This window comes from Rhipicephalus sanguineus, chromosome 1 (assembly GCF_013339695.2).
Source record: "Rhipicephalus sanguineus isolate Rsan-2018 chromosome 1, BIME_Rsan_1.4, whole genome shotgun sequence".
Classification (NCBI taxonomy): domain Eukaryota; kingdom Metazoa; phylum Arthropoda; class Arachnida; order Ixodida; family Ixodidae; genus Rhipicephalus; species Rhipicephalus sanguineus.
Genome location: NC_051176.1, coordinates 278868649 through 279010310, shown reverse-complemented (window position 1 = coordinate 279010310; position 141662 = coordinate 278868649). Strand labels below are relative to the sequence as shown.

The window sequence follows — 141662 nt, the reverse complement described above, 5'->3', positions numbered from 1 at the left end:
CATTTATCGAGTAACTTATCACGGTATGTTGGCGTCGCCACTGTACAAAACTTATCGTTTACACACCTTGCTTTACCTGCTGCCCTCTGCTGGTCTTTTTCACATGTGCCAGCGTAATATTCAAGATAGTGCTGGTGCGCGTTGTAAGAGTTCTCATGGCCTAATCTGGCGACTCGTAAGCAATCTTCAATATCCCGGTAAATTTCACCCGTAAATGGTCTACAACTCATGGAGAATTTGAGATGACACGGTGGCTAGGGTGAGACACTGTATTCAGTATCGACCAACCACAAGCGATGTTGTTGCTGCGCGGTTACACAACGCCGTTGCTAAACTGGCTTGGCTCGTTGCCGCTGAGTGTCGGACGGGGGACTATTGGCCGATGGTTCACGTCGGCCGTGTATATATCTGCTTTTGTTGGCATATGTAGGTTTATATCGTTGAGGCTGGGTATGAAAACAAGGCGGTAATAGAATGTGTTCACAGACACTGCTTCTCCTTACACCTCGATGGAGGAAGAATGTGCACAGTCTGACAGAAATGAATTACGTGGCGTTCTTTCTCCCTCGCAGTGTGACAGGTGGCAGTCATCGTATATATATGTTTGCCAGGGCCTTTTAAAGTGCTTGCATAAATATGGCACTTTGCCTATGCATTCTCACTAATCGACAAAAGCTTCCTCATTTTCACATTAAGCAAGATATCTTGTGCTTGCACCAATGGCAGCAGCGCACAGATAGGAGTTGCATAAGCACACCGCCCCCCCTTCCCCCCCTTTCTGTTAGCAGCAAGCAGTTCAATACATGCGCATGTACCAACGACAAAAGCGGCCCGCGTGAATGTTGGCTGAACACGCCAGACCAGATAAATGACATCAGAAAATGGAATTACGGCTGCGCCACATTACGGATAACCAGAAGTTAGATGGAAACGAGCTCGTCGCAATTAGTCCGAGGTCCAGGAGTGTCAAAGGAAGGGTCGGTTTTCCTGTCAGAATTTCCAGAGAAAAACATGGTCGATGGTTCTGGCGGAGGATCAGGAGCGTACGGCTCGAAGTAGCGTGGGTATATATGATGAAGCGGGAGCATCAGTACTGAGTGGCGCTCGTGCATGTGCACCGAGTCACGTGTCATAACTGCTGTGCCATTTGGCGCAATGCGCAGTGGGTCGCCTGTGCGAGTGGCAGCTCCCGCTGGGCGAGCAGCCCGACGAGTACAACAGCTTCGAGCAGTTCCGGCAGCGGCTGCAGCTGCAATGCCAAGCTGGATCGCCGGCCTACCTGCGCTGGACGCCGGACCGCAACACTCCTGACCTGGTCTACTATCAGGTGCTCTATGCCACATCCCTTCTGTCGTATATACGGGCTCTGTGGAGATCTAAGCGCAGGTCTTCTTGTTCATACTTCTTTCAGAGTCATGGTCATCTCATGTTACCAGAATTTTTTAACTGCGCACATGCGTGGTCTAATGCGGCCCACATTTACACGACGAGTCACTTCGCTGATTTACTTGTCAAACGAAAACGACGAGGTGCGCTGCAATTAATGATGTGTACATTACTATTACTTTTCAAAATAGTGATGTTGTGACTTTGGCCTAAGTGTAATTTGTGATGTAATTTGGTTACATTTAGCAAAATAAAAAGCTAATTAGTAATGTAATTTATTTACATTTCGGGGTAATTTTGCTATGTCTGCTTTAGGTCTATGGCTATAGCTGTGATAATTAGACCTATAGACCTGTGCGTTGAATAGGTGCGTTGAGAGCTGCTAATGTTGTCACTGGGCCCTGGTCTGAACGTTATTTCACACTCCGGGAAGTTATACATGTGTACTCATTGTTGGCGCGCTCACGTGGTTATATGACTATCGATTATGTAGGAACCCGCTTACATTGACTTTTCTCGGAACTCGAGGAAGTTACACGCAGACGTGTCAAATTATGGGCGCCTTCTGCTGCCGAGGTTCCGAGAAATAACTTCTAGTGACGTTGCTTCACGCAAAAGTTGAGTCTACCACTCCTTGCACGGTACCGCTCACTCTGTACCTATAGTCTGCCGTGTAATCACTGCTCGCTTTTTTTTTTTTGTTGCTTCCTCAGAAATATGGTACCCGTGTATTTCATAACTTCAAATATGGAAATTAAATACCATAGCTGATGGCTTGTTGTCCGTTCGCTTATTGTAAATCAAGCTTCACTAGCTTGTCGCATCTGTGTTTGAGATTCGAAATTTTCTTTTTCTTGAGCGAGTGTGCATAAATATAACTTGCGTGTGGAGAAGCCACTCAGAGAAAAAAGAAAACTGCGAATTGAATTATGGCATGGAGCGACAGAAGCATTCATTTCAGAATATTAAGGACAAGTAATGGGTTGGAGCTACTAGACAATAAAGTGAGCAAAGTAGAAGTGGTAAAAGTGTACCGAGTCAGAGTAAAATGATTTTTGAAGACGCGCTGATTTAAAATCCCCGCACGAATAACCGAGACACCAACAGATGTGAACAGAGCAAAGTGATTCGTCCCGTTCCCCTCTGTTCGTGTTCTTCGTGTGGCGATTCTAAATCACTCTGAAGTCAGAATGAACCAACTAGGCCAATTTATTACTCAGTGGATAAAAACGCCCTCGCACGCGTGCAAGTACTTGCATTGGCGAAAGTGAATTTAAAGTTGTGCTCGACACCGGGCTAACACTGGCTTCGTACCGCAGTGCTACACTCACCGCCACCTGGGCTGGAAGATCCATGTGGTGGACTCATGCACACCCAGCAACTCTACCGGCCGCCGCGCCGCCGGCTGACGAGCTGCAATAAACCCCTCCATCTCACAACCTTCGGCTGCCTTATCTGGGTGCGTACGTGCCCTGCGTCCCGGTCGAAGGAGGGTCCCCCCACAAGCGCTATGCTCGTGCGCCGTGATGAAAGCACTCGGCGCCTGTGGGTTCGATTTCCGGGATTCCTTGGTCATGAAAGTGTCGAAGGAGCACCCGCGCGTTGCAGAAGTGTGCGGGCGGCGTTTTGAAGGTGTGCTTGAAAATGCTTTATGCAGTATAGTGCCAACTGCAGGACCTACATTTTAAGCGCTTTTCAGGAGCTCTCCCCATTTACTCTATGTCCACTCTTATTGTGTGCAATAAGAGTGAACACATACACTCCTGTGGGAGGGGCTGCTTTAGTGGGACACCTCAATAATAGAGTTAAATATGGCAGAACGTTTGCTGGTCATAAAGGAACTGCCAGCGCACACCTTTTGTTCTTGGAGTGGGACAACTCTTCTAAAGCAGCTCAAGGAGCGCGCGATAAGCCTACGCAGCACGCTCGTTCCTCAGTCGCTTTTGGATGCAACGCGGATGTGTACAACACAATGAGGTGCCACTTCGGAGAGCAGTGAGGGCTATGGGGATGTGTACACACAAAACACAGATAGCGTCAGAGCGCCATGAGACGAGACGTCCGCCGATCTCTTATCCTTATCGAACCCCGAACACTGGGAATCGCCACAACGTATAGAGAGGCTCGTACGCGTTGTAGTAATTTCCAGACATCGAGCGGCATCGTCGTAAAGAACGCGATGGAGCGGCAGGCTTCGATCGTCCTCGCGCTTGATTGAGATCGCATAGGGGTTCGATGGTGCAACGAGTTTTCAGAAGGAGCTGCGCTGCTTCAGGGAGCTGTGGTCACTTTCTGTTGTCAGAAAGTCTCGTGCACGACCCTTTCAGCATGAACTGCATTCACTGCAGTTGGGGCGTTAATTTAGAAATGTATAATAGGGCAGCTTTTACTTCAGCTGCATGTTTCAGTAGAATTTCATTATTATAGCAGCGGCGGAGTTGCCTGGGCCAAGATTCGGAAAACTGTTCGAGTGTTACTGCAACGATAAGATGAGAGCGCGAGCTTAATTTTTCATAAGCAAAAAAGATAAAAGTAAAAGTACCCGTACACTCTGTTTCGTAATTACAGAATTAAAGCTAGTCGATGATGCGGGAGTCATATCCGCTTGGCCAAGTCAGCCCTATAGTTTCGAAAAACTACCCCCCCCCCCCCCCCCATATGTACAAACTTACCCGTTCAATTTGGTTTACTGAAAACGTCTTGGTAAAGCATCGCGGGACAAAGCCCGTTTGAAATGTGAGGAAGTACTTCGTCGCGTACGTACACTTCGGGAAAGAATATCTTAGAACTCGTATTAGTGTGATGACCATTCTTGCTCGACTATATGCCTTCATTACGACCCGGTTTGACTCGCATGGTTATGCTGGCACGTTGGTGTAAATCCGCGCTAAAGTAACTGTTTAAACCTTGATGAGTGAAATTTCTCCAATACGCAACTGAAGATTGTGATTTGTCGTTCATGCGGTTTCAGATTATTTCATGTGATACACCTCAAGAAGCAAAATTAGAACGACTTACTATTTCTGATATAGCAATAAAATTTTCCAATGCCAGTTAAAATTAAACCCTCACCAAATTTAGCTCCTCTTTGCAGATGCCCAGCAAACTCCCAAGTGGATGAGGCAAGTTGCTTCGTCTAAATGGATATTGATAATTGCGGAATTAGTAGAAAATACAGGCAGCGCACAGACATCGATTTGTTATGACCTTCCTTGTGATCAATCAATCAATCAATCAATCCATCAATCAATCAATCAATCAATCAATCAATCAATCAATCAATCAATCAATCAATCAATCAATCAATCAATCAATATCTGAAGTTGAAAATAGGCGGAAATCGTTTTCAGTAGATGGCAACCCCTTTTTTCAACGCTAATGACGCATATGTACCAAAGCGCCTAGCTTTCAAGCAAAAGCATGTTGTGAGCAATGAATGTATAAAAACATGCCTACCTACAGCATAACCATATAATTGCACGATATAAGCTTTTTTTTTTTTTTCACAACGAAGCTGGTTGTATAGGCCAGTCATAACCCTGCGAACAAAAAACCCCTATAGCGCAGGTATGTGCACAGAAATTAATCAAACCCTAATACTCGCCACTGGTTCACTATTTTATTTATTTATTTGATTTGTATACATACAAGCACAAGGACACAGAGAAAAGAGGGAGAGAGCAAGCTGGCAACTGCCACCAGAAGGGGCACAACGCCTGCCTGCTCTTTCGGGAGGAGGGAAGAGACAGAGGAAGTTAGGAGGAGAAAAAGAGGAAAGCAGATAGGAAAGTAAAGGAAAAGAATTGACGAAGACTTGGACAAAAATAGGTAAACACACGCACACACACACAAAATAAACGCTTATAAACGGGTGGCCAGATCTGTTTGGTCCATAAAGGTCAGCAGAGCTCGATGGGCCTGGTCACGACGAGATACACAACCTCTCGGAAAGAGGTAATCGTCGATGGTCGCGCATTTAAGCCCGAGGAATTTATATTCCTTAATCAGCAAAGCCCGCTGCGTAACAAGATGAAGCGAGGCGATCAGCCTCTTCATTTCCAGCAATGCCCACGTGTGAAGGTATCCACTGGGCAGCTAGGGACATCCCGCGTGAGAGAATTTTGTGGGCTGATTCTACGATACTGCATAGAATAGGGCTGAAGACCAAGAAGGGCACACACGGGCAGCAAACACCGACGCATCTGCCGCACAAATTGGGCAAACCCCACTGCTCACTACTGGTCCACCGAAGCGTCGCGAAACGGAGATGGGGCAAAAAGACGCACGCTGCACAAATGGAAAACTTTAAAAGATCATACGCAAAACTCAAAAGGGGCCTTCTGTACCTTTCATGAAAATTATGTGCCTTTCTGTGCTTTTATTCGAAATTCTGTGTCACCTCTGTGTCGTGTGGAATACACTGCAGCTTCGCTGGTCATTCACCTTCACAGAGTGCAATGGCTCATGGTTTTTTTTTTTTTTTGCGATGATGCATGCAGTGGTTTAACGCTTTGAAGTCTAAATAACAAAGAGAAACAAGAAAGGTTTGTTGGGCATTATCATGCAAGTGGGCGGCAGTGTGCAAGTTTTGTTATTCCTCTTCATTTTTTCCTTGACAAAAAAAAGAAAAGAAAATGAAAGCGTTTGACGTTGGCCGACGGTCCTGCAACAACGCGTAAACGTGAAAACACATTGTCACACTCGGCTGTCTTTCAGTGCGCAATCTACCCACGGTGAAGAGCCTCGATAGAAGTACCCGGTTTGTTTTAATCGAGTTGTACGACAGCGTCCTGGCTGACGCCTCCTTCTCTTATCCAAGCTTGTAATCTCGCTTCGGGTGTTTCCAGCGGCGACAGACGCAGCCTGAAAAGGAAGCACAAACCGAGCAGATATGAATGAGCCAAGGTGCTGCAAGAAAGCGTTTCCGCGGCCGTAATGCGCGTTTATGCATACATACATGTGTAATTAGTGAGACTCAGATGCGAAATTTAATGCAGATGATACGACAAGTAATGACGACTTTTTTTCCAGTAAAGTGAGTAGATGACATGGTTTTGTACGCCTTAAGATGGGGCCGTCTAGACGATTACAGCTTGCGCATTTCAATAAGTCGACCGTTCGATCCAAGGAAGTGTTCTCTGAGCGTGTTCAGTATTCCGTAGAACACAATGGCAAAATAATAATAACTGATTGGGGTTAACGTCCGAAAACCACGATATGATTATGAGAGACGCCGTAGTGGAGGGCGCCGGAAATTTCGACCACTCGGGGTTCTTTAACGTGTACCTAAGTCTAAGTACACGGGCCTCGAGCATTTTCGCCTCGCGACCTGATCCCGCGGCCTGAGGGTCAGCCGTTGAACACCTTAACCACTAGACCACCGTGGCGGGTGATGGCAAAATAGGCTTTACAATTATTTTAAAATATAAACGTTGACCCAGCGTGCGAGAAACAGCATTTGCGAAAGCACGTGAGTCTTAATTGCTCAACAGAATAGCGCATGAAGCTCTCATGTTGACTAAAGAGTGACGCACCGGCAGTTGGTTAGACGCCAGCTGCAGTAATGGGGGCTGTGTGCGGATCAAACTTATGTTCTTTGGTTCTACGTGTTATTATTCTTGTGTTTTTATTTATTTGCTCTAAATGCCGGGTTTCAATTGGCAGCAGCACCGCTAACAGAAACGATTAAGAAACTCCTTGGTATAGTCAAAGTGTGGGTAAAAAAAAAAAGTCAACGTCATCAATGTAAACCATAAATTCGCTGTTATTTAACTTTGCAAATATGAAAATAACATTTTGTCTTTTGGTCTCACTCCCTGAAAATTGACTGCGTGGCTCATGAAAGCATCTAATTTTATGTTAGGCACGTTGCAACTGGGCACGATGGTGAGGGTGGCATTGTGTGAGAACATAATGCACGACATTGATGTCGGCACGTATGCACGTACATAAATTCTTGCGGCGCGCGCAATAATTTGCGGAGCCCACATGACGTCACCATCCTGCGAACTGTACACAATAACGCAGAAAACAGCCGCGAACCTTCCGTGCAGCAATCAAGATGCCGCGTGATATTCCATTGGAGCCAACTTATTGGGCATACGAAAGGGAAACATTGTCGTCCACCTTGGAAGTACATATATATATATATATATATATATATATATATATATATATATATATATATATATATATATATATATATATATCGAGAAGCTGCGTAAAACGTGCACGAGATTCGAGCTACTGTCAGGTGGATGTAGTTTTTTTGTCACCCGCTTTCGTGAAACTTACTTCAGCTTGCTGATCTCTGCAGGACCTATTTTCTCTGCCAATGCGCCTCATTTCCGCGTTGAGATTGAGGAAAGGTGACAGTGGGCTTCGCTGTCACGCGACCTTGTCATCCCGCGGTGCCAGCGCGCCAGACAGAGCAGGCGGAAATGTCGGGACTCCGCTCGTGGTTTCCGGATCGTCGCTCTCTCTCCTCGTTAGGCTGGCTGCTCCTGGCGGAGCGTCGTCTCCGTCTACGCCAATTAAGGAGCGATTACTACGGCTTCACCCATTGTGTACGTGCGTTCCACTTCCCCTCACTCGAAGACGCTTCCTCGAAGAAATTCAGATTAAAGAACAAAAACAAAGAGGCATCCAGAGCTTGTTTCGACCAGAATGACGGGCTTGACCAAACACACTGTCGCCGTGTGTCTAGAGTTGCTTTGTTGCTACCGCAGTGAAGCAGGGGGATGCGAGGCGAACCCTTTCTCTGCCGAATCATTCTGCGGGTGCTGCTGCGGTCACCGCTGTGAACGCGAAACACAAAAAGAACGCTCAGTTGTAGCGGCAACGCGACGAAAGCTGAGCACATTATTAGGATAAGCGTGAAGCGCGGCACATACGAAGGACTACACGAAGGACTGAGCAAGAACGTAAATTCTCCCAAGCTCGCTGAAAAAAAGAAAAAAGAAAACGCATAATTCAATGTGCTCAAGTTCACGCGGAGTAACCTGCGCACGAAATGCATGAATAGGGTAGTGCTTCTAATTAACGTGTTTCGCCGTATTTCGGTAGTGTCGCTGCTGTTTCACATGCTTCAAGAAGACAGGATATATATTTCATGATTCGCGCAATTATTGAATTGGTAAATGGGCAATTCATAAGAATAAACCGTATTAATTAATAATTATTGCAATTTCATGTTTTAAGAAATAGACATGTTGAATAGAATAATAACTCTCGCTTCTATCAATGCTCTGCTATCATATTGTATGCATAAAAGCTGCAGAAGGATTAAATTTGTTTGCACTTTAAGTTGCACACGTTAAGCTTTCTGGGCAACCGCAGTGTGCGTTAAAAATAAAAAAGGGGGAGGGGGGCGTCAAAGCAAGCCTAATCTCTACATACAGGTATATTTTATGCACTTACGAAGTTCGCTCGCGTTCAGCATTTAATCCAACGTTCATTAGTCCAATAGTGAGCGCTCTTTCGAGCTACGGCATGCTTGCAGTATACGCCACAAAACTGTACTAAAGCTGGGGAACAATCTTCCATTTCAAGCTTAAGCGATCGTTTTCCTGTCCTGATCGACACTTCAGCAACACTTCAGAAGCGTTCTAAGTGCGAATAACGCTTAGGGAGTATTTGAAATGGGTTAAGCGCCAATCTTGCTGGCATTTTTCTCTAAGAGCCTCGCTTAGACTCGTGCCGAGGGATATGGATCAATTCGTAGCGGCAAAATAAGAAAGATATCCGAGAAAATATTGGCGTCAAACGCACTAAATCAGCGCTCATATAGGCCGTCCGCTGTGTGCCACACAGGTGAGCGGGACGGTGTTCACTGAATGCGCCGAGGTGCTGAACCCTGAGCGAAGCGCCAAGAAGAGGAAGGGGTTCCCGCAAAATGAACAGGACAGCAGCAAATCCATATATCGGTCCTCGCCCCAGCAACGCTCGGCAGGCCTTCCATCTTGCACGATATATATACGCAGAATGGAGGCGAAGCGCGCGGGCAGCCACCGCACCACGGCACCCTGAAAATATATTGCGCAGTACCTCGTCGACAGACCGAGCAGGGCTCCCCGACTCGAAGGAACGCGACGAGCGTGTGTGTGTGTGTGTGTGTGTGTGTGTGTGTGTGTGTGTGTGTGTGTGTGTGTGTGGAAATGCGCTTAGCACACACGTAAAGTTTATGGGCGAGGCGTTTCCCTCCCTCAGCTTCGGTCTATAATGGCGCGCCCTTCACGAGGGAGAGCAAAAGGTCGGCGTTTTATGGCACCCGTGAAGCCCCCGCGATGAATGGCGAATGCACGCGAGCGCAGTCCGGCTCGCGTAATGACGGATGTACGCACACAACCAACGCCGACCTTTTACCAGTGCGCCTCTGCGTCGTTCACTTATCCCCCTGGCTTTCATGCGCTTGGTGGAGTTGGTTTCGAAACCCTAGCGGTGTGTCCGGAGGATAACGGTGGCGCTTGACCGTTTAAGAACGGGAACGGTACCCGCCGACTCGCAGCTTGCGCAATGCTGACGCTGCACACGGCCTGCGCGGTCGTGCGCTCTGTAGTGATGGCGGTCGTGCGCCAGTGAGACTATAGCACCAGCTCACCCGGCAGAAACCATGGCAGGCTAGCGCTGCGTGGGCACTTGTTAGAAGGGTCGCTGTTCCTTTTTTGCGAGGTTGGGTCCCTCTTTTCTTATTCACGTTCCAAATTACTGGGATAAATCACTTATTCTTTTAACTATCCGACGTCAAGTACACATCTCTACAGCTGTTTAAAAATACAGCTTCGGGGCATATATTGAAACATTAATTTGTCACCTTGGCACGTAATAATCATATATATGGACTGGCGTGACATCACGTTTCGTCGATCAGCCGTCACTATACCAGTGAAACAATTCGAAATGTGATAGCATGTTTCAGTAAACGTCATTCTCCGTACGGAACAGTTCCAACGCAACGCCATTAACACTATAGCAGGAACGCAGTTTCATTAGGTTTTGCGTCGCTAACAACCGTTAAACGATTCGACGTTCGACCCCCGACCAAATACCAGAAACGTATCTGGCAGAAATGTTTTGATTCGGTGTAGCCTTCAGCTCTTCAGTTTTGTGCATAGATACAGAGCAAATAAATCTGCGGTATGAGAGAGAACAAAAGAAATTAAAACTGCAAGCCGTGCATGCATTAGACTTGTTCGCATTGAGAAAGAGTCTCCCGAAGTGTCTTTTTAAAAGTACACTTCCGGCGGCATCCCTCAAGGTTTAATGCACGTTGTCCGACCAGCCATCTCGGAGGTGTTACGGCGTTAACGCGTCATGCCTGCGTAACCTGCGCGCGCAGTGTCATAACTTTTATTACGGCCTCTTGGCTTGAGCCGTGCTCGCTCGCTAGAGCGCGTTGGCCAATTCTTCTTCGGTGGTCTCGAGGGGAGCGCAGCAAGAAAAGCCAATTTGTATGCGTGTGAGCATTCGCTAATCGAATTCCAGTTCGTTGCATAGGTAATTATGCATGATCCAAGAAGGGTCAATAGGCTTACGACTGACCAGTGCTCTTTATCGACTGCACTGGAATGCGTGGGATCGGCGCCGAAGGCCATGTCCTCAAATACTAGCGTATGCGGTATTGGTCGAAAGCGCGCGAGGTACGATAGGCATTGACGCCACGCGTCCGTCTGCCAAAGACCCAGGGATTCTTATGCTAGTCCCGGCACTTACTTCAATGTTCGGGAAAACTTGTTCTGGAGTTTTCCGACTGCACCGCACACGAAACTTCAAACCACATTCTCCTTTGGTGCGTTGCTCACGCTCCACTCCACGGCACCAGTTGCTGTTTGCCTTCGTTTGTACGAGCCTCGCTTCGGAGCTTGCGCTGCTTTTCTCTGCGAACGTGATGCGAGCTAGCAAGAAGACTCACGCTGTCCTGGCGACATTTCTTGAGAGGAGATGGTGAAAAATAGGCACCGAGCGCATTTTGTGCTGTCAAGAGCATAACATGCGGTCTGAGCCAATATTTTCTATCTGCTCGTATGTATGTATGTATGTATGTATGTATGTATGTATGTATGTATGTATGTATGTATGTATGTATGTATGTATGTATGTATGTATGTATGTATGTATGTATGTATGTATGTATGTATGTATGTATGTATGTATGTATGTATGTATGTATGTATGTATGTATGTATGTATGTATGTATGTATGTATAATTGTTGGGGTTTTACGTCCCAAAACCACGATATGATTATGAGGGACGCCGTAGTCAAGCGTTCCGGAAATTTCGACCACCTGGCGTTCTTTAACGTGCACCTAAATAAAAGTATACGGGCCTCAAGCATTTTCGCCTGCATCGAAAATGCGGTCGCCGAGGCCTGGATTCCGCGACCTTCGGGTCAGCAGGTGTGTGTGTGTGTGTGTGTGTGTGTGTGTGTGTGTGTGTGTGTGTGTGTGTGTGTGTGTGTGTGTGTGTGTGTGTGTGTGTGTGTGTGTGTGTGTGTGTGTGTGTGTGTGTGTGTGTGTGTGTGTGTGTGTGTGTGTGTGTGTGTGTGTGTGTGTGTGTGTGTGTGTGTGTGTGTGTGTGTGTGTGTGTGTCGGAAGCGAAACGCTTTACTCCAAAGGCACCACCCCAGCCCAAGGGCGACGCAGCAGAGCGGTTATAATGGATGTATAGAAATGCCACATACAGGGCGTTTCGAGAAAAATGTCCGAAAATCCTCAATAATAAAGAAAATACAATATTTCCTCGCTGTCTTCATAACTGCTATTTCTGTAGAGTTAGAGATCTTAAGATGGTTGTGAAGATCAATTGCGGCAGTAATTAAATAACTTAAACTAATTATTTTTTAATCATGTGGAGATAGGCGGTCGGATCAAATGTGAGGCTTGAAGTCCTTCCTGCGAAGAGCCCATCGCCGCTTGGAGATTTGAAAAAAGCTGCCTCTGGTAATCATTGTGGAGTTTTCGAATAGGGGCCCCAATCGTTTTGGGGCCCCAAAGGAATAGCGTCGAGACCACTGCGCATGCGCGAGACCCAAACAGCGTTTGGGTTTTGCGTTGGGGATGCTATTTCTCGAATTTAGCAGGAGCCCCAAAGCCTACTCCAAAAGCTTTCCGTCAAACATGACGGCACCCACTGAAGCGACGGCTCTTGGCCAAGACTATAGAGTGACCTAGAATAGGTGGAGTGTCCAAAGCGACGCAGACCCTATTCGAAAACTCTCAGCTCCTGCTTGACCCAAAGCGAGCACACACAAAGGGCTTTGCCCCCAAACTTCTGGGGCCCCTATTCGAAACCCTATTGTGGAGTAACAAAATTGGAACAAAGAAGTGATCACGTTTCACTTTCTACGGATGCATTTTTCGCGTATGAGTTTCAATGCCAACGCCCTCTAGCCATCTTATTTCTCCAGTTCTGGCTGTAAGCCACTAGAAATCACAGAAGCTGCATTTTTTAAAAGTTTCTCTTAGCGTGTAGGAACATGCAAACATCCGTCTCGCGGGCACGACTCTCTAAGCACGCGCAATGTGCACTGGCACGCACCTCCTGTCCGGCGTGTCGAGATACTTTATTTCATCAGCACTCGGTGCACTCAGGTGCCATGTTCCGAGAAGACCAGACCACTTCCGCGTCGTTCGCCGGCCGGCAAAGCGACTTTCAGCCCAGCGCGTTGAATACGCTTCCGCGCGGATTCCGCCCACGCTCGAGCATTTTATGAAAAGTCTTCTGTGGCCCCTTCGCAAGGCGCCCCGCGGCAAGACGCGCTCGAGAGAGTCAAGTGAAAAGCGTCGGCACGCTGTTCGCGAGATGAGGAAAAACGGGACGTGCGCGAAAGGAGACCGAGAGGAGCGAATAAAAAAGAACGGCGCCTATTAGGCCGCGGGCCCTTTTGTCTTACGCGCGTTTGCTTTTCCCCTACTCCGTGGCTGGGCATAACGCGGTCGTCACGGTGTGGCGGTGTGAGGACGCGATCGGGCCCCGCGCGGCCTTTCATCAGGCGCCTGTCAACTCGAAGCGCTCGGCGGTCCGGCCACCCGGCAGCGGATCGCGCGCGCGGAACTGGGGCGCTCGAACGCAGGCGCCTTGTCGCTGTCGGAGGGCCCAGCCGCGCGCGCAATAAGCGCGCGCCGCGGGCTTCTCGCGAGACGCCTTCTTCTTCACCGGCGGGACGCGCCGTGTGGCAACTCCTCCGCGGGAGGTCGGGGCATTTGCATGCAGATCGAGGGAAATATATATGAATAGACACGTGTCCTCCTGACGTGGGAAGCCGCCGCGGCTATCCTATACGCACCGCCATCGGCAGCCTCGGAGGTGCGTGCGAGTGAGGGAAGGCAGAGGTACGACCGACTGCCGAGATGGCTCAAGTGCGGGGGTGGAGGCACGGTATGCAGGGCCCCGGAGGGACGCCTGATCGATGGCGTCAGGAAGGGACCCCCCTCCCTCTCGACCGCCGCTCTCTCCCCCCTTTCCCTGTTGGCGCGATCAATCACGAAAAATTGCTCCTGGTAAGTGGAGAGTCCCAGTTTTTAATGTCAAGGTCTTATTTATTTGGTGCGCCAACTTTGCCCCGTCGCCTTTTTTATGGCGGCGCCAGTGACACCAAAGCGGATGCGGGGCTTCGCGTCTCGCTGCGGGCGTCTGCGCCGTCTAGCGAAAAAGAAAGATAAAACGTGGGGAATAAAGAACACAAAATGATAATAACCAACTAAGAAAGAAGTGTTGACGGAGGGTTCAGCTGATGTGCCGCTACTCACGGTGGGTCGCATAGCGGCGTCGCATCGCCCCGGCCTTTGTCATCCCCAGCGGGCTCGTCTTCGCTCTGGTCTTTCATTAACGTTGGCCGAAGCCTGCTCTGGCTGTCGACAGTGTGCAGCGATGATTTCATTAACATATCTGCCCTGCAGGCCAATGAAAATGGAAGGCTGTCGCGCATATACCTGCCAGTTTCTTTATTATCAACGAACACCTGTGCGCGCACACGAAGTTCGCTGAAATGGGGCTTTGAGGTTGCCTGCCAGATTATTTCAGGAAAACAAAATGTATACGTGATACCCCAAACTGTATTCCCGCATATTCGGCCAAACAGCACGAATGCATACCATACCGCTGACTGCGCAATTGTATAAAGATGATGCCTGAAGGCCGGGTTCGTCTGTTTTACTGCGCACAGCGGTGATTTTCTACCGGCGGAAAACTTGAAATTAGTGTCTTAGCTGCCAAAACTGCGATCATTTATGAGGTTCGCCGTAGTGGCAGACTCCGAATTAATTTGGACAACCCGGGATTCCTTAACGGGCGCGTAAACCTAAATACAGAAGCTTTTTTTGCATATCGCCCCTATCTAAATGCGGCCGTCACGGCTAAGATCCTATCGGAATTAGGGAAATGAGGCTTGAGACCGCCAATATATGGTATAGTGGTTATTGTGCTCGGCCGCTGACCCGAAAGACGTGGATTGGATTACGGCCGCGGCGGTCGCATTTCGATGGATGCGAAATGCTATAGATCCGTGTACTGTGCGATGCGAGTGCACGTTAAGGAACTCCAGGGGATCGAAATTCTCCGGAGCCCTCCACTACGGCGTGCCTCATGACCCGAGTCGCTTTGGGACGTTCAATCCCATGAACCAACCACCAACGTAGTGCATGTTTAACACTTATTTCAATCGTTCTCTCGGACAGGCTAGGAAAGATACAGCGATATGATCCCATATATAGGTAGTAGAAGAACTGAATGTAAAATCTGTAAAATCTCGAGGCCGTGCGACAATTGGTAGGCTCCCAAATGATTGCTTAGAATTGAGGGCCCGTAACTGTATGGCTGTAGCATAACACCCTAAGTGTAAGTCTAAATCGTTATCGTGGGTTTGCTGTGAGATTTGCTATAGACAGAACCACAGAGATCATTTGCTGCCAGAGCAAATGAGTTCAAAGCCGGCAGAATTGCTGCAGTCAGCAAACTTCTATACAGTGCTGGGCAGTATCGAAGATACATGTATCTTAGATACTATCTTAGATACTCCTTCAGTATCTTGTATCTGTATCGCGATACGTCTCGCAAGACGAGTATCTGTATCTGTATTTCCGATACTTTCAACAATGTATCGTGTATCTTAAGATACAAGATACTGCTATAGAAACAACGCCGAGCGAAACAATTAACGGTGGCTTAACTCGCTTCTCAAGCTGATACTGCTGCTACTATGCTACTTGAATAAAACTAACGACAGTGACATTGTTTATATATCTGCCAGAGTTCTGCAGCGAGGGCAGGCGATGAGGTCAGCGCGTCCCCATTGGTAGAGCACAATCACGTGGTGGCGCTCGCGCGATCTCGACAAAAACAAGCCCGCGAACGTCTACGAGCAGTCGAACTTCGCTTTCTCGCTATTTTTTCTTTTTTGCTTTTGTCGGTGCCATGACGCTTCCTCGTAAACCCTGTACTGCTCTACGCGCTCCAACGCGTACGGCACCTTTCGCGAAAATTTGCTCCTATAGTGTCGTTATTGAAGTTTCCCTTGCGTGATGCTTCGTTACGAAGTCTGAAGAATGCAATAATGGGGCTTCTTTGCGCCTTGCGGATTTCACACGACAGCGATTTAAAAGGTCTCGTGGATGTAAGTTTGACTTACATGTGATGAGATTGACTTATATGCAAATGAGATTCTAAAAACGGTCGCTCAACCGGTGCTGATGCTAGATGCCGTAGAACAAGCACTTACGTAACATAAGATATCTTGGCGTAGTGTATTTTTGTTCTTCGTACTCAATTATTCAAAGGGTTATTTTGATCATAGTTTGATTGTCAGCATGAGTATTATTTTTGCTGTCCTCCATTCGCATCCCATTTAAAGAAAGCCCGCGACACATGACCATTTGACTGCCCTCGTTTGCTGCCGTACTGCAGCGCTCTCAAACGCGCTTCGAGCGAAACAACCGGCACGTGGACCATGGCGAAATGACCAGCCGCGGCTTTATGCATCGGCTTCACAGTGCGTCAACAACTCTGACGACCGCACACGGCAAGGAAAAACGTCGTCCTTGATATGCTGACAGTTCGCGCGCCTGTTGTTTTGCTCGAAGCACGTTTGAGAGCGCTGCAGTACGGTAGTGCACGAGCGGCGCAGTCAAGTGGTTTAATTTGATATTTGGTGCGCTTTCTTTTAAAAAAAATAGGGAAAAAAAATCACCAGGCAGCTTGTAGTACGTCACCACCAAAAATTGGATCGGTCGTTTTGGAATGCCCTCTACGACGTGATGGCACCCACTTGGTCATTAATGAATATTGAAAATGCTGCATAATTGACTTCAGAGAACCAACCAATTAAGCGCAATATAAAACATGTTATAATGAGCGCCACATGACGGTAAATAATACTCCATTAGTTTCATTCAGTCGCGGTTAACCACTTTTTAGATATTTGGTTCTATAGTTACGTGAAACAATCTGTAAACGTATTCACTCTGATTGATAGGGAACCGCCTTGCTATTTGACTAAGATATACTGGTTTTCTTTTTTTAGGTCACCGTAAAGCTTTTCGCTGTTGTAAATCACGTGATAGTCGGAGCTTTAAGTGGCAATAGTGTGAATAGCAGTGGTATCCTGCAACGCTTTTTCCCAGTACAATATGCCTGAGAAAATTCTCGACAGCACGATAGTTCTCTCGGAGAAGAAATTTCAAAAGATTGCACGTTAGTGAATATGTTGCTAACGAAAGCTTTACGCCAGCAGAAAAGTAGAATATAAAAATCATTGCAGTTTAAAGCCCTCGATGTAAACATGATGAGTCACGAAAAAAATGTTGCTGCCAGCGTTGTTACTGCATTTCGGGTGATCCGGTATTGCGAAAACGGTAAGACGCTTACGGACAAGGCAGAACTGCACAGCGGTATTTGCGCCATCGTGCGGAGGCTTCTTATTGACGTTCTTGTATTCAGATGGCAACCCGCTAGCTGGTCGGCAAGTAGAGAAGCGGCACCCATTAATTACAAAAGTGTCAAATAAGAACTATTGACAGCGCAGCGTTTAAAGAGCTCTCATGTTGAGGTGAGTTGTTTCGGAACGAAACTAATATATCTTGAGCAAGTAAGAAATCTGGGTACAGAAAGAGATAATCTGTCAAAATTAAACAAAGTTGGCTGCAGTTACGAAAATTCCGAGTAAAGATTTTTTCATGAGCGTTTCCTGCTTCATTATATCGATATATAAGAGCAAATGTGCAAATGTATCGAAGTATCTTAAGATACAATTGGGTAGTATTGTATCGGATACAACTATTCCGAAAGTATCTTGTATCTGTATCTCAAATACTTCTTGTCTGGGTATCTTGTATCGTATCGCGATACAATTTCAAAGTATCTTTGCCCAGCCCTGCTTCTATACATCCGAAATAAAAAGAGAGATAATAAAAAAAAAACACTTTCTTTCGTGGATAATCAGTTAAAGATTAAAGCATCTAAACGTGATAAACTGCGCTAAAGTGTTACCGTACAGGGCCACTCTAAGGTAAAAAAAAATAGCAATCGACGAAAATGGATCACTGAAAAAAAAAATGGCTCATCCCTCTGTCATAGGAATCGGTATAACATGAAAGTGAAACGTGTGGTCACAGAATTAAGTAGTTGATTGTTTATAGTGCGTTGGTATATGAGAGTTGGTACTGTTGTTTCACAGATATAGCACCGCTCGATGTGGATGCACCCACGTTGACGCCTAGTGGCACACCTCCGTACCGACGACTAACGCCCATGATCACGATTTAACCCTTGTGGTAAATGAAGTTCTTAACATGTTCGTGGACACCGCATATGGTGAATCCCGCGCAAAGATGGCATCAACAAGCACATAATAAACACTGATACTCGATATGCACTCATTCAAAGCGTCGTGAAACGCGAAGAGAAACGCTACGCGCGTCGTGCCTTCCCTCTAGCTTGACCGTTAATTCTTACAGGGCGAGCGGGGAACGCGGTGCGACAGCCAGGCCAGCGTCGGAGAACTTTTTTTATGATATGGATGGATGATATGAGCGAGGCTTGGGCTAAAGCCTTCACCTCGCGGGGTGTTAAAGCGTTGACGAAATTACGCTTGTGTTGGGAACGCGCCGAATGGGACGGTCGTAGCAACGGCGCGTTTTTTGGGGGGTTTTTTTTTTCGAGCCTGGTGGCACACATGTCACCGCCCCGTTATAAAGGGGACGCTCATAGCATCCGTCTAGCCATCCAAGAGCACTGTGAGAGGGAAGTGCGAAAGATAAAAGGCGCGTTCGTGTATAGCCTCCGTAATTTGTTTGGCAGTAGCTCAGTGGGCTAAACGTCTGCCAGTCATCGCGGACCTAGAGGTCATGGGTTCGATTCCTGTCAACGGAACATATTCTTAGTTTTTTTTTTTCGTTGCCATCTGATGGCGTTCATTTTGCTGACGTATTTCCGTGACGGAAATACGTCATGGACGTCTTGGTGGACCCCGGCATAAAACACTTTCGTGTTAATAATGTGTGAAGCAACGGAACTAGCCAATTATGAGCACGTTAGCGACATTAGCTTCGTCTGTTTATGCATGTCGGTCGCCCACACCAGCATCCGTTGTGAAGGAAATTGAAAGGCAGTCAAATGAAGATGCGGCATTCAGACAGAAGCGCTCTAATATATTCGTCATAAAACGCGGAAAAAGAAAAATGTATACCGCAAAGCCAACATGAATTCGATGAAACATATTTGTAATTAAATTTAATAAATGTAATAAAATTTCCACTTGCTCCTGTTATTCTTATCACTTTTTTTTGATAAATCTAAAGATCTTCAAATGTAGGCCATATTATTATCGCTGTTGCCGATCTTCTCGCCAGTACAGCAACAATGCAGTGAAATAAATAAATAAATATGAAAAAAATGTATGGGCGCTAAGTGCTTTAAACGTGCCGCAATGCCGAAAAACGAGCACCCCTTCCTCCTGAGGTTTAGTACGCTTGAAAACAACCATGTCTAAGAAATCAATGCAACAAAATCTAGACCTCTCTCCATTACCGACCAAGCTCAGCACCGGCTCGCGCATAGAGACCGAGCACGAGAAAACACGAGTAGTTTTGAGAATGACGTGGGGTCCGAGCAGGTAAGTGTGGTCGAGTGTCATATTGTGCTCTCTATCCCATGGCAGAAAAAAATTTCAGGGGGGGGGGCGGTGTGCTTCCCCCCCCCCCCCCCCGGCTACGCCACTGATTCAGGCCATTCGCAATTTCCCGTAATATTTAAGGAACGTGCGATTAAGTCCCAGCTCACTTGACAGCCCGCTACGCTTAACACAACTGTCGGACAAAAGCAGGGAGAGAAAAAAAATAAGAGGATGTTTGACCTTTGCGGCAAACACGCGAAAGAAAAGTCTTCGCCCAGTCACTGCGGATGAGGGGCGCGCAGCGAGCCCTGCGAACGACAGCGGCGCCGGCCGGCGCCTACGTGCGCCGACTAAACTGAAGATATCGGCAAGAAAGCGAGGCAGAGCTCGTGTTTTTCCATCGCCTTGACTCCTGTAGAAACAAATGAGATTGACCAACGCCCACTTGTTTGCACTTACCACCCTTCCGCAGCAGGGATTCGGGTGCGGCCTCCGAGCGCAACCTTGGTTAATGAAAGAGCAAAGCGAGAGCGGTCTCAGTCCCGTGCCTGGTTTTTCCGCACTGCATGCAAAAGATCGCATCGCGGCTGGCTGGGGTTGCGGCGAAGAAAAAAAAAAAACGTTGCGACGCTAGCTGTCTTCGTTTTACGTCTTTTCTTTATAGTGGCTAGCTTTTTAGCGAGCATTTTATCCAAACACCTGCCGTGGAGGCAGATGACATGCCATTAATTATGCTTTTGTGTACGAGGTCGGCAGTTCGATTACCACCAATGACGGCTATATTTAATCTTATTTAAGGTTGGCACTTTTCACGTATACTTCGCAGAAGTAAGACAAAAATTAGGCAAGCATGTGTCGTTCAACAGCATGCCAAATATCCCTGATCAGAAATAGTACTTAACTATTCGATAAGGTGACTGGTTCCACATCCGCATACAAACATCGAAAGGGGGCGAATCAGCATACAACACGGAAGAAGGACAGCTTTGTAAGAGCTGTTTCTTTTGTGCAGATAAGCGAGGCGAGGAAGGGCTGAAAAGTGGATAAGGCATTGTGTACTGCAACTTGTAAGACTTGCTCTGCGCGGTCTACCATATGCCTCACGAGAAAAACACGCTGTCGAAATAACAGACAAGTAAGAAAACGACTGTAAACCAGCTTCCTTCGTGAACTCGTTACTGCTATAAAGCGTGTGTAATGTTGTGCTGATGTTGGATAAGCGCAGTCGGACGCTGGGGGGGGGGGGGTCCTTTTTTTATTTATTTATTATTGTTGTTGGCGATGACAATCGAATGGACCCATTCGGAAGGCTGACTTCCTTGTCTCTACAGTTTTGCCTCGCTGCGTGAACTGCTGCGCTGGCTGCACGGCCTGAATCCGACACCGTGAGAGTTACTCCTTCCTTCGGCTATGTGGAATACATTCCAGGCGCAGTTTTCCGATGCCTTCAAATGCATCGGAGAAATATGTGTGCGTGCTCTGAAGTGTTTGCTCTACTGTTCACGCAGCTACAAGCATTCTGTTATGTTGCGTTGCTGATGAAGGGAAGAGTCGAGATCAGAAGTGGAACTGCTTCCGAGGTGAGTAATTTTATGCGAGTTTTTTGCGGCTTTCTTCGAGTTGTCGACTGGCTCCAAGAGTGCTATTGATTTGCAGGAATGCGCTGGCCATACTTACGTCTTTCCTTTTCCACTGTGGATCGAGGGAGCAGAATTAGCGATACAGATCGCTGATATGAAATTCACGAACGCACCCAGCAACCTGCATATGTCTGGGAGGGGAGCAAAAACTGTTCGAATAAAGCTAGGGATAAGGCTTATCTTACTGCGCGCAAATTGAAATTGGCAAAAGAAAAAGTCTTGATTGCTCTGTTTTCGGTAATTTCATTCGGAAACGTCCGAATGTTAAGTTTCGGTTCCATTATAGGCAAGGTTGTGACTATTTATCTATTTATTTAAGCGAAGCTAACTGGCGATGTATATTAGAAATCACATGTATAATGTAATTAGCGTGAAGTTGAGGTTAATTGCAAATGTTCGCATTTGCCAATTATTGGCTGGCTGTCAATGCGGCATTAATAAGCAATCGAAGTCACAGCTTTAATTACGTCAGAGAAACAAGATGCATTTCTCTGACGTTCGTTGCTTCGGTCCTATTAGGATAGGCAAGAGGAAAAAACACCTCAGGGACGCTCCTGCACATAACGTTGCTAGTTGATGTGACGATCGAGCGTTCCTCACTTCTAGCCTTAAATTTCATTACTCTATCCCTATTGCCCTAAAAAGGGTAACCACCCAAAAAGTTAATGTTTTGGTTAAACTTCCAACATATCTTTTTAATTTCTTCTCTCTCTTCAACAAGAAGGCTGAGAGAGAACTTAATGAGAATCGCCGAGGAAGTCGACCGCAGGAGCCCTGTAGGCAGAATGTTATTAATAGTAGGCGAGAATGAATTGCCTAAAAGAAAGAAAAAAAAATATGACGCTTCGTTGCGCGTATTGATCAAACCGCGTTTATTACTGCTCCTCATGAGGACGGCAGAGAGGATGAGAGGCACGCAAAAAGCAACGAGCACCGAAATTCCAATTGCCCCCCCCCCTCACACACACACACACACACACACCCCATACGTATACTTGTTGTGTGGCTTTTCTTTCCAAACTTCCTCGCGCGATACCAGCAGAAAGGGTTGTGATTGCGTATGTATACTTTCTATACCTCGAAGTCTCCGGTGGCAGCTCTCTCTCCCTCGGTCCCCCAGTTGCTTGTTTGTCGTTCAGCGGGTGCCGATGACGAGGCAGGTGGGTCTAGTGGCGAGCTGAAATGCGATCCTCCTTATCGGAGCTCGGGCGGCCTTCGAGTGGGATGGGAAAAAGCGAGGTTGCGCGCGCTGGAAGGACGCGTTTCATCGCGCCCGCGAGTAACGTGATCGATGGAGAAAATCGCGAGCGCTCACCAGCCATCGATATACGCGGCAGCCACGTGGGAACCGGCATTGTTTTTTTCTTTGTGGTCGCTAGGAAAAGGTTGGGCAGCGCATTCCGCGCGAGCATCGTAGCGCGCCTAGATATAGCGAAACGATACGCTCGCTCCTTCTTTTTATACTCTCTCTCTCTCTTTTCACTCTCGCATCTGAAATAGGATGGTCCTGCTGAGAGGAGAGCGTGCAAAAGGAGCGCAGAGGTATGCTAAGGCTGCGCCACCTTACGTCGGCCATTTGTTTTGCTCATGTCTCGTGCTAGGTTCATCAACTGCCGCTATTTTGCTACGAGCAACTGCTGCCCTTCAGAAGTGCTTTGCAAGAGCGTTTCTCAATGCGTTTTGAAATCGCGCCCATCCCGCGATTTTTACCACTGCAGGCCTCGGGGGTGTGGCACTCTGATCGAGATTAGAAACCAGCTGGAGCGGGCAGCTCTTCTCGCCTTCGTTTGTATCAATTTCGTTTCGCGATACCGGCTTGCCGCCGACACGCGAAGGAGAACGATCTCCCAGTATTTGCCTCCTTGGCAACGTCTGGCACGCATTTAATTAAGGAAGCCGTTGCCTTCAACGACACAGCAAACATGGCGGTATTAAACGCAGCTTCGAAATGTGAATCTGTGTCTTCGTGTGCCAGATGGCATGCGGAGCTGTTCTGTCGCGCAAGACCCGCGGCCAAAATGCGATTTCAGCTTTCAGAGCTGAGCTTGACTCGCTTTTACACGTCTTCAAGCGATGACAACCAAAGCACGCTGGTGATGCAACAGGGCAGCCATCTTAATTTCGAAAGCTAAAACTTCTTCGCTTCCACGTTTTCTTTTGTTCGCCAATTCCCGGCCGACGGCGCCTCGTGGCCTTTCTGCAGCTGCAGACGACACAAAGCCGCCCCGTCGACGCGCAGCCGAACGCGCCAGGAATGAAGAGCGCGCAGGGTCGAAGCGGCGGGGCTTCGAAGACAATCACACGAGCGGCGGATCCAGAAATGGCGCAGCGAGGAAATAAGCGCGAGGCCTAGAAAGAAAAACAGAAAAAAAAATCGGGACCCGTGAACGAGACGAGTTGACAGCGGTGCGCCCGCGCTCGCTGCGCCGACAGAGCCAGGCCGCGCGCTTCAGGGGTTGCAGCAGCAGCAGCAGCAGCAACCGGGGCGCAGCAGAGCACCCGCGCGCTCACTGTCGATGGAAGCGGTCCCCTGATTAGTTCTTTAATATCCGCGTGGACAGAGCATCATCGCGCTCTATACCTGGACTAAGCCTGTCCCTTTGTCGCGGTAGGCGGTTAGCGCGAGGCTCTCAAAAGGAAAATGGAAGATAGGTATGTGGGGGGAAGTTGTCCGCGACCCGGCGCCGTGGCAAGTCGCCACGAGAGCGACCCTGCGCGTCGTCGTGCCTTGTCACAGTTGGCTTGATGTGAGCCACGCCTTGTTCCGTTGTTTACCGCCGGCGTCTCGGCCAGACGAGACAACGTCCAAAGGGGGCGGCGTCCAGCCGTCTGTCAGCGGGCACCGCCTGCGCGCGACATGGCATTCGCGCGGCCGTCACTATAGCGTCGTCGCTGTTTTCCGTCGCGATAGGCGCGGGAAGACGTTGCGGTTTTCCACTGCATGCAAGAAAGGACAAACAGCGCTAAGTGGCGCGACCTTTCGCTTTCTTCGCGGTCGCCACGGCTTTGTGTTGTTCTGAAGGGCGGCCTTGGACGCGCCGGTTGCTGGGTCAGCGGGCGGCGATAATGACCGCTGCTGATGCGTATGCAACCCGGCTGTAATGAACCCCTGCGCTTGCTGCAGCTCTTCCGCGGCGCCCGAAGTAGCATGGAAACGTGACTACAGCGTTGCCTAGCAATCAAGGGCTTGCGCGTGCAAGAAACGCGTTTCTTGATCGGCCCACTGGGCTTTTCGCGAATGACGCGACTCACTCCCCGGTCGCCCTTGAGGCGAGCCTTCGGTTCGGCCGTCCGGACTACACGAGCTATATTCACTGTCGAAGAGACCCATCGCCCTGTGTCGGGACCTTGACCATGCTGGGCAGTTAGAAATTCTCCTGATTTCGTAAAATCTATACAGACGCCGCCGCTCGAGTGTACGGACTTCGATCAACTGACAATGACAAATTTCGCATGCGCGGCTGCGGCGATGAGGACTGCGTTTCTCGTTAATCGTAATTCGAAGTCCAGCACACTTACCGTCACACTGTAGATCATTGCCGACCGATGCATTTATATCTACAGCATAATGAATGCCGGGGATGCGGCCGCTCGGACAACGTTAGTCACGTCGAAATATGGCTTTGGAGGGATGGAGATCTAAACTGTGGCTGTGATTCGAGCGTTCCACTTCGTGGTACTTGAAGCGGTAGCAGTGGCCTGTCACCTATGTATGTTCCAGAGGCGTCACTTGCGGGGGGCCCAGGAGGGGGGGGGACGTTGGCCCTCCCCTCCCCTCGGGGCGCATACTTTAGCAGCCCTGGCCTGCATTTTGTTACAGACACGCAATATAATCCTGTTATGAACCTTGCAAAAACATTCAAAATTTTATCACAACAATGTCGGATTTGTTTTTTGCACCTGACTCTCCATGCATAATTAGTCCGGCCTGACACTCCCCCTTTTACTAACTTTTGCTAACAGGCTCCCCTGTTAGTAATTGACCTACATATGTACATATACTGTTACACAGCTTCTAAAGGCTGATTTCTAGTATTGAACTCTTGTTCTTTCGCCAGCATTTGCATCTAAATGAACACTGACGTCTGACGTTTCGTTAGACTTTTCTTCTAGGCACAGCACAAACCAAGTATCGTTTCAGCTGATCAACCGCTACTGCTAAAAGTCTAGCACATAAGAATGCGACTTACGACACTGGTGACTAACACAAAACGCTGAGAGAAGATAACAACACGAAAATAAACAACCCTTCATGGTACCACGAAAGATAGCGGAAGCCTGCACTGGCAGCGCCCTTTAGTTTGTAACGGTTTAGTTAGTTTCTGCAATGAAAGCAGCGTGCTTCATTGTAATGGTGACGCCCACACAACTTTATGATTACGAGTGAAGTCACAGATTCAACCTTCATATCTTTACGGGAACCCAATACTGCCTGTAAAGCTATCAAACTAGTTGAGAAATATTCGGATCGAATACCTGTCAAGCAGTTTTTTTTTTTACAATGAACAGCTGTTTGCCCAATGAATATAAAACAATGTGCACATCCTAGAACTCGCAACGTTAGCGTGTTGCACGTCGTCACCTTGCTCGTTAAGAAGTGTTGTTTACAAAAAGCGCAATTGGAACATTACGTAAAAATAAGCATTTTGTTCGCGTACATAAGCCCCTTTGGAAATTGCGAATGATCTCTCTATACCCAGTAAGTAAGTGGCCTCTAAGCGACTCCAAGAGCGTAATATCTCATGTTTTAACGCGATAGTGTTAAAGAGCTCGTTTCGCAGAAATTCCGGTGTCGGTGTCGGCGTCGGTGTCGTTTGTTGTGAGCGAAAGATTGTCCGTGACCGAGAAATCGAGAAAGATGAAATACAATAATAAAAATATCCGGCTCTAGTGAGAATCGAACCCAGGCCTTCGGCGTGGTAAGCAAGTGTTCTACCACAGAGTCACACCATTGCTTGAAACATCTTTCAAAAACAAAAAAAAAAAAAACATAGGCAGTGGGAGGAGTGTCCTTAACGTATGTAATATTGCGTGGGAGAAGCGTAGAATCGCGCCAGGCGTCAAAACATGTGTATTGCGCAACGAGTGGGTGTTTTAAAGGCCCACGCATTACAAAGCGATCAGTCATATTTAATCATCATCATCAGCAAAAGCATCAACAAAGTGAGCGACTGCGTAGGTTCGCGTGTTGCCTTGCGGATGCGTAGTGAGCCCTTCGCTGATTCGCAAAAGGAAGAATTATGGCGTATAGTGGGCAGTTAACAACTATACTTTCAGTAGGCAATCTAGGATAGTTTGAAACGGCCAATGTTACGCGCACAGACGTTCGTTTCCTTGCGTTACGGTTGAAGCATGCACCGAGAACCGAAGTCGGGTTAGCAGCTGAGAAGGCCGCGATGCGCACGGGGCCCGATTACGCTATCGCGTTCTACTCTTGAAGGCGAAGCTCAAGCGTCCTCCAAGTTTTTATGCCTACGACTGCGCCAGCGGACTTTAATTTGTTCGTGCTTTTGCTCCAATATGTTTTATTACGCGCTATTGACATTTTGAAATATTCGCCAGGTTTTCCAAAGACATTCTCTTTTTGAAGTTTCGAATACCGACGCACGCACAAAGGAAGTATGATTGCTTATTCGCTCAGTCGAGCATTGGGTGATGGCTGCATGGTGGTGGTAACAACTTTATTGAGAGCTCCGGCAAATTCGTGGTCGGAGTTAGAACCTAGGCCACCCCCGAGGAGGTCCGGAGAATTGGTCTCCTCGCCGCCTCACGGGCTTGCTGGATGGTCCATAGTTGACCTTGGAGGTTTCCGCGCCGCAGCTTCATCTGGGGAGACTGCATTTTCTGTGCCTACAACCTCACATTCCTAAAGAATGTCCCTGAGAGATGCGTGAGCCCAGCCGCATAGTCTGCAGTTACCGTCTGAATAGATGTCTGGATATATTCTCATGAGATGAACGGGGTTGGGGAAGGTCTGGGATTGTAACTGCCTCAAATCTACCGCTTGGAAATGTGTGCATGATTAATTGCTATAGCACGCCAAGGAACCCGCAATAATGTTTGCATCGTTTCGGCACAAAAGTGGAGGACGAAAGTTGACGGACTCACCACCACCTTAGGTCACCACCTTCGAGAAAAAATTTTACTATTGTAATTCAAATCTTATAATTATGGTTTTGGCTTGTAGGGCTTAGGTAAATTTAAACTTTAAAATGATGAAATTCCTAAAAATGTAAAAAACAAAATTGATAAAAATCAAAATGTGCCAAAATATGTATGTTGCGCCAACAGTCATAACTACAAAATGGTTGGTGCGATTCGAACTCAACTTGGCAAGTACATAGTGAGGACAATATCCAGTGCATTTCACCTCCACGATCACCACATCTCTAAGCTATAGGGTGCGTTATCATGAAGAGCCTGATAAAGTTGAAATTTGGCAGGTTTGTTTTGCCCTTAATTGGCCGCCGTACAAAAAGTTACCTTATTCTGCTTGAATGCACCGTTCGAGCTATAACAAAACAGCACGCAAAATTTTTTGCGAAAATATTTATTAGAAGGAAAGTTATCGCTGTTCGCGTAACTGTAGGATGGAAAAAGTCACGTTTTGAGAAAAATGGATTTAAAGATTCGAACCGAATGACCATGTAGTAAAGAAACATTCAATATGTCTGAAATTCACCAGGCTCGTATATCTTGGGACGTGCTTTGAAGCAGCACAATCTCCTCTTGAGCGAGCTGAAGCACGTATCCTTTTTCTAGCTGGTTTTGCGTCTCCAGTTGACTCTCATCCGCGTGCTCCACAGCATGTCCACGCTTGGTATATTGATTCCCTAGCTTGCGTTGACGCTTCTTTTCTGTCCTATACTTCACCGTATATCATGTAGGGCTATAACTTTCTCGTTGAAAGGCCAGAGCTAATAAGCCCAAGAGCTCGAAACGGCATAAAAAAAACAAAAAAAACAGCCGTGTAGTGGAAATTTCAAAATAAATCGAAGGCATCGTGTCCCACAAGCTTTAAAACGTACTTAGACGACTTTGCACTACGTAATATGTAGTCGAAGAGACATTTATGACGTGATGACAGGTGTTGTGGAATGAGAAACCTCCAGTTTCTGTTTCGGATGCGTCTAGGAGGGGTTGAAAAAAAATGGTCATAACTTTCGAACGGCTCAAGATAAGTACATAATTCTTATTGCTAAATATTCTTGAATAGATAGGGACCTTGAAAATGTTAAATCCAAAAAAACACATTTTTCCCCCGAAAAATGTGTTTTTGAAGGTGGTGACCTACCTAAAAGAACTCCGCGCAATGAGCTCGAAAATTTTGCTCGGCATACCCCACACTGCTACGATCTAAACCAGGATAAACCATCGACATTATAACCATCAGAGGTGCAGCGGCGCTGCACATTGGCCGCAAATATTTCAATATACAGTTACACATCAAAGTGTTTTGTTTACGTGCAGCACTGACTTTCGTCGTAACCGTGAACTTGGGAGGTGATGTCATTAGAGACCGGATTTTAGGCAAATGCCTATTTTGTTCCTCGCATTCCTATCGCGCCATTTTGATATACGAGCATGAATTAGATGTTAAGAAGGGCTTTTATAGTGTTTCTATTGCGCCTAAAAATGCCTATTTTTGGTGTTCGTGCCGAAATGCTTACAAATGCCTATAAATACCTATTCGCAAAATTGGCGCTTATATGAACCCTATTTAGCCTCAAGTTTCACTCCCGGGTGCAGTTTGAGACCGTTATTCAAGTTACCGCGCGATATTGACTGTTCGGAACTATAGGGTTTAACCTAGTCCTCTAGTTCAACCAACTCCTGGAATCAACCGACGGCAACAGCGATGTGGGACACGTCGCCGAGAATTCGCCGCCGAGCTGACACGACGCGAGCGGTTGGCGAATGCCTGGCGAATGCGAAACCGCGGTGAGCCGTCAGCGGAAAGGAGAGTGGAGAGCTAGAAAATAAAAAAATGTGATGCGCAAACAGCTTTTGTTTTGTATGTAATTTACTTTTTAAGGTGTTCACAGCAGTGGCGTAACCAGAATAATTTTTTTTTTTTTTGGGGGGGGGGGAGGAGACGTTCAACCATACTTTGTGTGTTCGCGCATGCGTTTGTATGTGCGTGTATATACACACACGCAAAACTGAAATGTTTGGGGGGGGGGGGGCACTGACCCCCCCAAGCCCAGCTTGGCTACGCCAGTGTTCACTGTAGTGATGCAGAGCTATCGATGGTACTATCGATACTATCGATAGTTGAGTGACTACCGAACTATCGATGGTAAAAAAAAAAAATATCGATAGCGCTATCAATAGTAAATTCGACAGTACTATCGATAGTATAAAATGAACCGCGTGAATTCATTGCGACCTAAACTTGGTTCCTCGAGTGCGTGTTATATGGTGGAGCAGGCTGAAGGGCAAGAAAGTTGACATGCTTGTGTTCTTTCAACAGAATGCTTGCTTGACACTTGATAATCAAGGTTTCAAGCCTTGCGCGACTTAGTGCAAGCTGCGCCAAATTTTTAACAGCGAAGCTGTTCTTGGTAGAGCCTTTCATGTCCGTGACGCGTGGCAACGCTTGCGGGCATCGTAAATGGGCATGCGCAACAGACATTGGGTAAATCCCACTACTCACCACTGGTCCACTTAAAATGAAGGCAATGGATGCGAAAATGTCTGAGGCCCGTGTACTTAGATTTAGGTGCACGTTAAAGAACCCCAGGTGGTCGAAATTTCTGGAGCCCTCCACTACGGCGTCTCTCATAATCATATCGTGGTTTTGGGACGTTAAACCCCAGATATTATTATTATTATTATTATTATTATTATTATTATTATTATTATTATTATTATTATTATTATTATTATTATTAATGCAACAGTTATTAAAACAAATGAGTGTGTGCCACAGAAATATGTCGGCCTTTCAGGAAACTATCATCAGCATAAACTTTATTTGCGTGTGAAAGTTTGTTGTGCCTATATTTACGATATTGGAGGCCTAAAACGTTCTTTTGCCTGCCTATTTTTGGCGCCTAAAACGAGATTTTTTAATGCCTAAAAATCCGGCCTCTAGTCATGAGTCATCGGGAATCGCGCGGGACGAGCCTTTTAAGACGAGCGACTCAGTGTGGCACCACGAGTGCGCGAGAAACCCGGGCCATCCATCGAGCTCAGGCCGTGATCTGACAGCAAGCTGTGTTTACCCTTTGAGCTCATTCGTGTACTTCACACAAAGCACTCATTGCGATGCGTACGAGTTGCAAACTCATATTTGCCCACCATCAGAGTTACGAATAGAAAGAATAAAGGACGCGAACCTCAAGGGCGTTTGGCGGAGGCATCTTGCGTGACCATGTTTACTGATATTGCATGGCGTACGCGCCGGACTCGTGCATGGCACCGGGAGAGACGCTTTTAGATTAGCGAACTTTTGTGTCGGGCGCGCGGGGAAAGATACAACGCTATCGGCGTCAGGTCAAGTGCTGTTGCCACGCCGTCATTTCCACTCGAGCCCCGCGCGAGTGGATCGATTGTTTTTAATTGCAGAGCGCCGTTTATCGGCGCGTCCGGGGAACAACCCGATAAGCGTCGATCTGTCCGTGCAGAGACGTGCCGGCTCGCGAACGAACGGATCGCCCCCATGTTGCAGCACGAGAGGACTCGAAATTCAGCAGATAAGCCACGACTCTCATTCGGATATGGTAAGCGTGTTCTGCGATGGCAGTGAGAAAACCTGCGTGGTTTCGGCCTCTGTTCCTCGTGCCACTTCGCGAGTAAATCTGCAACGCGATGCCAACGATGAAGACTCGCCGGCGGCCAGTCGACCACCGGCCGAAGTGACGAGCCGGCGCCCACGCTTCACCGTAAGACGTTGCAGGTAATGATATTCATAAGGCGGGCGATTCGCACTTTGCTGGCAGAAGCACTTCCGTATATTCCCAGGCAGCGGGATTATGATAACTCAATGCCTGGGTGTTCGCGGGAGGTCGTCCGTGTGAAGTGGCATGGAATGTTGCGTTGAGAGTGAAGGGTGCTTTCTCTACTTAACATAGCTTATTGGCGCAGCCTGATGGAAGGAAGCGAAGTTCGTAATATTGCAGCGTAAGGGTTGTTACGAGGCCAACGTTATCGTCATGAGATAAATCCGCAGGCATATATATAGACCCAAACAGAAGACTTGTCGATATCATGTATAAAAGGAAGCTCACGTATGTGGGTAAACTCGAGTGTGATGCAATCTTCCAGTTCTTTGGAAACGCACTCCCATCTCTTTGGGTTGACTTTTCCTAGCTAGCGTCGTGAAGTGCGCTCCACATTATATGCTGCAATTATAAATATCGAAAGTCGTCATGTATGTGTAAATTTACTAGAAACAGGAATGCTAATCGAGCGACCTGCATGCCAAGCGTGCGCATGTTGATTAATTTATTCGCGGGGCTTAACGTCCCAAAGCAACACTCCGGGCACGAAAGACACCTTTAGCGGAGGGCTACGGTCAAATTTTTACCCGCCTGGCGTTCTTTGGCTTACACGTAAACCTAAGAAACACGAGCGTCATAGCATTTCGCTGAACCGTAGCCTCTGCGCCACCCAGCATTGCATGTGACCCGCCACTGTGCTCCAGTGGTCATGGTGCTCGACTGCCGATCCGAACGTCGTGGTATCGAATCCCGGCCGCGGTGGCCGCATTTCGATGGAGGCGAAAGGCTAGAGGCCCGTGTACTTAGATTTAGGTGCACGTTAACGAACACCAAGTGGTGAAAATTTCCGGAGCCCTCCACTACAGCGTCCCTCGTAATCATATCGTGGTTTTGGGACGTCAGTCCTGTAGAGGGCGCGTAGAGAATAATAATCGACTAGTCGCGCCCTCGCGGTTGTGTAACGAGTGGTCAAGAATAAAGAGAGGCTTTTGTAACGCGACTCTCGTGCGCACGGGTCTCTTGCGAAGTGCTGCGCTGACGGCGCGTTCTAGGACATTGCCCTCACCAGCAGAGCGTCTCGACAAAACCCGACAATTATTATCAGCATTGCACGGGATTAACGAATATCAGCTGAATACTGCCGTGTGAACGTTTTGCTGCAGTATACGACGCACGTGTGTGCCACGGCACGATGCAGCCCCTTTCACCAGCATAATGGCGAAAATTTATTCGCCACTTTCGAATACTAATTTGTGATCATTCATCTGATATACTTATCTGTTGAGGCCTGAAACGCTAAGCGTAAAACCATATAAAATGAAAGCGTGGATAAAAGATTCGCTGATGTTGCGTTAAACCCTGCCTATGCAGCTCCGGGCTCTCGAGAACTTAGCGGCGGATGATATTTGACTCAGTCAGCATGAAGGGCAACACGTGCACGTACCGTTATCGGTGCCCTATATTGTTTTCTTTCTTCTTCACCGTAGCACTTTGAATACTTTGAATACGCCATGACGGGACCTCTGGAACTCTGCGCGCAAAGGGTAACAGATAAGTTAACTCTGCATGGCGCAAAGTGATCGCCGATCAACCAGTCACGTTTCGAACCACCAATATGCGCCTGCGTTTGCGATAGGCTTCGTCGAGACATCTCCCATTTCTCTAGTTTGGATGTTCGAAGGTTGTTGCAGCGCTGTCGGTGCGACCAAACCGCGCGGCACTGCGAGAAATCACAAAGCTCACGTGGATGATTAATATGTTAATTACTCAGAAAGTTCACCAAATGGTCGATGATCGTCCGAGATCATCGAAACCTTTGTTTGGAATGATTCAATCATTCTATAGATCTAAAGTAACAGAATGGCCATGTTGTGCCTTCAGTCCTCCTTCGATAGTCGTGCATGCACAAGGTGAGTATCAGCTTCAGCATGTGAATTATAAGTTTGTTAGACGTAGGTTTTTCTCGTGTTGCTAAATATAACTCGGCCGCGTATGGATTACACACTCCCCATGACAAACGTCCTTCAAATTAACGAACCCGCTCGTTCTCACGCCCGGCGTCTTCATCGAAGTGACAGTGCCGCCAATAAAAATTGCTGATGATCCGACACAAACGCATAACGGCGGCTTTCTCATACGTAGTTTGTCAGTATCGCTCTTTTGATTCACCATTAAAGGCAACGTGTAGCGCCGACAGAAAAAGTCTATTGGAAGTCATCACGCGCGGCCTGCCACGTGTGCTTTCTATGCTTACACAACGCATTGCCTTCTGTTGTGGATCGAAAAGGGGGTTGCTGCTTTTCATATTTTTTATTGTAAGAACATCCCTGCACATTATCATAACATGCTGTTATGAATATTACAGGCCTGTCTGTGATAAGCTGCAGAACCTAATTGATAGGGGAAAAAAATTTTTTTGACCTATACAGGTTTCCATCACCATAAGAATTGGATGGAGGCATTAATATCTTTTGCTTATGAATTTAAGAGGTTGCCGGTTTGATTCCAGGCCGTCGTGACCGCATTTCCGTTGTGGGCGAAATTCAAAAGCACTCGTGCGCTTGCTACATTTATGTGCACGTTATATAGAAACCCAGATGGTAAAAATTATCAGGAACCCTCAAGTATGGTGTTTCTTGTAACTCGCTATGTAGTTTCACAATGTTACCTTTTTCCTTTTATGAGTTAAACGCATTCTCAGTGACGCTCAGTACCTGTTAATTCAATTTGGCATTTAATTGGGAGGCTCACACGCTAAGCAGCGTTCAGTGCAGGAAAGGTATCTAGCTGTAGGGGCTGTCGGCGCTGTGTACGTATTGATGCTGAGCAACAAGTTAGTGACGCTTTCACTGGTGATATTTACTGAAGATTTGCTTTCATGTTTTGCAAGGGATCGGGATGAAGAAAACAAATAGACAAAAAGCAGCAAGCAAGAGATTCTCCAGTCATTGGAAGTGAAGGTACTTATTACGCATTACCTGAGGAGCGGTCACCTGACCTGTTCGGTCAATTGCCAATTTGATGCAGACTCCACCCCCTCAAAGAGCAGCACGGTGGAAGAGGAAGAAGCTGCGCGCAAGCTTCTATTAGTCACAGAATTCATATGGGACCACTCTATCTATAAATTATTCGTTTCTTGGCCAATCCCCCAGAGTGGGTGTGAGCCATTCATAAAGGCGATCATCAGCATCATCATCAGCTTCTATTCTGCTCCGGTGTTCTGCTCGTTCCTGTGCTCCGACTCGAACTGTTCGCATCTATATACGGTTGTCAGGCGCCAACGACTTGGCAAGGTTGCACTCACGTTGACTTCAGCGAGCTGCCGACGTCACCGACGAAGCTTCGCCCTGGCCCTCGAATTAGAGGCAGTGAAAATGTCGGCACACTCTCCAGTGCACTGTCATATATGGCGACGCCAGAATGTCATTCATTGTAGACAAGCAGGGGCCCGTAGTCCGCTTTTCGTCCAACATTGAATTGGCCTGGGAACGTCGCGTAGTCCACCGCATTTGGGCACAGCACGCGCATCACATTGTCTTCGGCGTCTGTAATGCACTTATACAGCTCCGTTGAGTTGGCCAAATCGGTCGAATGAATATCATAACAGAAATCATGAATATACGGTCAGAATCAACAAGCCTGGAACTACAGAATATGGTTGAAATACGCTCGGGAATGTGGATGAGTTTGTTGGACGAATCCAGGCACATACAACGGAGAATCGGCGACTATATACGTGACAAGCTTGATCGATCCCGCAGCACGCGGCGATGTATCCTTAAACGCGCGCGAGCGTTGGCCTTCGGAGGTTGCTGGACATGACAGGCCCGGTCTCGCGGAGGCCGAATTAACGCGACGTAAAGCCGAAGAGCCAACGCGTAGGCAGCGTCGTTTGCGCACGCGTCTCCTGTGGCTGCCGTGATTGATGAAGCGGAGCAACCACCGGAGGCCGCGCTGGCAGCTGTGGCGGAGTTCAGTATCGGAGGCCTAATGAAACGCCCGGAATAGGACACGGCCGGGTGGAAGCCCAACGCGACCGCGCGTCCCATTATCGGCTCGTATATAGGAGAAATGGCGCCGGCTTTGCGACGGTCGACCGCAATGGGAGAGGAAAACGCCGACAGCATTTTCTCAGCCCGAAAATCCCCTAGTCTGCTCGCGCGCAGTGGTCCGCGAGACACCGCGACTCGCCGGCGGCGGAATCGTTAGCGGGCGCGCGAGCGACAGAGGGAAGACGACACTGATTTGACAAATTTGAATGGCAAATTAGAGCGTTGCCGCCGTCATTAAGGTCTCCCTTATGTGCATCTATACTCGAGGACTGCAGCCGCGCGCGGTCATATATGCGCTATCGGTTCGCTCTGTTGGTGTGGATCTGGCTTTCATGAGACGCACTCTCCTTCGAGGGTATTTCCTTGGAACAAGTCAGACATGGCGCTAATTTTCATGCCTTGTCGAACCGAAGCTTCTTGTCGGCGTGGGCGTCTTAATGCCCGCGTGCAGCAGCTACGTGGCATGATGTGCAGCTGAGGAAACCCCGAACTGTTTCGGGTGATCATAATTTGCCTGCACTGTTCCTTGCTTCTCGCTCAGGTGGGGCGGTTGAGCGATTTATCTGCGGTTTCCGACTGAAAGGTCTCCCGCAGACTTCCGTCCCATGCAGAAACTACTCGCTTTACGTCGTGCGATTAGGAAGACAAATTCGGGGAGTTGCAAGGGTTTTCAGCGCCAAACAGTAACAACCGGAAGACAAGATGGCAGAGACGAGCGCTGATTTCAAATTATAGAATTATTTGTGAAAATGGAGGTGATCTGCGCCGGTAAGCAGAATGTAGCGAAACAAGAAAGCCCGATAAGATGGCCGTAGTTGAAAGAACGAAACCGTGGCAAAAGCGTGAGAGATGGCTGGAAAAATATACAAATGCCTGTAGAAGGGCACTGAAAAAATCGCGATCGCCAAAAAAACGCATCGCGATAAAATTTGGCATGCGCCAAACGCGCATGCCAAGTTTTACCTCCAAAAAAATCTTGCTCCATGATCCCGGCAGATTATTACAGCGCAGGATCATGACTTGTATATCGCAATAAACACTAATTAAGGCTATAAAGCCGCTTTTGCAGGTGTCCTTATAGGAACTGTAACACTGCCTTCGTATCTCGCACCTCCGTTCTGAGATCAACGCAGGCTAGCATAATTGCGAGCGATCGTCTTTGCGCACTGTAGCGAAGACGGTCACACATAACATTTGAAGGATCTCCTCGAGACTGCAGTAATCACACGAGCCATTGTCGGCCGTGTGATCACTTGATGAATGTGGTCATCAATAAAAAAAAAAATTAAGGCACCTTCGCACTAGTGGTGCCAAGCCTGAAGGAGGTGCGAAACTGGGCGGCCTTCTTTGTTTCTCTTCGGTTTTCTCTTTCTTTCCTCGTCTATTTATTGCTTTTCGCTTTCCCAGTCTTTTCTGTCTTTTTTAATCTGTTTATTTCTATTTATTTCTATTATTTCTATTTTCCTTCCTATTTCTTTTCCTTTCTTTCTCTCTATTTCTGGCTTGCTTCTTCTTTTTTTCTATTTTTATACATGGTTTTGCCTGCGTAACGCCAAGCGACGACAGCATACGCGACAGCCCGGGCCCTCAAAATGCTCCGCACTCGATATCGTCATCAAGGCGCTCGAAGAACAAGAAAGAAGACTTCTCCTTGGCGCGAGCGCGCGCTCAGTATGCTACAGATGGCTGTGCTGTACGTGGCTTTGCCAGCGTTACGCCAAGCTACATGAGACGACGACAGCATACGACAGCCCGGACCCCTAAAGCGTTCTGCACTTAAAAAAAGGCAACAAAAACAACACACAGGCGAGGCCCACCGAAGGGGCTTAGCGAATATGACATTGCGCTGCTCAGCATGTGGTCGTGGGTTGGATCTCCGGCGGCCACATTTCGATGGGGTGGACATGCAAAAGCTCTCGTGTATTTCGATTTAGGTGCACGTTAAAGTACACTAGATGGTAAAAATTATACTGGAGTTCCCCACGACGGCATGCCTCAATATTCATCGGCGGTATAAGGAAACCCAGAATTTGATAAACGAATACGACTTCGGCCGTCAAAGCAGAGTCGCATTGCAGAGAGCTCTCTGTGCGCGGTCCGCAAGCGCTCGTTCATGCGCGTGAAATCTTTGAAGCTGTTGCTATCGCAAGAAACAGGGCGTCTTGCGTTCGCTCTTCGTCTGCGGCCTTGGCTATTGTGGAGTTAATGCATCTGAACAACCGCAATGATTATGGTGAAATCTAATCGCAGGTTAGGTTATCTCATGCTCATTTGGTCATGTGCGGTAGTGCTCCGCTTCTTCTTCAGTATATGTTGCCGCGCGTATGTGGTCGTTACAACGTTTGCGTTACTAATTAATTAATTGTTGGGGTTTAACGTCCCAAAACCACGATATGATTATCAGGAACGCCGTAGTGGAGGGCTCCGGAAATTTCGACCACCGGAGGTTCTTTGACGTGAGCACACGGGCCTCAAGCAATTCGCCTCCATCGAAATGAGGCCGCCGCGGCCGGTTTGAGTTCCTTCCTTAATAATAATAAAAAAGAGTTGTCATTCAACGCGGTTGTTTGTCCTTCTTGTCATCCGTCATTGTGCAGCGTTTAGATGGGCGCCCAGTTGGATTGAATTAGGACCAATCAGATCTAACTGGCCAACCAGTTGGCCAGCTGCTTTGCCTAACCGGTTTACGAATTGGTCATGAACTGGTCGTAACAACTATTTTTGAGTGCGGGCCTTGATTGGCCGACGCTCTTGTAATACAAGCTATAATTCCCATAAATTGCGGAGTATACCTACGCGAGGTCACACGGTGAAGCGAACTTCCGTTAATGCTACGTCCGAGAGGTTTTGTTAAATCAAATGTGAGGCACTCTATAGTTTGAGCTAGGTGTCGTATTTGTACAAAACGTACGCTATCGTTTGTCGGAGAAAACTTCAACCAGTGCTGACACTGGACATATCGCGAGCGATGGCGCCAAGCCAGTGGTAAAGCGCATAGTTTCCTACAATATTTACTAGAGGGAACTCTGGCGCTGCGATCGTTCAGCCACCATGGGAATGATTTGTAGTACATGGATTTGCCTACTCTTCGTGCTTGCGGCTTCGAAGCACTTGTGGCTTCGTTTATTGTTGTGTTTTGGCGTTTGTTTAGGATAAAAGAATAGATCGTTGTGAACTTCGTGACCTGATTTGAATTGGTGAGCCTAGAAGGTTAAGGTGGTGAAGTGGAACTGCTGAACGTTTGCTGAACTCCGCCTTGCGACAAACAGGCTGTAGGTAACACGGAGCCGAAAGAACGAAGCTTAGACAAATCCATGTACTACCCATCATTCCCATGCTGGCTGAAACGCCATGCCACGGCCGCGGCCATGCGTTGCAGCTCCCGTAGACACTAGCGCCAGGTTTCCCTCTAGTGTATTATTAGGAAACTGTATGGTAAAGCGGGCACTTACGAGCGAAATTCTTTTTGGATGATCGAACCCAGTACCGTTGACTGCAAGAATCGACCGAAGCTAATGTCGAGCTCGTGACGCCTTGGCCCGAGGCGCGGCTCTCGCAACGCTTGTCACGAGCCTCTCTCGCGAGAGCAATGACCGCGAAACAAACGCGTGTCGTATCCGACACGAGAGTGCTGGAAGGCTGAGGCCACCTGCCTGCACGTGTACTGCACGAGAGGCGTATTTCCCCCATAAGTTCGCGCGAAACGCATCAAACATTGCGCAACACGATTAGTTTTGCATACGGCCGAACGTCTCTGCTGTGTGTTCGCGACGTGCAGGGTGGCGTATCATTTCATTTCTCATGATTCCAGCGGGCTATCCTCCAGCTGTGGCGCCAGGCGTACCTGTCTGGACTTTATTAAAGAGATCCGCGTGGCTTTCCTTATGAAAACCCGGGCAAATAACCTGAATGCATTTTTTCTTTTGAAAGAAAACTGTCAGCGGGCGATTGAGGCGGCTCCCTGCTTCAAAGCATTTTCTTTCTAAATCTAAACTGCAGAAAATGGGAAAATCATGTTTAAAAAAGACACACTTGCACAAAGTTTACAAGTCACACAATGTATGTATATAACAGAGATAATTTAATGCGACTGACAATCAACCGGATAATTCGTAATCTATTATAAAAACTTGCTTCTGTTGCACGAGCTTTTGCAAAATACATAGCGTTCTACATCCATTGTCACTTTTAGATGCAGCTTTCTACGAGCCGCGCGAAACTGCGGGAGATAACTTTAGCGCGTGCTTTGCAAACACCGTTTGTACCGCTTTGACCATGATGTTCCCGCTATATGGCGATCATCACTCGTTGCATACTTTTCTTACGCGTTCGTTTGTATGCGTGTGTGTCTTTCCTTACTTTATATTCTCTAAACGGATGCTGGTCTGGCTCTTTTCCCTTTCGCCAGCAAGACCTTGGATCTGTTCCTGTCATCTATCGCATCATCCGATCTTTTTCCTTCAATCGTCAATAATACGCGAACGGATCAGATAAGGCGTAATTCTCCTCTGTCGCCCCATAAGGGTGACACTAATGTGCCTCCGCCACGGTGGTACAGTGGTTACGGTGCGCGGCTGCTGGCCCAAAAGGCGCGGGTTCGATCCTGGCTGCAGGCGGTCGCACTTCGATGGAGGGTAGATGGCTAGATGCCCATGTGTTGTGCGACGTCAGCGCACGTTAAAAAACCTCGGGTGGTCGAAATTAATCAGCAGTGCCCCCGCTATACGACGTGCCCCATAACCATGTCGTGGTTTTGACACATAAAACCCCAGATATTATTATTAGTAGTCGTACTAGTGCGCAGGAGGCAACCTTCTTCATTCCTGCACCGCTCCTGTTTTTATAACTTTCACTTAAATTTGTTTTTCACGGTTGTCTTTTATTTCCAAATATAATTTTGGATTTAAACATCCCCGCATTATTCTCTTTTCAATTGGATTTAAGGCCGCAATACGGTGGTGGTACGGCCACCAGATTTCTTCAATCGTACGGGTTGCGGAACTCCCCATAAGCTCCATTAATGAGAATCCGAACGCGCCATTGACCGAAATCGCGGGGATCTGCTGGTTTTGGCGCCATCTGTGCGCAAGAAAACAAGATTTAAAAAAAGCATTTTTGCTTTTTCCGGTGCATTTGTTAGCAAACCTCTGCCAGTTCTTACGCTTGCGGCTTATATTTTGCAGATGATAGTACCTCTATACAGGGCGGGTTTTTTTTTTTCGTTTTTTTAGGCAATACAGATTGTTTATAAAAATTCTATGACAGGCTCTTGTCGCTTTTACGCATGAACTCTACGTCGAGGCGGAAATACTTTGCCGCAGTGAAATGACGTTGATGCGACGAATTAACAAAAACTCGTTAACTTTTTCATTATTGACTAGAGTGCACTTGTTTACATTAGAAAGTTGTAGTGCATGATAATTTATGGCATACCCAGTTTATATAAATCACAAAAGTTGCACATAGTCTTAGATATTCATCATCGAATTTGAAGGGCAAATTCGAAATTGATCGCGCCCGGCGCGCACGAAGCGCGGCCTCTCTCTTACGTCTGGCCGGAACTAATCGTGACAAGGAAGTGAAGAAATTTGAATCAAGGCGCGCCGAAGCGGAACCTGGTAAAAAAAAAAAAAATCGGCAAGCATTCTGCAATACACGAGTAGAGAGCTTATTGTCTGCGTGCGATGTGTAGTGCTTATTTGTTTCTTAAACTATAAAGAGGCGCGAAAAACTATTTCGCCTGTCTGCAAGAAGAAGCGCCACAGTGGCTGCCCCTGAGTGTTATGCTTCCCAGACAAAGACAACGTTGAGATAGCTGTTTTCTTATGCACAGCTCGAAAGAAACCGATTAACACCAAACACTACACGCAAAAGTAAGGCGATGCTCTGGCACAAGTGAGATGACTTGCAGCTTTTCACGAAAAGATATGGCCGCGCCGCGGCGCGCCTTCATTCAAATTTCGTCACTTCCTTGTACAGGTAGATCCGGTCTGATGTAACTGAACGGTTGCGCTTCGGGCGCGCCGGGCGCGATCAGTTTCGATTTCGTCATTGAAATTCGATGACAAATACCTCGAACTACGTGCAACTTTTGTGATTTCTAAAGAATGTGTATGCCATAAACTGGCATGCACTACAACTTTGTAATATAAACATTTGCCCTGAAATTACTAATTAAAAATTAAAAAGTTAATTAACGATTTTTCGTTAATTAGTCGTAACAGTGTCATTTCAGCTGCGACAAGGTATTTCCCGTTCGACGTGGAGTTCGTGTGCGAAAATGACAGGAGCATTGCTGTAATAGGACTTTTATAAAAAATCTGCATATTCAAAAAAAAAAGAAAAAAACACCCTATAGAACTCATCAAGGTTTCTTCAGAGCACTTCTATTAATTCTTGCTGCGGTAAATCGCGCAATAACAGCGAAGACGTACTGCATCGACTGCGGCATTGTGGTGTGTTTTCTGCCATCGGTCCCAGGTGGCGAGTCGGTTTGTTAGCCACCATAGTTTCGTCCATGGACATGCCTGGCTTTCGGAACGGATTTTCACGAATGGTATGATTGAAGAACTGTGGCGGCCCCACCTTTTGTCTTTAACTTCTTTTCATACAAGTGGACATCAGGGTTGCTATGATGCGCTGCGCAACTGCCAATGCGGCTGGTCAATCCTCGCGCACTTGCCACGACAACGCTGGGCAGCAAGTATTTGTGCACCTGGTTTGTTTCCGCAACGAGAGTGCACAATGCGGTAATCAGACTACGGCCGGCCAACTGCGTCGCGCCATCTTCCAGGTTACGGAAACACCCATGTACGCTGCTCGTCTTCGTTCTTGTTACTGCTGATGCTGTTTTGTTTTAGCGGAGGAAAGACACCGCATCCACGCTTGTTCGCAGAACCCGGATGTCTGCGCTCGAGTCACGCTGCGCGTCTTCGGCTTTCTTATTTGGAATGCTCGAGCTGCGGACACGTGCGCACTCTTGTCCTGCCTCTGCATACGTGACAGGAAACACGCCTTTCTCCTCGGACGCGCTCCTCGTGAGGCTGCGAATGGCAGCCGAGACGTTCGAAAGAGGTAAATCACGGTTAAACTGAAGGGAGTCACGCCGCCATTCTCTTGCGTAGAAGTGGACGCTCGATACGCCGACTAATTTTATTTTATTTGGCAGACGCCCCTGTTTGTATACAAGCGGGTATATCGCAGAAAACGCTCTGAAACGATGAACTACTCAGGCTGCTCAAGGTACTCTAGTGCTGGGGCAAAATTTACAAAGATTTTCGACTCGCACCTGCTGTTAATTACATATTGGCTGGCCCTTGCACTGATAATATATCTGTTACCACAAGCGCACCGTGCCACATCTTACAAACGCGTGTTTTTAAAGCTAAGCGATCAGTTTCGAACATATCTGGGTTTTCGTGGCCGTAGCTGCTGCTGCTGCTGCAGGCTCACGCTGCCTCGAAGAACAGGTCTCGCTGAACTTGGCTCCCAGTAAGGCTGTAACCACAGAGGGAGAAAAAAGTTAGGAGGGAGCATTGAGCAATGCGATTGAAGCCTACTGCTTCAGCCCAACACGTGATCAAAACGTCAGAGCGCGCGGTAGGTTTTAGTAGCCCCAGTTCAGTTCTGTTTTTGAACCTCCTCCGTGAGCCGGCCGCGCTGCGCCGAACAAGCTCACTTCGATTAAAAACTGCCGGTCACGAAGCCCCAACGTCTCAGAAAATCTCATTTCTCGCGTGATCTTGACGCAGAAAAAAAAAAAGGCAGGTTCGCACCAGTGGTGCCAAGCATAAAGGAACGACGGAGCTGGACGGCCTTTCTTGTTTCTCTCTATTTTTTCCATCTCTTTACTGTCTCTGTTTCTTTCTATTTATTTATTTCTTTCTCTGTATAGCTCTTTCTCTCTCTTTCTTTTTTCACTTCCTTCCCTTTCTGTCTCTCTCTCTCTTTTCTTTCTCTTTCAGTCTTGCACTCTGTTTTTTCTATCTTTTTTTGTGTCTGTTTCTTCTTATCTCTTTCTCTCTGTGCGTATTTCCTTCTGTGTCTTCCTGTCTCTTCTTCGCTTTCGTGCCTTTCTTTCTCTCTATTTCTCTCTTTCCTTCTCTCTCTTCGTAATCCCACGCTGAACAAATCGGCGCAGCGGCAGAGCTCGCGCCGGGCGCACATTTTCGGGGAGCGGAGCAGACGATGAAGAAGTGGACGAAGAGGGCGCGCGTCGGCAGAGTTATTGCGCTGCTCGCGCTGCAAAGGTTGAGGCCATTCATGATGATGATAGTTTTTGCGAACGCGTGACGACACAACGAAAAGCATAACAGCTCAGCTGTAAAAGTCACGTGTTGGGCTGACACTGCTGGATTCACAGAGCGCTCGCCTACCAAGTCGGCCTAACCCGCCACGTTGGTCTATAGTGGTTATGGTGCTCGACTGTTGACCCGAAGGTCGCGGGATCGAATCCCGGCCGCAGCGGCGATATTTTCGATGGAGGAGAAATTGCTTAAGGCCCGTGTACTTAGATATAGGTGCACATTAAAGAACCCCAGGTGGTTGAAATTTCCGGAGCCCTCCTCTACGGCGTCCCTTATAATCGTATCGTGGTTTTGGGACGTTAAACCCCGACAATTATATTATTATTACCAAGGCTGCCTGCGTGACGTAATGCTCCCTTTTAAGTTTTTCTTTCTCCATAGCTGTAACCGGAGGTGCGGCGTAGACCAAAAGAACGTTACGTACAGACTGCAAAAGGAAACCGAAAGCGGCTACCGGAAGCGAACCGCGGTCCTACCAACACAAACATATAAACATAAACAAAAATCAAGAATAAGAAAATTACGCCACCGCCTCCGTACACATGCTTCTTTCGTGTTGAGGCCAGTTATATTCCTTCCTTCATCCTTTTCTATTCTTAAGGATGGATGGATGGACGCCATGAGCGTCCTCTTTTAGCGGGGCGGTGACCTGTGCGCCACGAAGCCGTATTTTTCGGCCTTATGTCTTGTCTACGTGAATTTAATTTTATTCCTAAAAGAAAGGAAGATATTTTGATAGCGACGGCACCATCTAGCGTTGGGTGAAAGACGAAGATATGAAGGAGCTTCGCTGTATATACATACACTTCGAAAATAACGTTTGAAAACTGAACAATTATTGAACGTGCCCAAGGTTCCGCTCCAGGACTCAGGTGCGCTGCCACCAAAGTCAGCGCCGCAAGACATGCGCTGGTAGAGTATCGAGAGTGGGAAACGAGCCTTTGCTTATCCCACCAACGCTGCGTGTCAGTGCCGTTATCGGCCATCCTCTCATGCTGATGAAAGCAGAGACCGTCTGAACGAAAGTGAGAATATCACGCTATCATATCTTCACGCAATTATCGAGTTCTCGGCATTTGCCTGTCAGTTGGCGCTCGTTCAGTAAAGAACGCTGTGATAAAAGAATAAAACTGACGTCGCAAATATTTTCAAATAAAAGGTTCGAAGATGTCATCAATAATGTGCGCGCCCGTGCAGATACCGAGCCGCGTCCGATGTTAACGTGTGCCAAGAGTCGAAAAAGAAAAAAAAAATAGCGTAGCTTGCATTGGAGGCGTAATGCTAAAGGGAAAGCGGAACTGATGGGCACCTAGGTAGTCCTGGCTGTTTCTGTTTTGCAAAGTTTTGCCAATTTTCTCTTTCTTTCTTCCTCTATTGCTTTCTGTTTCTCTCTTCTCTCTGTTTTTTTGTGTGTCTGTTTATTTCTATTTCTTTATCTCTTTGTCTCTCTATCTATTTTTCTTTCTCGGTCTTTCTATCTGTCTTTCTTCCCTTTCTCTCTCTCTCTCTGTATTTCTCGCTTTCTCTTTCTCTGATTCTATCTCTTTCTACCCGCCATGGTGGTCTAGTGGTCATGGTAGTCGACTGCTGACCCGAAAGTCGCGGGATCGAATCCCGGCCGCGGCGGCCGCATTTTTGATGTAGGCGAAAATGCTTGAGGCCCGTGTGCTTTGATTTAGGTGCACGTTAAAGAACCCCAGGTGGTCGAAATTTCCGGAGCCCTCCACCACGGCGTCCCTCATAATCACATCGTGGCTTTGGGACGTTAAAACCCAACAATTGTTACATTATTACATCTGTCTCTTTCTCTCCTTCTTTCTCTATCTGCATTTCATTCTCTCTCTTTCTGTGCTAGTGCTCTACTCTCTCCCCTCCTCCTTTTCCTCCTCCTCACCGTCACATCTGGCCTGTTCAACCACACTTCCCATTCACGCCCACTTGCTATACTATACTATACAAGGCTATGTTATGCTCTGCAAGCGTGCCTGGATAGCCGAGTGGTTAAGACGCTCGCCTTCGGATCGTGGGTACGCTGGTTCGAATCTCGCCTCGCGAAGAAATTTCTCACCCTAGGATTCCTCTCTCTTTCTTTCTCTATCTCTGTACTCGTTGTCTCGCCCATGAGAGTTATCACATCCCGCGTCGGAGAAATCGGCGCACGTCTTCTGGGAGCGAAGCAGAAGATGAAGAAGACGACGCCGATTCATGAGGATGATCATTTCTGTTCGCAGCTCACGGACTAACGGCCGCCTTAAACAGCTCCGCTGCTAAAAAACTTGGAGGACGCTTAAGCTTCGCCTTCGAGAGTAGAACGCGACAGCGTAATCGGGCCCCGTGCGCATCGCCTTCTGAACTGCTAGCCTGGCTTCTGTTCTCGGTGCTTGCCTCAACCGTGCCTCAAGGAAAGGAATTACTGTTCTCGTAACACTGGCCGTTTCAAACTATCCTAGCATACCTACGGCAAGTACAATTGTTAAGTGCCCACTACGCGATAATTCTTCCTCTTGAAGCCCACTACGCGGCCGTAAGGTGCCACGCGCGCCCTCGCAGCTGCACACTTTGTAATGGGTGGGCAGATTTGAACCACCCACTCGTCGCACATTTCATAAGTTTTGACGCCTGGCGCGATACTACGCTTCTGCCACGCAATATTACATGCGTTAAGGAGGAGACTCCTTCCACTACATGACATTCATATAGTGTTTCTTTCCGAAGCAATCTCGAGCAATAGTGCGGCTCTGTGCTAGAACACTTGCTTGTCACGCAAATGGCCTGGGTTCAGTTCTCACTCGAACCTACGGTTCCTGTTATTTATTTCATTTGCAATCTTTCTTGATTTTTAGGTCACGAACAAGATGATTTTTCGCTCACAACCAACGACGCAGACTCCGGAATTTCTGCGAAACGAGCTCTTTAACGCTATTGCGTTAAAATACCAACTTGAACACATCGTTGCGGCACGTCCGACGACGAAAGAAGAAGTATTCGGATCCAGCGAAATGAGGCAGACGGAGGAAACGTGCGCCGTAAGCGGGTTGGCGTAGCGAACAGGAGCGAGTGGTGCACAGAGAGCCGTGGCTAGTTGGGCGTCTGCTTGAGCTAGCGGCTAGCATGACACTAGCACAGGATGTCGGCACTCGGACGCCTGCGCCTCGGAGCAAAAGATCATATGGGCTGCTTAATTGTTGTCCATGTGACGATCGAGATTTGATCAGTGTGGTGATTGGCGGGACGCTGGTTCCGTCGCATAGGAAGGGGCGACTACACGCATGTGAGGCAAGTGAATTATCACATGCGAGAGTGAGTTTACGGCTGCGATGCCTGGGCGTGAAGCTATATAATGAAACTCGCTGACAACTCCCCCGCTCGAAATATATATCTATATCGTAAATTGTTAAACAGCTCTGACACGCATATGCGTACTTGTTTGGGTGCGATGTCCATATTCCCGATCCCAAGTTTACAGCGCAGAAAAACAGAGACGACGATAAAGACAGGCATATTCACGTTCACATATCTGCGGTTGATATAAGGCTCACGGCCATTTAAGCATGTGGCGCCCTAACTCGCCTCGTCAGGTGGTGTCACCAGTGAGAACATCGCAAAAGCTAGCCTCCTCACTTAACAGAGGAAAGCTGTGCGAACGACTGGACCTGCACTTGCCAAAACTTCTGATTCATGTCGCGCTTATATGTGTGTCCTGAAAAGTCGCAAGGGCGCCGCAATCCGCGCTCGCTTGCTACTTCCTGGTGAAACTAAACGTTTACACACAGTCGACTGCCAGGAAATCCAGCTTCGCGGCAACTCTCTCTCTCTATATATATATATATATAGTAACCATATAAACACACCTCATGACTGTCACTTGTCGGGCTTTTAGCTTGCGGTATTCGCGTGCAATGGACAGGGCTTGCAATTTTTTTTTTCATTTTATTATTGTGTGTTTTTTTTTTTTTCATTCAGCTCACGCGATCAGTATGTCGTTTGGCGATCTCTACAAGTCGTCATCGAGACTTGAAGAAGGACTTCTTAACATTAGTATACTAATGTTAAAAAAGTCCTTCTTAAAGGGACACTAAAGAGAAAAGCGATTTTTCTCGCATTAGTAAAATACTCTTTCACAATACCAAAATTACCACGCTTGGCAAGTGAGAAAGAGCGCGAAAACAAAATGCGGGTGGCGACGCCACCGTGAAGTACCCGCACCAATCGCCGTGACGTCATAAATTTTGACGGCGTCTGCTAGGGCCCACGTGGTTCCTAATCGGCAAAAATTAAGTACATTGTCTTCTGGGGGGGCCAGAGACTTAACATACCAAGTTTCAATGAACTTCACTGAGCCAATGTCGCCAAAATACGAAAAAATCACTTTGAAATCCGTGACGAGAAAAAACTTTGGCCTTGATATTTTCCTCTATTAATAGGCATTTGATGGTGAAATTAACGAGATTAGCGTTGTCAGAGTACGTTTTATCAATCTGAACCAATTCTAACTTCCTGATACTCATATTAAGAAGTCCTTCCTAACGGCTCATGCATATAGCAGTGTGTATGGCACGAGTCGTTGAAACGTTAACGTTTGATTCCCAATACGGTATGCTTTGAAGCACAGTTGATCGACCGTATTTTACTGTTGAGAATAAGTTCCCAAAGGCTGAAAGCATTAAATTCGAAAACGTTATGAGCCTAAAAGGTGTAGAGTAACTCTGTCATTTACCCTTATATCGCGCATTAACGTCGAAAAGCTGGATTTTACTTCGGTCACCGTCGTCATTTATCGCTATGAACCTATTATGTACACTGCCAGACGAAGGCATCCCCCAATGACATCCAATTTATACGTGAGCTGCTTCCAATTTATGCATGCACATTTGTTGGTTTCATCACGCCACCTAACTCTCTGCCATCCTCGACTGTGCTTTCCTTCCTTTGGTATCAATTCTGTCGCTCTATGGAACACGAAGCGCCTCGTTCACTCGTTAGAAAAACGACTTGCAACGCAACTCCGTGAACCATCACGCAGCCCCGGAACAGACACTAACTGCGTTCTTACAGTATGGTGTGACGCGTTACGGCTGCAGCGTCAGCGAGCTGCTCCTTTTTCTGCTTTTGCGTTTCCTTTCGAAAGTCATGGGAGACGCGCTCGCTTTTGCAGCGAGAGCAGGCTATTCGCTACGCGTGGACAAGCGTCCGGAAGAGCGCGCACCTCGCGTTTTGGATTCAGTTTGTCGAAAGCTTCCGCGATTGCGCATGAGTGACAGGAGGTAAGCAGAGCGTCGAAAGGGTAAAAAAATAAAAAGTGAACAAAAATAAAATAAACAATCAGGTTGGGGGACGACCGGCGAAGCGACGCGTAAACACCGAGCGCTTCCTGCAAAACTATAGCCCGTACGCCTGCGCACCGCTTCTGAGCATCGACAGCGCAGATATGCAAATCGACCGCTTTTCACGCGTCCCTTTCTTTCCCCCAGCCCCTTTGAGCGGATGCTAAGCAGACGTTGACAAACAAAGGTTTGGCGGCGACATTGCAGGCGTCATCAGCAGTTCCGGCTGATCAGCTTTCAAGTCCAGCATGCGGGCTTTATCTTTGTAAAAGCAGCCATCGACAAAGTATAATAAAGTGGGCCATGTGAGAAGTTCCAGCACATATAGGAAACACTAAAAAGAGACAGCTGCCCAGCTCGCGACCCCGTCGCCATCTCCGACCGACCGAGGCGTCAGCGAAGAAGCGGAGGCTGAGGAAGATATCGTGTATTCATGCGCAGTTCTGTTAGTGCTTCTCAGAAAGAAACTTTGTCTCTCAGTTGCATTTTGCTCTTCACTTGTTTTTGTATTTTGGACATAATTCTCCTCGTAACCCAGATATCATACGGGAAGTGTCATTAGCGGGCACACATGTCTAGGACTTTGGCACGGTGACTGGAATTCGAAACCAGAACACTGTGAAGGGATTAACTTTACCACTACGTCATCCAGGTACCTTGGGTCTTTACTAATGTCAGCGGTTGACCAAATGATGGATATAAGGCAAGGTTCGATTTAGAGAAGGAAACTGTATTGAACTGAAATTACAGGTGAATCGGCGGGGTTACATGCGAAAGAGGAAAACGGGATTCGGTGCTGGAGCTCGTTCAGTTGCGTCCGACGCCGCTCGTGTCTCGGTTCTCTCTCTGTCTCCTCTCTCCTCTCCGGCGAGGCGTTGCTACGCGTTCCCGGCTCGCAGTCTCACTTTTGTTGTTTCTTGTGCGGGGCATAAATGCTCTCGGTGAATTCGAGCGGCAGCCAGCGCTCCCCGGATCTTAGCCCATCGTCTCTGTTTGGGCTCCAAGCACGTACGTTGTAAACATAGCGGCCGCGTGAACTCGACGCACGTTGTAAACACAGCGACCGTGTGAACTCGAGGCACGTTATAAATATAGCGACCGTGAACTCGAGTCCCGGCTGACACTAACCATCGAAGAGTGATTAATAATCACCCATTCATCACCGAAGAGAGCACCCAAGAAACCGAACATATATTAAGACATAGGCAACCGAATGGGGCGGATGCGACCTTTCGATCTTTACGGGCGGAGGTTTGCATTCTCGTGGCGAAATTCTCTTACGTGCTCCAGATCTTATGTATGTCACGAGCGTGCGTGCGAAAAAAATATTTGCTGTATTTCTGGAGATCCACTTGGGAGCGAATCGTCCGAATGGATCTTTTCCACAAGTTCAAGAAGGGGCGACTGATTTTATCGCATGTGTTCCTCAAGCAAGATGTCTTGCTTGCGTGTTTCTTTCTTTTTTTTGTTATTCACGCAAAGTGACGGATCCTTACGCACGGATTCTGCAAGCGCGCCGGCGTGACGCACTACCAAAGCACATTGCATCGTCCTGTACCTCAATGCAAGTAGCAGTCAAAGGATTCTTGAAAAAGGTTCTTTATGCTTTTCAGTTTCCTATTCTGCACTTTTCGTTATAGATTATTTGTCCTCAGTAATCAAACACGATTGTATAAGGACTTAGTGTATCGTGAAATATATGTATCAAGACCTGAAAAATATGTACTAAAAAGAATTCCTACACTTCGTTTCATACATCTGGTACAACGCTGTGGAAGCTATGCAAGAAGTTCGGCCAGCAAAATGGGCAAGCCCACGCGTCTCGAGCTTGGATTTAGTCGGTTGGCACCGGCTGCGCGCTGCAGGAGCTAATCGCGGAGGCTACGATACGAAAACAAATAGACGCTAAGTGGTAACGACCAACCTATTGACAACCGTGTACATAACAGTGTTTCTTTATTTATAAGGCACAAAGCATCTTCATTCATTACTCAGTCTAAAAACAAACAAACAAAAAGACCCCGCATTACGGGTGGTAAATTGATAGAACTTTTTCCTGGCTCGAACACAGCTGCGGCAAGAAGTCTCACTACCTTCCATAGCGTTGCACCGGGTGTGTGAAACGGAGTATAGCAGGGCATCAACTAAAACATTTTTCTTTTCGTTGCACAGCGACACGCTCCCTGTAAAACCGCGTTTAAAAGACAGAGATATCTATCTCCTTTGGGGGCAAACTGCATGATGTGTAATAAGCCGGAAACAGGTGAACGTATCATTTCTAGATTGTTCTAGATTATGAACGTGTCTTTTCGTATCTTTTCTAGACACCATTTGGAATTCGCTTCTTGCCTTGTGAAGAAAACGGGGACGTGGTATTTGATATGACAATGTTAGTAAACGCGCATAATGTTTGAAAAACAAGGGTATCAGACGCGAGCATGATGATCCTAAACCCGCCAGGATACATTTTCTTGAATAAACCTGTATAACCAGAAACTGATACCACTTTCTTCCTCAATAAAACACTTCTCTTTCAATCTATATCGTACATTAGAAACGTGTTACGGGGACTTAGGGAGCCACCTGACTAGTAACCGATAACCGAAATATTGCTAACCTTACTCATCAAGCTACGCGGGACAAGTTGGCGGCCCCGTTTTTTCAATGCGAGGCATTTATTCGCGAATCAAAAGCACTTTGAGCATTTCTATCTATCTATCTATCTATCTATCTATCTATCTATCTATCTATCTATCTATCTATCTATCTATCTATCTATCTATCTATCTATCTATCTATCTATCTATCTATCTATCTATCTATCTATCTATCTATCTATGTTAAAATGTACTTGTGGGCTAGTTGGTTGGTCATAAATGGCAGCGCACACCGCTTAAGAGACATACACGAAACACGAAAAAGACGAACACTAGCGCTGAACTTCAACTGAAGCACGTGAAAGGCAATATTACACGTGAAATTTTAGAAGCGGCAGAAATTTTCGCAAGGAGGGAAGACTGCATTAGTTGCCCATCGGTCGCTCTATCTTTAATAGAGAGGAAGTTTTTAGGTATTAGCACGTGATGTGGTTTGTTTGTTTTTTTTTTGGTGGTTTTGGTTTTTGGTTTTTGCTCCCTTGAATCCTTTCGCTCTTGCATTGTGATTTGATTGCGTCTCCTAAGTTTTGTTGCAATGAGATTGTCTTTGGAATTTGCTTTAGCGATATGTAATACGCATGCGCAAAAAGATGCTATTTAAGCAAATGAGGTCGTCAATAAAGATCAATTGAAGTTCAGCGCTAGTGTTCGTCTTTTTCATGTTTCGTGCATGTGTCTTAACCTATCTTAACCCGGTGTGCGCTGCCATCTATCGTAAATATGACTATCTATCTATCCGGCTACGTCTCGGTGCTCTCGTGGCCACCTCCTTAACTTGGTGTAGACCAAAATTGGCATAGGAGGGCATGAGGGTATGACGAACGTGACTGTGTGGTCACGACATGAATAACGCGAAAATCCTGCCGTGTACGTCATAAAACCCTTTCCTCTAATCACGCGTGGCACATGCACGTATATCACGGGCCGCGGTACGCGGTATGCCCCACAGGCGCTTCAGAATTTATATCGACCCAGAAACGGCGAGAACAGACATTGTTAATTTAAACATGAAGCGTTAAGAAAATGCGCCTTCAGCCGCGTTGACCCGACAAATGCAAAGAATAAACATCAGAATCGAAGCAGTAATCGAACCCTGGCGTTCTGCATGGCAGTCAAGCATTCTATCGCCCCGCCACGGTGGTCTAGCGGTTATGGCGCACGACTGCTGACCCGAAGGTCGCGGGATCGAATCGCGGCCTGCGGCGGCGGCATTTTCGATGGGGGCGAAAATGTTTGAGGCCCGTGTACTTAGATTTAATGCACGTTGAAGAACCCCAGATGGTCTACATTTCCGGAGCCCTCCACTACGGCGTCTCTCATAATCATATCATGGTTTTGGGACGTTAAACCCCACATATTATTATTGAGTATTCTATCAGACAGCCCACATCGCCCTCTCCTTCTTCCGTCTTCCCCTCCTTCCCTCTTAAATTGAGCCACCTTAATCTTGAACGACGCTAGTGATGATGTGCACCGACGCTGCTACTGTCTGCCCGGCTAGCTCAGGCGGTAGAGCATGAGACTCTTACTCTCAGGGTCATGGGTTCGAGCCCCACGTTGGGCGCTGTCTTTTTCTTCCGTTCAAAGTGTTTCCATGCTACGTCGCGCAACTCCCTCTCCTTTTTCCCTCTTAAATTGAGCCACCTTAATCTTGAACGACCCACGTGATGATGTGCACCGACGCTGCTACTGTCTGCCCGGCTAGCTCAGTCGGTAGAGCATGAGACTCTTAATCTCAGGGTCGTGGGTTCGAGCCCCACATTGGGCGCTGTTTTCTTTTTTTCGTTCAAAGTGTTTCCATGCTACGTCGCGCAACTCCCTCTCCTTTTTCCCTCTTAAATTGAGCCACCTTAATCTTGAACGACCCACGTGATGATGTGCACCGACGCTGCTACTGTCTGCCCGGCTAGCTCAGTCGGTAGAGCATGAGACTCTTAATCTCAGGGTCGTGGGTTCGAGCCCCACGTTGGCGCTGTTTCTTTTTTTCGTTCAAAGTGTTTCCATGCTACGTCGCGCAACTCCCTCTCCTTTTTCCCTCTTAAATTGAGCCACCTTAATCTTGAACGACCCACGTGATGATGTGCACCGACGCTGCTACTGTCTGCCCGGCTAGCTCAGTCGGTAGAGCATGAGACTCTTAATCTCAGGGTCGTGGGTTCGAGCCCCACGTTGGGCGCTGTTTTCTTTTTTTCGTTCAAAGTGTTTCCATGCTACGTCGCGCAACTCCCTCTCCTTTTTCCCTCTTAAATTGAGCCACATTAATCTTGAACGACCCACGTGATGATGTGCACCGACGCTGCTACTGTCTGCCCGGCTAGCTCAGTAGTAGAGCATGAGACTCTTAATCTCAGGGTCGTGGGTTCGAGCCCACGTTGGGCGCTGTTTTCTTTTTTTCGTTCAAAGTGTTTCCATGCTACGTCGCGCAACTCCCTCTCCTTTTTCCCTCTTAAATTGAGCCACCTTAATCTCGAACGACGTATTGACGCCAACGGGCCTGCTGCCGGATGTGGTAAGCCTCGGTGCGTACCAGGTTAACCACTATTAGTGAAAACTTGAAAAGCGCGAACGACGAAGACGAAACACATACAACCACGTGTGGCGGTGACATTCAATGACGCCGCTCCCACGAAACGCCTGCTCGCATTGAAGGAGCTGCAGGTGAAGGGGCGGCGCTGCGTGCGTCGTCGTCGACCCGCAGGACCGGCAGGCGCGGCTGCGAATACACTGGCTGCTTCACGGGGTGAGCGACGAAGTACGGACGGCACTTTCGGCTTTCGGCAAGGTGGTGGAGGTGAGCCGAGAGTGGTGGCGTGTCCCGGGCATGTCCGACAAGTGTTCGACCACAAGAACAGCCCTCCTGAAGCTGAAAAGCGGCGTCAAGGTCGAAGACCTTCCGCATGCAGATCAGGATCGATGGAGAACTGGCCTTGCTGGTTGTGCCAGGTCGGCCGATGCAGTGCTTGCGCTGCCAAGGCACAGGACACGTCCGCCGAGAGTGCAAGGTCCCCCGTTGCTCACGCTGTAAACGCTTCGGACACGTCGAAGCCGACTGCGTTAGAAAGTACGCCAGTGCAACGGGGCCAGCGATGAACGAGGCGATGGCTGAGCACGTAATGGACGCGGCCGAGGCAGAGGACCCGCCAAAAGGGGTCGGAAGCCCAGTGGTCCCTGTGACTACTGGAGGGGCGGCGCCGGGAGACACACCCAAGGACCCGAGGCTCTCCAGCATCTGATTACACCGGCCAGCGCCCCGTCAGCGGTCGGGCCGAAGAGGGTCGAGAGGGACGTGGTTCCAGTGGGGGCAGCCGACACGACGGAGGGTCAGGGAGAGCCGGCGGCGGACAGCTAGGACGAGATGTGCACGACCAGCGCCACGCTAAAGCGTCCGCTCGACGACTCGGGAGAGCTGGCTGGGGCGTTTTCCACCAACAGCCAGGAGCCGCCTGCGAAGGCGCCGCAAGGGAGGCGGCTTAGTATCAAACCTAAGCCGAAAGTCCCTACCGACAGGAGACTGGCGGACAAGGCGAGAGAAAACAGCGCCGGGAAGTAGGATGGTCCTGGAGTCGGCTAGCCGAGGGCTGGTCGTGAAAGGTAAGCACCATGCTCCGGGCCTACTCCTTTAGCGAATAAGTCACCATGGCACTGACTCCGCCATTCAGCATAGCTACGCTTAACGTCAGAGGGTTGGCGACTAGGCGTGGGCAAAGTCAGCTCTTGCGGTTGCTCACAGACCAAGACATAGACGTCCTAGCCGTCCAGGAAACCAAGGTAGACGGAGAGGATGAGACCGGGAGCATGGTGCGCCGTTTCACTGACCGATATTACACGGTTGTAAGCCATGCGATAGGAACGTCCGCGGGTTGTGTTCTTTTTGTGAAAAAATTGCAAAGCCTTTTGTTCAAAGTGTTTTTTCATGCAGTCAGGCAGAATTGTTATGTGACTTTTTTATTGTGCCACTGAAATCAGAGTAATATGCGTATACGCACCGAATAGTGTAGAAGAGCGTGCTCAGTTTTTAATCTTGAACGACCCACGTGATGATGTGCACCGACGCTGCTACTGTCTGCCCGGCTAGCTCAGTAGGTAGAGCATGAGACTCTTAATCTCAGGGTCGTGGGTTCGAGCCCACGTTGGGCGCTGTTTTCTTTTTTTCGTTCAAAGTGTTTCCATGCTACGTCGCGCAACTCCCTCTCCTTTTTCCCTCTTAAATTGAGCCACCTTAATCTTGAACGACCCACGTGATGATGTGCACCGACGCTGCTACTGTCTGCCCGGCTAGCTCAGTCGGTAGAGCATGAGACTCTTAATCTCAGGGTCGTGGGTTCGAGCCCCACGTTGGGCGCTGTTTTCTTTTTTTCGTTCAAAGTGTTTCCATGCTACGTCGCGCAACTCCCTCTCCTTTTTCCCTCTTAAATTGAGCCACATTAATCTTGAACGACCCACGTGATGATGTGCACCGACGCTGCTACTGTCTGCCCGGCTAGCTCAGTAGGTAGAGCATGAGACTCTTAATCTCAGGGTCGTGGGTTCGAGCCCCACGTTGGGCGCTGTTTTCTTTTTTTCGTTCAAAGTGTTTCCATGCTACGTCGCGCAACTCCCTCTCCTTTTTCCCTCTTAAATTGAGCCACCTTAATCTCGAACGACGCATTGACGCCAACGGGCCTGCTGCCGGATGTGGTAAGCCTCGGTGCGTACCAGGTTAACCACTATTAGTGAAAACTTGAAAAGCGCGAACGACGAAGACGAAACACATACAACCACGTGTGGGCGGTGACATTCAATGACGCCGCTCCCACGAAACGCCTGCTCGCATTGAAGGAGCTGCAGGTGAAGGGGCGGCGCTGCGTCGTCGTCGACCCGCAGGACCGGCAGGCGCGGCTGCGAATACACTGGCTGCTTCACGGGGTGAGCGACGAAGTACGGACGGCACTTTCGGCTTTCGGCAAGGTGGTGGAGGTGAGCCGAGAGCTGGTGGCGTGTCCCGGGCATGTCCGACAAGTGTTCGACCACAAGAACAGCCCTCCTGAAGCTGAAAAGCGGCGTCAAGGTCGAAGACCTTCCGCATCAGATCAGGATCGATGGAGAACTGGCCTTGCTGGTTGTGCCAGGTCGGCCGATGCAGTGCTTGCGCTGCCAAGGCACAGGACACGTCCGCCGAGAGTGCAAGGTCCCCCGTTGCTCACGCTGTAAACGCTTCGGACACGTCGAAGCCGACTGCGTTAGAAAGTACGCCAGTGCAACGGGGCCAGCGATGAACGAGGCGATGGCTGAGCACGTAATGGACGCGGCCGAGGCAGAGGACGCCGCCAAAGGGTCGGAAGCCCAGTGGTCCCTGTGACTACTGGAGGGGCGGCGCCGGGAGACACACCCAAGGACCCGGAGGCTCTCCAGCATCTGATTACACCGGCCAGCGCCCCGTCAGCGGTCGGGCCGAAGAGGGTCGAGAGGGACGTGGTTCCAGTGGGGGCAGCCGACAGGACGGAGGGTCAGGGAGAGCCGGCGGCGGACAGCTAGGACGAGATGTGCACGACCAGCGCCACGCTAAAGCGTCCGCTCGACGACTCGGGAGAGCTGGCTGGGGCGTCTTCCACCAACAGCCAGGAGCCGCCTGCGAAGGCGCCGCAAGGGAGGCGGCTTAGTATCAAACCTAAGCCGAAAGTCCCTACCGACAGGAGACTGGCGGACAAGGCGAGAGAAAACCGCGCCGGGAAGTAGGATGGTCCTGGAGTCGGCTAGCCGAGGGCTGGTCGTGAAAGGTAAGCACCGTGCTCCGGGCCTACTCCTTTAGCGAATAAGTCACCATGGCACTGACTCCGCCATTCAGCATAGCTACGCTTAACGTCAGAGGGTTGGCGACTAGGCGTGGGCAAAGTCAGCTCTTGCGGTTGCTCACAGACCAAGACATAGACGTCCTAGCCGTCCAGGAAACCAAGGTAGACGGAGAGGATGAGACCGGGAGCATGGTGCGCCGTTTCACTGACCGATATTACACGGTTGTAAGCCATGCGATAGGAACGTCCGCGGGTTGTGTTCTTTTTGTGAAAAAATTGCAAAGCCTTCTTGTTCAAAGTGTTTATTGTGACTTTGTTTATTGTGCCACTGAAATCAGAGTAATATGCGTATACGCACCGAATAGTGTAGAAGAGCGTGCTCAGTTTTTTTCTAACCTGTTTCAGTGGACAAAGTGTGATAAGAGGGTGGTTTTGTTAGGGGATTTCAACTGTGTTTTAAGTGCTCGCGATAGAGTCAATAGCACTGGCGTTCGTGATAAAAGCAGTGACGTGCTAGGCAAATTAATAAACGAAAATGACTTGGATGACGTGTATGAATGTGTCGTAGCAAATCGCGAAGTGATGTACACGCGATTTCAAGGCAATAGTCATGCGCGTTTAGATCACATATACCTATCCCTAGATATTTTGCCTATGTGTCACGATTTTTCGGTTGAGCCAGTGTCGTTTTCATATCACTGTTTGGTTGTGTGTCGCATAGGCATGAAGAAACAGCGTAAGGCTTTCAACTGGTGTTTATGGAAACTGAACGCATTGTTATTAAAAGACGAACCATTTTTAGAAGTAGTGCACGAGACCATTAATGAAGTGCTTATGGAAAAAACGGAAACTGTAGCAGAGAAATGGGAGTGTTTAAAGCAGAAGGTGAAAATGAAAGCACTAGACAGATCGAGCATGCTAAAATTCGAAGCGCAAATGAAAGAAAGAAGTCTGAAGAAAACAGTGCAGCAGCTGATAGCCCTAGAAAGTCGGGAGCCTGGGACTTGTAAAGACGAGTTGCGCAGTGTCAAGGAAAAATTAGAACAGTATGACAGAGAGCGTTATCAAGGAGCCTGGGTTCGCGCTCGAGCAAATGATCTTGTCGCGGGGGAGACGCCCACTAAAAGGGCGCTTGGTCTCGAAAAAGCGCAAGGACGCCGAAACCACATCGATAAGGTCTATTGCAACGGGACTCTCGCGAGCGACAATAAAACCATCGAACGGGCTTTTTTTGGGTATTATCAGTCACTATTTGCAGTTCGAAAGGCGAATGTACATGGTTTTAAAGAAGAGTTTCTTAAGCGCATGCCGCGGCTTAGTGACGACACAGAAAGGCTTTTAGAAGGCAAAATAACGGAAGGCGAAGTGGAACGCGCGATTGGTCATTTGAACCCCGGAAAGTCACCGGGACCCGATGGCCTAACCGCTGCGTGGTATAAGACATTTAGAACAGAACTGTCCCCGGGGTTAGCTGAGCGCTGAGCTGTTCAATGAGGCGTACGAACGGAAAACTCTGCCGCCCTCCTTTAGTAAAGCGTATACGATATTAATTCCTAAAACGGACGAAGGGGAAAAACTTAAACTGGTGACATCGTATAGGCCCATATCGCTGACCAATGTTGACTACAAGATTTTTATGAAGGTTCTGGCAGCGCGACTTCAAGGGGTCATTAAAGAAATTGTTGGAGAGCACCATACTTGTGGAATCAAAGGCAGAACTATTAGCTCAAACATTCACAAGATGCGGTGTTTGCTAGAGTGTTGTGACGAGGAGTTACTTGGCGTTGCTGTGCTCCAGATAGACCTGGAGAAAGCTTTCGATTGTGTTGCGCATGATATTTTGTTTGTCATCTTAGATCATAATAATGTTGGTACCATCATCAAGGAGGGAGTGGCCTTGGCGTACCAGAACTGCACAACACGCTTAATTGTTAAGTCTTTGGGGGCCCACATTCACGTAATGCGTTCTGTGCGTCAAGGTTGCCCCCTCAGTCCACTTTTGTTTTGTATTTACATCGAAGCGATGTGCTTAGCGATAACTGAAAACGAAAAAATACGCGGCTTCAGCTTGGCGGCAGTGGAAGTTAAGCCGCTGGCATATGCAGATGACATTGCGGTGTGTTGTACGAACAAAGAAAGTGTAGAGGAAACGATAAGTGTTGTGAAACATTTTTGTAGCGTCACAGGGAGTCGCGTAAACTGGGGGAAATCCCTTGGGCTTTGGCACGGAAGGTGGCCTTCAAAGCCGGACCATTTTGCGAATGTGCACTGGACGGAAACACCGACAAAGTACCTCGGTGTTCCCCTTGAATGTTATAACGGCAGCGAGGAGTATTGGTCGCGTCAAAGAGATTTGGCCATTTAGCCAAGAACTGTCACAGTCCACGTCGCTGCAAGGTATGCTCAGTGAACCACGACCACTCGGAGTGCAAGTCCGTGCTGCAGCCAAAGTGCGGCAACTGTGGAGGAAACCATACAGCTACTCCGGGTGCCCTCAGAACAGAGTTGCATCAAGATTACGCAGGCACGAGTGGACATATGGAAGGCCGCCTCCACATAATGTGCCCCCACCTAACCCTGACACTAAGATATGCGGCTTCAAATGCCTACGAAGAGCAGGACCAAGCGAATAAAATGAGTTATTCTACAGTTCTAAAGTAACCGAGCAGACAACCTCCGGTCAGCGAGCGACACGATCTGCTCTCAGATAATGGTGCTCACCTCTCCCAGACACCACGGCAGACACCTCATCAAACATCATTTCAGCGATTACCTCAGCGTTCGCTCCTGCCACAGAAACCATCTCAGCGGTCATCTGATGCTCCTCCTCGACGGCCTGCTCCGACCCCGGACGGAGCTTCAGCGCCAGTTAATGATCACTCGTCTGTACCTCTGGCTCAGGTGATCCTACCGATGCTATTCACAGCTCTTCGTGCAATTCTCAGCGCCCTTCCAAAAGCAAACAACCTACCGGAGGTAAAAGCATTACTGCAATGGAGCCGCTAGTGCTCCCACAACCTCAGTCAGCTTCACGGCAGGCTTACTATGAATAGTCGTTATGACAATGTCTTCATATATCAGTGGAATGCTAACAGCCTTCGTAATAAGACAGCTGATTTTCGTAAATTACTCGCTCAACATAACTTTCCTGTATTATGCATACAGGAGGCAGGTGTGCGTGATGACTTTTCGACTTTCTAACTACGTGATATATAAATCATCGCGCAGAGCTGGAAACAGCAGAGCGATGCTATGCGTTAGAAAAGATCTGCCGTCCTATTTAATACAGTCAAGTGACTCAGACATACCGGAGTTTGTGGCATGTAAAATATCTTTTAGAAATAGAAGTGTCACTGTGATAAGCCTTTATCTACAAGCTTCTAGCAAAATATCTTTAGACAGCCTGGTGAATGTGTTTGATATCGCAGACACATGTGTGTTGGTGTGTGGGGACTTCAACGCTCATAACGTAATCTGGGGCAGTGAACATACTGATTCTCGGGGACATGTTATTGAGTGCGCTGCCGAGAAATGCAAGCTGACAGTGCTAAATGATAGCTCTCCAACTTTTCTAAGAGGGTATCGTTACTCCAGCTGTATCGATGTCACGCTATGCTCACATGACCTTCTTGAGGGTTCTGAATGGTCAACTGATATAGAAACGCATGGCAGTGATCACTTCCCGATTCTGATAAAACATCGGCTTATGCGGAGTACAAGGACTCAGCGCTACTCAAAATATACTAACTGGCAGCATTTTCGTCATCGCATAACGAGTGCATTAGGCGAAAAGCCAAACTTAGCAACTTTTACAACTATACTGTGCGACTCTTATAAGATTAGCACCAAGCAGGTCATTGTCCCAAATGAACATGCTGCAGTTGACGGAGAATATGAACGCTTAAGAGCAATCAGAAGACGAGCAGAACGGGCTTACCGTCGCAGCGGGAAACTCGAGGACTACAAGACGGCACAAAAAACTCACTCAACATCACACCGTCGCTTACAGAAATTAGGTAAGAGACGATGGCGAGAATACTGCTCGTCGTTGAGTCCTTTCACTCCTGTTCCTAAAATATGGGCCGTTGTCCGATCATTCAGCGGTCCCGTTACCCAGAGCAATCCTTTCCGAGCTCTTTCCATAGCCCTTAACACTCAGCAGGCGGATGTTGCTGACGAATTCTGTCGGCTAATAACCAAACCGGGAATCACAATTACATGCCCACAATTTACAAGTTCCGAAGCACTTGCCAATCAAAAGGTGCGTGCGTGTTTTATGTCGCAACACCCTCAACTTGATTGTGAGTTTAGCTTAGACGAACTGAAGAGTGCTCTTGAGTTATGTCGTACAAAGACAGCTGCGGGACCAGATGGCGTTACATATATGATGCTGAAGAACCTTGGACCAGCAGGTAGAATGGCACTGCTAGAGTTATTTAACGATATGTGGATATCAGAGACTCTTCCTGATTCATGGAAATTAGGTCGTATAATTCCAGTCCTAAAACCAGGAAAGACCCCTCTATGCCTTGAATCCTTCCGCCCGGTCTGTCTCACAAGCTGTCTCTGTAAGTTGATGGAGATAATGGTAAACAGTCGACTTCAATGGTGGTGTGAACATACAAAAGTGTTGTCAGACTACATGACAGGTTTTCGGCAAAGGCGATGCACAATGGATGCGGTATTAGATATCGTCACATGCGCTGAGCACGAACGCATCTGCGGAAACGTCACAATTGCGGTATTTCTCGACATTCAAAGGGCATTCGACTCTGTTAGTCACATTCACGTGCTGGCTGGGATGTTAGAACTTGGATTATGTGGTCGATCGCTGCGATGGATTTCAATTTTTTTAAGTGAAAGGAAAATATACATGGTAACAGTTGAGAGACAAAGTAATTACCATTCCGTCACACAGGGCGTTCCACAAGGAAGTGTTCTAAGCCCACTCCTCTTCAACTGTGTAATGGCAGCGTTACCGGGAAAATTACCAACTGGATTGCGGTATTCACTCTACGCAGATGACATCTGCATATGGGCCTCAGGATCAGATATACGCGAAGTTCAAACAGTGCTGCAACAGGGTCTTAACATTATCGACAATTTTTTGAAGGAAAGAGGCATGAGTCTCTCGTACGCGAAGACAGCGGTATTACCTTTCACTAGACGACAGATGAATAATTTCAATCTTACACTGGAAGGACAAACATTAACGTTGGTGAAAGAACATAAATTTCTTGGCGTTATCCTTGACAGACAGCTGTCGTGGGCGTCGCACATTCGCGCATTAGAAAAACAAGTCAACATAGTTGTCAACGTAATCCGTCGACTCGCTGGCACAACATGGGGGGGGGGGATCAGTCTCTTCACTACTGCAAGTGCATAACGCACTAATAAAGCAAAAGATTGCTTATTCGGCGCCTATTCTCCAGGGGTTATCGCAAACTACCGAGGAACGCCTTCAGAGGTTACTGGCAAGGGGGCTAAGGGTGTGCCTAGGAGTCCCACAGGCAACTTCGAGTCCTCTCGTAATAGCTGGAGCTCGTCATCCGCCGTTTACTGTCATACGAACAGTCGAAACTTGTCGACATGTTTACCGCATTTTAACTCAGCACGAGACGCATCCATTGAACCTCGCACTTATAGAAAGAAATAAATGTAAGCTTCACAATATTGTTCAAGAACATAAAGCACTATTACCGAGATATGAGATAAGCAGAGTAGATAATAATTTCCCTCCTTGGATGCTGCCAAGACCAAAAATACAGTTGTCGGTTGAGGGAATAATATCTAAAAGGGACATGTTCATGATATTCGCGCAGCAGCTGGCACTATTCCAGATTTATAACCTATATCCACAGTATAGTCACGTGTATACAGACGGCTCTTGCCATGCAAATTCCTCCTCTTCGGCTTTTGTCATTCCACACTTGGCAGTGGAGCAGACATTTAAATTATGTAGAGTGACATCTTCTACCGTTGCGGACCTCTTTGCAATTCTATCAGCGTTGCGCTTTATAACATCAGTAAGAAAGGAGCAAAAATGGGTCATTTTTAGCGATTCACAGGCCGCTCTAGCGTCTCTACAAAGTACTAGAAAAGATTCTCTAAACTCTTCCCTATTATATGAGACCCTAAAAGAACACGCAAAAGCAAAAGCAATGAATCACGTGATCGCATTCCAATGGATACCAGGTCACTGCAACGTTCCAGGAAACACTGCAGCGGACGCCGCGGCAAATCGGGCACACAATAACGAAGAGACAATTAGCCTTCCAATTTCTCACAATGAAATCCGCCTACTCCTTAGACAGACAACCCTTAGCCTCACCAAAGACAAATGGTTCGATGAAAAGTCTAAAAGTTCGGACTTATATTTAATAGACCCTGACATAAAACTATGCATTCCATCAGACTTGAGAGAAAATAGGAGATTTGAAGCATTAGTCCACCGCCTACGGCTTGGCACAGCATTTACGCGACACTTCCTACACAGGATAAAACGTGCGTCTAGTACAGAATGTTCCTGCGGCCACCCTGACGAAGATGTACATCATCTGCTTATCGAGTGCAAAAAATATGAATCACAACGAAAAGTATTACGAGCAAGTCTGTTACTTTTAGATAGAAGGCCTTTCACATTAACTAAAATACTAGGTCCATGGCCAACGGCAAGTCTTCAGAAAAGAGCGCTTGTCGCCTTCAAGAAGTTTCTTGAAGAATCGAATATTTTATGGAAATATTGACCTACTGCACACGATGTCGACTTCCCATTCATACTGAAGGAATTGTGTTATGTTTGTGATAGTGTGTTTGGTTTTATGTGTCATCATTTGTGTCAGTGTGTTTTCCTGTGTATGTCAAGCAATATAGAATATTTGAGTTTGAACGTATACAGGTGAACTGACTTTTCCCATTTGAACTTGTCATACAACACTTGTGTACATATGAACCTATTAGACGTATATGAACTGCCATGTGATGTTCGGCTGTGCGTATTTTCCTATGTGTTCTACTGTATTGCATTTTGTGCCCTTATTAATTTTGTTACTACATATTTTGTCTTCTAAGCGAGAAGGAGTAGCCGGTGCCACTATAATGGCACCAACCTCTCCTATTTCACCATTTCAATAAAAAATAAAAAAAGAGACGAAGGAAAAAGCAGACAGGTGGAAAGGCATGAACCTGTCTGTTTTTGCTAGGGCTACTGTGTGCAACATGTTTTTCATCACTAAACTGTGGTATGTGATGCAGGTGCTACATTGTTCAAGGACCAACGTGCAAAGGCTGCACAGAGTGTTCGCAGTTTTTATATGGGGCTCGGAATGGGAAAGGTGCAGACGGACAAATTTGTTCAGGCGCGTGAAGGACGGGGGTCTCGGTTTGGCGCACCTATTTGTGAGACAATTAGTAAATAGATTTTTGTTTTTCCGTGACGTCAGGGATCCGTTCTTGCGTACGGTATGCCAGCTCAGGTTAGGCAGTGCCTTACCAGATCTTGTTGTTACTACGGATAGCCGGCCCGTGACGTTGCGTGGCTATCTCAAGGAAGTGGTAGACAGTGTACGTTTTTTATCTGTTCGCTTTTCGTTGGATTATCTAGCAAGTGTTAGAAGAAAAGAATTGTACAAAGATGTATGTGCGATGGTTTTGCCCGTACCATTGTACAGGGCCATACACAGTGGAAGACCGGGACAGAATCTACTGAAGCGGGTGAGAAACATGCAGGTACCTACAGGGGTGAAAACTATTTTCTTCAAGTTACACACAGGAACACTATCAGTAAAGACTTTCACAGAGGAACGGGGCTTTTTTACACCATGGGGGTCACACTGTTTGATATGTAAGAAACCAGGAACAATAGACCATGTTTTTTTGCATTGTTGGGAAGGAGTACATTTTTGGGACATTTTACAGAGGACAATAAAGAAGGATTTTCCACTAGACCCACACGGGATAAGGTATCTCGCAGTAACAAACGATGATGGGGTCTCATTTGATGTAGTGATGTTGACCGGTCTCCACTGTATATGGCGTGCGCGAATGGCCGGATACCACTTCGACCCGGATGCAAAGCCAGCAGTAATTTATTTCAGGCAAAGCATGTCTGCATTCATTGAGTGTAGTAAAATACAGGAGATTGAGCCAGAATGGTTGTCAAGGTTTGAACCTCTGGCAACCCTTAAGTATTTTTAAGAGGACAACATCAGTCCAAATGGGACTGATGGCAATGCTTGTTCTTTTTGTATTATATTATATGTCTGTGCAATGATTGCCCTGTACAATGTCCATGCCAGGCAATAAAGAAAAAAAAAAGCCCGGCTAGCTCAGTCGGTAGAGCATGAGACTCTTAATCTCAGGGTCGTGGGTTCGAGCCCCACGTTGGGCGCTGTTTTCCTTTTCCGTTCAAAGCGTTTCCATGTTACGTCACGCAACACCCTCTCCTTCTTCCCTCTTAAATTGAGCCACCTTAATCTCGAACGACGCACGTGATTATGTGCACCGACGCTGCTGCTGTCTGCCCGGCTAGCTCACTCGGTAGAGCATGAGACTCTTAATCTCAGGGTCGTAGGTTCGAGCCCCACGTTGGGCGCTGTTTCCTTTTTCCGTTCAAAGCGTTTCCATGTTACGTCGCGCAACACCCTCTCCTTCTTCCCTCTTAAATTGAGCCACCTTAATCTCGAACGACGCACGTGATGATGTGCACCGACGCTGCTGCTGTCTGCCCGGCTAGCTCAGTCGGCATGAGACTCTTAATCTCAGGGTCGTGGGTTCGAGCCCCACGTTGGGCGCTGTTTTCTTTTTCCGTTCAAAGCGTTTCCATGTTACGTCGCGCAACACCCTCTCCTTCTTCCCTCTTAAATTGAGCCACCTTAATCTCGAACGACGCACGTGATGATGTGCACTGACGCTGCTGCTGTCTGCCCGGCTAGTTCAGTCGGTAGAGCATGAGACTCTTAATCTCAGGGTCGTGGGTTCGAGCCCCACGTTGGGCGCTGTTTTCTTTTTCCGTCTAAAGCGTTTCCATGTTACGTCGCGCAACACCCTCTCCTTCTTCCCTCTTAAATTGAGCCACCTTAATCTCGAACGACGCACGTGATGATGTGCACTGACGCTGCTGCTGTCTGCCCGGCTAGCTCAGTCGGTCGAGCATGAGACTCTTAATCTCAGGGTCGTGGGTTCGAGCCCCACGTTGGGCGCTGTTTTCTTTTTCCGTTCAAAGCGTTTCCATGTTACGTCGCGCAACACCCTCTCCTTCTTCCCTCTTAAATTGAGCCACCTTAATCTCGAACGACGCACGTGATGATGTGCACTGACGCTGCTGCTGTCTGCCCGGCTAGCTCAGTCGTGGCTACTAGAGAAGGGTTTCTTCGTCCCGTGGTCGATAGATTGCCTTATCTGCAGAAAACCCGAGACTATCAACCACATTTTTCTTGACTGTTGGGACGCTGTTTTTCTGTGGGACATTTTGCAGCGCACCTTGAAAAAGGACTTGCCAATCACGCCATACGGTATTAGATTTTTGGCTACGGATAATCAAGATGGTGTGCCTTATGACATGTTTATGTTGCTTGTGCTTCATAGCGTGTGGCGAACAAGAATAGCTGTGCGCCATGTAGATAAAGATGCCCGATCTGCGCATGAATATTTAACAGAAAGCATTGTATACATGAGAGATGTGTACAATTCTAGGGACGAACAACCCGAACGGGTGTCGTTATTAGATGAGTTGGCTGTAATGAAGCGCTTTTACATAAAACCAGTCGAGGCCAGGATGGTGTTTTTAGACTGGTTACGAAGTGCTTGTAAATTTCTGTTATGTGCAAAGGTGGCAATAAAGAAAAAAAAGCCCGGCTAGCTCAGTCGGTAGAGCATGAGGTTCTTAATCTCAGGGTCGTGGGTTCGAGCCCCACGTTGGGCGCTGTTTTCTTTTTCGATTAAAGGGTTTCCATGTTACGTCGCCCAACACCCTCTCCTTCTTCCCTCTTAAATTGAGCCACCTTAATCTCGAACGACGCACGTGATGATGTGCACCGACGCTGCTTCTGTCTGCCCGGCTAGCTCAGTCGGTAGAGCATGAGATTAAGGTAATATAATACTATATAATACATGTAATACTAGAAGGCGTCAGAATGGCGTACACGGACTGCACCATGCGTATTATAGTTAACGGGGAACTTACGGAGAGCGTGAACGTCCGCTCGTCAGTGAGGTAGGGATGTCCTTTGTCGCCTTTGCTTTTTGCACTTTATGCTCTGTTTGGCCATTGACCACACGGAAGCTATTACGGGCTTCAGGCTGGAGACAGCACACGTCAAAGTTTTGGCTTACGCAGATGATGTTGCCGTGTTCTGCTCAGACAGGGAGAGCATCAAACAAGCCACTAATATTGTATGCGACTTTTGTGACTGCACCGCTGCCCAAATAAACTGGGATAAGAGTTACGGGTTTTGGCATAGTGACTGGGATGTTACCCCAGAGCATTACTCTCGGTTACGCTGGTCGGCAATTCAAACACGTTACCTAGGCGTGCCACTTGAATCTTATCGTGATCCAGAAGCGCACTGGTCTGACCAGGCGCGAAGTGCAAAAGAAAACTCTACTGCGTGGCAAGGCAGGCAATTGTCTATTTTTTCACGAGCCACTGTCTGTAACATTTTTCTGATCTCCAAGATCTGGTATGTGATGAATGTGTTATGTGCATCGCGAGTTAGCATACAAAAACTTCACCGCGTTTTTGCTGTTTTTATTTGGGCGTCCACTTGGGAGCGGACTAGCAGAATGAATTTGTTCCGCCCTGTTAAGAAAGGTGGCCTTGGTCTTGTCCATTTGTTTTTGCGACAGGTTGTGTCGCGATTTATGTATTTACGGGATCAAAATCACCCGTTCCTCCGCACTATCATACAAACGAGGCTACGGCGACTACTCCCGGAACTTCGTCGCGCGAAACGATCAACGTTTCTGTAACCGGGTACCTGCGCGAGGTGGTTCTCTCGTTGAGGTTGCTGAACGCACGATTTTCGTTAGATTATTTATTTAATGTTAAGAAGAAAAAGCTATATAAGGACCTAGTGGAAAACATGCTACCAGAGCCCTTGTACCGTTTCCCGCATCGCGGAGGCGCTGGACAGGATGTGCTCAAACGAGTAAAGAAAATGCCTATACAACCATCAGTTAAAACCTTTCTTCTTTCAGTTGCACACAAACACACTCGCTGTTAAAACCTGGCTCCAAGATAAAGGCATCTTTATACCCTGGACCACCGACTGCATCTTATGTAAAATCCGGAAACGATTGAACATGTATTTCTAGACTGCTGGGACCCAATATTTCATAGGGATGTGCTTCAACGCACATTAAAGAAACAACTACCCCTTGACACTTATGGCATTCGTTTCTTACCGGTAGACGTATCCGGGGGCTTTCCGTACGATGTTATCATGGTCCTGGGACTTCACGCCTTGTGGAAAACGAGAACGCAATATCAGCATGTTGATAAAGATATACGCCCTGTTCGCGAACATTTCATTGAAAGTGTCGTGCGTCTGCGAGGTGTGTATCGCGCTCTCGCCGATCCGCCAGACTGGATCTCCGTACTCGATGTATTGGTATGCATGAAAAGATTTTAATCCCGCGGTAGCCAAAGTCTGGCTGCCAGGTTTTATGTCTTGTAATATATGATTTCGGCAATAAAGAAAAAAAAAAGCCCGCCTAGCTCAGTCGGTAGAGCATGAGACTCATAATCTCAGGGTCGTGGGTTCGATCCCCACGTTGGGCGCTGTTTTTTTTTTTTTTTCGATTAAAGCGTTTCCATGTTACGTCGCGCAACACCCTCTCCTTCTTCCCTCTTAAATTGAGCCACCTTAATCTCGAACGACGCACGTGATGATGTGCACCGACGCTGCTGCTGTCTGCCCGGCTAGCTCAGTCGGTAGAGCATGAGACTCTTAATCTCAGGGTCGTGGGTTCGAGCCCCACGTTGGGCGCTGTTTTCTTTTTCCGTTCAAAGCGTTTCCATGTTACGTCGCGCAACACCCTCTCCTTCTTCCCTCTTAAATTGAGCCACCTTAATCTCGAACGACGCACGTGATGATGTGCACCGACGCTGCTGCTGTCTGCCCGGCTAGCTCAGTCGGTAGAGCATGAGACTCTTAATCTCAGGGTCGTGGGTTCGAGCCCCACGTTGGGCGCTGTTTTCTTTTTCCGTTCAAAGCGTTTCCATGTTACGTCGCGCAACACCCTCTCCTTCTTCCCTCTTAAATTGAGCCACCTTAATCTCGAACGACGCACGTGATGATGTGCACCGACGCTGCTGCTGTCTGCCCGGCTAGCTCAGTCGGTAGAGCATGAGACTCTTAATCTCAGGGTCGTGGGTTCGAGCCCCACGTTGGGCGCTGTTTTCTTTTTCCGTTCAAAGCGTTTCCATGTTACGTCGCGCAACACCCTCTCCTTCTTCCCTCTTAAATTGAGCCACCTTAATCTCGAACGACGCACGTGATGATGTGCACCGACGCTGCTGCTGTCTGCCCGGCTAGCTCAGTCGGTAGAGCATGAGACTCTTAATCTCAGGGTCGTGGGTTCGAGCCCCACGTTGGGCGCTGTTTTCTTTTTCGATTAAAGGGTTTCCATGTTACGTCGCCCAACACCCTCTCCTTCTTCCCTCTTAAATTGAGCCACCTTAATCTCGAACGACGCACGTGATGATGTGCACCGACGCTGCTGCTGTCTGCCCGGCTAGCTCAGTGGGGATTCCACTTCCGGTTGCGAAAGCGTTCGGACGTGTGTATCATGAGCTCCGTTGGAGCGGCATCGGCGGCCCAGCTTAGCCGCGGTTCCAGGATTGAAATGCCACAGGATTATGCCGTCATTTTGCCCCCTCTGCCAAATGGGTATGTGGTTCAGAACACTGTTTTTCTGCACGCAGACGTAAAAGGAAGGCCTTATCACGCGGAAGATTTTCGTGAACCCCTTTTTCGACGTGTCCCGCCCACCGAGGTTCTTGCGCTTGGCGCATATCAGATGAATCACGTGTGGGCGGTGACCTGTAAAAGCGCTGAAGGTGTGAAGAAACGTTTAGCTGAACCGCAATTGACTGTGAAAGGCCTCAAATGCATGGTAATCGACCCAAGCCACCGCGACGTCCGTCTGAAACTGCATTGGTTGCTCTACCACGTGCGAGATGAAGACGTCCGAAATGCGCTGATCCCTTACGGGACGGTCGTTGACGTAGGAATGGATAAATGGCGAACTGATGGCTACACGCAACAGAATACCATGACAAGAACCGTGACGCTCCGGCTCAAGGCTAACATTACGCTGGACGATATACCCCACCAGTTACGAGTTGGAGGGGAGCTCGCACTTATCGTGGCCCTCGGAAGAGCGGCGAGGTGTTTGCGCTGCCAGCAGATTGGCCACATTAGAAAAGACTGTCGAGTTCCGCGGTGCGACACGTGCAAACGCTTTGGTCATGCCCAAGCGAACTGCACGAGGACGTATGCGGCAGCTACCTTGAACACCGGGGGCACGGATAAATCTGAGCTCACTATGGACGAGGCCGAAGCCGAAGAATCGGTGAAATCAAAGGCGGATTCTGCAGGGAAAACACCAAGTACGGCAGGCATGACGCAGTTGAAGAAAGAAGCGGCAAAGTCAACTGAAAGTGCAAGGGTGGTGCAACCTATTGCAGAATCACCGGTGAAAGCCAAGGTGACTTCTGCAGGGGACACGCCAAGTACAGGAGGCATGACGGAAGTGAAAGAAACGGCAAAATCAGCTGACAGTGCGAGTGTGCAATCTGCCGCAGAATCATCGACCAGCGCAAAGGAGGCACATGTATCAAAGGATGTGACCGCTGAAACGAGTGAGAGCAAAAGAACTACTCAGACTGTCCAGGAACCTTCCGACGGTTGTGCCATGGAGTGGCACGACGCTGAAGAACCCGGGACGGGAGGGAAAAGACCACGAGACGCAGTCCCATCAGAACCAAATGATGCAAGCAGTCAAGAACCGCCTGCGAAAGCGGCTGTCTTTCGGAGGCAGCGGCTGATGGTCAAGCCAAACGTCGTAGAAGGGGAAAAGAGGCCGGCCAAGCCGCCCCCCTGACGACGCACTAGGTGCGCGCCCCCTGCCCAGAAGGTGTGCCCGATGACTGAGTAGGCGTTATTCAGCGCAGACTGTTTGGTGAGCACTTACTTCTACCATAAAAATGGCAGTGAGACTTGAGCGAGCAGTACGTTTTGCCAGTATAAATGTACGCGGGTTAGCTTCTAGAAGGCGGCAGTACCAATTGAGTAGATTGTTTTCGGAGCATGAATTCGACGTGATTGCTGTGCAGGAAACCAAATTAGCGACTGAGGAGGATAATGATCGCATGGTGTTTACCTTTCGCTCAATGTATAACGTTTGTGTGTCCCACGCCAATGGATTATCAGGAGGATGTGCCCTTTTCATCAGAAAATCTATGGGTGCTGTTGAAAGAAGTGTAATAAGCAGTGATAACGGACGTTTTGTAGTGTGTGATTTTTCTTTCTTGAAATTTGAATGGCGCGTGATATGTGTGTATGCCCCGAACCGAGAGAGCGAAAGGAAAGTTTTCTTTCAAGAAATAAGAAATTTACTCGAATGTGACAAATATGTAATACTTGTTGGTGATTTTAACTGCGTGTGCGCGAAAGAAGACCGTGCCAAGCCGGTCCAATTATGTGATCAAAGTGCGGTGATTTTGAGCGAATCGATTGCAGAGAAGGGATTGGAAGATGTTGGCCTATGCATGTCTAATGGTAGAGTTCAGTTTACGCACTTTCAGGGTCTAAGCCACGCACGGTTAGATAGAGCGTACATCTCGCTGGACCTTGTTATGTGCTGTGATGATTATATTGTTACACCGGTGTCTTTCAGCGATCACTGTATGATTAGCTTTACACTTGGTGCTAGGGAGAGGATACATAAATTTAACTGGTACCTGTGGAAATTAAACAATAATGTCTTGAAGGGTGAAACTTTTGGCAGAGATGTAACCGAAGCCCTTACGAAGCTATATGATAATCAAAAAGACGACTGGGAAGCGAAGTGGGAAACGTTCAAACAAGATGTCAAAATGAAGGCGATAGAACAAACTACTAAGAATAATTTTGAGAAGAAGCAGGAGGAAAGGAGCCTACAAAGGCAACTACAAGCTCTCTTGGAGGAAGAAAGTATGAAACCTGGCTTGTTTACCGAAGAAATTAGAAATACTAAAAACAAACTGGAAGTTTTAGACAGACAGAAGTATAAAGGTGCTATAATAAGAACTAGAAGTGAAAAGCTTTGGATGGGCGAGACACCCACAAAAAGAGCTCTGGGGGACGAAAAGAAATATGCACAAAGAAAAGAAGTAAAGGAAATAATGCACAAGGATCGGCTGACAAATGAAAAAGCTCAGATAATGGAAGCGTTCGTGGAACATTATCGCGATCTGCTCGGCAAGCGTGTACCGATGGCCAGAGGCTTTACTGATGTCTTTCTCCCTATCATGCCCAAGCTTGACACAGATACACAAGAAAGATTAGGGGCTCCTATCAGCGTGCAGGAAATCAAAAAAGCTATCGACGACCTAAGCACGGGAAAGACGCCCGGCCCAGATGGAATCGGAGCTGAGTTTTATAAAACGTTTAAAGAAGTAGCAGATGCGCTGTACGAAGTTATGGTAGAAGCATATATGAAAAGAAGAAACTACCGTGCTCTTTCACGCAAGCGCATACTGTCTTAATTCCGAAAACAGATGATAGCACCAAACTACAATCTGTAGCATCATATCGACCTATAAGCCTTTTGAACACTGATTACAAAATATTCATGAAGGTTTTAACCAGGAGATTGCAGAATGTCTTCGAAAAGATTGTTGGAACACACCAGACATGTGGCATTAGAGGTCGCAGCATTACAACAAACATACATATAGTAAGAAGCGTTCTAGAGATTTGTGATGCCTTCGAAGAACGAATAGCAATGATGCAACTAGATTTACAAAAAGCCTTCGATCGTGTCTCGCATGAAGTATTGTTCAGTGTGTTGAAGCATGTGGAAGTTGGTGAAATAATCTTGGATGGTCTTAAGATGGCATACTCGCAGTGTGTAACTCGTCTGATAGTCAATAGGCAGCTCAGTGAGGAAATTGAAATACTCAGTTCTATCAGACAAGGATGTCCGGCCATCAGCATTGTTATTTGCCATCTACCTAGAACCCTTTTGTTTATCAATAATTAATAATACAAGTGTCCACGGCTTTCGGTTACAGAATGCGGAGATAAAGCTACTTGCTTACGCCGATGATGTGGCGGTACTTTGCCAAGATTAGACAGAGTATATGTGAGGTTGTTCACATGGCAAATAAATTTTGCGACATGACGGGCAGCATAATTAATTGGGACAAAACAACTGCCTTTAGGTACGGTAATTGGGATATGAGACCTGAGGTATACCTCAACGTAAAATGGGAAAGTAAACCCTTAAAGTATCTTGGTGTACCTTTGGAAAGCCATCGTGACAACACTGATTACTGGAAGGGCTGAAGCAGAAACACTCAAGCAAAAGGCAAACGCTTGGGGTGGTCGGGATTTGTCTATTTTCGCGCGTGCGTCCGTATGCAACATGTTCCTTATATCCAAAATATGGTACGTCATGCAAGTCATCTGTATGTCGCGCATTAATGTGCAGAAATTTCATAGGATTTTTGCAGTGTTTGTGTGGAAATCGTCATGGGAACGTACAAGTCGTTCAAATTTATTCCAGTCCGTTCACAACGGAGGAGTTGGTTTATGTCATTTATTTATAAGACAAGTTGTCTCTCGTTTTATGTTCCTGCGAGATCAAAAAAATGAATTTCTGCAAACTGTGATACAAGTAAGACTGTCTTCGCGCATTCCAGATTTTGTTGTGTCATCAAACAATGATATGTGCCGATATGTGACCGGATTTTTGAGAGAAGTTATACAATCTTTTGAATTTTTGAAAGTCCGTTTTTCTATCGAATATCTTTCCACTGTTAAACGAAAGAAGCTGTACAAAGATCTCCGTGATGTCCTGTTACCAACACCCTTGTACAGATCTGTGTTCAATGGAGGTCCCGGACAGGACGTTTTAAAAAGGGTCAAAAGGATGAACGTGAAAGCAGGGGCAAAAACATTCTTTTTTAAACTGCATTCCGGTACGCTCCCCGTAAAGCAATGGTTAGCGGATAAGGGAATCGATGTGCCATGGACAACCAATTGTTTGCTTTGTAAAACACCTGAGACAATAGAGCATGTATTTATTCATTGCTGGGACGCAGTCTTTCATTGGGACATCCTTCAAAGAACATTGAAAAAAGAGCTGCCCATTACGAGCTATGGCATTCGTTTTCTGTGTGTGGACAATGAAGACGACGTCCCATATGACATGTTTATGTTAATTAGTCTTCACAGCATCTGGCAGACTGTCCGACATATGGACTGTCCATATGTTGGCTGTCCGACATATGGACCAGAACACGCGTCCTGTCCGAGAAAACTTCATTGCAAATACAAGGCATATTGCTGAAGTGTATAGAGCCCAAGAAGAACCTCCCCGCTGGTTGCCAATGTTGGACGAACTGTGTCACTTGAAAAAAAATTTTAATGTGAACACTACGGACCAAAGCTTGGTCCAAGTGTGTTTTTACCATTCCTGTTTCTGTGTGACCGCCTGTAAAGAAAAACAGGCAATAAAGAAAAAAAAAAAAGCCCGGCTAGCTCAGTCGGTAGAGCATGAGACTCTTAATCTCAGGGTCGTGGGTTCGAGCCCCACGTTGGGAGCTGTTTTCTTTTTCGATTAAAGGGTTTCCATGTTACGTCGCGCAACACCCTCTCCTTCTTCCCTCTTAAATTGAGCCACCTTAATCTCGAACGACGCACGTGATGATGTGCACCGACGCTGCTGCTGTCTGCCCGGCTAGCTCAGTCGGTAGAGCATGAGACTCTTAATCTCAGGGTCGTGGGTTCGAGCCCCACGTTGGGCGCTGTTTTCTTTTTCGATTAAAGGGTTTCCATGTTACGTCGCCCAACACCCTCTCCTTCTTCCCTCTTAAATTGAGCCACCTTAATCTCGAACGACGCACGTGATGATGTGCACCGACGCTGCTGCTGTCTGCCCGGCTAGCTCAGTCGGTAGAGCATGAGACTCTTAATCTCAGGGTCGTGGGTTCGAGCCCCACGTTGGGCGCTGTGTTTTTTTTCCGTTCAAAGTGTTTCCATGTTACCTCGCTCAACGTAATGTCCTTCTGCTTTCTTACCCGCCACCCTTCTACCGTCTCTAAGTTTGCCATTCGATGTATCTCCTGCATACCCCGGTATTATGTTGATTACAAACGAACGAGAGAGAATAAGGATGAAAGAAAGGCAGGGAGGTTAACCAGGGCTGAGCCAGGTAGGCTACCCTGCACTGGGGAAGAAGTTATTACCCTAACGAACGGCCGAATGAATGAACCAATCAATGAACCTGATTCTGGATACAATTTTTCTTCGCTGGATTGTTTGTAATGTAGCTTAAGAGTATACGTTGTTGGGCTAGTTGGTTCATAATCTTCAAAATTGGCTAGCGCGAAAATCGACACGGACTGCTGTGTCCGAAACCCTCCTTCAGAAACTGAAGGGGAAGGAAGCCTGGCTCTGCTCGTGCAGAAAAAAGGCCGGAAGTGGTGCCGTATGTGCACAAAGTGGCACACAATTTAAAAAATGTGGCAAATAGGTACAACGTACCTATAGTTTTTTCAGCGCCGCATAAACTGGCTGGGCTATGCCCACGCATTTCGGGACCACTTAAAAAACCGACGTGCGGAAAAAAGCACGTCCGGCCCTACGTCACATGCGCCGTAGGCGTCGTGTACGAAATCCCACTCACTTGTGGCAAGGTTTATATCGGACAAACTGGTCGTTGCGTCAACGATCGAGCACGGAAACACGAGCGCTCTGTTAAGAATAATTTGACTTTTCATCTGCCTACGCATTGTAGGACCTGTGCCTGTGAGCCAGTGCTCTCTAGCATTCGAATTCTGGGCAGAAGTGGGAATGCGCTGGCGAGAGAACTAATGGAGGCTTATCACATTAAAAAGAAAGACCGTGAATGTATCAGTGACACTTCTGTTGTTCTGCGCAGTAAGGAAAGACTGTTCTTAGACACTTGGTTATAATGCGAATATGTTTTGGTATCCCGGTCCTGATTACCATGTCGATCGTCATGTGCATTGCGCCTGCGCGCGCCACTCGGCTGTGTATATATGTAGGAAGACGTTTCTGAATAAAGCTTAGTTGCGAGTAGCGCCTGTCCTGTACATCAGTGTTCCTTCTTAGTCCGTGTCGATTTTCGCGCTAGCCAATTTTGAAGATGTTTGTAATGTTGTGTTCTACATTACAATCATTTTTGAAATTTAATTTTTAAATCATATTCGAAGTTTATTTTTGACATCACTACATTCAGTGCTGTGTTTCTCATCTAAGAATTGACTATGCTAACAAAGACAGCTAAAGTTTAATTGACAGCTAAGTTACAAAGAAGGAAAGGCAGCCATGTGTTCGCATCTGTAGAACATTTACTGCGTCGAGATTGAGTCATATGTTGCGACAATGCGACACGACGCATTGCGCTTTCGCCACCGTCATAAGAAGAATGCGTCTTGTATATTACTATCTGCGTAAGGGCGTCAGTTCCTATATAAATAAGTTAAATAAATCAAATGACGTGCGTGAAAAATAAATGCGACGGAGCCCAAACTTTCGTGATAGCGATAGAAAAAGGACAATCGAATAACTAATTCGTTTCACCTAAAGTACGAAACCTTTGCTACGACCGCAAAATGTAACGTGGTAACGGCCGCTTGCAGTTATATCGCTTTTTTTTTTTCAAGTCTTTCGCATCGTGCCCCACCAGGAGCTGTTGAAACGGTCCGCAGCACCAGCGTTCGATGTCTTTCGATCTTTTTAAAGTTATTTCGCCGCAGGAGCCTGTTGTCATTTTTTTTTTTTCTGTTCACCCGAAAGAGAAATATTTCCACGTCGCTTGATGAAAACGCAGCCGGTTAGATTTTTCTATTGTTGTTGACGGGCTGAGTTATAACAATCTTTAAACTTGACGAAGCACTGCCGCCACTTTCGTTGTAAGACATACGAAGACCAGGTATTTGTGGCGTGAGTTGCCTGGACGCAACAGACCGAGGCCTGAGAAACAGCGGAGGGAAGAGAGAGAGAGAGAAATAAAGCAGACGAAGAAAACGAAAGACAGAGAGGATAACTAGAACAAAAAAAAATCCCGTTTCCTACCCTACGCAGTAGCGGGCCATGGGAGGAGAACGTGGAACCATGAGGAACGGGATCTTTTTGTTTCCTCGCGTCTGATGTTTATTCGTTGAACGCCGTACCTCAGCTATAAGTCAGGGGAGAGCCCACAACAGCCGTTGTTATAAAAAGTAGCTCAGTGTCGCTTGTGTGATTCGTAAGTTGGGCCGTATTTCACATTACTCACGAAAAACTGAAAGTATAGAAAACGAGTGAGACGCGCGAGGTATACCGGGGCCCCATTTCTGCATTGACGTGTGTCACGCAATAATCCCGTTCAACTGGGTAGCTTCGATACGAGGTTTTTAGAAGAACTTGTGCCGTTTTAACGGCGAAGCTGTTTAAGCTGTTGGTAACTTGTGCTCCGTTGTAAAAGGCTATCATCAGCATGAACCGGCAGGCGCTTTTTTTCATTATCTTTATAGTGAAGATGTTTAAGCTATCGGTAACTTGTGCTCCGCCGTGCAAAACTGCTGAGGTGGATATGCGCCACAGGAATTGAGCAAGCCCCATTACCGTGCACAGCAGGTGCGAGTGTGAAACGAAAACGAACACATGAAAAAGAGAGAGGGAAACAGATAGAAAACTGAGAGAGAAAAGCGATAGAAAGAAAGAGGAAGAGAAAAATGGAGAGAAGTAAAGGGAATGAAGGCGTAAAAAGATAAAAAGACGGAAAACATAGACAGAGAGAGAAGAAGATAAAAAAAAAACACAGAGAGCAAGATAGAAAGAGAAAGAAAGAAGGAACCAGAGAGAAAGAAAGATAGAAAGAACAGATAAATATGGAGAGAAGGATATAGAAAGAAACAGAAACGAAAAAGAGATAGAAAAAAGACAGAGCAAGACAGGAAGAGAAAGAGAGGGAGAAGAGGAAGGCAGGGAGGTTAACCAGAAGGTAGTAGTAACCGGTATGCTACCCTGCGCTGGGGTTGGGGATTAGGGGGTTGAAAGAGAGAGAGAGATAAAAAATAAATAATAAGGGGGAAAAAATCAACTACACACACACGCGAGAGCGTTCCACTCAGAGTCGTTCTGACAGGCCAGTAGATCGCAGGAAGCCTAGTAGCGTTTGTAAGGCCTTCTGCTGCGACGTTAAGTCTGGACGATGGCGTAGTAGTCTTTCTTCTGATAGAGCCTGGTCGTCTAACTTGTTGAAAGCATTACAAAGAGACTGCCTCCGTGTGCTACACTCCGGACAGTCGCACAGAGCATGTCGAATTGTTTCTTCGTCACCGCAGGGTTCGCAGGCGGCGGTGTCGGCCATCACTATACGAAACGCATACGCATGGGTAAACGCGACGCCCAGCCATGATCTACCCAGAACGGTAGCGAAGTCTTGATGAAAGTCGAAGGCTTAACGTGGGGTCAAGGGAGTGTAATAGCGCATGCATGAAACGTGGCTCATTCCAATTTGACGTGGTGCATTGGCGAGCGAGCATGCATAGTATAGTATAGCAAGGGGTGGGACAGAGATAGGTGAGAGGGCAGAAGCCTAGCGAAGCCAGGACCAGCTAGGTGCCCAGCAGCTCCGCTGTGACCCAGCCTTGCGCGACTCAGCGCAAGCTGCGCTAATTTTTCTTTTCTCTGAACAACACCTGGACAGCAAGCGCGTCAAAAATTGCTACTAACGCTATAAAACAATCATAACCAGGCTGCTAAACGAGCGCGTTCACATTTAACTGAAAAACAGCGATTACTATAGCAGTGAGAATCGACAGGCTGACTCAAACCTTTCTGTCGTCTTCTGAAAAACTGTATTAGATTACGTTAAAAATCGAAAAGTATGAGATTTCGAAAGACTATGGGCGTCACTTTTTTGTGGCACACACAATCAGTTTCACTAGAATGGGATGAAACTTTTAGAAATCAAAAAGTACGAGATTTCCAAGGGCTGGTTTTATGCCGCGCCGTTTGATGATGATGATGATTGCCTTTATGAACGACTCACACCCACTCTGGGGGATTGGCCAAGAAACGAATAAGTTATAGATAAAAGTGGTCACATATCAGTTGAATGACTAATGAATTATAGGATAGTTAGAATACATTATTAATGCTAATTTAAGAATTCAAAATCAAAACCACCCTGATTCAATTAAGAACTTTTGTACAGCCGAACAGAACTCCCGGTTACAATGACTTAATGAGGAGGCTCCCAAGGATAGAATATTAAAACCAATGAAATTCAATCTAGTAGTTCGATTAAACGCCGCTTTGAGAATGTTTTTCCTCAGTACATTGAAGCGGTTACATGATAAAAAATAATGTTGAACTGTTTCGTCCTTGTTGCAAAACGAGCAAAGAGGGGAAGGAGCCAGACGCAGCTCTATGCATATAAAAGTTTAGTTTTGGAACGCGACATCGTAATTTAGTAAAAATAACTTCCTCTTTTCTTGTTGAACAGATATTCCTACGCCAAGAGAACAATAGGTGTCGATATTCATTTAGATGATTGATTAATGTTTTACCGGAGTCTTGAATTATGGCACGCCTTCTAAATATGTCATGAATTATGAGTGCTAATGTGGGAATCATTGACAGTATCGTACCACTGAGAGCGGCTTTGACCAGAGTGTCCGCCATTTCATTCATTTTTATCCCTTTGTGACCCGGTACCCAGATTAATCTGATTAAAGTTACGAGGGTGGGAACGAGAAAATGAAAAGTACGTGATAAATGAGAGTCCCTATTTCCAGCGAGTGCTGAGCACAAAGATAAAGAATCTGTAACTACGGCCACTCTTGAGGTTGATGGGCTGAGCTTTCGTAAAGCCATAATCACCTGCTAGAAATTCCACCGAAAATACTGATAACAAATCGGGAACTCTTAATGAGAATGACCACTTGAAGGTCTCGGAGAAAATACCAATACCAGATTTTTCTTCGGATTGTGAGGCATCTGTAGCTGTGATATTTGTTATATTTATCCCCTCTAAATGCCTTTGTAGCAGGCCGTTTAATATCTGGTAATGCAACTTTTTGGCATGATTTGGATATATATCGTCAAAAATGATTGCGAGATCCTGTCTTTCCTTGTCAATGGAAGGAACTTCACTCAGTTTAACATCTAATGGCCCAACGAGTGCTTGTACGTAGCCCACCTACGGTGTATGAAACCGAGGCCAGTAAGATTGAAAAAAATAACGCTGGCTGAGACATGAAAATAATTTTTAGTTTTATAGGATATTCATACATCTTTAGGAATGTTTGTACCGTTAGTATCCCAAATCTGCACAAAAGAGAGGGCAATCTTGCCTCTAAGTAGAGGACATTATTGGCTACGAATTTCGGTAATCCAAGGCATAGCCTTAAGGCCTCCCTTTCCAGGAGTACAAAAGGACGCAATTTATAAGCCGGTGCATCTGAATATAAAACACATCCGAATTCTAATACTGGGCGTGCGTACATTTTGTATATCATAATTAGTGTGTCCCTTCGCAGCCCCCGATCGACTGCTGCAAAGTCTTCGTAGGACTCCTAGCGCCCGTACTCCTTTCTTGGTTATGTATTCAGTGTGTGTATGCCAAAGGTGGCGATTATCATAAATTATTCCCAGATATTTTACCGAGTCCACTTGTGGTATGTTCTGCAGGTTGCAAGTTAGTCTGATATTAACTGGGTCATCCAAAGGGAAAACTGTCTCTGCGCTCTTTGAATCATTAAGACATAAATGGATAGCCTGCATAGGTCGGCAAACTCACTCATGAGTCGACTCACTCAGACTCATATCGAGACGTGAGTCTGAGTCTGAGTGAGTCCGGGTGAGTAAAGTTTTTGTGAGTCTGAGTCCGAGTGAGTCGGTTGGGAAAATTTTTGGTGAGTCTGAGTCCGAGTGAGTCCGGTTGAGGAAAATTTTGGTGAGTCTGAGTCCGAGTGAGCCCTAAGGGCAAAATATATTGCATGAGTGAGCCTGAGTGAGCTCCACATTTCTTGCCGACCTATGGTCCTGTCTACTCAACTTCAGCATTACTATCAGACTTATGTCGGCTCACATTTATACTCACGTGTAGTCCCGCATACGTCAACGCGCTACCGTTCATACGTCAGCTCATTATTTATTGATCAGAGGCGTGAGATAAGGAGGGAGAGGGGGAGAAGGTGCCTTGACCTCCCCCCGCAAACTTCTTCATGGGAAGTTATGAGATAAAAATATCTCGTGTGAGTCATCTCTTTCAATAAAACGGTCCTTATTGAACTACAAAGTCAGATAACTCGTATTTGAAGGTACGAGATCAAAAGGTGCTAAGTAGCGCACCGATTATGCGAGATATTGGCGTTAAAGAGCATTGACATTATGGTAGAAAAAGGCTAATTATAGGCTAGCGGACTCATGAGTCGACTCACTCAGACTCACTCAGACTCCGATCGAGCCGTGAGTCTGAGTCCGAGTGAGTTCGAGTGAATTATATTTTGGTGAGTCTGAGTCCGAGTGAGTCCGATTGAGAAAAATTATAGTGAGTCTGAGTCCGAGTCAGTCCGGATGAGGAAAAGTTTGGTGAGTCTGAGTCCGAGTGAGCTCTAAGGGTAAGATATGTTTCGTGAGTGAGTCTGAGTGAGCTCCACATTTTTTGCCGATCTATGATAGCCTGTAACCAATTTTCGTTTGTAACCGAGTATTCAGCGAATGTATATCAGTGTCTGACGCAAAAAATGCTATGTCATCTGCATATACGTATGTGTATACACCATCATGACTGGGAATATTGCTTAGCAATACATTAAAAAGACGAGGGGAGGTGACTGCTCCCTGAGGAGCCCCTCTTGACTGGCAATATAAACTTGAAGAATGACCTTTTAGTGAACAATAAAACTCCCTTGCAGTTAGAAACTCACTAAACTACCTCACTATATAATTAGGGATATCATGAAATTTTAATTGATCCGATAACATTTTATGTTCTACACTAACGTAAGCTTTTGAGATATCCAATGTTACCAGGGCTGCTTTTTGTCTGTGACGGCGCGCTAATTTGATTCGGCTCTCCAAGTCCACATGGGCATGCCAAATGGAACATCCAGGTCTAAAACCAATTTGGAAGGGGCTGAAAACTTCTTTATCCTCTACCAATTTCATAAGACGAACATAAAGAATTCCTTCTATTAATTTAGCCAGATTAGAAGTTAGCACAATTGGTCTAATATTGTCAATGGTGTATCCTGCGGAGTTGTTTTTAAGAACTGGAATTATCTTAGCAATTTTCCAATTAGAAGGAATCCATGAAAATTTGATAGAATGATTAACTACAGCTAATAAGATGTCAGGGGCTTCCTTGAAAAGGATTTTTAACATTTTGTGGTTATTCCGTCACCACCTGGAGCGGAATTGGGAAGTCCTTGCGTTACCGTGGCCATTCAGTCATTGATATCTCGTTAAAATCGTTTAGATCACTACGTCTTCTTCAAAGAATAGATCGGTGCCCAATACCTTCATTTCCATTGTCTTCCGTTTCAAATATGCCATCTTGGAGCGAAAGGAGGACATGATACTGCAGCGCAAAACAACAAACAAAACTCTAAGAGAGAGGCAGGAGTAGGGAAGTCGGCGTCTTGCTCTTTCCATCCCAGTTTTTCCCTACAATATCGTGTCCTTCAGTTAGTGTCAACTCCCCAAGAAAAAATAATGCACCAACTTGCCCAATCTGCAGTACTTGCCAAGAAAAAGCAATTGTGGAGCGAAAGCAGGGTAGCAAAGCAACTAGGTCACAAATGAAACAGATTGGATGCGGCCATCTTGGTTGTTTTGGTCACGACTGTAGACGCAGAGCTGGTTTAATTGATGTGGCTCAGTTTGATTCAAACAGGTGCAGGATTTGGATTATTTTTTATTCGAAACTGCTTTTTAAGTCCCCCTTACAGTTAAATTTGAATTACAGTAATAAATTTGAATTTCGAGCTGAAAGGCTTGAATTGTGCGTAAGATAATATTACAGCTAATTGTGATGCTGTGTGATTATGTGGCCGGCCCATGGCAACGAGCAATTAGGAAGAAAAATTCAGGAGCCCTCGCCCTGTCGGAAAAATGGGGGCAAGCGAAGCATGGCGCGAGGGTCACTGACTGACGTCCTACATTTTTTTTTCTTTCTTTCGCATTGCGCAATGCTCCCTCCTGACTGCTTCCTTCCTCCGTGCCGGGAATGGGACCTTCGCGCACGTGCTTAGCAGCGAAACGCTTCACTTGCTACAGGCAACAACGGTGGTCATGCGTTCATACCTAAGCAACAATGAAAAGTGGCAACGTCAAGTGACAGGTCACCTCGATAAAAGATCAGATTGTCGTATCAGAAACGGCTGGTCGCCGCCAAGCTCCCGATCGAGACAGAGCGACGATTATTGGAAGACGGCGCATACGAATACGCACGTGACCGGCACACCTTCGAGGGCCGCATTTCTTTGGGCTCGCGGTTTTGTTTTGGTTTTTTAGGTCACACCTGCAACGCGAATCATACTTGTGAGGCAATACAAGCTTCGCTTGAAAAGCTTTGTGAATTCAGAATGTATGTAATGCAGCCATATCACGATGCTACTTACTGCATGTATTGAAGGCAACAACGTAGGCACGCACGTGCCGCCGCGTCCATATCTACTAGTGACGCTAGTGACATGCGATCTCGCCCCACTCAGCTGAACGCTCCATCTCGTCAGCTATGAGACGCTGCGCTTATTACACTGCGCAAACAAGAGCACGGTGTAAGAATATACTCAGGTGATGACACTCTTCCCCCAACGCATGGGAAACCGCAATCCACGCGCGTCCAGATAATGTTCGGGTTCTTATCAGATGATTTGCGGTTTCATCGGCACCGTCTTGGAGGGCGCTACGAAAAGCGGGGCAGTCGTCTATGCGCATGCTGCTGATAACGTGCATTTTTTGTGCCATTTTGTTGGATAATGTGCATCCGCCAAGCGGCGTCGAGGGGCGAAATCGAGAGAGCAACAGGAGAGGGCACGGCGAGCGCGGCGCACTCCGCCTCAAGCCACTAGATGGCGCACCGTTCAACGGACCGACGACCGAACATTTTCTGGCCGCTTAGGCGCGCGCAGTGTCAACACCTGAATATTCTTACACCGTGAACAAGAGCCTGCGCTTCCTTCTTAGCTTCCGCCAACTACACCGATGCGGCCGAGGACGGTCGCGACGGTCGCGACGCAGCGCGTTCATTACCGATGCGCGTTGCGTGATCTGCGGTGAAAAAACTTGGGCGCGCTTCCGTATCATCTTGCACTGTCTCTTCTTGTCTTCTCGGCACATGCCTTCTGTTGACAGAAGCCCGGACAGCCATCCCGTGTTACTCAAGTGCATGCTCTTGTTGCACGCCGCGTTTCATGTCCATCGCTTCCCACGCCGGTCTTGAGTTACTCCGTCCCTGAGTCATTCGACGTCACACTGCTATTTCTCTGCCAACTCCTCTCTTCGCTTTTCTCTCTGACACCGCATAATGTGTTTTTCCATACTTTGGCACCCATTGTACATAACACAGGCCATCGGTTATCTGGTCAATGCATTTGTTGTTGTTGTTGTTGTTGTTGTTGTTGCTGCTGCTGCTGCTGCTGCTGCTGCTGCTGCTGCTGCTGCTGCTGCTGCTGCTGCTGCTGCTGCTGCTGCTGTTGTTGTCCTCTCCTCATGGCACTACCCTGTGGAGGGGATCGGCCGAGTAGTTGGTGAATTCTTCCTATATTTTCTGCATGGTGTAATTCCTTGGTAAGCTATTTGTTTTTAATTATTGAATTGTAGTAGTAGAAGTAGCCTCTACTGCATGGCTCATACCCACTCTGGGGGATTGGCCAAGAAGTCATCTTATGAAAATTTTTTTAAGTATTTTGAGTATTGAATGTCGATGCCAATAAAAAGAATAAATAAATAAATAATAGTAATAAAAAAAACGTACGCATCAACAAAAGAGTGCAATAATGGTTTTTCAAACATTCAGATCAGATACTTTAATCGTTGTCCCGAATAGCAATTAGAATAAAAATAAGAAGAAGAAGCACAATAATAATAAAAATAATATGAAAACCTTTTTTTTTTTCTATTATAATAATACTTATACAAGCGGGAATTTAAAGTCGTATTCGTTTTGTTTCGTGAAGGTATCTACACACGGCATCAAACACATATTACTGAATTGAACCTGCTGTTATCGTTGTCGTCGTCTGCCACGCTGCAGGGGATACAAAATGCACCCATATCTGGTTGGTTGGTTGGTCGGTTGATCCTCAGCTACTTGGCGCAACCCACCGTGTGGGATCGGCCATGAAACGGGTGGTACCTTATTTTAGAAATAAAATAGTTTTAAAATCCGAATACGTTTAGGAATGGATGGTTGAAAAATAAATTTACTGGTCCAATCCAGATTTTCAAAAAAAAAAAAAGAAACCAATAGGTTGAAACAGTGAAATTGTACATAAACTTAACATTCTATTCTTTTTGTTTCCCGTAAAAAAATCGCACACGGCTTCGCAAACGTTCCTGTGGCTAAAGCCTATTTCAGTTGCACCAAAGGAAAGAACCACCGGAAGGGATAAACGTAAGCCCATTCTTCGGAGAGGTTGATCTAGCAATCGTTTTCTTAGATTTTTGAATAATCTGCATCTTAAAAAGAAACGATGCAGAGATTCACTCTGCAGTGGAGGCATAAGGGTGACTGTATAAGACCCGACCTGTGTAGGTAAAAGTTCAGAGGGGAACTCGGCATCGTATCCTGGTAATTAATATTTCTGCCCTTCTAGTGCAGCACCAACGATTTTTTCATTGATACTTAAGGTGGGGAAACTCAGATGTTGCCAAAGCCGATTTGGCAAAGGTATCCGACGTGGCAAGCTTTTCAAACCGCGCCGCTGAGACAAACGCCAACGTCGGCAATATAGATTACGGGACCATTATGTGATGCCACCGCAAGTGCCTCTGCATATTCATTGAGGGTTAAACCCTTGTGACCTGGTACTCACACTAAGCGAATAGGACGACAATGTCTTGGGACAAGAGAATAAAATATTTCTAAGGCATTCGAGAAATTAGGTTGGTTTCTCTGTAACCAACCAGCAACCAGATCTACGAAGGGAGATTTCAGGCACATGCACATCCCGACAGCAGAATCTTTATTACGTCCTCCCACATCGTCCTGAAAGATATTTACTTGAGTTCCAATGGAATTTCTGGTTTAGTCTTAATGTGTGGAATGGTTGTAGTTGGTAAAGGGAAGCCCATTCGGCGGCGGTGGCAAATACAGCGAAGGTAGATTGCAGAAAACTTGCCGGTCGATGTCGGAAATCGACACGTGATAAGGAAGCCAAAAAGTCGAACGAGGGATGAAATATTCCGTCTCTCGAAAATGTCTGAAAAAAACCAATTCAGCCTGCGATAAAGTTGAATTTGGTTGGCCAAGCCAGCACGACATGCTGGCTTGGCCGACTTCGCTTCTTCCGGCCTCTTTGTCGAAACAAGGATGTTATAATTTGCCCCACTTGTTCTCTGATCCACATTGCCATCCTTCTATTTCTGGAACACGCCCCTATAATTTCCAGGTCTATCACTCGCAGTTCTGTCTTTTATTATAGTATACGTACCACAAAAAAAAAAAAAATGATTGCATAATAGAGCTGACGAAGACGACGACGACGGTGAAGTCATGGCAGCCACAATAGATACCCTAAACATCCTGCCGCCCGGTTCTTGGCCCATCCCCCATTGTGGGTGAGCGCCATCAAGAAGAGGAAATCATCATCATCATCATCATCCTGACGAGCATTAAATACCCTTTTCAAAAGGGCGCCGGGCTGAATGGCGGTGCGTTGTACAGTAGTGTCAGCGTGTGTCGCGAAAAGAGCGTTGAATTGCCTACTTTGGTTCCTTGCGCAGGCGGTGCCACGGCTGCCGAGCCAGCCGGCGCGCCCGGCAGACCAAGAGACGCGCCTGTGGGCGACGGCGATGGGATGAGCGGGCCCCGATGGTGGCGGCCAGCGCTCTGCTGATGGTGCTATGCGCGGCGGCGGCGGCCGCTGTGGCCGCCACCGTGGATGGCGTGCTCGTGCTGGGACGCGACGGCCGCTGGCGCAGCGACGAACCGGTGCCCGTCGGTAAAAAGACTTCGCTGATTCTGCTCGGCTCAGATCTGGACCACGAGCCTGTAAGTTTCACGCCACTCGACGCCAAGCGCGGGAGCAGCTGCGACCAGGCGCCCGCACTGCCGCCATTCTCCACGGGCGAGAACGGTTCCGCCACGGTAGTCCTGCCGTCGCAAGGCCGCTGGTTCCTATGTCTGCGAAAGGGCGAGAACTGGGTTCACCAGGGCCCTGCTGTCAGCTTGACTGCGTAAGTGAGCCGTAGCGGGCTTCAGATGTCGTTGATTCAAGCGCGGCTTCGCAGCACAGGTGACCTGGACGTGGCCGTGGTTTCCGGCGTGCGTGGTGGCGGCGAGATGACGGCCACCACCAACAAGGAAGGCTACACGATGCTACCTGTGGGCGAGGAGGTGCCGCTCCTGCTGCTGGGTTCCAACTTTTCGGAGCGCACGCGCATCACTCTCACTACTGAGAGGGCGGCCCGTGGAGTCCTGTGCCGCGAGCAGGCTCTCATCGACACTTGGGAGCTGCGGCCTCTCCACGGTGGCCTGGCGGCGCGCATCACCCTCAAGCTTCCCCGTGCGGGCGAGTACCACCTGTGCGTGTCACTCTCCGGCCGTTGGGTGCACCAAGGCGGCCACCCGCTCGTCACGATCGAGGGCGAGTCAATGCTTGTTCCCGTATGGATCAACCTCTTGCTCATCGGCACACTGCTCGTCTGGTCCGGTCTGTTCAGTGGACTGACGCTTGGCCTCATGGCGCTGGACAAAACCGAGCTCAAGGTCATCGAGTCGTGCGGTACTCCCGAGGAACGAGACTACGCGCGCAAAATACTGCCGCTGCGACGCCGCGGAAACTACTTGCTCTGCACGCTGGTGCTCGGCAACGTGTGCGTCAACAGCAGCTTCACCATCCTGCTGGACGGGATGCTGAGCTCCGGACCCGTGGCAGTGCTCCTGTCCACATTAGGCATTGTTTTGCTGGGAGAGATCATTCCGCAGGCCATATGCTCCAGATATGGACTCGCTATTGGTGCGCGGACAATACTGATAACCAAATTGTTTATGATCATCACGTTTCCTCTCTCGTGGCCCATATCCAAGCTACTCGACTGTGTGCTCGGAGAGGAGATTGGTAATGTCTTCGACCGCGAGAAACTTACCGAATATCTTCGAATCACCAAGGATTACGCGCAACTCGAGAACGAAGAGCTGAACATCATATTCGGTGCTCTAGAGCTGACGAAGAAAACGGCGGCTGACATCATGACGCGCATTGAAGACGTATACATGCTCCCGTATGATGCTGTGCTCGACTTCGAGACCATGAGTGAAATCGTAAAGCGCGGCTACACGCGCATTCCCGTCTACGAAAACACCAAGCAGAACATAGTGTCCCTCCTCAACACCAAAGACCTGACGTTCGTGGACCCCGACGACGCCATTCCGCTGGCCACTGTGTGCAGCTTCTACAAGCACCCACTCAGCTTCGTATTCGAGGACGAGACCCTCGACTCACTCCTGCGCGAGTTCAAGAAGGGCCACTCGCACATGGCATTCGTGCGACAGGTGGTGCAGATAGAAAACCGTGACCCCTCTTACAACGTGACGGGCCTGGTAACCCTCGAGGACGTCATTGAAGAGATCATCCAGTCAGAGATCATCGACGAAACCGACGTGCTAAGTGAGTTGCTCCATCACTCGTGCTTCTGGCATGGTCACAAATAAGTAAACGCAACGTAGAAAAATGTAGACGCAGTCGCATTGTAGCGACCACAGTCGAAATTAGTTCGCGCACAACTCTAGAGGTGATGGCAAATGAGCGCACATCTTCCTATACACACAGCTTCGCAAGGCCACGTTTCAATTAGATTACACCACATCCTCGTAGAAGTGTGTGACAAGTGACTATAGGGCGCTCTATATACTGCAACTTTTTTTTTCGTGGTCGCTTTTTGTGACAACTTTGGAGAGAGCGGAACTTAACGTTTTTAAGCCTTTATCTTCTTACCAAACGGGCGAGCGAGTGGTCACGCCGACGGATGCAGGCAGATGCGGTGATCAAAGTATCTAGGGACTTCTGAATTATACGGTAGCGCAAATAAACGAGCACACAAGAAAGGTACGTTGAGACACACGCGCACAGAGGCTTCGTGTGCCTTTCTGGTGCCATCGTTTAATTGCGCTACCGCACAATTCAGGAATGCCGTACCAACAAGTCCGCTTAGCAACTTTTGTTGAATCCTAGGAGCTTACCACTCGCTCAATGTTGAGGACGTCAGGACGGCTTCCTTAATGTGGAGATCCAAATTACTGCGCTCTGCTCGAAATGTCGCAGACCTGTACTTCGGCGTCCGAGATACCGAAGGGAAGTATACAGTATAGAAAACCAACGGCGCCCATTCGTCGCGAGTTTTGTTATGTAGAATCATGCCATTTCACGTTGTCTGAAACCAGGATGTTTTCTCAATTACTAGGTGTTTCTTTATTATTATTATTATTATTATTATTATTATTATTATTATTATTATTATTATTATTATTATTATTATTATTATTATTATTATTATTATTATTATTATTAGACATGTCAGAAGCCTTGTGAGTGAACTAGTGCAACACTGTCATCCCTGTGTCGATATGGCAAGCGCACCGTTAGAGGAATTTTCGCGGACGCCTAGGTGCACTTAAGACGGCAGCCTCATGCCTAAGTGGCGTCCTTTGTGAACACGGAAGATGCAAACGCAGACGAAATTGACACTAAGCGCATTTCCGCCCTTCTCCTGCGGTTATCTTTTTAACCTCGACCGCACTGCAGTGTCTGAGCTATCTAACTTCAAACAAAAACGCCCGCTGTCATCTTGCGTGCATATTAAAACTGCAAATTGGGCGAATTGGCGAATGTCCGTCTTCAACAGCACTCCCGTTGACAGAGATCGTGAGCGCAGGCACAATTTCGGGAGCGATGCGGCGTATATAGTAAAGAGGCTGCTGCTTTGTGTTCATACCCTTATCTCTCTCGAAGGCGCTGCTGTTGAAGATGAATCTCGCATACATATTGTTTTTTTTTTTGTTTTTAACACGAAAGTGTTTTATGCCGGGGTCCATCCACCACGGCTCCACTGACTTATTTCCGTCGCGGATATGACAGTGTAAAATATACACTAACAGTTGGCAAAGAAAGAAACTAGAAGAAAAAATAACGTTGCCGGGAGTCGAACCTACGACCCCTCGCTCCGCAGCGCGCGGCGCAGAACCACTCGGCTACAGCCGGCGAGCTAACCACTCGGTTACTAACGGCCAGCTATTTATATGCACCATTTATCGTTGGCGGTACTCCGAGCTCGGTGGCTTCAGCGTGTTCTTGTTATTACCAGCGAGATAGCGCACAGAGCTTGCAAGGCGCGCTTTAAAGGTCGTCGCCCAGCGCGTTGCGATGCGAGCGCGCCTCTACAGGGGGGTGTCTGTCGTGCGTGCACGCTTATCTCGTGATGGAGGCGGTTTGTACGTCTTGTGCTTTGACCGCAAGTTTCCGTTGACGTTACAGAGAGCACGAAGGTCACTTCGCTCGCTGCAGCGGCCGCGTTTCCGAAAGGAGCGCGCTGCTCACACACAAAGAAGTAACAATTGTGACAGTTGTTAGTTCGTGCTCGTCCTGTGTATGTTCTTTTCGTGTGTCGTTTCTGCTTTAGAGCGCCCTGCGAGTTTCGAGCTGCTTGTCGTTCTTCGCGTGACATTACAGTTTGTTGCTATAGCATTCATTCCTTCACCCTTGTGGCGAAACAATGCACAATAAACGCTCAGCTACCCCTGTGAAGATATGTTTCATTTTCGTGTTATACCGATTCCTATGAAAGGGGGATCAGCCATGTTTTTTTCAGAAATTGAGAGACTTGAAACATCATCTTCTAACTGTTACTATAAAATTTTGCACCTTCATTTTAACGCGACTAACTTGTCTCACGCTAGCTCAGCGTTTACTGACCTGCATTTTTGTTTCTCGCAAAGGTATATTGAGGAGGACGATTGGAGTTGGCTGCGAGCGACATTTTCTCATTAAACTGCGCAGAGGTAGCACATCTGATCTCGACATTTCACGCGCCTGGACTTTAGTGAACCACGTACCAGAATTACTTGAAGGGCATCACACTATCACGCAACTAGAGGTCAATTTGAGGTAGTATAGCGACTCACGCAACCTGTTTTTCCCATGTCTCGCTGTTTTTGTTGTTGTTTTTTATGTTGTTTTTGTCACGTTTTAATAGATGTGCGATGTGTACTTTAAAACACTCATATCTGTTCTCGCTATTCAACTGTGACGATATCTTGCCAAAAATGTAATTACGGGCCTTCACAGTGGCGTGCATCTAACCATCTCTCTGCAGCCGACAACCGGCGCAAGCAGCGGCGCAAGGACGCTCAGCTGCTGCAGGACTTCAGTGACTTCCTCAAGATCGGCAGCGGCCAGCAGGGCAAGAACGTGGTCTCGGCCCAGCTGGCCTTCGCCACCTTCCAGTTCCTGAGCACGGCCGTGCGCGCCTTCACTTCCGAGTTTGTGACTCCCGCTGTGCTGCGCCGTCTCATGGCACAGAACATTTTCTTCACGCTCAGGCCCTCGACAGGCAAGAACATCTTCGATGCTGGCAAGCCGTGCGACTACTTTACCGTAGTCCTCGAGGGGCGCGTGCGCGTAACGGTTGGCAGGGAGAGCCTGGTGTTCGAGGCCGGACCATTCTCCTACTTTGGCTTGCCCGTTCTCACATCCGAGAGGGGCACTTTCGTCCCGGACTACACCGTCACACCACTCTCGTACGTGGTCTTTATGAAAGTCAGCCACAGCGTGTACCTGGCTGCCCTGCGCGCGTCGCGCATGTCAAAGACTGAGGAGCCGGCCGATGCGAACGTGCAAGAGTCCGTTGCGCAAACGGACGAGCACAAGCAGGCGACAGTCAACACTACGGACGTCAAGCCAACGACGCCGGCGGCGGCCGCGTGGTCCGAGCCGGCCAACGCGTGAGCCACGCCCCCTTTATTAAATCTCTGCTTTCAGCGCTGTTGTTTGTGCTCCGGGGAGTCATCCTCGTTGGCATAGCTCATGTAGCGGACATCCGAGGAGCCGCTGCGCAGCAGCAATGACTGGTTCTCCTGGCGGCCCGGAGGGTTCTTTAGCACGAACATCACCGGCGAGTATACGAAGCACACCGTGGCCGTCAGGTAGAGCAACCTGCGAGGGGGGCGCGAAACGAGACAAGCAGCTCACCATCGGCCTATCACGGGCCGCAGCAGTGTTCGACTTACGCTTGAAATCCCAAGGTCTTGACGATGCTGCTGCTGATGATAGGCCCTGCATGCGGAAGAGGTGTAAGAACTAAGAGACACGTCACCACAGGAACGCTGCGGCCTTCATGCGCAGCACGCACGATACTATCGGCGATGGTTTTGTTTATTGCCGCGAAAAAGTAGAGTTTATTTTTAGAAGAGATCACAGCTTCCACTGCGTCAAAGTCTGAATCATTCAACACTGTTATGAGCATCATCTCAAGTCTGCAGAAGGAATCACACAATGAAAAACATACAATGCCGGGAGAACAAGCATAATAATTCATTTCAATGTTATTCTCTATACGGCACAAGCGGGTTCGGAAGAAGCCATCATTGTCGCTACACAGTACTTGAGCGCTTAGGGGTTGAAAGTGTTCGAGAGGTAAGTTGGTCAGAGCTCGGCGAGCTCTCAAGAGCGCAGTCACAAGTCATATTTTTCAAGAGCAATGAATTTCTGTTTAGCTACCACCGTGGTACAGTTCTTGAAACGTCTAATTGGGGTCACGCAACGCGGACTCCGGATGCCGCAACACCTCGAACTGAATCAAGTTAGACAAACGCCATTGTCCCAACAACGACATCCACTTGCCATTACATAAGCGATAGAAAGAATACGACGTTTACAGCTACTATAATCACGTTGATGCTCGCAACAAACCGAGCTGCGCTGACAGCGCAGACGCGACTCAATGTGCTCGGTACTTGCACATGAGCGTGCGCGTGCTTCTCTCGAAACACTCGCATGTAATAGTTACTCCCATTCTACGCTGTGCTTACAATGACACTGCAAGGACGCCCTATTTGCGCCTGCAGAGCAGGTTGCGCTTGTTTGTAACTTGAGAAAAAAAAAACTGAAGCTCGAATCTGCGTTCTGAGTTTTACTTTTTCTTTTAACACGAAAGAGTGTTATGCCGGGGTCCACCAAGACTTCAGAGACGTATTTCCGTCACGAAAATGACGTGGAAAAAATGCGCACGATCAGTGGCAAAGTTCCGTCAACGGGAGTCGAACCCACGACTTCTCGGTCCTCAACAAGTGATGCCGGGTGCGCTATCCACTGTGCCACGGTTACACACTCTGGGAGACTCTACAAACGCACTTTTTATATCTCATACTTTCCTCTCACAGTGCTCTTGGTCGGCGGGGTGGTGTCGCCCTCTGGGAGCGGTAAACTGAAGTAGGGTCCACGTAAGATCGAACAAACGATGGCTGGTCGACCTCTCAAATTTATTTCGAAATTTTATATATTATTGCCTGATGAGTGGATAGAAGAGATCCGCAATTTGTTTTGCCGCCAAAAATTTTTTCGAACCACAGGAAATCAATAATGACGAAGAGGTGGAGTGGAGCGCTCATCCGCTCTGCTGTTTTGGCCAACTTTCGTTATGAATTGCACAAAATATATTAAAGTTAGGTGGCTGAAATTTCTTTAACTAAATATATGCATGTTTTTGCTTCTGCTCAGGTATTTTTAGATTTTATGTGTAGTGTACATGTTTTTATAAAAAACCTCAAAATTGGCTCAGGGAACGTTATTTTCTTTACTTTGAACTTCCTTATCTCCAAAAAGGCTTGTACCAGAGCGACAAAAATTCCGCATTACGTTCTTCGCATGCTTATCTACCAAACAGCCGAGTCATATAATTATATAACGTTTCCGTAAAGAGATATGATCGGGCTAACTTCAAGAAAACACCGAACAATGCAAACTTCTGACGACAATTAAAAAAAAAACCATTTTTTACATTTCTTCAAATTTGCCCGCTTATTCTCCTCCACATCAGCTTTCACAATCATTAAAAACATGTTGCATAATGTCGTTGCACTAATAGTTACGGCCCCTCCAATGAGACCCTTGGGCAAGGATTGGCAATTCCGACTTCTTGCCCAGCAAATGCATAAAATGCAGGCAGGATTGAATTGCTTTTTTATTAAAAGGCCAGCAGGTATCGAAAAGGTGTCGCCGGCACTGAAGACGTTAATTTTGAAATTATTTCGTCACTGCAGCGGCCACGAGCGCGGGGCTACCGAGCAGGCGCGCGCACCCGAGATGCTCGTTGTAAGAGACGGCGCAGTGAGAGCTCGTTTTCGCGTCCTCAGACCGATTGAGTTCGAAACAGCAACACCTCTCGGGTGCCTTGAACGCACGTACACCGGTAGTCACAGTGATCTGGTTAATGACGTCGATTTCTTTTTCAGGGGGGCATAAGAATGTCATCGTTAAACTGTGCGTTCCGTGAAGATCTTTCAGGGCAGTGGTTGCAAAAGCACGCGTAGCACAAGTAATAATAATAATATCTGGGGTTTAACGTCCCAAAACCAAGATATGATTATGAGAGACGCCGTAGTGGAGGGCTCCGGAAATTTCGACCACCCGGGGTTCTTTAACGTGCACCCAAATCTAAGTACACGGGCCTCAAACATTTTCGCCTCCATCGAAAATGCAGCCGCCGCGGCCGGGATTCGATCCCGCGACCTTCGGGTCAGCAGTCGAGCGCCATAACCACTAGACCACCGTGGCGGGGCGTAGCACAAGTAGTCCGTCTCACTGACAGTCACTGATCTTTCGGGGCGTTAAACGTTCCTTCAAAGCGTATATGCCTAGGTCGGTAACTCTACGAAATTTTGGCTTCTTTGCAATAATTAAAGGAGTACTGACACGATTCTGAGACATCGCAAAAGGGACATTTTTTGCTTCGTTGGTGTGCAGTGTCAACGCTGTGCACATACTGAAGTCGGTGAACACGTATAAAATATTTTAAATTGACTTTGAAGTTTTCGTCGCTGAGCATCTGCAAGCTCCACTGCAAGGACATTATCCCGACGAGTCAAGACAGTTCCCCCGAGTATGCAAGTTCTGCGTCCTGCATGCAGCCTAAATCGTAGAAATCACTGTCAGGGTCTGTGGACGATAATTCACTCATCGTTGTTTATGTGCACCACGAGCAGATGACGAATTTGCTGCTAGTACGTCGCGAGTTTCTGTATCTCCGTGACGTCACACTGCTATGAAACGACACTGAGATCCACCCCCTCGATATCTAAACCGAAAGTTCCTTTTTAAGGTGGCGCTAATTAAAATATATACGATGCATGCCCAGGCACCAATCCTTGCCCAAGGGTCTCATTGGGGGGCGGGGGGGGGGGGGGTCGTAACTATTAGTGCAACGACATTATGCAACATGTTTTCAATGATTATGAAAGCTGATGTGGAGGACAATAAGTGGACAAAGTTTAATGAAAAATGGATTTTTTTTTTTAATTTTCGTCAGAAATTTTCATTGTCCGGTGTTTTCTTTAACTTAGCCCGATCGTATCTCTTTACTGAAAAGTTATATAAATATACGATACGGCAGTGCGGTAGATAAGCATGCGAAGAACGTAATGCGCAATTTTTGTCGCTGTGCTACAAGGATTTTTTGAGATAAAGACCTTCAAAGTAAAGAAAATAACGTTCCCTGGGCCAAATTTGAGGTTTTTTATAAAAACATCTACACTACACATCAAAACTAAAAATACCTGAGCAGAAGCGAAAACATGCATATATTTAGTTAAAGAAATATCAGCTACCTAACTTTAATATATTTTGTGCAATGCATAGCGAAAGTTGGCCAAAACAGCAGAGCGGATGAGCGCTCCACTCCACCTCTTTGTCATTATTGATTTCCGGTGCTTCGAAAAAATTTTTGCCGGCAAAACAAATTGCGGATCTCTTCTTTCCACTCATCAGGCAATAATATATAAAATTTTGAAATAAATTTGAGAGGTCGACCAGCCATCGATTGTTCGATCTTACGTGGAATCACCCCGTATATATTTTAATTAGCGCCACCTTAAAAAGACACTTTCGGTTTCGATATCCGGGGGGCGGCTTCTCAGTGTCGTTTCATGGCAGTGTGACGTCACGGAGATACAAAAATACGCGACGTACTAGCGGCAAATCCGTCATCTGCTCGTGGTGCACATAAACAACGATGAGTGAATTGTCGTCCAGTGACCCTGACAGTAATTTCAACGATTTAGGCTGCATGCAGGACGCAGAACTCGCAAACTCGGGGGAACTGTCTTGACTCGTCGGGATAATGTCCTTGCAGTGGGGCTGGCTTGCAGATGCTCAGCGACGAAAACTTCAAAGTCAATTTAAAATATTTTATACGTGTTCTCCGACTCCAGTGTGTGGACAGCGTTGACACTGCATAACAACGAAGCAAAAAATGTCCCTTTCGCGATGTCTCAAAATCGTGTCACTACTCCTTTAATTATTGCAAAAAGCCAAAATTTCACAGAGTTATCGACGTAGACATAAATGCTTTGAAGGAACGTTTAACGCCCCGAAAGATCAGTGACTGTCAGTGAGACGGACTACTTGTGATACGCGTGCTTATGAAAGATCTTCACGGAACGCACAGTTTAACGATGACATTCTTATGCCCCCTGAAAAAAAAAATCGACGTCATTAAGCAGATCACTGAGACTACCAGTCCACGTGCGTCCAAGTCACCCGAGAGGTGTTGCTGTTTCGAACTCAATCGGTCTGAGGACGCGAAAACGAGCTCTCACTGCACCGTCTCTTACAACGAGCATTTCGGGTGCGCGCGCGCCTGCATGGTAGCCCCGCGCTCGTGGCCGCTGCAGTGACCAAATAATTTCAAAATTAACGTCTTCAGTGCCGGCGACACCTTTTTCGGTGCCTGCTGGCCTTTTAATAAAAAGAAATTCAATCCTGCCTGCATTTTATACACTTGCTGGGCAAGAGGTCGGTATTGCCAATCCTTGCCTAAGGGTCTCATTGGAGGGGCCGTAACTATTAGTGCAACAACATTATGCATCATGTTTTCAATGATTGTGAAAGCTGATGTTGAGGAGAATAAGTGGACAAACTTTAAGAAATATAAAAAATGGGTTTTTTTTTTCAATTGTCGTCAGAAATTTGCATTGTTCGGTGTTTTCTTGAAGTTAGCCCGATCATATCTCCTTACTGAAACGTTATATAATTATGAGGTTCAGCAGTTTGGTAGATAAGCATGCGAAGAACGTAATGCGGAATTTTTGTCGCTCTGGTATAAGGCTTTTTTGAGATAAGGACGTTCAAAGTAAAGAAAATAACGTTCCCTGGGCTAATTTTGAGGTTTTTTTATAAAAACATCTACACTACACATAAAAACTAAAAACACCTTAGCAGAAGCAAAAACATGCATATATTTAGTTGAAGAAATTTCAGCTACCCAACTTTAATATATTTTGTGCAATTCATAACGAAAGTTGGCCAAAACAGCAGAGCGGATGAGCGCTCCACTCCACCTCTTTGTCATTATTGATTTCCGGTGCTTCGAAAAAATTTTTGCCGGCAAAACAAATTGCGGATCTCTTCTTTCCACTCATCAGACAATAATATATAAAATTTTGAAATAAATTTGAGAGGTCGACCAGCCATCGTTTGTTCGATCTTACGTGGAATCACCCAGTAATGCATCGTGACCATGGCCTCCTCGATTAGTTACTGCAACGCGTCGTTGCTACGCGTCCGTACCATTCGGTGTTTTTATAATAGAAGTACAATTTCGTCGACGCCTTAACACACCGCGAGGGTCAATCTTAGCACAAGCGTCCGCCTCGCTCATAGCATCCATCCATACTAAAGATTGCTCTGCGACGCGCGCCTGCCTCGCCTGGCTGTAGCACCGCGTTCCCCGCTTACGACGCTCGCCCCGAGAAAAATCACGGCCGGGCAACAAGGGAGACACGACGCGTGTTGCGTTTCTCTCTAGTCCGGCCGTGGTGCTCAATAACACTTTAACGTGCCGCGGGATGGCGACCTTAGCCCAAGCTCTGCGTCCAAGCAGCGACGCTCTTCTGGCTGTCACTCCGCTGTTTCTGATTACGCTCTCACCGTTAATCACTAAATGCTACCACAAGGGTTTGTCTAATCATTGATCATGGACGTTAATCCTCGGGATAAAGATGTACCACCAAGCGTCAACGTGGATTCATCCACGTTAAACGGTGCTATAGCTGCCAAACACCAATAGACATTGTGAAAGCTCTCTTATATCAATGTACAGTAAACATTCAACTACTACTGTAAGAACACGTTTTACTTTGATGTTGTACCAATTTCTATGACGGAGGGATCAACCATGTTTTTTTCATTCTTGGCTCAACTTCTATTGGCGGCTTTATGGGTGCTGATATCTTGCGATGTTGCATGATACACGAAAATATTAAAGGGATTTTTGGTCACCGCACGGCCACTGCCGTGTCATGTGACAGTACGTTTGCGACTTCGACGGTGAGCTGCGAAAGGAAGCTTATAGCATGTGCGTCTGCTGAATTTCGTTGCTGCCGCTATTGGACTCCCCTGATCATGCATGTTTGCATGATCGTGAACGTTATCCCGATCGTCCAGCACCAACGAGTAAAAAAAAAAAAGAGAAAATTGTAACAGAAATCATTGCCGCAGTGGTTATCCAAGTCAGCCGTACCTTTCTGGAATGTGTCATCGTGATGCGGTAGAACTCCAGAAAGCTATTGCGCATATTATCATAGGCAATTATTCCTGTCGAAACATTTTTTTTCTTCGTTCTTTCAGTCTTGTATTATCGGTTTGCACTACTACGAGCGAGCAGTTGCTTGAGAAAGAAAGGGGTGGGGGGGGTGAAAATGTGACTACTTCCCATTGACAAGCACTACAGTATATACATCATAATTCTTAATTAAAAGGGACAGCATGAAAAAAAAAAAAGCACCGGGTGAGCGCTGTAAGCAGTTTTACTTTTTGCTTCTACTTCGCGCATAGTCTTTTTTGCCCCTATGCTTTAATTAGGCACTAACTAGACCAGCTGTCTACTCCACTGAAGTATTGTTTGGCAATACTACTGACTCCAGCGGGAGTCGTTGCAGAGTGGCAAGATATCATGAGGTCATGCTCCAGCAATCTTGTACACGTTTCTGAAAAATAGGCAACCGACGATAGTAGCAGTGATAGCCTTGAGCGCCTACACGCCATCTCCTGTCTGACAGACGCTTGCGACACGTCGAAATTGAATAGAAATGGCACAGTAAGCTTGAGTTGCGGCAAAAACAAAGTTCATAGCCAAAGGCACGACCACGCAGTGCTACGAGGTTGTCGGAATAACTTTTCAATGTGCTTGTTGGCAGAAGAGCGAGATAAAGAAATATAGCACAGCAATATGCCACCGCAACTCACGTGTCCGCAACTGTCAGTTCGTGATAGTTGTAGCGTTGCGAGGCCACGACAAAGCGACTCTCACGAGCTGACATTTGCGAATGAGTCTACTTTTCGCAACAATGCACGTGTTTCTTTCTACTGGTCGCGGGTTCGATCCCGGCCGCGGCGGTCGCATTTCGATGGAGGCGAATTGCTAGAGGCCCGTGTACTGCGCGATGTTAGTGCACGTTAAAGAACACCAGATGGTCAAAATTTCCGGAGCCCTCCACTACGGCGTGCCTCATAATCATATCGTGGTTTTGGCACGTTAAACCCTTGATATTATTATATTATTAGTCTTCCCTCTTCCTTCCTTCCTTCCTTCCTTCCTTTCTTTCTTTCTTTTGTTTACTCAATTTGTGACGTAGAATATGAAACCTGCGGTTCAACTGAAACGTGGGCAAGCGCGCTCAGACGATGCACCAGTTATGCATCGATACCCACTCGCACACGGGGCTTGAGCGGCAACTGCAGGCTCGAACGTCGATGCAATGAAGCTGAATAACAAAATGCCTTCTCTGGGGCTGTACCGAAAGGAAGATGTCGTGATTTGAACCAGTGCGCGTACAGGCGTTGGGAACTCGGGCGTGATTGAACATGTCTGCGCGTGCATAATAAGCGCCTTTAAAGCTGGCTTCTCTGCATTTAGAGACTTTGTGAGAGGAAGTCCACCTCTGTGATCCTATTGGTTTCAGTTGAAAACAGCAAAAGTTTGGTAAATTTGGCAGTAAATCGTTCTCCGGATGACCAACAACGTTACCACTATAATTTTGGCACGAGTTTTGGCACGTAAAGCCCAAGCGATTGTTATTATCAATACTGAATGGACATGCTGAAAGGCGTAAGTTGCGTTGTTGGCTAAATGCGCTTATCCTCATTCGCAGGCAGACATGAGGCGCTGTATCACCCTGCGAATGAGACTAAGTGCTTTTATCCAACAAAAGACTGCAACGATTGTCTTTACTATTATTATTATTATATTATTACATGTTTGCCATTTTGAATTGTGGAACGGCACATTCATACTGTAGGTTAAATTAAGGGCGAAAGCCATGAAAAAGCGCGCACATGCACTAAGTATTCGTGTAAACGAAGCTGGCTTTTCCGCTGAACCATTTAGTTCGATAACAATTCGCACCGATGAACACCTGGTGTCCGGTCACATTTTCTGGATTGAAAGCTTTATTCAAGGTTGTACAAATAAAAACATGCATCATGTATCAAATTTCGTCACTACCTCGTCACGGAAAGTTGCGGTCTGGCGTACCGGAGCGCTCGCCTTTAATGCGCGGCTTGGTTTCGATATCGCCTTTGAACTTTGACTATTTATATATCAACTAACTAGATTTTTCTTCGTTTCTAAAAAAATAGGTACACCACAAATCGTGACGCCCAACAACTTTCCCAAACGAACAACTGCCCTCAAGTTGATGATAAAAAGTTAACAAGTTTTGCAACGCAACTTTAGGTGTGGCAAGGTACGCCTCGACGAAGAGATCGTTTGCGAAGACGAGAGGTGACCTAATGTCACAGTCTTTTAATTTTAAAAAATCTGTATTCTCTGAACAAAAACGCTATGCATAGCCTTAAACGTAGAAGTATGCCTCGGAAGAGGCTCCGCGTTAACATATGCCTTGCGCTAAATCGTACACAGACTGCCGGCTTTCAGCTCAGAGTGCAAGGACGACCGACACTCCAGTCTGCACAGACCGGCGGTAGATGATACGACGCCTTCCTCGCACGAGCCGACATCTCCAGTTTTTCGCAAAGCCGCCACTCCACGAGTAGCTTAATTTATTTGTAAGCACTTTTCCTCGTGATCGAGTCTGCGACACCTTCCTTTAAAGTGGCGGCTGTGCCGCTACCAGTGGCTTAGGTGGGGCTTGGCGTTGTCTTTACGGGATAATCCGGATAAGTCCCAGTGAAGCATTAAGCTCTCGTATAAGGTGCACTGGTGTCGTCAGTTGACTGCTTATATGTGCAAGTGACCTTTAGGACACGATTAATAGAACGTGCGGGGCTTCGAAAGTGTGAACCACTCTTTTTGTCGCACGCTCCCATGTAGGTGTCACTGAAATTTAGCGCATTATCCACGACGTCGTATGGCACGCGCCGTCTCTGACGTAGTACAATCGGTAAAAAAAAATAAAGAAAAAACTGCTATCATCGCTGTGTGTGCTGACTCGGAGGAGATGCTCCAGCAAGCACTTTCGCGCGTCATGTGGCTCAGCACTTATCCTAAGCAGTATACGCCCTACGCGAACGGCACGATACGACTGCTCGCCTTTACCGTTTTGAACCCAATTGAGTTTTGCGTGCTGAGACGAAGATGAGTGAATTATGTTTGTTAAATGCGGTGTAACACGCAAGGCACAGCGTACTTAACTCTGATCGCACATCATCGCACAAACGATTTACTCACGCGCGACGGTCATAGCCGCGTGTAACGCATCGCTAAACAAGCGAATCGCAACCGATGATTTTTGTAAAATAGGGCAGGCAATGCAATTACTTATCAGTAGTCTTGACAGTCGCTAATATTTGGCTCAACTCATAAATTCTAATCTGGAAAGCGCCAGGAATGATTAGGTTGTTGTCACTCTCGTAGCAAATAACTTGCAGCGAGTAAGAAGCATCCTTCAACTAAAAGGGAGTGCTTGGCATATCGCCACTTTGAAACGTCTGAGCTTCAGAATTTGGCAACCATAGAAGTCAGCGGCGTAAGTAACACAAATATCTTTCGCAGATAACGCAGCTAGTATTATATTCAGGAGAGAGCCCTTGTGTGACAAGATGCTTCGAGAATGTTTAGGCACAAGTGCACTTCTTGCAGCGCGCCTCGAAGAGAGAGCGTGCGTGTACGACAAAAACCTGATTGCGCGGCTTGCTGATTTTTTGCTCGAAAAGCGGAACAAAAATGCGACGCATCTAGCGCTCGAGTTTCCGTAAGGCGGCCAACTGCGTGCCACGAAGCTTGAGAATGCGCGCGCGTGAGAATGCATGTAGAAGGAGCTCGTATTGAAAGCGACGTGATGCGCAGCCGAATCGAGGGGATCGTGAAATACTCGTCAGCCGGAGTATAACTTCGCCAGCAGGAAGACCTCTCTAATTTCCGCCGACATACGCGTCCTTGGAGGCGTGAGTAAGCGCCTTATCGCGCGAAATCCTCTGCGCGCGCCTATTATAACGCGCTCTGCCCTCGACAGAGTTTCTGATGCTTTAATTGTTGTGTTTTTTTGCGTCACTTTATACGTTTCTCTTCTGCTGCGATCACATACATGCTCACAACAAAAAGCAGGAAAAAGAGAAAAAGGTCGAAACGCTGCAGGTTGTCACAAAGGTTTCAAACAAAAACAGAGGTTAAAAATACCTAAAGCACTATCCCCTTGCTATATCGTGATTAGTATTTACTAATTATACCCGCCGTAGTAGCTTCGTAAGTAAGGTACGTGTCGCGCTCCAAAGCCAGAGTACGTGGGTTCGAATCCCGGCTACGGCGGCCGATGGGAGCGAAATGCAAGAACACCGTTTACGGCACACGCTCAGCAACAACCCCGGATGGTCAAAATTAATCCGGAGTCGGCCACTAGTTTCGACACGTGAAACTCTACAGTAGTTTTAATTTACTGAATACCAGTCCTGGATCCGTATTCATTAAAAAAAAACTATTAGGCTAGTGCTGTTCTAACAGAAATTTTCAGGTAATCCTGACGCTGGACATGTTAAACGATACGGTGGCCTAATTGGAAAGAGCACAAATGCTAACACATCGCCATTCAGACCGCGTCAACCACGGAGAAGCTGTAATGCTCACACTATCGCGCACTTTTCATCCTTCTTTGTCAAGACAGCACAAGATTAGAATGACCTTCCTCCTTACGTTGTGACCACTCCAGTATCATCAACTTCAAAGCAGCGATCGAGCATCGACACAATTAACGCATTGTAATAGCCCATCTCTCGTGTAAAACCCCTTCACTGGAGCATTTGAGGTATTGTGAATAAATAAATAAATAAAAATTTTGTGTACCCATGTACACCCTCACACATTCTTAACTATATCGCGTGGGCATCGACCGCACGATATGCGAAAGCCTACGACGACTATAATCTGCGATACCGGCGGCAATATGCGCAGGCGCACGGAGTGATCTCCAGTGCACGCATCGTCTGCTATGCTGTTTTTTTTCCGAAGGAAGCACTCTCGGCCTTTGTTATCTACGGGGGCCACCTTGCGCGCGCTAACAGATAGCCACGTCACGAAACTTTTTTTTTAATTGAAACGCTCGCGTGCAACAGCGATTTCGCTTCGCCAATCCTAGTCGCGCTAGTAAGATTTTATTCACGCGGCTTTTGTTTTCTTTTTATTTCCTTAAGGACACTGATCCAGACACCAGGATAGGGCGTCCATCGTCCTGAAAGGAACAGCGTAGCAGACGACGCTTGCAAGAGATATGCTTTATTCCCCTGCGCGATACTACTTCCGGTCTTGCAGATTATCGCCGTTGTAACGCGCTGACACATCGTGTGGTATAGACGCTCGCGCGATGTAGTTAGAAATGTAGGTGGGTGTACTACTTCTTTAGAGCTCCTTCCTCGATTTTGCTATGAAAATGATGTGTTCAAGAAAGACTGCCACGGGTAAGTGTCTATCGACGTAGTTCTGACCCTGTTGGAAAGCGCGATGGCGAGATTACGATGGACTATGCGAAAGCACTACATAGCACCCTTTTAATAAATGTGCGTTATTATTGTCAACAACAAAAACTGTCAGCAACATAGAGAATAGCCGTAACAGGGATCACGGACCGAATTCACAAAGCTTGTTTTTCGTAAGTGTTCCCTGCCATTGGCTGGCCGCCTTCGCTAATGATATGTCCAGCGACATGACTCGCAGAAATTTTCTCTAGCCTAAGACAATTTTGTGAACCTGGGCCCAGAAGCGTTAACTGCTTACGCTAAAAACCGGACTCGGGTTTTGGCCGTCGCGGCTTGGCTGTGGGCACGATGACCGTACGCCACTCCACTTATCCACCTCTTGCGCAGGAGGCGATAACTCGCACAATATGCTATCACAACATTTTTTTTTCAATCCGCCTTCTCTGGCGATTACTCTACGCTGAAAAGAATGTATCGATAGACATCACTCATTCGACTACCTGTACTGCTAGATAGCCCAAACGCCCTCACCGTTTCACTGTGCTCAATTCTATACCTGTTGCACGACGTAAACCTCGGTTCGATCGCTCGGTCGGCAGCAACGTTTGGTCGACGAAGAGCACGCGACTGCTTCATTTACAAATTCCCGGTTGCCGACAAACATGTTTGTGCCACGCAGCTACCATCTGCCACGGCTCTGAGACCGGTTCCCACGACCCACTCCGTCAACAACCGCAATGAGTGTGTGAGTCGCTTTTCCGTTCTAATAGGTTTCAGAAAGGAAATCCACAATCCGGTAAACGTAATAAGGCACGTAGAGTATGCCTGACTGTCACGCGGCAACGTGTACCGCACAGCTCAGGCCCTCCTGAGCACGAGAAGCTGTAATTTTTTTAGCGCCAGTACTTGAGAAACCATCAGTGTGTCAAAACTGTAATTCTTGTTTTTATCTGCTTTGTGCGACTTCTAATGCGACACTTTCTTTTTTTTTTTTCAGATAAGTTTACGCCGAAGCCAAGACTACTCTGGGGTCACACTCATTGAAAAAAAAAGTGACGGAAAGCGTATCAAGCGGTGGGATTTCAGCCAGCGTTCCCCAGTAATACAAACGGGCACCGTACACCATGCACTCTACTGATCGAATACCAAATGCTGTCATTATGACGCGACGTTTCAGCGGGCACTCCAGTGTTCACAAAACAAGGCTCAAAGATTAACGGCTGTTACGGCTGAAATAGAATGAGTAAACGTTAAAGAATGAGGCCCATTTCGAGAGAACCAATTTCCTCAAACTGTATATGAATGAAACAATGGTGACAGATAATATGAAACGGTGCATTTATGAAAAGTTGCTTCTTTGAATATGACGAGATAAGCCGTGCCCATGCACTCTCGAACCATCCGCAATTTCACTAAACGGATGTCTATCATTCTTCGAACAACACGGTACCACCGTTCACGATATTATAGCACATGCGTACAGTTGCACTGCTGACGTACACGTCCGGACCTGACGCGGTCGCTTAGTCTTTGTAACGTTTCGCTGCTCACATCGTGGTCACGGCACTTCAAACCCTAGTAATTATTTTACATGCGCATGCGAACATACTTCTACACTATTGGTTAAATGGGAGGGATAATGGATTTAGACAACTCGGGCACGTGCTAGATAAATGTAAAATATGTGAGGCTCATTCCGTAAAGAAGTTATCAGTTAAAGGAACCAAATCCCAACAGTACTTCTTGCGGTGAATTATTCCGGTACATGGAAATACTGTACATACCCAACCTCGATCGTGTGCCCCGCAGTTGTGTTTCGTTTGGTTGACAACAGTACCGGAAGTTTTCAATAAAAATGTCCAGGAAATTAGCTTCGTTACTGTGTTTTAAAAGTGCATGAGACTCCCCCAGCAGGTCCAGCCATGTAAAGGATAAGGCCAGGATAACGCAACGGTCCTTTTCGATATATTATCCTTCTTTCTTATCATCCATCGCCACTCGGACCACTCACGAAGCGCGAAAATGAAAAAAAAAAAAATCAGGGTAGATTCGCTACACCATCCCGGTCCATTATTATCTTATACAAGAGGCGTCTACGCATGATGTCCATTTGCATATTTTGCTTTGAAAAATACTTGACGCCGCTTCACTCGGTTTTTCTTGGTGTCTTTCTATTCGAGCGTTACTGAGGCTCTTTTTCTTTCTTTTCTTTTCTTTTTTTGCTTCTGCCCACTGATGATTTAGAGTTGCTACTCAAGGAAAAGCAATATGCTTAGAGAAATCACCGTTATCCACTATTCACCTCTTTTTCTTCGGAAAACTCGCCGAGCCTACAGGCTCAAAAAATAAGCTGATCAAAAGAATTTCAACCGAGCATGGATTGCTGAAAGCAGCGTAGGTTTACGTCAAAGCGACGAAGGCTGGCGGTTTCTACCTGCTCGTTCGCAACGAGTCAGCCACGCCCGCAAGTAAAAAACGGACAATCTCGCTCCTTGTTAGCGTATTCCCGTTAGAGAGACAACCCTGCCGAGAGCGTGAGTTTCGGCGGGCAATGTCACGTCCGTCCTACCGCTCGCTGATTCCGGCACAGATACGGCGAAAGTGCCTCGAAGCCATCGCTTCGTTTCCCTTCGCGGTCATCTGCACAACTCCGTCACTTAATGCTCTCCTTTCGTTTTAGTGCGACGGCAGTTAAGTGCTCGAAATTGGGTTTGTCCCGCCCGTTCAATTCCGTTACGCTGACGACGTCCACTGACACCGTCAGCACCAGCCAACGACGGCTTTAATGGGTGCAATTATTGGGCGAGTCAGTAAGAAAAATTGGTAGCCGAAACATGTGGGACAGTACCGAAGATCGTGCCATACCTGGCTGACCTGCCACTCGTTATTGACCCATTTCTCAACAGAAGGGTAGCATTGGCGCAGTACGTTGTGTGCGCGCTTGACAGCGGATGGCAGGTGTGGCGCTATAACGAGGACGTAATTACGTGTCATACATTAGCACTCGTAGATCTGTACTCATTATGCTAGTAACAAATACGTTAAAGTGGCGAGTTGGGCGCTCGTCCCGTTTTTGTCTATAGTTTTTCGCGCTGTTTATTACTATGAATACATACCAACTAGCCCAGCTTACCACTCTCTTGAGTTGGGCCTTGCAGCCATAGCTTCGTGTTGGCAAGGCAGTGTTGGATTGCAAAGAACTGCAGCCCAAAAAATGACACACGGACGGAAAAAGCGCTCGTCCTTGTCGTCTTGTCTTGTTCCGTCTGTCTGTCTGTCTGTCTGTCTGTCTGTCTGTCTGTCTGTCTGTCTGTCTGTCTGTCTGTCTGTCTGTCTGTCTGTCTGTCTGTTCTGTCTGTCTGTTTGTTTGTTTGTTTGTTTGTTTGTTTGTTTGTTTGTTTGTTTGTTTGTTTGTTTGTTTGTTTGTTTGTTTGGAACAAATACGTACAACGGGAAACACGAGGATGGGCAAGGCGCGCACAAGAGGTACACGGTACACGTGCATGGGGGAGGATGTGGAATGTGAAACACAATGTTGCCTCACGTTGTCGTCAATAACAAGCCGCGTAAGCAAGACCATCATAGCGCTACGCATATCTCGGATAATTCTGTTCATGGAAGTTTCCTTAAATTTTTGTGCCTTCGTCAGGCCACCTCGTCAACCTTCTTGTGACTGCCTTTTATGTGAACTGTATATATAGTGTTACGTGCCTGGACTGTATTTTGCGTCGTCTTTAGTGTCACTCTGTGAATGGGCATTGCGCTTATGGTAATTGCAGTGCCCTGACTGTCAAGCTGTCTCTAGGTGCGATTTTGTGTAGTTTCTTTTTTTTCATGGCTGGGATATTTAATAATCCTATTGTCTGCGAAAAGAAGTAGACGGCGCTACATAAAAGCGTCAACGTCTTCTAATCAACACATAATAAAAAGAAAGTCAGCTTCGTCATTGCCAAAGCGTGAAGAAAAAGACGAGGTTCCTGGCTACTCAACTTAAATCTAAACCCATGGTAGTAAATGACTGTACATTTATAAGAGTCGATCGCGCTAACCACTGAGATATCGCGCGACTTTTTTACGCTATTACAGAAAGAAAGACCGATGCACTTCTGCTAAACACAGACGCAGCTTTAAGCGCAACTCTGAGGCATGAATCTAGTCAAGGGGATCACTAGAACGCTTGAATCATTTGTTCCTCAAAGAATGTTCTTTGTCGCTCGCAGCGGTTCGCTATTCCTATATATCTATGTCATTCTTGTTCTCCAGCGATTATGCAAGCTAATAAAGAATATGATGTACTACGGTAAGGATTATCCTTTGTCAGATCAAGGTACCTGATAGTAATGTAATTAATATTGAACTCTCTCTTTCTTTAATGTTCATGCAGAACATCCCAAAGTAAACACTGCATCAGAACAATCAATAACGCAGTGATCAACAGTTTCTTCTTTTTCACAACCTGCCATTTATGGCCAGGGAACAAAAAGCATTTGGCCTTCCATCATCTGTGCAGAGAAATAGCCGAGGTATGAAGTTTAAAGAATAAAGCTTTTGGTCTCGGAGACGCACGTATTAACACAATCCATTGCATCAGGCAAGCGAGGATTTTCAAGTGTTGTACGATATAGTGATATGGAACAAAAAAGAACATGCCAATAGAATACCGCAACAACGCCTTTGCGGCTTAAGCTAAATGAAATGGATGCTGAAAACAGCATCGGTTTTTTTTCAAGCCCATACGAAGAGCAAATTTTCAACAACGGAGCACCCAAGAAGGGGAGGCGAGTGAACTGAGACATGGCATTGAAGCCCCTTCCGTAGAAACCGATGTGTGAAATCGCGAAAGTATATATATATATATATATATATATATATATATATATATATATATATATATATATATATATATATATATTAGACACACACACACACAGCTGAAGGAGGCAGATTGACAATTCACTTGTTCACCTTCGGCCTCAGATGCGTGCCAAGGCTTTATACCACATTCAGAGCAACGTGAATTGCCATATTGAAACTGACTAAGGGGAACACAGCGTCTGCATATATCTCAGTCAATGTCGCCAAAGTTCGATAGATCGACTGCATTATCCCTATTACTCCTTCGACGCTCTACTTATCTGAGACTAGAAACCAAACATCAATCACATATATAAGCAAGTACTTTCACTAATGAAGTGCCATAACAAAAGCCTGTGACCGTATTCTGGAAAATTTCATTTAAATGTTCTGTATAAAGAGCAAAAAGCGCACACCCTTGCCTCACTGAAGAGTGAATATAGATAGCTTGCACGTGACGTCATGGACGCAGCTTCTTAACGTACTGGTACACCAACATGGTGGCTTTGATGACGTAAAGGCAGCATAATCACTTTGCTGTTAACCTGCTTCGATGTGATAACGACGCGGCCGCAACTTGATTGCCCTCTGCGCGTGAATAACGAAAGAACCTGCATGCGATGTAATGATATGATAAACGTGACATCACAAACTTCGCGTCCCACCATGCGGTGCTCCAACATGGCGGTTTCAGTGACGTAGGAGGGCACCCATTACTATTCATCGAGTACTTCCACACAGCAGCACATCCCGACCTGTTTAAGTAGAACGCTCCCGATATTCATGTGACGCAGCGGTTCAAAAAAGAAAGCGTGGCTCATTTTATCGAATTTTTATGTACCTGGATAGCTCACACGAGGGAGATATTGCGCAACAACAACGCTACTCATAAGCTCTGAAAGCAGTCGCGTTTTTTGCATGCATTTCGGGGGCCTATGAAACCAATGCAGCAATTAAGGAGGATTACGTTGTGCGCATCGCATGAAAATTCTTCGTAACAAGATGGCGATCTGTTTGCGTGCGATGTGTTAGGTGGTCGTGAAATCAAAAATCAAAAATAGCGCCGGCGGTATGAAGTATGCGTTATAGACGATAATTCCCTGCAAACACGCAAACATACACACGACGTAGTTGCGAGGCCACGGGGGAGGCGTTCCACAGCATATCATAGTGCGACAGACAATGATGACATCGCGTGCATCGCGTATCGGTTCTTATTGACAAAAGTGAAGGTTATCGGCGCGTAATTACCCGTTGCCAAGTCTGTAAAGGTGGAGTCAATGACACAAATGAGTTGTATACATGTATACATATAAACAATGATATGGAGCGTCGAACATGGCAAATACCCATAACAAATAGTCACAACCAGCTGGAGGAAGACTACGTCTAAATCATGCATGCTGACTCTGCAAAAACAACGCCAGAAGAACAATCCGACACACTTGTCGTTGTTTACTTTAGCTAGCACCATTCGTTTGTATACGTATGTCCTGGTATATCGCAACAAGCAAGTGCGAACACTTATTTGCACCGAACAGCTGCCAAGGTGACTTAGCGGCTTCGGCCTTGTACTGCTAAGGTCGAGGACACGGGTTCGATTCTCGGCCATGGCGCCTCAATTTGATGGGTGCCAAAAGCAGAAACTCGCGTCAACTTAGACTTTCGTGTAAGTTGCAGAGAGAGAGAAAGAGAAGAAAGGGCGAGAAAGATAGAGGGAGACAGAAAGAGATACAAGAAACAGACAGAAGGAGAAAGCAAAAATAAAGAGCAACAAGAGATACCACCCAGCTGCGCCCTTCCTTCAGGCTCGGCACCACTCGTGCGACGCTGCCATAAACTTTTTTTTTTTTTCGCAGCCTGCTACGTCGAGTATGTCATAAAAGTGTAAGAAAACCACGATAAACTCGGTCTAGTAGGACTGACAATTGGGCTAGTTGGTAAGGATTCCTATTTACGAAACGAAGTAAGACAAAACCACGAAAGAGCACACAAGCGCCGATGTGTCGGCGCTTGTGTTCCGTGCGCTCCTTCGTGTTTTTGTCTTACTTCGTGGCGCCGTTTTGTAAACAGGATAAACTCGGAAACGTGAAATAATCCTGATACTGGACACACACCTATAATTAGCGAAGGCGGCTGGCCATTGACGAACGGCGTTTATGAATCTTTGTGAACATGGTCCCTAATCTTTCATGGTGTCTCCAAGCGCAGTCGTGGGCGTGTTTTCACCGTATTCACAACGCTTCGCGTTCGTAGATGCCCTTTACACGGCACCTCCGCCAATAACGTGCCCAGCATCAGAATCGGCTGAAATTTTCTCTTGTACGAACCATTATAGCGCAAGAGTTTTGTGCCCTATTTCCTAAGAACGTTTCCCCATTGGCCAGCGCCCATCATTCACGATGGCGATAGGTGTTCTGGCGAATCGCGAACAGCGCTTACGTAAGAAAAATTTTCCGCGTAAAGGGGGCGATGTGATCACTAGAGGCCGGATAAATTTAGGCAAATGCCTATTTTGTTCCTTGCGTTCCTATCGTGCCACTTTGAATATCTGAGCATGAATTAGAGTTAAGAAGGGCTTTTATAGTGTTTTTATAGTGCCTATAAATGCCTAGTTTTGGCATTTGTGCCTAAACGCTTACAAATGCCTATTTTCAAAATTGGCGCTTACATGAGCACTATTTAGCCTCAAGTTTCGCTCCCGGGTGCAGTTTCAGCCCGTTATTCGTAGTTACCGCGCAACATTGACTGTTCCGAACTCTATGGGGTCCAACCTAGTCCTCTAGTTCAGCCATCTCCCGGAAACAACCGCTAGCAGCAGCGAAGTGGGACACGCCGGCGAGCATTCGCCGCCGCACTGATATGGCGCGAGAAATTGGCGAATGCGAGACCGCGGAGACCGCTTCATTGGAAAGGAGAGTGAAGAGCAAATAAAGAAATAAAAATGCCATGCGCGCGGCTTTTGTTTTGTTGTAATTTACTTGTAATGTGTTCACTGCAGTAGAATTGTGTGTGGTGGGGGGGGGGGGGTAAACAATACTTCATGTATGTTCGTGCGTGAGTGTGAATGTGTGTGTATATATATACACATGCAAAACTTAAATGTTTCACCCCCCCTCCCCGCCCCCTGGCTACGCCAATGGTTCACTGACACAGGAGAAATTGGCTCTACGCGATTCGACCCCGGCCAATAGGAGGAATCCCTCCCTTCTGATCTTTTAGCGATCTGGCTATCTGCTCCTGCTCTGCCCTTCTCAGCAATGCCGAAAATACACCCAGGAGTGTGTTGATTCGACAGTGGACACTTGTATCACCGTGCAGAACACGGGAAAGACCGTGTTCTGCGAACCGTGCGGGACAAAAGCACAATTGCACGGATATGTTCAACTGTTGGCGCCATTGTGCCATCTTAAGCAATGACATTTTTGTTTTCCTGTCGTAGATAGAAGTCGCGCACGTCTTCGTTTGAAGTTATTTACATTTATGTGAAAATTTATTGCGCCTATAGTTACAGTTTTGGAAGCCTAAAACGTTCTTTTGCGTGCCTATTTTTGGCGCCTAAAACTAGCTTATTTAATGCCTGAAAATCCGGCCTCTAGTGATCACTTGACGTGTGACGCTAAATCAAAATGGCGAAGGAATTCTGGGAGAAAACAGCATATTGGCGCGCTGTGCCCAACGAGGTTACATTAGCACTTTTTCTCATGCGGCCATACTGCTAGAGGCAAGGTAGGGCCAGCCGCGAAATATGCGCGGCAAAGCATTGGTTTGTGGTTTCGCGATAAAAAAGAAAAAGCGAAGAAAGCTACTTAAGCTCATCGCCTCGACGCTGTGTGTTTCTTCGTTTGCGGATGACGAATATTCCTGCTTCGATCTGTTGCGGCAGGCTTCGAGAAGTCCATCGACGGAAGCTATATAGGCTTCACAAATCGTTCTTACTCGCGTTGTTCAATTACAGACGATCTCTTCATACGACCTAGGCTAGCGTCATGTTACTGCATGCGTAATAAATAGTTGCCCACTGTTTACCAAGTAACCAACGCGAGGCGTTTCCAGTCAAATTTTATAAGGAGCGAATATACTTTCCAGCCTCCAACTTTTTACTATATAATAAAGTGGGCCAGCGTTTTAGCTTTCGTGAACGTGTGGAGATACTGCGCGTCATAGATTTTATTTGCTCCAGGTAGTTCCAAAAACGCCCTCACGCCACTTGAAGGTTTCACTCAAGAGTATATGAAAGTTCCATTACCCATTCCCAAGCTGGTTTACTCAAGAAAGACATCGTAAACCTTGCGTTTAGCATCCTGAAATACTTTATATCCATATACCGAATGTATAGAGGTTGTGTCATCGAATTTAACTGTTGACACCCTCTTGTAGTTTATTTACACACAAAAATTGATACCGCTCATTCGTCCCGTCGAGAGCTTACTGTTACAACACACGCATTGGCCGAGCGCATTTTCAAAACTTCAGGCAAGTGGAATATATCAGTCTGGAATGCTACAGAGACATTGGAACAGCAGAAAGCACTTCAGATTGAGACCTGAACTTCTTACAATGCATATTATTTCGCTATAAACTCGGTTCGGAATTCACATTTTCATACCTGCCAAGTTTGGAGAAACGGAATCCGGGAGATCTACTCAACAAGGGGGGGGGGGGGGTTACTGCGATAGCAATTATATGGACACTGTCAGCGGGATTTTGCGGTCGCCGCTGATCTGTACAGAGTCCAAACCGATAACATCGCTTACGCATCGTCTGTTTCACGTGCGAGTAAATGCGCGCTAGCGCTAGGGATCAACGCGGTTGAAGCAGAGATGAAACGACCCGGCCGTCACCGTCGCGCGAAGGGCACATGCGATAACATCGCTCCGCGTGCGAGGCCTGTCGTCGCTTGCTTACCAGTTATTTCGTCGGGCAAGGGACCATAAGGGGCGCCGTTGAGACGGGGACGGACGCGAGCGCTGGCGAACGCGCTATCTCGACAGACGTCGGTAACGGCTACCCTTTTAAGTGCTGGGCTCTCCACTTAAAGCAGTAGTGACACAAAATTTTGAAGGCGAGATAACTTGTGGGATAGATTTGTGTGTACACAAACGCATCATCTACGAAATATTAACGGCTGATATAACCTATAACACATTTAGGATCAATTTTTAAATTGCGTGTAGCGCATCTGTACGCGAAACGTCCCATCTCGCGTCACCGTGACGCACGGGACGCGCAATGCACTGGACGCGCGGGGCAAAACTGGATGTACAACCGGGAGAAACGTTCAAAATCCGGGAGTCTCCCGGGTAATCCGGGAGACTTGGCAGGTATGCATTTTGTACACTATTCGCTCGATTAGTTTTCTTAGTGGTGTGGTGTATCCGAAACCTTAGAAAGCACCCTGGAATATTCTTGGTCCGCCGCGATGGTGTAGCGGTTACGGTGCGCGGCTGCTGGCCCGAAGGTCGCGGGTTCGATCCCGGCCGCGGCGGTGGCATTTCGATGGAGGCGTAATGCTAGAGGCCCGTGTACGATGTCAGTGCTCGTTAAAGAACACCAGATGGTCAAAATTTCCGGAGCCCTCCACTACGGCGTGCCTCATATTCGTATCGTGGTTTTAGCACGTAAAACCCCAGATATTATTATTATTATTGGAATATTCTTGTGATAGGGCTCAGGATATTGCCTTCAAGCACTTCTATCACAGCACTTCTTGCTAAGTGAGTTGATATGAATTAACAGGAAACCTGTAAAACATGCCCACTCGTACGCAAACGCAGTGGGCAGGACGGATTGCTGAAAACTTTCCCCTTGTCACTGCAAACCCAGCGCTCCTACTGTGCGTGTGTAATTATCTTTTGTACGAGTCTGTATCGCCGGTTTCCCATTAAAAACACAGACGCTGCGCGATAAGTACAAATCAAGTAGATAATGCCATAGTACAAGCACACCACATGCGTATCCGTGCACAACCCGAGATTGCTACTAGCTAGAGGCAAAATCCCATTCTCTCCTGATATGTGTAGTCATCCACTTAATATTCAAATACGCGTACGCATGAGCAGCTAACACCAATAGTACCGAAATAAAGCGAGCGTACGTACGAGCCGTGAGCAAACAACGAGAGCTTATGTCAAACGTTACACCCGGCGTCACCTTTGCCCGACTCACGTACGGCTAACACCCCCAGAAAGCATGACACAATCAGTCCAGAACCGCTCCAGAAGCGCACAATAAACAACCACGACAAACTTAATGCTCCACCCAGCGTACAGCAAGGTGGCGGGAGGAATGCACGACTCTTCTGCCCTTCACTCAATAAATTTTATCTTCTTGTCTCTTTCGCACGAAGAGATGCTACAGTGACACGCCATTCGATGTTCGTTCTCGCCAAGAACAAATGTACTGCTCACCAGCTGCTGGAGACATTTTTCGCAATATAACGTTTCATTAACGCAGTGGTCAATGGCCAGTACGATGTGCCTGTAACCCAACAACAGTTACCAACTCAGTCGACTTACCACGCTGTAGAAAGCATGGCATGGATGTATAATGTCAAAATGAAGGCCCGAAGGTATCTTAAGTGGTTCCCACCAAGAAGCAGAGATAGAACTTGTTGCTGGGCTAGTTGGTTCATATACTAAAATGCGGAGCGCGAATTTGGTGCGGGTCGTAGAAGAGCACACAGAGAGTAGGACGAGCGCTAACTCGCAACTATCTTTATTGCGAAAAAGCTTTCCCAAATAGTATAGGGGGCGCTCCACCCACTGAGTGGATGGAGCGCACCCGTACTGCATACAATCATCGCGCTGACTGATGCCACTCACCGAGGACGAATCCGACGCAGAATGCAGTGTCTCCGATAGCGTACACGCTGCCGTATACGGACGAATGCCGAATGTCCACGAGATACCCCAACATGGGCATCATGGAAGAATCAACCATGCCGATGGCGAAACCAATTCCAGCATTGGGGACGATTAGGTGGTTCACGTTCTTTGCCATAGGAATCTGTAAGCGGCGAGGTGCATTTTGAGAAAAGCGCGGTCGCCGTGCCAGTGTACGCACGTACTTACGCATACGAGACAGATGCCAATTATGAAGAGACCCATCATGGAGGACAGCCATCGGCCCAGCTTGTGGCCCATTGGGCCGAAAAGGTTTGTGCCAACCAAGTAAGAGATGCTGGCCGGCAGAAAGACGGCGCCTTGCTGCCATCGGGGCGCCTGCATAGTGTCCATCAGCCAGAGCGGCAACGAAGGCTCCAGCACTGCAATGCCCAGGTTCGCAAAGGTGATGGCTCCTGCCGCAGCCAAGATGTACGGGTCCTGGGCGAGCGCCTTCAGGGAGGCGCCCTGCTCGATGTCCCGCCGCATCCTTGGCCGCAACACCACCAGCTGCAATACTGAGAGAAGCGGATTTGCGGAAGATCCGGCGCATAGCAGAGCGTGCTCGATTGCTAGCCTCAAGTGTCATGCTCAATAGTTAGCCTCGTGATTACGTGTCATCGCTGCTGTCTGGGAACGTGCCAGTTCAAGGAACAGATTTGAACGAAGCCCCTCGGGCACTCACGGCCGTCCAGTAGCGCTATGGCTGCGAGCACGAGGAAGGGGGCGCTCTTGCTGACGAACTCGTACATGACGCCCCCGAATGGGGGTCCGATCATGACTCCCAGGGCGAGGCCACCCATGGCGATGGCCATGGCGTTGCCACGCTCCCGGTCATCAGGATATTTCTCGGCCAGCATACCCATGCCGGCCACGCTGGTGCATGCGGAGCCCACGCCTTGCAGCGTACGCGCCAGGAAGAGCGTGGCGTAGTTTGTTCCAGCCGCAAACACTGCGCGAGCGGGTGCGCCATGAATCAGCGCAGGAAGGGCAGCGATTGGTGCGCCGCGTACTCACCGAGTGTCGACACAAACATGATGAGAAATCCAGCAAACATGGGCAGTGAGTAGCCGACGCGGTTAGTCAGCGGTCCCACGACCGGGTTGACGAGCGCCTGGACGACTGGCTTGGAGGCGAACATGATGCCCACCTCGACATTCTCGTTATTCAGCAGGTCGTGGCGGGTCTTCATCTCCTGGGGGCTGAGCGTGCTATACGCGGGTGCCGGCTCGGGCTCGGTGGGCGCCGGCGGCACCAGCGTGCGGCCGGGCACTTCCCAGTCACTGCTGTCCGTGGCCTGGGGTGGACTCAGCAGAAGCGCAGGTCCGCCATCGGCGCCGCTGTCGTTCTTGTCCGCGGGTCGGTTCAGTTCGTACAGGAAGTTGGGGATGATGGGCACTGCGGGGAGCGCATCGATCGGTGGGTCTGAATCGATAGGGCGTGCCCCCCCCACTCACCGACGGTGGTGAGCAGCATGTTGTCCAGCAGCAGGGCCACGGCTACGATGAGCAGCACGAGGCGCCTCGAGTCCCGCCAGCTGCGAACCACGTCCAGCAGGTGCATGGCCGATCGATCAGCTGCGGGCCCACCGAGCTCGCAACAGGTGCGCTGCAACAGGTGCCCGCGCTCACACCGGCCTGCCCCACGGGACGCTGTCGCCGAGCTGACTGAGCCCCGCGGGGCCCCACGGCCCCGGGCCCTCCGCCGCCGAGGGCGACATCTGCCGGCGGCGACCCCCCTCCAATCGAACGCCGGCGTCGGACCCCCCTCCCCCCTCCCGGCGCCCCGGCTGCACCCCCTCAAGACAGGGGCGCCTAACGAACCCACCGTGCTCTGTTCACGGTCTTAGCATGGACAGTCAGCCAACCTGCTACGTCATCTGCTCGCTTGCCTATGAAACAAGCTCATGCAGTGACGGACCACGGCGGAGCCAAGCAGCAAGTCGCAGTCTCATTCGCTACTCGTGCCCAGAGGTTGGGCCAATCGATTAGAGGTTCTAGTCACGGAGCGCTTTTCCGCGACATGCAGAGCGGGGGACTTCCCGGCGCGAATGACATCGCATACCGGAACACGCGGCCCGCAGCTCGAAAGAAACGCCCTTCCTCAAAATAGCCTGTTTTGTGTGCCGAGCGTTCAGCAGGCAATCTCGCGAACGAGAAGAAAAAACAACCGATACAGCAGTAAATTTATGCGACACCACAACACTCTGTTTCTCATCAGGTAGAAAAGTGCCCGTCAACCTTAATTCTCACATATTTTAACCAAGTGTTTGCCTTTGAGGGTATACATATATGCTGTGGGTAAACCTAAGGATGTCCATTTTGCGTACATATAACGAAACACTTTCTTGCTTTTTTGCATGTCTGTCCGTGAGTGCTCTCCTGCAAGCGGTATACGTCAAACTAATGACACTAGCCTACACATACCTCAGTTTACCTCGCGTCTTTTGCCTCGAGCATTGCCTGTCGGCGTAGACCGTCGGAAGGGTAAAGAAAGAAACGTGTCAATTCGTCACTTACGATTAAACTCGCAACTAGTCTGCAAGCTTTCCAGTCAAGTGCCCAATTATTCGATATATGGAAAATGCTCAGCAGACAACGAAGGGGATTATTACTTTGCATAGAGGTTTGTTTCTACCTACAATCTTGTAATATAGCAACTATGCGAATTCGGTGGTCGAAATCCTCATTTTTGTCTAAATTAAGAAAAAAACAAGCGGCTTCTAGGTGAACGAATAGACCTCTATTTCCCACTTTCCTCGACCACCTATAGAACAGTCTCTACTACATCACGCACGGGCGTCGGCAGGATTTTGTCTCGGGGGGTGCAAACCCCTGTTGCATCGCGGCCGGGGGAGGGGGCGAGTGCTGGTGTAGCTTGGGTGAGGGGCAAGTGCTGGCGTAGCTTGAAGGGGGCAAGTGCCCCTATTGCAGCCCCCTGCCGACGCCCACGACATCACGTGGCAAAGACTGTCCATCTTGTCTCGACACAAATGCCTACGCCATCGTGGCCTCTTCTTAAACAAAAGGCGTGAATCAGATTAATCATTAATGAAGCACGCTGACTGAAACATAATGAAAGAAACATCGCGACGACGAATTTGTTAAGCCGATTAGAGTTTCTCGCGATATGCAAAAAAAAAAAGGACGACAAATGTGCTGGCTTCGGACTAACCGCTTTAATTTTCCCCTACATCGTGTTTCCAAGGGCAGAGGCGTCTGCCGAAAGCATGCAGCGTGCTCTTTCGTTCACATGCAAGTAAGCAGGACGCGAATGCCATTTCGTGCGATGGGTGCTGCGTTCACTGCACAGCAGAGTGGAAGAAAAAGAAAAGCGGCGCGTGCAGTGCATCTCGAAGCGGTTCGCGCTGGGCGAAGTCGTCAATGAGGCACGCCTTCGTCGTAAACAGCGAAGAAACAGAGAAGTGAATGTAAGCGATTCGGGACGACAAGAGAGCTCATATACAGAGCAACAGGTTTCCACCGACTGTAGTTCTTTCTTCCTTTTTTTTTTTTTCCGCTCGTCTGTCTCCTCTTTGTATCCTGTCCAGCTGTGCAGTGTGTTCGAAGATGATCCCGTACCAACTCGACCAGCTTTCAACGCTAGTGACTGCATATATATAGCTATCTCTCGTGGGAAAAGGCTATACACGCATGATATATCGTCGTGAAATGTTAAGAAAAAAAAAAGGAAATGTGGAATCCTGCGAAATTTCCAACAATGGTTGTATATTTGTGTTTAGAATGAAATCGTCCAAATTGGTGATGTCATATTCGAGCTTTTTCTTTTTCTTTTTTCTTCTTTTTTTTTCAAATGTCCGCTTACGGTCGAGTAGAAAGGCTAACCGATTGACGGAGCCTGTGTGCATCGGAAGAGATTCACGTATTGTCCCGTTTACCAGTGACTATGAGGTGTCCACTGCATTACTAATCTAAGCACAAATTCTATACTCTCTTGTCCGAATTATAATGGGCGCTGCAGCGATCAATTCTACATAATATATTACGCACCTTTGGAGCAACTTATTGCACTCTCACGTTAGAGCGCAGTGCCTGTACGGTATTGAGACGTTTGGCCGAACATTTGCTTGAATGGCATATTCACATTGCTGTATATGCGTGTGTGGAAGCTGCCTTGAAATACTCAATGCTTAAAAGGAGGAGCTGAGTTCAGTACCAGTGCACCAATGTACACGGAGGAGTGCCGTCGTCATCGACTGCCACGTTCGCCTGTATATAGCTCATGGCCTGTAGGCCTCGCCTACGTTAACGGGACCAATTTCGAGCAGTGGTTGAGACATTAGTTTAACAAAAGTTTTCTTGTGTCATGAAAAAAGCTCATGATCCGGCCGTACATACTTTTATTCTTTTTCTTATTAAGTAGCGAGGAAGAATGCGGTCACTGCATGGTGCGGAGCAGCCACAGAATCCCGACTCTGAACGTGTTAACACTGTAGTTACTATTATTAATATCGTTTGCTATAACCAAAGCATTGGTAGTCTTTTTGCGCACCGTACATTCTGCTCGGTATTCTGTGTTTTGTATCAACTATTGATTTCGGAGTCTTTGCGTGACTCGACGCTAAGACTCGCTGGGACTCGACGTCGGATCACTCGCATCCGAGCCGTCGCTGAAGGCATCCGGCGGCGCGTCGTTTGCTGCAGGCCACCTTCGTGGGTATAGACCAAAGAACACCGATATTTTTCGATGCATACCTGCGTCCAATATATGTCTGCACTGAGGTGTTTCTTTTGCAGCAAGTCTAACGTACTCTTTGCAAGAGCCTACGAGATTTCGTCGTCCACACGATGTTCTGCGGAGAAGGAACCCGCTGTCGCGCGGACCGGACAACGGCTCGTGTCGCGAAGACACCGTTCGAGCCTGTGAGAGAGTTGGACACCTCCTGGGGTGGTCGTGTAAACGGAGCCGCTGCTCGGCGCCGTGCAATGCTATATGTGAACATGTCAGCCAGAGGTTGAGAATGTCACCATATATATATATATATATATATGGTGACATTCTCAACCTCTGGCTGACATGTTCACATATAGCATTGCATATATATATATATATATATATATATATATATATATATATATATATATATTATGTCGCACTGCTGAGTGATACTGATCGAAAGTTAGAAGGTCCGTTTGTATTGCCGTTCATTAATTCAGATTGTCGTAGCCGTTTTACATTCGTAAGGTAGGCGTGCAAATGAGAACGATTCGCGGATGATGCGCCACTCTATCGATTGCACCTCGGCATATCTCCTGGTAACTTTGAAATTTTATCAGGTCCAACTGCTTTATTCATGTTCAGCTGCAATGACAGAATGGCTTCGTTCGTTATCTCTGGCGGTTGAATGTGTGGCCCACGTAATGATGTCAGTTAAGGCATAGCGCCGTTATTGGTATTTAAAACTGATGGGGAGTGCTCGTTCATTGTGTCAGACAGAGTGATTTTTCTTTCCCTCACATCGTTCTCATAGCGATGATGGTTCTGAGTGAAAGTTATTCCAGAACCTCTGAGGATCACTAGTGATCAAGGAGTGTCACGTTAAAGCAGAGGCGTAAATCACAGGGGGGTCAGGGGGGTCCTGACCCCTCTTGTATTCAGGCTGGGGGGGGGGGGGGGGGGGGTGGGTCACCGCTGGAGATTCACCTTTCAAATATCATATTTGAATTGCTCGACAGTTAAGCATAGCGCACTCTCCTTAAAATCAACTCTGAAATCTGAAGCCCTTCCAATGAGTAGAAATGAACAAAAGTGAAAACTATTTTTGGTTTCAAAAGGCACCGTAGAGATCGTGCTCTCTGGAATGATACGGGTGACTTCTGACGTGTAGCAAATGCTTATTATGCTGGCCTTTGAAGCGCGACGTAAAGAATCCCCGATCATCTACCGTTATTTATTTGTGTAGACAGTTTGGTGGAAGCCATAGTCAATGAAGTATGAATGCGATGGCTCGAATATAATAGTATTATTTTTTTTAATCACTGGTGAATATAAACACGGTTTACAAGGAAGATTTCAGGGTTAAATCGTGGGAGGCTAACAGTATACACTATTGGAGCTGATGTTAAAGAAAAGCTGTTCCTTTACGCGTTATAACAAAAAAAATGTGCTAGCATTTGTTTAACCCGAATGACATATTGGCTAGTAATACGCTGGAGCCTATACCTTCTAGTTGCACTTAGAAACTAACTTAATTTACCAACTATCCGTTGCTCAGGCCAATGCTTATTTTCTTTTTAATTTATTTGAAAACATGATTTTAATTTTTATATAATTACAACTAAAACGTGCATTTATGAAAAGACAAAATGGCCGCCATGGCATCACGATGTGTCCCCCCTGAGATTGTTCTGGATTTACACCACTGCGTTAAGGTATCTTTGTTTCTCTGCGTTTAGCTTAGTATTTAGTTATGATATCGTGCTGTTCAATTTAGTTATGAGGGTTGATTCTTGATGTGAGTTTGTGGCTCTAAATCTGGTGCCGCGTCTCAGCCTTTTTGTCTAATTTTTTAAACGAACGACTTCGCGCGTTATTCGTGGATTTTTTTTTTCTGTTGTCAGAATATATTGCGTAACGCAGTTCCGTATAATGGTACACTTTAACGAGATCTGGTACACTGAAATCAGTTGAGGAACGTAGAGTCATCTCGTCGAAAGCCTGACATGCATAAGCGAGATAAATGAGCGTGCTAGCTTCGCCTGCTTTGTGAAAATTAGCTACAATAATCTTGTTTTGGCTTTGAAGTTAAAGCGCTTATTGCCAGACATACCATTGATAACAAAGTTCGTGCAAATATCCTTATATGCAAAGTGATCCCTGATAAGTTAAGCATTAAATCGAGGATATTACTTGCAGTGACTTGTGAGAGAGTGGGCTGCTCGTGTTGCGCAAAGACGCCATTCCGGAACCACAATGCCTGCTGCGTATAGATCAGTCGCTTGACAAGCTCTGCTTCGATGTCGTCGTCCAAGAAACAGCAAAAAGAAATCTCGAGAGCATTGTTGTACGCCGCTGAGCACATTTACAAGGTGAGATGCAAAAGTGGCGAGGTGCCGTTTCATCGTTATCGAAATGTCAGCGAGGTGAACAGGAGGTGGCTTTGAGCCCACAAACTATATATATATGGGCATTCCCATAACGACGGCGATGGTTGTATGCCCGCGACATCGTCAGTCGGATTATTACGTTCCCTCAGGTGAGACAATTTCGTGTTTTGCCTTGAGGCCAATGCGCTTCAACTAAATTTATGCTTTTATTTTTCTTTGTTTTGTTTCACGCATTCACCTACTTAACTCCGTATATATATATATCAAATTTCCGTGGCAAATTATGAAAAATTCAAGTAATCCGTTCGTCTCCGCTTTGTTGGTAAACCGAAAGGGGCTGACGGTATCGATAGCCAACTGACAGAGCTTAAACATTGTGCAGTTCGAAGTTTAAGCGCAGTTAAGGGCACATGCTTTACATGAACGGCTATTCTTATAAATGCTAATGAAGGTCACCGTTTAGTCTCCTTCATCATCGCGCACTAATGGGTGTCAGATGTTTACTCGCACTTAAATCGAGTTCACTACTTGCCCTAATAATCATCCAGATGGCACTATTTATTCACTGCCTTGGGGGATCATCTGCGATGTGATGTTCATTCCTTCGTTGCGTGTCTGCAGCCTCACAAGGCTAACGAGACGTGCATGGTTCAGAATGAAAGGACTTGCGTGAAATGAAATTCCACCGCTTGGATCGATAGGCAGGTCAAAAGGCCGTTAGGAGCCGGAAATTGGACCAGACAGGCAGGAGCTCACAGCTGCGGCGCTCACCCGTATACGGCGAGTGTATGGGTATGTCGCACTTCGTGGGGGAAGCAACTTTACAGGCCGTGTGCATCTGACACGAGCGACGTCTCTCGCAGGTGATGGCTGGCAAGCTCGCTGCACACGTTATGTGCTCAGAAATGTACTTTTTTTTTAACCAGAAGAAAACTAGTTCAAGAAATGTTCTGCAATTTCAGGGCGCCGCGATGCTCTTCTGCGACTTTTACTCAGCTAATAAGTTAGGTCAAGAAATACCCGGCTGGCAAATTGTGCTCCAGCACCACAGCAACCTGAGTTTCACGTCGTCATTGTTCTACTCGTTTTGTACACACGACGAAGATGCATTCAGTGTTGACCAGTCAGCCAGAAAATGCATGCAACTTAATGGCTCACCGTTGCAGTCCTGGAAAAACTCCAGAGTTGTCCTTAAGCATTACGTTACCAACTTTTTGACCGTTTGTGATCGGTACAAAATCATCTCGCGCGTATACGACACAAAAAGTTATCTGACGTTGTGTGTCAACCTCATTTCCGCGAGCGCTGCTTTTTTTTCTTTTTTTCCTCGGCAACGGTCATCGGCTAAAATACAAAACCAGCGGCTAAGTTCACCACCAGCGACATGCCTAAGCACCTGGAAGAGACTCCGTGTCAGCCGCAGGGTAATAACGCAAGGCAAAATGTTGCCTTCCTCGTTCGATCATTCGCAAAGTTTAAACAAACAAATCGCTATTCCATCCATTCGGTCGCCACTGGTAGCGTACAACGACTCACAAAGCGACGATGTCAAATGCAGCATCAGAAAAACAGCTGGTCGCCGTTACCTTCGCGTTTTGCTACGTGACGCCAAAAAGTTAACAGCGCTGGACTCTCGCACAACTACGCCACATTTTGTCATTTCCTTCCTCGCGATGAAAGAGTGTGAAACGCTTTTCGTTTTGCTTTCTTTTCTGCGTAGCGATGTGGCAACACAGCAAAGTGACTGTGGCTGCGGAAATCGCTTTGCGATCGCTTCGAGGTTGACTGCGCAGCTTGTGGGAACCGACGGCGCTTACCCGCGGTGCTGTCGTATCGCGCCCTGAACGGCAGCCTGCCTTGCCACCCACAACCCTTTCGCCACCGCGTTACTCTTCCAGCCAGGGCCATATTCTGCCAGCCGAGTGAGCAACTCGTGGCGCGTAAACTCCGGCTCATTTGGCACGGGCCACCGCGTATTACCTCCCCATCGACCCAGGGCCAAAACGTGAGTGAGGCCTTCTGACGATAACTCAGCCGCAGTTAAGGGCGGAAGAAGGCGCGCTGTTAGCGTTGCATCCACCAATACCGCGATTGTTTCAAAGCACGCGGCACGATCTATTCACACGAGTCAATGCTCGCACAAACGTTTCTTTAGCAAAAAAATCACCGCATCTTCACTAATGTGAATCATGACGAGTGGCGAAGCACTGGGCATCGTACCGGTACGTCACCGTACGTCACCCGCGCGTTGCCACTGCGAATGTAAGTTGAGTGACATAAAGTGCATGTATATGTAAATGTGTTTATTTGGTTCCTCTTTAACGCTCTTCTATTTTAATACTCTCGTTATAATTCGCATATCGTCTTGAGTTCTGAATTCCGTTTTCCCTTCATTATTACTGCTTTGTGGTCTGTGAAATGGAGATCCAATGGTTCTTCGAGTGGATCTAAAGTTGGCAAAGAGAAGGTCTATGCATGTTCCTCGTGTGGTTGTTCGTTGTTTCCAGTCATATGAAATGTATCGTAGAGCGTATCGAGACATCATATGCTGCATAATCCAGTCGCTGTCCATATTGTCTACGTTGAAGTCGCCGACTAGTATGAAGGGTTTGTGCTTGTACTTTGTTTCGTAATCGTAATCGCAACATACACACATATGCTTCGCCTTTGAGGAGGAAATGCCGCGCACTTCTAAAGTTGTCCCCGACTCAAGCTTTTACGAAAGCACTTATTTATTTATTTATTTATTTATTTATTTATTTATTTATTTATTTATTTATTTATTTATTTATTTATTCATTTATGTAACAATACTTCCAATATCTTCAGAGATTATAGCAGGGAAGGCACATGAAAAATAATATACCTTTGCACAAAATCATATATGGTTAAAATCACAAAAAAGTCAACATGACATACAAAATCATACACTATACATTGCGATAGAAGAACACACAATAAAACAATTTTAGTAACAAAATCATGGGCGAAATTATCGCTAAAAACAACTGTAAAAAGACAGGGGTGTAGCCAAGGGGGGGGGGGGTGAAACCCCCCCTCGGAAATTTTCAATTTTGCTTGCCTATATATACACGCACACATACAAACGCACGCACGAACATACATAAAGTATGGTTGAACCTCCCCCCCCCCCCCCCCCCCCGAAAAAAATTTCTGGCTACGCCCCTGTAAAAAGATACATTTGTAACATGGCGTAGGTTCAGCAAGTACATATTACTAATGAACACAATTCAAACAATTTTATGAACAACAAATTAATCGAAAAATGTCACTTAAAATAATATCTTCATATAAATAGCAGAGAAAAACTATGTATTAGTAACACGACATAGACTCATCGCTTAGCGGGTTTATTGATGTTGTAATGTCGTGAGTGCTCTCTGTGAGGCTAGCAATTCCCTTTCAATCGCAGTTGCAAACAAGTTCATGGATGATTCGGTGGTTAGGGTAGGTATCAGTGAGTTCCAATCTTTAATGGTTCGAGGAAAAAATGAATATTTGAAGCAATTAGTGTTGGAAGAGTATTCGGCGAGAGTATGGGAATGCTTGTGACGGGTTGGTCTATACCATGAAAATACGAAAATAATATATATGCCTTGAAGTATCTATTTTTATTATGTTGTGTAGTAGTTAAAACATCAGTTTTAGTCTTGTTAGTTTCGTTCGGTTTTGTAGTGTTAAGATGCCAGCGTTATTAAGTAGATGTGTCGGTGAGCCTGTCTGTCTATGCTTGTTAAAAAATAAACTTTATTACTTTTCTTTGAACCGCTTCTATTTTATTAATCTGTTGGTGGGTAAACGGGAACCAGACAGGGCTGGCATATTCTAGTACAGATTTCTTCGACTATAGCAACGGTTTCCTATATACCGTGACAGCGGACAGTGAGAGTGGGCGACAAAGCTAGGTCCTGAGGTTCTTCGCCCCTAAAATTTTTCGCAAAGTGAATTGTGACGTCGGAAATATAATATTTCATATACGTAGGCGTGCGCACGGGCCGGGGGGGGGGGGGGGGGGCGGCCACCGCCCTAGTCACATAAGAGGGGAGGGGGCGCAAAGTCTGCCCCATACATTGACTTAGTAGGGAGGGGGAGCGCTGCGATGAACCTTCGCCCCCCCCCCCTGATGAGGAGCCTTGCGCACGCCTATGTTGATATATAAGTATTATATAGTGTAATAAAATTGTTATAGCTCTTATGCGTTATATAAGTGTCATAATAGTTATTTGCTATTGGCTGGCACTTGCCGGCCAATAGCACATAACTCTTATAGCACTATGCGTATTGCTATACTTATTGTACACGTGTTGCATCGCATTGCTGCCACGGTGGTCTAGTGGTTATGGCACTCGACTGCTGACCCGAAAATCACGGGATCGAATCCCAGCCGCGGCGGCTGCATTTTCGATGGAGGCGAAAATGTTTGAGACCCATGTACTTAGATTTAGGTGCACGTTAAAGAACCCCAGGTGGTCAAAATTTCCGGAGCCCTCCACAGTGGCGTCCCTCATAATCATATCGTGGTTTTGAGGCGTTAAACCCCAGATATTATTATTATATCATTATGTATCGTATTGCTGTACGTATACAATATAGCAATACGTATAGCAATAGGTAACACTATACGTATTGCCATACGACACAAGATATTAAGTGGCCGACAGAATACGCGAGGACTTCACGTGCAGTACTCCTGAATTCGTTCATATCTGCCCAGAACATTATCCAGCCTGAATGACTGAACCAGACAACGTGAGGTATACGGAGGACATATCACTGCGACATTGCCATTGCCACATCGTGGCACGTCGATATTTGCTGACTGTGCGTGCGTATAGAGCTGCTTTCTGGTGATATAGGTGCGTTACCAACCAAACGAGGCAGAGATACAAGTGCGTATGTATGGCCGAGCGAAGCGCACGCACAGACGCGTTGTTAACGTCCAAACAAAATTTAACTTTTCTTTTTACGTACGAAGAGCGAAGCTCTTACGGATATACTATAATTGTGCGAGCGAAAGCTCGCTCCCTAACATTTCAGGACCTATAATTTCCTAATGCCGTATGCCTCCACCATTCCTCTCTTTTGTTCCGTGCAATCCAAGTGTGCGGCGAAATATACGGGCGTTCCAGTTGCATTATAGCGATTCAGTTCACAAAACGGCGTCTTAAGTGAAGCAACAGCGCGTTTTTCTGCAGACATTTTTCAGCCCCGGACATCTCATATCCTGTCGGTGCTGACCATGAAGGAAGGAAAACTTTCCCTTCTTCCCTGGTGCTGACGCGACTTCAGTCCGCCGAGTTACATGGCGGTGCTGACAGCATTCGTAGACCATGCTTTTCCCTAGAAGGGAAGCTATGTAGCGCCAGCGGCATCAGAAGCGACCGCCCAAAGAAACGAACACGAGGTCAGGCGAGGCCACGAGAGGCGCGAGAGCTTATAACGTGTTTATAAACTACCTATTCTTAAGTTTTATAAGAATTCATAAAACCACTCAATTTTTGCCCAATCCCCCGCAGTGGGTGTCATCCATAGTTAACGAGTGAACCAGAACAAGAACAAGCTTAGCTGGCGCGGGAACCGAGGAAACAAAGCAAAAAAAAAAAGAGTCGGAATTGCGCTCCGGTGCTTGAACAGCGTCTCGTTGTCACTCTCTGTGTCGTGCGCCTACAAAATAAAAGAGCGAAAAAAGCGTTGTTTGCACGTCAACGTTTGCACTGATTAAGCAGTGGGTCATGCACAGATAGCAACTGAGCCCGATACCGGAAATAAATTTTATACTTCAGTCTGTGATAGCACAGACTGAGCGACAGCAGCGTAGTGCGCCCAGCAGTGCTCGGGCGAACTTAGGTGCTGTTCACTGCTCCGCGCTCTACAGCAGTTTGAGAATAAACAGCCATAGAAACGCGCGAGAGTTCAAAATGGAACGCTGCCCTGAGTCGCTTGCGTTGAGCGGCTCCACCTAAAAGTCGGCTGGTGTGTCCAGCCCTCACACGGGCTGCTTGTGGGGCAGTGATTGATGCTCTCGCAAGTCGCTGCTGAGATGACTTCTTTCTGCGTTGGATGCGGGCTGGCAGCGCTTTTCCTGCGGTCGTCTTAAATTGCGAACTCTTATCATTTTTCTGGGGGCTTTCATCACTCTCCGCGCACTCGGCTCCGGCCGCCAAATATGAAATGCGCACCCCTGCCCCCAAAAGAAAGAAAGAAAGGACGCACCTTCGAAGTACTAAACATTATGCAGTGAATGGGATCGAAGCGAACAATAAAGGGGAAATACTAGGTTTACTTACAAAACTTGAGAGGGTAGCACAGTCAGAGGCTTGGCGTCGTATAACAGGTGAGTATGACGTGAAGAAGCGTGAATAATCGGAAAGCTTGAGCGCCTCCTCTAGCTGTGAAAACATTTACTGCGGCTCGCAGCCAGCTCTCACAGCGAACCCAATCATTTTGATCGCGCGCCTGCTCCTCAAGTAATTGCACCATCTTCTCAGAAAACAACTGTGCGTCTTTTGCGCCCGACGCAATTTTCGTCCGCCAAAGGTAGCCTTATACGGCCACACCGCAGCCGAGTCACGCTCTTCAACTTTCATCGTTATTTCGCCTTTGTTCTCCGTTTATTACAGAAAAAAAGGGAAAGAAAAAAGAAAATCCAAGCGCAAGGAACGAAAAGCTGCACAACAGCAGTTTCACGTATACTTCCTGCCCGTCCTTTAGAATTGCTGGAGTGCTATCGCCGTGTGTGCCGGAAAGGAAACGGTGCGAAGGTGTGCTACCGAGATGCCGTTAACAAAATATCAGACTCGGACCTTCCTTACTGCAATCGCCATTGCGTTGCGTCCCGCGTTGATCGAATCAATGGAAGTGGTTGTGGTGCCCTGCTATCATGTGGTGCTCAACACCATATGTTTTCCAACAACCGGTCATCAATACGGCTACGTAAAATTCTTTTAACAAGTTTCACTAGATTAGATGTGAGTGATAGGTCTGGTGTTATCTCATGTAAATCCTGCGCCCTTCCTTTTTTAATAACGGAATTATTTCGAAAAATTCACCAAAACTGTTTCTGTGTCATCAGGTGTACCACAAGGATCAGTTCTTGGACCGCTGCTATTTTTTAATCCATATTGACGACATTGCAGCGAACATCCATTCTAACATTAACCTTTTTGCCGACGGCTGTGTTATATGCCAGAAAATTAATAGTCATACAGACCACCTTGCTCTGAGTGCTTCCCTTAACACAATATCAGAGTGGTGTGAGCTATGATAGATGTCAATTAACGCAAAAAAATTTGCCGTGATTACGATCACTAAAAGAAAATATCCCTGACACTTCGCTTACGCAGTCGACGGCATCGTCCTAACCAAAGTAAACGAACATTAATATTTAGGTGTGACGTTTACTGCAGACCTTAAATGGACTCAGCACATCGACAACATTACTGCAGCATCACTATACGCAAGGCATTTTTTCTTAAAAGATGCCTAAAACTAGCTTCCACTCCTCTTTAAGCTGCTCGCCTATAAGACATTCATACGGCCGATTTCACAATACGCCAATGTGGTTCGGTTCCCGCATACATTGACTAACTTAATAAAACGGGAAGCAGTGCAAAGGAAAGCCATAAGATTTATCCACAACAGGTACAGGCGCACAGACTCGCCAACTAACCTTCTAACCACATCTAGTCTAAAAACGCTATCAAAATGAGCGAAAGAAGCCCGCCTAAAATTTTTGTTTCAGATCCTCCAAGATCAACGCGTCGAAATACATTCCGTTTTCCGAATCTCGACCTACGCGTCAAAAGCATGCAAGTAACCTATTAGAATATCCATTCAGTAATGAAACTTTTAAACATTCATTTTTTTTTCACTTGCCATTAGAGAATATAATCAGCTACACCCATCTATCACAAAAACCAAATCGTTCTGGGAATTCGCCAATAAAATTGAAGGTACAAAGAACTAGTATTGTCCCAATCAACCTTTATAACAGGCCCGTAGCCAGAGGGGGGGGCAGGTCTCCCCCCCCCCCCCCCCGAGATTTTGATGACACATGGTGTTTTATCGAAAATAAATCATGAAAATAGGCGTTTTTCTCAAATAGTCAAGGTTTTCAGCAAGTGCCCCCCCCCCCTCCTAAAAATATTCCTGGTTACAAGCCTGCCTTACAAAAATATATTTAGACAGTCTATAGATACTCTAAAAATGGGTTTAGACAGTCTATAGACTGTCTAAATAAATTTTTCTGAGGGAATTAAATTAAATGCCATACCGCTTACTCCCATGCCCCATTTACGCTTGTCGGTTGCCTCCCCATGGCACAACCAAGAACACATACAGGTTGCTTCCTTCTCTTTTTTGTTTCGCATACTTTTCATGGGATGCGATACTGCTGTTTCATTGTCCACCTGGTGTTCAACCTTAGACTGTTAATAATAATAATAATATAACATCGGGGGTTTAACGTCCCAAAACCACGATTTCCTTATGAGGGACGCTGTAGTGGATGGCTCCGGAAATTTCGACCACCTGGGGTTCTTTAACGTGCACCTAAATCTAAGTACACGGTCCTCAAACATTCTCGCTTCCATCGGAAATAACCTTAGACAGGTACACTTGAGTGATGTAATAAATGCATGCATGTTCACTGTATGCATTTATGTAACCACTGTTTGTTGTTGTAATATATTATTGTAACCTCTCCTTCCCTACATTCGTTTGCGTATTTCATTGTTCTGTAAACCTTTCATATATTGTAGTACTGACTTTTTGTATTGCCCTCCTGCTACACTTTCAGCTGACAGCAGCAGTATTGGAAATAAAACAAAATAAAAATTTTGGCAACTCTCCAATTAGGTAGAATCCATGAATTTTTAATAGAGTGGTTTACAATTACAAATAGGCCCTGGGGGTAAATCTTACGTAACATTTTTATTAACGACGTAGTAATAGCATCAGGACCTTGCGCGGAATGTGGCAGCATTCTTACAACAGTTGGAAGCTCCGAAACTGCGACCTCCTAAAAGTCGTCACCCCGATCAGGAAACCGTGAATGGTATGAGAGAACAACCGCAAAGCCACTGTCAAGCCCTTTAGCGATATTTTCGAGAAAAACAGACAATGCACTTGAAGTCGAACCCCCCGATTCCACGTTTATCAGTAACAGAATCACTTTCTTTTTTTTTTTTTTTTTGGTTCTCGGGAATTGAAATAGTCTTTTTCCGTTAGCAGACTTCGTAAGGAACTCAGAACGTTGGCTGCCGTAGTTGTCCTTCGCATTGGCAACTGTCCTCTTAAAAATAGTAGCCGCATATTTATGATCACTCCAATTACGAGGGCACTGGTTGTAAAGTAATATTCAGTTGGCTCATGAAACATAGGTGATAGAAGCCGGGAAAGGTGGCGCCATCCTATTGTGTACTTTGGAGAACGTTTCTCGGTTTCTCTCCTACACCATCATATTGTTCTGCCCACTGTGCTTCGACGTCACTCACTTGAGTGACGTCAAAGCGCGTGGTAAGTTCCAGCTTGGCCGAAGCGTCTGAACGAGAGTTCTCAGCGCCGATCTGTACTTGATCTCAGCGCAGCAGGGGTAGCGCATAGAAGCGATAACGTTTTTCTTTGCTTTCTTTTAGCTTTTTTTCTCTCACGAATTTGGATCCTCAAAGTGTTAGCAAAATATTTGGCTTTCTGTCAACACTGTCGTGTTGAGAGAAAACCAAATTGGGGTCCGCCAAGAATTCGAGCACATCAGTTGAAATGAGGCACATAAAAAAAAAAGTTCCACAATATGCATCAAAACGTTTTACAACTTAATAGCAAATTTTCAGTTTGAGTGAGTAAGTTTTTCTGCTGATACCATGCTGGAAAATTTGTTTCAGCAACACGCGCGATTACGAAATATACTAACATACAATTATATCCTTATATCCTGTTGCAGAGCACCGACAGCGTTAAATATGATGCACGAAAAAATTTCGAGCTGTAAACACAACCTATAGTTTATGCTGTTTTCATTTGGCAAGTTAAGTGAACTTACCAGGGAATGCACTTCAGGGCCCTGAGCGACACTTTAGACTACTCGGTGCCAAACGGAAAAACACAGCGCACTCGTTGTAAAAAAAAAAAAGGCAACAGACCGCGAGAGCTTTTTTGTAGCGCTAGCTACACTGGCCTAGCCGAGCCAGTTTCGCGTGGCTCCTCAAAAGCCGTGCTGCGCATGCGCGAAGATCAGTGATGTCACACTAACCAGCCTAGCCACACAGCTGGCGCATCGGAGCCGGCACCTCCCGCGCACTCCGCCGCTGCCGCGCACGACTCGCTGCCGCCGGTCTGCGCTTTCCAGAGGAATGACGTCGTAGCCTTGGCAGACGTATTGGTGCCGGCGCGCGCGCAGATATTCGCCTTCGCTGTGCAGTCGCCGTCTGACGTTGTGCTGGAGCCGCTTGATAGCGCCTCTGACTGGCGTTTGCCAGTGTGCTTTAGCCATGGAGAAGGAGAGCGCAAATGATGCTCAACGGCGCAGAAGAGCGGAGAAGCTTAACTCGTTGGATCCCGAAGTAGTTGACTGGCAAAATAAATAGATATGTGCCTCATAATATGTATAGACAATCAGAAAAACTAAGAACAATCAGCTAAACCTTTGCTAACGCTACGTTATCCTGGCATAGCCGAGCTAAGCCACTGCAACATTTTTTTAAGTAGATTAAAAAAAAACTTCTAAAAAGTGATTGTTATTACGTTGTATTATGGATAAAAACAATAAATAAATATATGTTAGCTCAAAACTCGAACATGATTGCCGCCTTTATCGCCTAGAAAATTTGCTTGCCATGACAGCTTTCGGTGAAAACTCAATTTCTAAAAAAATGCGCCCCCTTTCCTTTTTTTTTTGTTGTTTTAACCAAGAACACTGAAGAATGCGCATATGAAACAATAATTTATTCAAGACTGGCCCCGGCAAATTCTTACTGCCGTAACAGTCAACAGTTCTCGCCAGATATTTTCGAACAGTGGCTCTGTGGTGCTGGCAAACTTATCCAGCTGAACACACCATCTTGCTGAGATGGGTCGTCACCGCATGTACTGGTGTCCTAATGAAGCGAACGTCTCCGTTCAAGTAGTTCTTTCTCGGAAATGTTCCTCGCAGTGTTTCAGCACGAGCATGACTCCCTGATTAGCGTCAGTCGCGAGCGTTATATATATATATATATATATATATATATATATATATATATATATATAATATATATATATATATATACACACGCACAGGTTGTCCCGGCTATCATGCAGCACAATTTAAAAAAAAAAGAGGAACGGCGTTACGCGAAGCAAACGTACTGCATATTGTTCCTAGTACACTGGAGTAGCCACTGCTATTTTTTCGTTAATGAGGTTTAACTAATTAGTCATACTTATATTTGTAACTCGACAAGTACTGACCTAATTGTCAAAATGTCAATGAGGCGTATGTAGGCATGTTCAAAGGACATCTAACTGCGCAATTTTTAACAACGTACTAATTACGTGCTCATTTTTTCCGGCCGATAAAGAAAGCCCGCGAAATATGAAAAATAACACGCGACTACGCTCCCACCCTCAAAGGAAACCAGCGCCCTCAAATAAGCTTACTGCAAACAACCGCTTTGCCTGTTGTCCGTTGCGAGAGACAGCGTTCCGTATTTTGGCAAGGGTACAGGTCGGGCGCCAACGATATGCGTGCAATTTCGCTGGGATTCATTCCGTTCGATAGTACGCCGCAATTATCCATATCTCACGGCCGATTGTTCTCATTGATAATGCGGCAGGTGTTCTGATTACGGCCTGACTCTGTAAAACCAAGCGGTGCGTTTCTTAGGCCGGGAGTGGCAGATAGGGCGATGCGTTTTTTTTTTTCTTTCTACATTTTTTCCTTCACACTATCTACCTCATAGGGAGCCTGTTTGAGGGCGCTGGTTCCCGACGCGCGCAACAGTCTAGTCACGTGTCACTTTTCATATTTCGCGGGATTTCTTGATCAAGCGGAAAAATGGGCGCACAATTAGCACGTTGTTGAAGGTACCGCAGTTAGATGCCATTTGAACATGCCTACATACGCCTCATTGACATTTTAACAATTAGGTCAGTACTTGTCGAGTTAAAAATATAATTATGACTAATTAATTAAACCTCATTAATGAAAAAAAAATAGTCGTGGCTACTCCAGTGTACAATATGCAGTAGGTTTGCTTCGCGTAACACAGTTCCTCTTTCTTTAAATCGTGCTGCGTGATAGATGGGACACCCTTTATATATATATATATATATATATATATATATATATATATATATATATATATATATATATATATATATATATATATATATATATATATATAATATATATATATATAATATGTATATATATATATATATATATATATATATATATATATATATATATATATATATATATATATATATACACCCGAAATAAATTTCTGGCTACACCCCTGCATCCACTCCACGAACCAGCCAGCCATTACATAAGCGAAAGCTGCTCGCGTTGCATCCAGCGCTCAATGGCAGAGGTCTTGCGAATACGCTTTACTGAAATGGTGATCCTCTTTGACGCAACTCGGGTGCACATGGTAAATGATCCTGCTGTAGGTGAACGTATCGCAATGAGCACTGTAGAAGCTGGAGCCTTCTCAAACAAAGCCAAAAAAGAAATCCAGGGCTGGTCTGCAGGGCATGTGAGCTTTGCCCTTGATACCAGGCACCACACAGTAGAAAAATAGACCAGAGGGAACTCAAACGGCGGCGCAGTAGGCGTAGGCCAGTGTTCGTAGCGAAGAGGGAGCGCACTTGTCAGGAACAAAATTGGAGCCGGCGACTGAGCCCAGAGGGACTCGTTCGTGCAAAGGTGGCGCCTGCTCTCCGTCTGCGCCCTTGAAGAGAACATTGCTTCCTCTCCGAGATATTTGAGACAGCTCCGGAAGGGCAGAGAGTGAACATCGCAGGAGGCCTCATTCACAAAGCGCAGCCCATGACCGAAGCGCCAGTTTTGCTAACTGGGCGTCCGCTTCCACTGTGGGAAAGAATGCGGGAAATGTCAGGATAGGTGCGAGAGCGCATTGCAAACCTTGGTCGTCTGGCATCCGTGCTATCTGGCTGCCTGAGATCGCTCCCAAGGATATGTTCTCATGGCATGAAGGTATCTGACCGTATCCCAATCATCAGAATGTAATGAGACATACACGTACCCGGCGTTTCAGGTAACACTTTCGCAAATTCTTAGACGTTGGGCTTCCGAGAGAGAGAGCAACTTTATTTAAAAAAAAAAAAAGTCCGACGAGTTCTTCGGGGATTTGGGCGAACATCCTCACCTAGGCGTCGGCCACGAGCCCTTGAGCTCTGGCGGCTGCATCGGCCCGCTGGACGGCCCAGAGTTGGTCCTCGAGGGCGAAGCTGAGCAGTGCAGTCTCCCAACGCCTTCGGTTCGAGGCTGCGTCTCCGTCTGGAACCCCACCTCTGTCACACTTCCATAACATGTGTTCCAGGGTTGCCCTGGGCTCGCAAAACTTGCAGCTTGCCGAATAAAGCTCTGGGTAACAGATATTCAAGATCACTGGGCTCGGAAACGTTCTGGTCTGCCGCTGTCGCCACGTCACCGCCTGCTTCTTGTTCAGTTTTTGGCGTGGTGGCGGAAATTTGCACCTGGCCAGTCTGTAATGCTGTGTTATGTCTCTGAAACTAGTGAGGCGATCCTCCCACTCCCACTCCCCGCCCGAAGTCGCGGCCGAGGCGGCGGCGGTGTTGACGGTGGTGGCTCGGTCCGTAAGAAAAAAAAATTTTTTTTTTCAAAAATGAGCTGTCAAAGGCGGCGAACGTCTATCAATGGGTTAGTGCATATCAATGTGCTAGTTAGTAGTTAGTTACATAACATTGGCTAATGAACCTTTTAATTGTTTACTTTACGGCGCATATTGCATGCAATTTACAACTTGTATAGTCGATCAGTTCGCAAGGCGTAATCTTCAATAAATTTTCAAGGTAACGCCAGTTTAGAGATATAGTTAAAACTCGATTTAACGAAACCCGATTTTACAAAGTTCCCGATCTAACGAAAAAATTTCCATTCCCCGTCAGGTACCCATAGGGAGCGATGTGGTCATCGACCTTAATTAACGAAACGAACTTCGCACCAAACTCAATTTAACGCAATTTTCCCGGAAATAAATGAGTAAAATTATCGGGCTTTTTTTCGCTCTAATTTTGACAAAGACGTGTCTTTCTTCGAGCTTGCGCTCTAGCGCTATCGTGTCAAAACATCTAGGCGTTCTAGTCGCGGCCCTAGCTTTATTTTGACGAGGCGCCACACGCCGCAAGAACGAACGGAACAACAAGATCGGCAGTCAGTAGCGCTCTTGCGTACCGGATGGCGCTGGGGGCGGCGGTGGTTGATTTCGTTAATTCACGGCTAATATGAACTGATCGTATCCTTGCAACTTTCTTGCTCAGCCTACTCGCACAATCACTGCACTCCCTGTCTATGAGGATCGGCAGCCTATCATAGCTTCACGTGACCATGGCCTGCATCGTAATAATTTGAGTATGGTTATCACTTCGTTAAATCAAGTTTCAACTGCATTCCCAAAATTGTCTGTATTCACATCTATAGCGTGCACGACAATCGGAGCAGGTACGCTGACATGTGGAGCCGATTTCGCCATGCAGTTTGATGTGTGTAACATTGCGCTTTTCAACCATGACATGGCGCAGTTTCTCCATCGCATAAAAATAATGCGCTGTGCAAGCTAACAGTGCTCCCTTCTGTAAGGCCTATAGGGGCAATACGAAGTCATTCTTGGATAAAGAAAAAAGGTAAGAGCCTGTCCTGAGCAAAGGAACTGTGGAGGAAGCGAATACACGGCTGTCTTATGTCGCCAAGAAAGTTGACTTCTGGGCTAACTCGGAATTGCAAGATAGCCCACGATCACGATGACTGCGTCGAAGAGTGTTATCAAGTCTATAGGGAACCCAAGCTCAAGTTTGGGCACGACGCTCGCGCGGCTGAGCTACTGGGGGCAAACGCTGCCCGCGACGGCGGTTTGTCGCCGGATTTGCCAGCGGCGGCGGCAAAGACACATGCGCGCATACGCTCCTCCCATTCGACCCAGAGTACTGCTAGTCAGCAGTAGTTACATTATGAAGCACCACAGATGCAATCCGAGAGCTCTGCGCGTGCGCGGAAGCGGGAGCGGCAGTGTTGTGGCCGTGGATGCCTTCAGTTGCGATAAGAGCAGTGGGGCGCCGCTCGACGTTGCTTTGGAAGCCTATAGTTGTCCGATGTTCTTGAGTACGCCGTGAAATAAGATGGTTCCGTTTCCCTGAGCATACCAAGACACGTCGCCAGACGTTCGCTTCTTTCACACGTGGTTCGATGCGTTCCTCAAGCGCTCACTTTCAGTTTCCCAGCAAAAAATTATAACAATTGTACGGGTTTTACGTCCCAATACCACGATATGATTATGAGAGACGCCGTAGTGGAGGGCACAGGAAATTTCTGCCACCTGGGGTTCTTTAACGTGCACCTAAATCTAAGCACACGGGCCTCTATCATTTTGCCTCCACCGAAATTCGCCCACCGCGGCTGGGATTCGATCCCGCGACCTTCGGGTCAGCAGTCAAGCACCAAAAACCACTAGTCCACCGCGTCGGGTACAAATGTTGAAATATATTATTAGGATTACTCATTTACATGTTTAATTAACTACATTACGGTACTTACTGCCGCTAGCGTAGCCAGAAATTTTTTGCGGTGGGGGTGGGGTGTTCAACCTTACTTTATGTATGTTCGTGTGTGCGTTTTAATGTGTGCGTGTGCATATATACGCATACAAAATTGAAAAAGTTCGGGGAGGTTTGAAACCCCCAACCCCTCCCCCCTGGCTATACGCCACTGCTTACTGCCACTGATATGCAGCGACAGCATGCAGTACGCTGTGAATGCTTCGTTATGACGAAACAGTCTCTGTAACGGTGCGACGGATCCATTCCGCTCGCGACAGCTGATTGGGCAATTAGTCATCTACATTGTCGAGCATATGCCATGCGCGCTTCTATTTTGTTATTTTTTTATGTAACCAGTCCACTGCACGCGTAGCCTCTGCCTTGCGCAAGCCGCGCCCTAATGTCTGGGAACCTTCCAGATTATTTTAGAATCTTCTTATAGACTTGAGCGCACAAACGCGAACAGTTGTGATTATTCTGGAACTAACGCGGCCACCAGCGATAAGGCTCGAATGTTCGATGCTGCATGTATAAATGCCGACGCTAGTGATGCAGAACTATCGGTAAATTGACTATCGATAGTACCGATAGTTTTTTTTGAAACTATCGATAGTGTAAACAAACTATCGATAGTGCTACTATCGACAAGCTATCGATAGTCCAGTCGGTAGTATCATCAGTAATATTACTAGCGATATTACTGGCACGCGTGTTTATTGCTTTGTTTTGGTGTATTCTGGTTTCACCAACAAAGACTGTTCCGAGCGTTTGAGGCAGACCGCACCGCAATGTTTGAGAAGCTTCGCGATTGTTTCAGATAATTTTGTTAACATTACGCGGTGGACGCGAATAGTCAAGTTTATTCGAGAGCTTACGCGAGCACCAGCGATAACGCTGGAAGGTTCGATGATTTATGTATAAAAGACCAAGCGTTCTACCGATCTTCAGATTATTCGACGGCCGCCGACTGTTCTCGCCGCTATCAGTGTGCAGCGTGTATCACTTGTATGCTGAGTTTTGATTTTCCGGGCACAAGCTCGCCCACATAAAGAGCTCCGTATTTCCCAGTCTTTCCGCAGCATTCTTCACCCTCACAGCCACGTGACAAACTATCGATAGTGGTGCGAATACTTATGATGCTGCTGGCTGGCCATATTCCCAAAATATTTGCGATAGCCTACTATCAGCTTCGCTTAATTTATGAGCAATTTTCGGCGAGAGAAATAAATTATAACCGCAGTAAAAATGGCGGAATATGTCCATTAATAAATTCATATTCAAAAGCAACCAGTTGCACCTTAAGATTAACAAACTTAGTTATTATTTTGGAATCATAAAATGCAATATAAACTTGAAGCCGCTCTGTTCCACCACATGTAACGGCTTCCTTTCCGCTACAGCTGAACAGTTTGACTTTATGATCATATGTCAGCGAAGCACTCTGGTGAAGAACACAAGCAGGTCAACGTTCTTGCCCTTCAGCCTGCTCCTCCGGCTCTGTACCACGCGAGCGGGGAACCAAGTTTACGCTGCAATAAGTTCGCGCTGTTGATTTTATACTATCGATAGTACTTACTATCGATAGCGCTATCGATAGTATTTTTTACCATCGATAGTTCGATAGTGACTCCGCTATCGATAGTATCGATAGTACCATCGATAGTTCTGCATCACTAGCCGACGTGCCTTACTGCAGATCAGATTGTCGACGGCCGACGCTCTCTTCGCCGCTATCAGTGTACAGCGTGCCTTGCTTGCAGTTTGACTTTCCGCTTCCCGGCCACAAGTTCGGCCAGATAAAGAGTTACGTATTTTTGAGTTCTGCTGGAGTCTTCTTCACCGTCACGACCATGTGACAATATAAATCAGAGGTGTCGCACCGTTCCCACGTTACTCCGCACACCGAGTAGCGTCGGAAGATAAGGGTGGAAGGAACTTTTAGAAAAGGAGGAGGGGCATATGGGACCGCATGTCATCGACCAGATACCGAGGTGTCGCGTCTCAGTTGCGCCCCTTTCGCACAGAGGAGTCGACTGCTCCGCTTTCAGCCCCCAACCAGCCATGCACAACGCACGCTCCTACCGCTTTGCACAACACAGCTCGTTCGCACGGCTCTGCAGGCTGCGTCTGCCACACAGACCAGGTAACAGGAAGCCAGGAGATTCGGTTGCGCGATCAGACGAACCCACGTGGTTCGCAAACCTGCGTGTGCGAATGGCCCATCAAGGTGAGAACGCCGTCCATACAGTCTCAGACGGAGCGTTCAAAACAATGTCGAAGA

The 141662-nt window shown here is 47.0% G+C and overlaps 4 protein-coding genes and 21 non-coding genes across 26 annotated transcripts in view; 24 read left to right on the top strand and 1 right to left on the bottom strand.

The window, feature by feature from the left end:
• The window catches only part of LOC119379079 (protein Skeletor, isoforms B/C), a 6578-nt gene extending 3753 nt beyond the window's left edge, over nucleotides 1–2825 (top strand). Inside the window, exons 10-11 of the mRNA XM_037648245.2 lie at nucleotides 1164–1327; nucleotides 2706–2825. Coding sequence (XP_037504173.1) covers nucleotides 1164–1327; nucleotides 2706–2795 — 254 coding nt within the window. The 3' untranslated portion in view covers nucleotides 2796–2825. The remainder of the gene's footprint in view (nucleotides 1–1163; nucleotides 1328–2705) is intronic.
• Nucleotides 2826–52905: 50080 nt separating this feature from the next.
• Trnak-cuu (transfer RNA lysine (anticodon CUU)) lies at nucleotides 52906–52978 on the top strand. Its single transcript has one exon. It is a non-coding gene; the product is annotated as a tRNA-Lys (tRNA).
• A 131-nt stretch (nucleotides 52979–53109) lies between these two features.
• Nucleotides 53110–53182, top strand: Trnak-cuu (transfer RNA lysine (anticodon CUU)). Its single transcript has one exon. It is a non-coding gene; the product is annotated as a tRNA-Lys (tRNA).
• A 132-nt stretch (nucleotides 53183–53314) lies between these two features.
• On the top strand, nucleotides 53315–53388 carry Trnak-cuu (transfer RNA lysine (anticodon CUU)). The gene has a single exon. It is a non-coding gene; the product is annotated as a tRNA-Lys (tRNA).
• A 129-nt stretch (nucleotides 53389–53517) lies between these two features.
• Trnak-cuu (transfer RNA lysine (anticodon CUU)) lies at nucleotides 53518–53590 on the top strand. The gene has a single exon. It is a non-coding gene; the product is annotated as a tRNA-Lys (tRNA).
• Nucleotides 53591–53722: 132 nt separating this feature from the next.
• Nucleotides 53723–53793, top strand: Trnak-cuu (transfer RNA lysine (anticodon CUU)). Its single transcript has one exon. It is a non-coding gene; the product is annotated as a tRNA-Lys (tRNA).
• A 1686-nt stretch (nucleotides 53794–55479) lies between these two features.
• Nucleotides 55480–55551, top strand: Trnak-cuu (transfer RNA lysine (anticodon CUU)). The gene has a single exon. It is a non-coding gene; the product is annotated as a tRNA-Lys (tRNA).
• A 132-nt stretch (nucleotides 55552–55683) lies between these two features.
• On the top strand, nucleotides 55684–55756 carry Trnak-cuu (transfer RNA lysine (anticodon CUU)). Its single transcript has one exon. It is a non-coding gene; the product is annotated as a tRNA-Lys (tRNA).
• A 132-nt stretch (nucleotides 55757–55888) lies between these two features.
• On the top strand, nucleotides 55889–55961 carry Trnak-cuu (transfer RNA lysine (anticodon CUU)). The gene has a single exon. It is a non-coding gene; the product is annotated as a tRNA-Lys (tRNA).
• Nucleotides 55962–65501: 9540 nt separating this feature from the next.
• Nucleotides 65502–65574, top strand: Trnak-cuu (transfer RNA lysine (anticodon CUU)). The gene has a single exon. It is a non-coding gene; the product is annotated as a tRNA-Lys (tRNA).
• A 131-nt stretch (nucleotides 65575–65705) lies between these two features.
• Trnak-cuu (transfer RNA lysine (anticodon CUU)) lies at nucleotides 65706–65778 on the top strand. The gene has a single exon. It is a non-coding gene; the product is annotated as a tRNA-Lys (tRNA).
• A 330-nt stretch (nucleotides 65779–66108) lies between these two features.
• On the top strand, nucleotides 66109–66181 carry Trnak-cuu (transfer RNA lysine (anticodon CUU)). The gene has a single exon. It is a non-coding gene; the product is annotated as a tRNA-Lys (tRNA).
• Nucleotides 66182–66312: 131 nt separating this feature from the next.
• Nucleotides 66313–66385, top strand: Trnak-cuu (transfer RNA lysine (anticodon CUU)). The gene has a single exon. It is a non-coding gene; the product is annotated as a tRNA-Lys (tRNA).
• Nucleotides 66386–67034: 649 nt separating this feature from the next.
• On the top strand, nucleotides 67035–67107 carry Trnak-cuu (transfer RNA lysine (anticodon CUU)). Its single transcript has one exon. It is a non-coding gene; the product is annotated as a tRNA-Lys (tRNA).
• A 1784-nt stretch (nucleotides 67108–68891) lies between these two features.
• Nucleotides 68892–68964, top strand: Trnam-cau (transfer RNA methionine (anticodon CAU)). The gene has a single exon. It is a non-coding gene; the product is annotated as a tRNA-Met (tRNA).
• Nucleotides 68965–69099: 135 nt separating this feature from the next.
• Trnak-cuu (transfer RNA lysine (anticodon CUU)) lies at nucleotides 69100–69172 on the top strand. The gene has a single exon. It is a non-coding gene; the product is annotated as a tRNA-Lys (tRNA).
• A 131-nt stretch (nucleotides 69173–69303) lies between these two features.
• Trnak-cuu (transfer RNA lysine (anticodon CUU)) lies at nucleotides 69304–69376 on the top strand. Its single transcript has one exon. It is a non-coding gene; the product is annotated as a tRNA-Lys (tRNA).
• Nucleotides 69377–69507: 131 nt separating this feature from the next.
• On the top strand, nucleotides 69508–69580 carry Trnak-cuu (transfer RNA lysine (anticodon CUU)). The gene has a single exon. It is a non-coding gene; the product is annotated as a tRNA-Lys (tRNA).
• A 131-nt stretch (nucleotides 69581–69711) lies between these two features.
• On the top strand, nucleotides 69712–69784 carry Trnak-cuu (transfer RNA lysine (anticodon CUU)). Its single transcript has one exon. It is a non-coding gene; the product is annotated as a tRNA-Lys (tRNA).
• Nucleotides 69785–69937: 153 nt separating this feature from the next.
• Nucleotides 69938–71545, top strand: LOC119379078 (uncharacterized). The gene has a single exon (XM_037648244.2). The coding sequence runs from the start codon at nucleotides 69975–69977 to the stop codon at nucleotides 71289–71291; it is 1317 nt and encodes a 438-aa protein (XP_037504172.2). The 5' UTR covers nucleotides 69938–69974; the 3' UTR covers nucleotides 71292–71545.
• A 3380-nt stretch (nucleotides 71546–74925) lies between these two features.
• Nucleotides 74926–75000, top strand: Trnak-cuu (transfer RNA lysine (anticodon CUU)). The gene has a single exon. It is a non-coding gene; the product is annotated as a tRNA-Lys (tRNA).
• Nucleotides 75001–75128: 128 nt separating this feature from the next.
• Nucleotides 75129–75201, top strand: Trnak-cuu (transfer RNA lysine (anticodon CUU)). Its single transcript has one exon. It is a non-coding gene; the product is annotated as a tRNA-Lys (tRNA).
• Nucleotides 75202–75331: 130 nt separating this feature from the next.
• Trnak-cuu (transfer RNA lysine (anticodon CUU)) lies at nucleotides 75332–75404 on the top strand. Its single transcript has one exon. It is a non-coding gene; the product is annotated as a tRNA-Lys (tRNA).
• Nucleotides 75405–87243: 11839 nt separating this feature from the next.
• On the top strand, nucleotides 87244–92625 carry LOC119379075 (unextended protein). Of its 2 annotated transcripts, XM_037648240.2 has the most exons (4): nucleotides 87244–87295; nucleotides 87368–87820; nucleotides 87875–89253; nucleotides 91955–92625. In XM_037648240.2, the coding sequence occupies exons 2-4, from the start codon at nucleotides 87456–87458 to the stop codon at nucleotides 92584–92586; spliced, it is 2376 nt and encodes a 791-aa protein (XP_037504168.1). In that variant the 5' UTR covers nucleotides 87244–87295; nucleotides 87368–87455; the 3' UTR covers nucleotides 92587–92625. The 2 variants fall into 2 exon arrangements, with proteins under 2 accessions (XP_037504168.1, XP_037504169.1); XM_037648241.2 differs by lacking the exon at nucleotides 87244–87295 and having other exon boundaries at nucleotides 87682–87820; nucleotides 87880–89253.
• On the bottom strand, nucleotides 92521–123467 carry LOC119379076 (synaptic vesicular amine transporter). Its single transcript, XM_037648242.1, has 8 exons — nucleotides 123387–123467; nucleotides 117974–118124; nucleotides 117534–117914; nucleotides 117202–117468; nucleotides 116706–117034; nucleotides 116457–116640; nucleotides 92868–92913; nucleotides 92521–92793 (listed from the first exon to the last, which is right to left on the bottom strand). Exons 1-8 carry the CDS (start codon nucleotides 123435–123437, stop codon nucleotides 92616–92618), a joined length of 1587 nt encoding a protein of 528 aa, XP_037504170.1. The 5' UTR covers nucleotides 123438–123467; the 3' UTR covers nucleotides 92521–92615.
• Nucleotides 123468–141662: the final 18195 nt, after the last annotated feature.

Excerpts from the sequence above, each read along its gene's own strand:
- LOC119379078 (XM_037648244.2), top strand. The coding sequence starts at position 69,975 with ATGAGCTCCGTTGGAGCGGCATCGGCGGCCCAGCTTAGCCGCGGTTCC.
- LOC119379075 (XM_037648240.2), top strand. The coding sequence starts at position 87,456 with ATGGTGGCGGCCAGCGCTCTGCTGATGGTGCTATGCGCGGCGGCGGCG. Across the intron at positions 87,821-87,874 it reads CCTGCTGTCAGCTTGACTGC|CACAGGTGACCTGGACGTGG; the intron begins GTAAGTGAGCCG and ends GCGGCTTCGCAG. Across the intron at positions 89,254-91,954 it reads CGACGAAACCGACGTGCTAA|CCGACAACCGGCGCAAGCAG; the intron begins GTGAGTTGCTCC and ends ATCTCTCTGCAG.
- LOC119379076 (XM_037648242.1), bottom strand. The coding sequence starts at position 123,437 with ATGGCGTCTTTGCGCAACACGAGCAGCCCACTCTCTCACAAGTCACTG. Across the intron at positions 117,035-117,201 it reads CATAGCGCTACTGGACGGCC|TATTGCAGCTGGTGGTGTTG; the intron begins GTGAGTGCCCGA and ends CGCTTCTCTCAG. Across the intron at positions 92,914-116,456 it reads CTGCGTCGGATTCGTCCTCG|GGCCTATCATCAGCAGCAGC; the intron begins GTGAGTGGCATC and ends TTCCGCATGCAG.